Source organism: Anticarsia gemmatalis, chromosome Z (genome assembly GCF_050436995.1).
Source record: "Anticarsia gemmatalis isolate Benzon Research Colony breed Stoneville strain chromosome Z, ilAntGemm2 primary, whole genome shotgun sequence".
NCBI classification, from domain to species: Eukaryota; Metazoa; Arthropoda; class Insecta; order Lepidoptera; family Erebidae; genus Anticarsia; species Anticarsia gemmatalis.
In genome coordinates, this window is record NC_134776.1 from 15,589,257 (window position 1) to 15,695,784 (window position 106,528).

Genomic DNA, 106,528 nt, shown 5'->3' on the forward strand with positions numbered 1-106,528 from the left:
TAGGTAACAGCAGATTGGGGGGTTATTTTAGTGAGAGGGTAAGTGAAGTTGTATCGTTGATATTCGACGGAGCAAAAAAACAACTATTGCATTAAGCAATTTATTTATTGTTATGAATCTATATCAAAATATACACATAATCATTTATATACACAAGAATATTTACAGTTTCCATTTATATACACAAGATTATATAGGTACCTCATGCAGTTTAAACATATTCAAACTGCAATAGGTATAAGTAGAATCTAGGTACCTGTACCTATATTGCCCGTGTCAGCAGTATGTCCCTATTAACCGAGTTGAAAGCGTTTTTCAGGTCAACCTTAAGTATGACCTCTCCTTGACCGCAACCAAGGTATGAGGCTAGGGCATGCATGGCAGCCTCGCAGCCTCCTCTTGAGCCAAAACCAAGCTGAAGAGGCTGGAATTTTTCTGGTAATTGGCTATAAAACTAACAACAAATTTTGGCTGCCTCATGCCTGTATGTACCCTACAACAATAGGCCGAATACCATCGAAGAGCACACGGCTACGAAGACGTCCCTGACCGTGACCTCGGTATGTTCCCAGTCGGGATCGGGAGGATCTGGGAAAGAGAGGTCATCTGGGGCTGCAGGGTGCCACTACATCCGTACTCAAAAGGAACCTAGATGCACTCTTAACCTTTATCCCTCTCTCTTAACTAGGTTTCTACATGATGAAAGACCGAATTATTTGTAGTAATATTTTGCGTCAAAACTGTTTGCCGGCAATTTCCTTTAATTTTAGCTGTCAAACTATTAGGAGTAATTCGGTCTTTCATAACATGTAGAATCCTATAGGTACGAGGATCTGCTCCCAGACGATTAACGAGTTCTCTCGGACTACAAGGCCTATACAGCAAGCTAAACTTTAAGCCAAGTAGGCCTGGCACCCCGAGGAACTCGTTTAAGAACTGGCACCGAATGTTTGAATTTTGTAAGTTTCTGCCACAAGGGAATTTGAGTAAAGAGTCTATGTCGATAAGCGATTGAGGGCCTAAAAGTACATTTTGGTACTTGTGATCTTGCAAAATGCACTCTCCAACCCCTCTCACCTTTGAAAAACGGGCCTAGGAACAGTTGGGACAGCGCACTAGATCACTCTGCGACGGAATAGGTTGACCGGCAATTGTTTCCACATCACCACTTGGGTCGCACGTCCCTTGCATGGGCAAAAGTAAAGAAAACACTAGGAAATTCCACGTATGACTAACTGTACACAAAAAGTCACAAGAATGTCCAAAGTAGAAGCGTCGCACTAGGTTGTCAGGTGGGAATTCGTGGCGTCGCGGCGCTGGCTCTTTCCTAGGATGCCGATGGCAGCGACCGGTCATCAGGCTCACCCTGTCATTGACTCAGATATATATTCACTTTGTTGAGTTTCGTTATTTTCATCTTCTATGCAGCTGTAACAATAACATGATTGTAATGTTTCTGACTCTTCCATTTTCTACGAAAATGTATATTAATAGGTATGCACTTATTTCTAATTAGTGAATAGTTGTATTCTGTCAGTTGAGATGTTTTAAAGATTCAAATTACTTACATTTACAGTGCCTTGGCCGTAGACAGTACAAAAATTACAGTAAAACCAGAGTAAATTTTCTGTTTCTTTTTGTTCAGTTCTATGGCGATCCCGCTTATAAGCTGAATTCCGCCAATAATACAGTAGGTATTCATGAAAATAATGATTATTGAAAATAATGATTATTGAAAATAATATTTTTTACTTAGCATATTTTGAACTGCTAAGCAACCATGTTAAAACAAGTCCCCCATTTTTTTTATTTTAGAAATTCTGACAGAAGCACATTGATATTTAAGCCAGTATTCGAGTTAAGGTTTTATTGTTACCTATCATTCCTTTATGGTGTAGGTTTTGCACTGCCCAGATTTAGGTGAAGAAATGGATTTTTTTTAAGATAAATTGAAGAATTTCACGATGATGACATAAAATTACCTGAGACTGTAGGTAACTACCAACCAGGTAGGTACAGAAGCCAATAAATATAAGGCCACTTCTAGGGACCGAACCCGAGGTACCTTACGGCTCATATAAAAATGAATGAAATCCTGCAGCAAGAACAACGGCTGGTTTCATAGCTTGCGCACGCAATAACTTGATTACGCTTATGAATATCAGAAAACTTATCTGCTAGGTAAAGTGACAGCAAATGCATTAAAACAACTGTGAAAATTTTTGTCTGAAAGCTATTTAATACTTATGCTGAAGTCTAAACTGAGAAAAAGGGCCCAAGTCTTGCGTTACAGGGACTAACAGAAAGTATAAAAGTATTAAAGGTGCTTATTTGTAAAATGTAGTATATATCAAGAGTTCAATTTTTTTCTGTCAAAATAGGTATAATAAGGGTTTCATAAATAAAATAACGTTGTCGAAAATTATTATATTTATTATGAACGTTGTCTATTTCCGCTATTACTTTCAAGAGAGCTCACTGCTAGCTTAACGATAGTGTTACAAGTTCCAGGCATCTCTCACACCAGCGACCAACTAAACTGTTCTATGAACATGCATCAACTTCGTATCAAATAATATATTATATAATGACTTACTTAGATTTGGAGGCGGTAACCTTAAGTAATGACAATATAGTGTCCAACGAGAATGTTCCAGAAAAGATCTTTACATAATATGACATTTTTAAATTTATTTATCTTTCGTGTGCATCGTAACGGTTAGTCACTACAAGCAGTTGAATACGATCGATTTTTTTTTTCTAATATAAAATTTCTCAGTAATAAAGTTTGATTTACGACACGTTGAACACCATAAGTAATTAGCTCGAATCATCAAAAATCATGTGATATATTTACAGTTATAGAAACCACCGCTTATTTAAATACTGGAAATGTAAATATGACAAGATTAGCGCTGAAACGACGACGTAGTCGTGTTCAGTTTGTTTTCGTAGTAAAAATTGACATAGCGTATTACCGACCTTGTGAATACATTACAATATTGCTGTTTACTCACAGTAAAGCCAATATTACTAAATAAAACACGAACAAGATAAATGCACATACATCAACAATATTTCAAGAACCATCACATAGTTCTTTATTCAATCTCAATTTCTGGCATCACACTTAAAATTCCGATTCTATAAACAATTAAATCTTTTGCTAAGAATATGTTCACTCTTGAGATTGCAGCACCTCTAATGGTATATAATAAAATAATACAGGGTTCTCTCAGTACAAACCTGTCAATATCATTTTACTCTATCGTGTTCTCACCGAAAATACAAGTCCATAACACTAGAGCTAAGTATAGAACAATTATTAATAAAATTAAATAGCGAAAATAATACTTAAGACGCTGTATTAATAGAATAAATATCGAGATGTATAGTCCTGTTTACAATACACAGTAATAGGTACAATACTTCACCATTATTATTTAATTATACTAGTAGATACACATGCGAGTAAAATACGATCTTTGCTTCATTTAAAAATAAAAATTATAGTAACTTTTATTTACATCAAGACACGATATAATAGTAATGAGCTAAGTATGTAAGATAACAACGTAATTCGTGCAGGCACTATTCTCACTGAAGTTCTAATATGAAACATTATTGGAAGTGATACAACAACACACGCAGTTACTTGACTCGACATCAACAAACCACCACTATACTAAAACAATTCCTGCTCTCTTCTACTTACTTACTATATACATATATTTATCGTGTATTTATATTCATTTAATTAGCTTTAAAAAGTTTCAAATGATTTTATCTCAACTATTATAAAAGTTGATTAACATATTGCATCTATGCGAACATTTAGTGTGATATTATTTGCAGTGTATAACACGACCCTAAAACTACATTGTCTTTTTAAGAACGTATAAATTACGTATTTAAAACACGTGCTTGAGATTCAGTAATTTGAGAAAACAATACAAATATTCACTGTAATCAAATTTTACAATTTGGTGCTTGCAACCAGACGTACATTGTAACTGTTTATAGTCTACATTTTGATAATCGGATGAAAAGCCCACTGATTTAAAGCGACGGTTTACAAATACAACCAATGTGCAGCCACATAAAGCTTTAACTAGAACAGTCTAACTGTACTGATTGTCGAGTGATTAAAGCGGCATTGAATAATTAATATGAAGTATAATCTTGCGAGATTCGGTTGCAGAAGCAGCACAGAGCACATGCTCAGCTCTTCCTACACAAGGCTACGTAAATCTTCGATACTTACCCCCGGTTTCCGAGGTACATTTAGCGGTAGTTTATCTATTCAATAGCGTTTTTGCTATAAAAATGTCAGTTTGAATAGATAAACTAACGTTAAATGTGCCTCAGAAACCGAGCATTAATGACTTTAGTTAATTATGGCCATACATATCCAGTCACGGGCCGTGTGTTCGATCATCAATGTATTTGTATGGCGTTAGTCGCTTGAAGAAGGACTAAAATCGTTGGCTATCGGAGATTTCCGTAGCATTGCTTAGGAAAGACCCTAGTTCTTCTCTTGTTTTCTAAATATCTGATTGCGCATTACAGTTATTTTCTGACGGACATGTTCAGTGTCAAGATTGGATAATATAAGAATATTACCTAACACTAATCAATCGACAAAACTCATCAACTTCAATTTACCTATAACATTATATTTCTTGTTTTTGGTTACATTTTCTCTTTCACTTTACATTTATCTTTGACTATTCCATAATTTCAATAACCTAACTAGTCTCAAAGTATGACTTGATTAATTTCTCTCTCAATTAAGGTAACAAACATCTAGCGTGTCTCTATTGTATTGCAACAACAATAATGTTATAAATACACCCAGGTACCAATACATTAATATGTTAAATAATAACTTTGCTTTTGCGTTTACATTATAAGACTACATTACAAACATTAAAAAATGATGTTCACAAAATTCAGATCGAACAAAATTGCAGTTTTCGGAGCAAAAATATCTCAGTCTATAAAACATACAAAATAATTGGACGGACATCTAATTTGAGTAGTTCCAATAAAAAATAGAAACTATACAATATATAAAATACAAGAATATCTTGTGGAAGATTCTTTTCAATTATTAAGATCCGTCGTCACGAGTATTACATAATTAACGCTTTCTAATAGACAAATAATAAATAAATATGTGACTTATAATAACTTCAGCAGTAGAGAGTAGAAGTGGCGCGAAACGTTACTCTTTCAACCTGTGATCTTGTACAAATTATAAATAAAAACTAAAATATAACTTACACGAACGAATGCCGATCTTAAACTAAAATACCGAGCATTTACAAAATAATTACAGATTAAAAAAATATACAAATCATTGACTAATCAAACATGAAATCCTAAATTTTAAAATGGCACATTTTATTGAATGTTTATTGTGTTAACTGATCGGCCATAAAAAAAGGTGTTTAGTAAATATTATTTTAGTAGCATGAACTGTCAGACAATATGGATTTATCACAGTACCCAAGATGTTATCGAGGCTACATTCGGATGTAGTGTGTTAATACTTATTATAGAGAATTGATACAAGGACTTTAAGTGTACATAAGGCCTCAACACGAGGCAACTTGTGAGATTCAGAATGTATTGTGCCACTAAAACAACTAAATTCCACATACTCGTACTAACATTGCGTTCATGGAAAATCCTAAATATTATTATTGCGTAAGAAAAAATTTAAGAATAACATTAACTTCCAAAACCTATGGAATAAACGTGTATTATTTAAAAAATGTAATTCATGAAGCCGGCGCAAGTAACACTAACTAACATGTTAAATAAAATTAATGTTACAAGGTATAACTATTGGATATTATAAAAACATTGTCTCTATATGAAACAACTGATTATTACTATTTTACGGAAGTCATTGAAGATCAGCGCCAGCTTTGAGATGCATTTTTACAAATATTGCATCTAGCTAAACTAATATAGGTACAGATCTAAGCCAAATAATTATTATCTATAACTGTAAAGTGAATCGGTACAACAGCTTATAAACAACTGTTGCAAATCTGCCTGCTCTAGCGCGTACAACCGTACATTAACTCTATGTATATAGAACGAAACATGATAAGTTTACACAGAAATAGATACATTATACACCTTAACACTATTTTATTTATATCTAATATTCTCAAGTAACAATATAACTGACATTATTGCGTTTCTCACTGAAGGTAAGTATTTGAATGGAATCTAAAACTAGCAATTCTTAAAACTGTGTTTATACTTATTAAGGTTACGGGGTTTATAAAAGGAATTAATGTTTAAACAACGTTAGGTTCGCGAATAAATATTAAATACAAAATATTTACAAAATGATAAAAACTAAGTGTTGTGTTTGTTTGTTTTGGTGACTGCTGTACAGAGACTGATGTGATGATGTTTGTTCTACGTACATCTTCATCGTATAACCGTAGGTATTGTCTAATTGACATTCTAAAATACTGTAGGTGCAGTAAATCGGAAATATTCACAACTATGTTATCAATTTATCCATAAAGTCAAAATTATTATGATCAAATAGCTAACCCTACGATCATTACGAGTGTCTTAATATTGATTAGTAAGTTTTATTGTAAATATAAAATGTGGGGCACGACCGAGTTATTTTAAGCATACATCACCTCCTATTGCTTTATAATTTAAAGTGAAATATCAACTGGAATACAAAAAAAGGTTCCTTTTAAAAACCCGTCCGCGCTTGCAACAACAACTGTAACCAATAGCACTGACTCGTATAAACTTGCACATTAACCCTACACCACTTATATCGTTGTTTCACTAGCTTTTTAAACCAAGGTATACACTCACAAAAATACTCTAATCACCATCTAAATACATACAGCAATCTATTCAACTCCAAAAATACTTGTACATACTCATTATATGGCAGCTTTTATTACACAAATCATTTATAATCATCTTCACAACATGGATTCAGTAACATGGATATCATTATATAATTTACTTAATATCAAATTGCTTGTAAGTACATAAAGGCAGCTGAATGCATGGACACAAATTATGTATTAACATCAAAACTTGCTAGACGTTCTATCTAATGTATGTTCTATGTAACACAAAGTAAGCTTGACACGCAACACCTAATATATCTATTTTATTCAAAAAATAATCCTTGTATATCGACGAGGCGATTTATTGTGGAGTCCTATTATGTATTGTCATGGTTTATCGGGAGGAGGGCCGTACTACTACGGTATATTACTAATTACATTGTGGCCAGCTGTCTTATGTCCTCGAAGGCAATAAGCCTGAGATTCGTCAACACTAAATACAAAAATATCGTCTATCTATAAATCGTGCTATATTAATTGCAGAAAAACAATTTCTGTCATATATGTGTTGCAGGGAAAACAACATGTTCTGTCATTTGTGTGGGGCAGTCATTATCCTACTACCAGCACTGACGGCAAACGTTTTATAATAAGTATACACTGACAAACAGTACACACTTCATTATATCTATAACATTATATTAGGCGTCTCGAGAAGGGCAGCGCCACACTCAGAAGCACACGTGCGCTACGGTGGATTTGAAACCACCGAAGCTCACGAGTGCTCACATGAACTCTTACCCTTATCAGCTAAATTATGCAACACTCCATAAAAGTATGAGGTATGTCACTATTGCTTTTGATATTATATACTAATATTAATTGCGAGTTCCTATACATTACGTAAAGGTCAAAGTTCAAGGCATTTTGAGTCGATATAGAAATTGGTAAAATAGACATTATAGTAGGTACCTCTCTGTTATAGTATACCGATGGCAATCATTTGCTTTTACATTTTGCATGATGTTTCTTTAAATGACTAAACATATAATTATTACAACTTTCCTTTCAAATTCATTGCACGTTATTGCCGTTCATGTCTTTTACATTCGAAATAAAATACTACGTTTTGTACATAAAATTTGTGTCAACAACGGGAGGGTTACTTAACAACTAAAGAGTACAGTGTAAACTATAAAAGAGGATGACTGGCCGTTAATTGTGATAAACGAATATACAGAACTATTTAAGATCGTACATTTCCGGACGAGTATCGATGAAGCGTTGTGTTATGATCCTGCCGGAGTCGACGACGGGTGTCAGTAGTTCCTCGGATGGCACTTGAATGCGAATTCTGTTGTCTGAGGGGAGATTCGTGGATCCGTTGCTGGGGTAGAAGCCGAGAGAGACGGGTTTGTGATGGTCGTCGTTGTAACCTTTGTATTTGGAGGGGCTGATGGGGTGTAAGTGCGAGGGGCTGGCGGCGAGCGGGTTGTAAGTGACGTGTATGCGGACGACGTCGTCGGAGAGAGGCGACACGGAGGGTGGGTGCGGGGTGGCGCGGGGTGTCGAGTGCGTCGTCGACGGCGCCCGCTGTATACTCAACCCGCAGATCCCAGAACTGGAATTCAACACTATACATTTAACTACCATCTTAATTACAAAATTCAATTTATTGTAGGGGACAAATAGACATTTATTTTCATGTATCCACGCTAGATATTTGACATCTGCGGCCGACTATGCATAGTCCGATAAAAAGACAGTAACAACAATGTAATCAAACCCAAAAACCAAGTAAAACATCCCAAAACACAAAACGAGAAACAAAGATATAAAAAGTATCACATTGACATCCACATAATAAAACAACGATTTGCATAGCCTACATACGACATAGAAGTGACACAGAGGTAAGATAACGAACATTTTGAATGGTTTCATCGGTGCCGACAGCGGGGTGGTGAGATAACAGACCTTGGTACTAATACACGTATAAACGAGCGCGGACATATCTAGAAACGGATTTTAGGTTCGTGATGATTCATGGAGGCATCAAGTTCGGTCTATATTATAAACTTTAAAAGCCACGTACAGGGTTTTTTTTAAGTCAAATTTAATTGTTTCCACATCGACTATTGAAATGCATTTAAATGTCAACAATGTATTTAAACTACACAATTGAAATGACAGAGATGAATTAAAATAATCGATAAGAAAATTTGCAAATCTTTCTGAAACAGATCCCCAGATATTTGTTAACCACGCCTTACAAAACAACATGCGAAGTGTAACGTATAGTATAAACCGAACCTTATTCTCTAACAAGAAAAGCATACGTCTACAAAGAAAAAACTGGCTATTTAACAAAATAAGTCAATCAATTCGTCAATACGACTGTGATTGAACGTTCTAGCCTTATAAGAGTATATTCAGGGTAACTTTCCTTGTACTAGGTATATGCTTTAGGTACCTCGCGCACTATCCGGTTATAACCACTTGCCGCACTGAATTAGGGAGAAACTCGTCACATGTGCATTACCTACTGTGAAATCTAACATCACCACAGAAAATAATTTGTATTGGAATTTGTTAAATGCGCAAGGACCTTTTGAGCCATTACGCAATGTCGAGTCGACGGCAACTGAGAATTAGGTATTTTAATAGATATTTTGAGTCGCCTTGTCGACAGTGAGCAATAACTTTAAAACTGACGACTGACAATTTCATTTCAATGTAACATTACACATGATAGACCATTTACCATTATTGTAGGTTAAGGTATGTAGGTAGTAAGTCAACTGTTTAACCGACAATTCTATATTCACTGCAACTCGAATATAACGAGTATTATTTCAAATAGGTTAAACCCCATAGACTGAACGAACATGCCACTTTAGAAACAGTCGTTTCTAAATAAAATAGTCGGTGAGTCGTCAGCTTTAACACATGAAGGATGTGCAGCTACATCTACAAAACATCTCACCCATCTGACCCGGTAGCGTCGTCGCTGACGTTGCTGTGCGTGTCGAGCGAGTTGTCCGGCGCGTGCGAGCGCCCGCTCGAGAACACGCTGAGGTCGGCCGTACTCGTCACGCTCGTATCCGCCAGCGAGCGCCGTGACCCCAGTGCCGACACCGAGTCGTCGCACCGCATCCCCCCGGCCACGCCACTGTGCTCTAAACAAACACACAACACTCAGTCAAATTCCACAACAATAGAATTTGCAATTCTTAGTAATATTGACATTGCTTGCAATTTCTAATGTTACCAGCTAAAGTGCCTTTATCACAGCTAGCATTGAAGGGATAAGCGAACACAACATGCAAATAAATGTATTTTAATTCTTACCTTGCACTCCACGTCAACGTTAACACACAACGTCAAGCAAATGAATAAAATGTATTCAAACAAAACGCACATGCAATTCTTAATAATTATTTTTAAAACAAATCTCTGCTCGTAGCTTTATAAAAAATAATAGATCGTTTCTTATTTATTACTATATTAATACATATTTACATTGAACATGATAAGGTTGTATCAACGTTTGCACTTTTTTATTTTCAGTTGGTAGTTTGTATTTACAAGGTAGCTGGTAGGAGTGGATCGGTTATGTAGGACGAGGAGCGATCTCGGGATGGGAGCTTCGAGGTGTATGTCCATGGAAGCATGGGAGTTACGCAGTGGAACACCGCCATGACGATTTCCATCTGAAGTCAAAATATTTTACGGTGTAGCTGTCTATGTTATTTTACCATCTACTTAGCTGTATGAAAATCGTTACAAGACAATGTTGCCCTAGTCAATGCTCAATTAAAAAGGCACAGAAACAAATGCCTGGCGGGTTGGCTGGGATAATTAATGTAGAATTCTGCTTGTGTGTGTGTGTGTGTGAGTTGGTGTTTACTTGATTAGCTTCACAACATTATCCTTCATCAATTACATTTCGTACCACGTCCACACTTTTATATTAGCCAACAGATGAAATAATAACATTTTCAGTCAGTCAGCATCGTGTACAAAATAATTTGAATGTGTGAATAATTAAAATTATATTTTAAGTGTGACAACGGTGTCAAGTAGCAAAATTAGTTTTATTTAGTGTCGACTTATCTACTAACTGTAAAAATAACTGAACGAAATACTTGTGATAATTTAAAATACAACTAAAAGCGACACTGATAAGATATAATAATGTGTGCTGTGTCTACGTAATGCACAGTATGTGATGTCTAAAATACGACTAAAACGTACCATATATTATTGTTTTTGATATGTGTTTTGTATGTTTTATTTATTGGCGTTCCTCATACCACCACGGGCGGCAAAACTAAAAATAAAATAACACGGTTACGACTCTCCTGCCTTCATGTAAAATATTCCTCATCGATCATATTACGATAGAGGAATATCGATACTAAAATGATTAAATCCCTAAGAGTCAATTCGAGGAAAAGTGCAGCTGATAAAATTATGCCAACTTCACCACAGAGACTTTATTATTATGAGACGTCTCCGCGCTACACACCACATGAATGGTTAGTCAAAACACAGACGGTACAGATGAACCCATCAATGACATCGCAAATAACTAAAATACGGTAAATATTTCCAATCAATTTATTGATTAATTAAATGTTTGTTCCCATGGTTTTTAATTCAGGTCATAATAAGGAGGTTTGTTGATCTTAACTTATAACTAATGATAAATAAGTAACACTTACTAGTTGTACCCAAATAAATATGATTGAGAGATAACATCGGATGATAGGGGTGGGTTTATGTGAGAACTTAAACATAAAAACAACGTCATCGATGTCAGCTGTCGAGCAGAGATTCATTTGAAGCAGACATGTACAAATGAGGTAGAAGTAGATATCACGTTTAGGAACACAAATAACTTGCATTATGTGTGTGCGTTTTGGGCGAACACGTGCCCGACGTTTAGGTGCTATAGTAAAAATAAATGTTATCAGTTGTAAGTAGTATTAAAAAGAATATAGTTGGGACGTAGCGTTATCTTATGAGAAGTACCACAAACAATGCGGGAAGCCGGGGATCATCTTAAGGCCTGAGGAGTTAGAGACGAAGGCGAGACCACTCGTGTATTGCACAATGCACGCGTTTACCGACTCACTGTCGAAAGATTTAAAGCAGAGGCTCCTCAAATCTTAAGAAATGCCATGTTAAATGCATGTTGTTTGAATTGTGTTAATCATGACATAAACCCACCTCCATACCACCAATAAACATGCTAGTGCACAATTTTATTACATACTTAACTATGTCTAAGACAAAATATGACTAATGGCTAGAATACCATTACTTATGGTGGAACAGTAGTGAAATACAAAATAAAACTCGGCAAGCTACACAGTGTCACACATTATCCATTCTTAACACTCATTAAGGTACGGAAAGCATTCAGCTATAAAGCTATTTTGACGTGTGTGAATCATTACAATAAAACCTAAATATCATTTTCGAATCAAGCATTGCTAAACTAGCGACAAAATTAGCAAATACATTTCTACACAACAGTGGTATCTCAAATATACAAGTATTTTACAATACATAATAGTAATAATATCTTATATCTTGTTATATAAATAGCAACGAGTTTAATTCCAACTGTAAAAAAGGTGAGTAAAATAGCGTCGCTATCCTTAGTTCGTGTAATTAAAATTTACAGACGTGTCAGGAATTCAGAATTGTCACATCTGCACTTTCACTGAAGCTTAGTTCCTCTATCTTTAAGGATACACAAGGTTCTAAACGACAAGGCATTTCATTTAATTAAAAACCATTGCACGCACATTGAGTGCGCGGGCACGCTTTTATTCTCAGCTGTGGCGTTTAAAGGAAGATATTTGCCTTGTTGCGATTCGAACATATAGGGCTGTTCTTTTCTAGTGCACGCACTCGCTACGTACACTATACGTGTACGCATGCATAAACGTGGCGGCTTTTCACCTTAAATCTCTTCGAAAAAAGCAAGAGGTTTCCGACAAAATCCGTTAGTTACTTTTTATATAGTGTATCGAGGTAACTTAGGCTCAGTTAATTACGAAATCGTGTTAATAATTTTCTAACTTTAGAACTCTAAATATCTGTCTATCGTATAGAATAAAATGATAATAGATAGAACATAATATCTTTTGCTTTCTACATTCCTTTCATCAAGGGCCATGGATAAATCTAATTAGTGGATTATGTTCTCATGATAACAGTTATTCGTGACATTTGTTTTTAATAGATTAAAACAAACAACATCAGCATTCCTTACAAGATAAGAGAGTATTAGTATAGCTAATACCTTCGCCTAAATATATGAACACATTCGAGTTAACATGCTAAGATAAATAAAAGTATTTTTATGTAATACTAAAAATATACTTGGATTGCAAATGATCTAAATACATCGCCCCTTTGATACTTCCACTTGTATCCCACAAGGCAAAATATTTTCCAAATAAATTACGTTTTATCCATTGCCCTTACACTTCTTTCTTTCTAAAATATTTAAAACAAATAAAATATAACCTACGTAAATGCAAAAATTGTAAAATCGCCGCAAAATGTTCAACTTTTAAAATTAAAAATTGCAGATAAAATAAGATCATATCCGACGCAGAAATTGCGGTGTAATGTTGTTTAGAGTACTTGTGGTTAGTATAGTTAAAAAAAAAAAAAAACAAATAAATTATTTACAAAAAAAAAATGGTACACGATCAGAATATAATCTCGTTATAATACCATCGCGCATGTGAAAGGCAACATAATAATGTAAGTCGTCACACTATATGCTTTCATTCATAAAATATAATTAATAACAATAATATACCATGGACGTATGACCCTAAAGGGCACAATAATTATTTTGTACTTGTTAGGTGTAGACTACATCATGATTTACCGAAAAAATCTAAGAGTACGTCTCACCTAAAACTGTGTTAAATAGACTAACTTATGAAGCGTATCTCCGCGTATCTAAGATAGCATTCGGAGTCACTACTAAAGTAAGGCAGTGAAATGGCGCAGAGGATTATGATACGCTCTCGATACAAGTATGTGAACTGTAAAGTTTATTTTCTAGTGCACGACGTGATATCAAAATTGTGGGCGTCCGAGGCCCAGCTATTCATGCCGCCGCGAACTCAACGATTATACTCCTACTCAACATTTATTACTAAGTTCAGGCACACATACAATTTCGAGGAAGTCATGGACTCGACACGACTGTGCAAAATCAATCTGCGAACATGCATCTATTATAACAAACCATTGATAAAATATACCATGCGAATGTGATTTATGCGAGGTATAGACATGCCAAAATCACAGTAGAACGAACTTGCTATTGCTACGGGACCAATCAGTCCATCTCGACATTAATCTGAATGATATAAGCGAATGAAAAACGAACAAATCCATACATTCGAAATTGCTCAAACACGATAATGCAACACATGCCCACATTATAGTGACACACGCACTAATTAATATCCTCTGAACAAATTACATTTATAATGACAGATAACGAACTAGTTAAAATGTTGTTAATACGTAATACATGTGTCAATATAAGTGAGTCAGTTTTATAAATGCGTGAAGTGGTCGGAGCCTAGGCTCTCGTCGGAGGTGGTACGCGAAGTGGGTGGAGATGCTTCCAGATTACCTGACACTGTGTCACTCTGTGACACCCGAAGCTCCTGCAATTCCATTGCGGCCTTCTCGCGTCTGCAACAACGTCAACATGTCATTCACCATACAGTATAAACATGAACTTCAGTATAAAAATAAATAAAAACGTGTTAAATCAAAACTAACTTTAAGTGGTTGGCCGAGATTGAATTCTCACTGTCCCTCGTACCAGTTAAATCTGTATCATTGTAGGAGATGACTCGTTCCCTAACAACAAGTTGACCTTATTAATACTGGCATTATAATTAATTGTCTACTGTTAGTACATGAATATGCCAAAAACTATTCATGGTTATTAGTGTGCAGTTTACAAATTAATGCTAGATTATGGTCTTGTTTTATATTATTGACAAAATAGCAATTTAAGACACACATAACAAACACAAGTGCACAGAGTGCGCAAGTGTTCTTCAAGTATCCGTGCGCACTATGTGCATCAGATTTTCTAGCCATTTCATACGAGGATAGTTTAGTGATAACATGGCGTACAAATAACGGCACAAGCAGAGGTAGTTCTAAGATATGATTGAACATGTGAAGAATAAAATAAAAGTAAAACATCGACGCAATTGAAATCCGATGTTAGACATGTTTGGGTATAAAAGATGTTAAGTAAGGTTTATTCGGCGAAGTTCCCCGCGACGCTAGTAAGTTATCGCACGTACCGGACATTATAAACATGTGATTAAAATTATAATAGTTAAAATTTTAGATTGAAGACACTCACTATAGAATTAATTATTTTATGTTACAAGTCCAGCTTAATACGCTTTATTTATTTATTTTGAGTCTAGCAAAACAACGACAATGTTAACTAAAATCTTGAATAAATAATGCACTGATTCTCAGATAATTTACATACAAAACTTAAAATGAGCACTTTAAATTAGGAGAAAAAATAAGTTTTATTTGAAATTATTTATTTATGTATATTACATGTAAATAAAAGACTAGAAAGTAAAGATAAAGAGCTGGGTCAACATAAATAAATAAGTAATCATTTATGTAAATTATCATTAAATGTTTCAAAAGGTGCAATATTGGATTATTTTAAGAGACCAATGTCATACGTGAATACTATAATTAGACGAACATTAAACAAGCATTTTTAAAGCATACGCGCTATTTAAGTGTAGTGTAACTTACGTTTACAAGTGACTAGCAAACAAATATAGATCATCAAAATTCATTTTCGATATTCTACATATAATATTGCAGTTTAATGTAGTACAGTTATTGTACTGTATTTAAATAAACGCATGTTTTCAGGACGGATTAATTACCAAGGTAAAAGTATTAATGAGGAAATTTAACACAAATTAAAAGCTGTGTGCAACCATATTTGGTCCATTTTTATGCCATTAAATGGCTTATCAGCATTTAAATTTGAAAGTGGACCTCAATCAATCGCAATACGTTTTTGTAAAATTAATAATGTGCTATGTTCTTTACCTTAATATCACAGTTGCTCTCGCTTGCTTTTCAGTCTCTGAAAAATTTTCTGCACGCTGTCCTATTTTTTGTTTTTTGTCAGGCTCAACAAACACGCCTAGTTGTCGCTTTGGTAGTTCGATGGGCGGCGGTGGACCAGGATAGTCGAGCTTGGCCCGCTTTAACTCTTCCATGGATCTCTCCAAGTGGTAAATTACAATATCATCCTCAAACCCAAAGTCTTTGTGTAGCTTAACCTATAATCAAAATATACAATCAGTTTACTGTTTTAAAATTCCTCTGCACTCGACTTATAACAATGTCAACCAACCTGAATATAATTTACAATAAGATCCATATCATTCAACTTCATTATTGCCTTCTTGTGCAGCTTGAGTATTGTGTAAGCCATTGCTGTTACCACTCTTTCACCATCCAATAGATATATGTCCCAAACCCTCAAGCACAGGCTAAATGGCACTCTTTCCACAAAGCAAACAAAGAACCATTTGAGAGAATACAGAATAGCATCCAAGCCAAATTTGTCAAAGTGGTGTTTTAATTTGGGCATAAATTTTGTGAGTATTTTGTCATGGTGCTCAAGGAATCTTGTTAATTTTGGAAATCCTTCAATGTATAATCCATGCATGGCGTATTTCTTATCTGATAGAAGTACAGCTAGCGCCCAAAACGCGTCTTCTTCGTCCATGTACATGAGCAACACACCAGCCAGACCCGACATGCCCTGACAGTACCCAACTTCAGAGTTATACATGCTATAAGCACATAAAACATTAAACAGTGAACATTGCTTTTCAGAATATCTTTCTCTGTAGAATTGATGTTCACGAAATTGTCTATTCACATCTGAATCTATTTGTCTTACATCTGTGGACCACTGCTTAGCTAGTTTAAGCATTTCTTGAAACTTGCCAGGGTTGGCTGACTTCACTCTATTAACATCCATTAACTTGCACCATACTTTTATTCGAAGTGAATTTGGAATGCCTTTGTATATTCTCCTGTGGAGTTTCTCCTTGGTGGCTGATGTGTCCCAATTACCAAGCATCTTAACCCATTTCTTCTCCCTCTCCACTTCAATATTGACTTTTTGTGGACCTGTTTTCTGAGGCAGCCGTTCATCGTGAATGAACCCATATCTGGAAGGGTGGGGAACATTATATGTGAAATAAATTTGCAATAACACATTTCTTGAATTCAGATTGAGAAAAGGTACTTAAAAATATGGAAGGCACATAAAATTAAAAGAAATGTGTTTGTCTGGTTTTCTTCTGTTTATGAATGTGTAGTAAAGATTGATATTAATGTATATTTGAATGTTAACAACAAACATTTGCAAAGCAATATTCAGGAAAATATTAAAAATGAATCTAATACCACAAAATCGCACAGCTTTTTGCATGTGGCAAAATTGACAAAGTAAATAATCCTGACATATAAATATGCAGCAGTCAGACATATTTATGGAAGAAAAACTTTTTGTCTAACCTTTAAATAAGTTATCATACTTAGAAAACTTTTAAACTACAGTCTAATTTTTGTTGATTTGCTTCATAATCTAGCAACATATAACTAGAAACTCAGAAAGATACGCACAGCACTCTTATTTTTTAATATCCATAAACATTATCTTTATTATCCTGAACTATATAGGTAGTAAAGCTATTTAAATCATTGAGTATTAACTATTAATATCTGTTATGAACCTTGATATATACATGCCCTATAAAAGTCATTACCTTTAGACCTGAGAATAAACTAATGGTAATAATAACTCATGCTTATAAACTTATTGTCAATAAGGTATAAAAAAAATAGAGCTATTTCTATGTATTGATAAGTTTTTTTATCAAATTCCACCTGTTAAGCTAACCAGTACTTATTCAGCTGTAGTAAAACTGGCACCAAATGTATATTCTTGTATTCTCTTTTATAACAATACATTGATTGACTTAATTTGTATTTTACAGAAATAGGTTACAAGTATGGTCTGAAGCAAAGCTTGAGTACTAAAAGAAGAAGTAAATAGCAGCTAGAATATATTTAACACCTGTTTAACTAATCAAATTTGTCAATAGTAGTAGTAGACATACATAAACGTTTTACTATTTTACTAAGTGTGTAGGTAGAAATGTTTTAAGCCTTTCAATATAAAATACTAGATTGGATGAAGCTTCACATGAATGCAATAAACTTAAAGCTTCATGGTTGAAGTAAGATAATTCTAATTAGACTAAAAATTCATCAGTATCTAGATTTGCCATCACATCTTAGCTTTCAAAATGTTTTACAAGAAGAAAAAAAAGATTTTAATACTCATTTCATTATTGTGTCAAATGAATTATTTTTATTGTAGTACCAAACATTTGATACAGCTGGTGAGCTAAATATTATCATACAAACTTCCTATGAATAATACTAACCAATACCTACTGGGTTTAATCATGATAATGGACATTCAAACAATGTGATCTGTGTCCTTCTATTCATAACTATGTACTTTCCATATTTGTACCTATATAACTATTGAATTGACAGAAAACCAGACATGAGGTAAATTCATGCACATACATATGGCAATACATATACCTTTGAAAAATACATAAATTACATATAATTTTACATAAATAGCTTAGCAAGTCAATATGTAAGCAACACACATAACATTTAATTCGCAACTTAAAGTATACTGGACAAAGTACTAGATATATTGAAATAAACAAAAAATTAAATTGGGCAGTACAGAAATAACTAAAAATACAAGTAGGTATGTAAGCCACAAACAATAAAAACCTCATGTGCTAGGACTCATGGCATCATTGAATACAAATTAATATTGTTAAATCTTTGGACCCTATTTGTATTCAAGAGTAAATATAAAATATAATTCGCCAAATTTAATAAAATACGTACACGTAGTATTGAAATAGATACGTACCGATCAGTTTTGTGGTACTCCTCGAACTCTGGATCCTCCCAGGGGTCGATCTGACCGACGAGGTTCTCTCGCCCTCTCTCGTATCTCTGGAAGATACGCTCCCGCTCCTCGGAAGCCCGTGCCAATAGTGCCTCCTCATTCATAACACAGCCTGGTCATACCACATAACGAAAGACGACTATACGACCCACAATCTTTTCCGGACCACGACCTACAAAATACTGTATCCACTTTGCATTCGACTAACCCGTCAATGGTGTGGTTCATATAGCAATTATTATTGAAAACATCACGCCCTTTTCAATTGAAAATTCTTGGACGCTAGATGATTTGACGTGCTGTCATGTCATAATTACTACCAAAGACCTCGATAAATCGGCTGGAGTCGAACACACACACACGGTCCACGCGAATAAAATCGTTACACATTAATTGACGACGAAATAAAGGTAACGGGACATGTAAATAATTTAAGGCCTGTAAAATTCATCAGGTCATGTATTATTCAAATTATAGAAATACGCCCTCTTTTTCAATTAGAACAGGAAAATTACGAAACGAAACTGCTATCTGAGATTCTTGCTTGTGTAGTTGTTACTCCCAAACTTGTCCACATTTACAGATGCAAAAATTAAACGCACCCAATCACCTTATTCCACTCTCCAATTGTAATTTCATTTCAATTAAAAAAGGAAAATAGAAAGTTTTAATTGGTTACCAATTTTATTATTAATATAGTTTTACTAACATAATAGTTAAATAGAATTCAACAATTATCATGTAATAGATAAATATTTATTTCGACTAAGTATTGACCAACAAGATTGAATAAAATTTAAACTATGTTCTGGTCATTAACAATTTAATCAAATCAAATTGGACAAGAATTATTAAATTAATTAAATTTTATTAACAGCAGTGTAGTCTTTTTAGGCTTCTGAATAATTTTAGAGTGCCTAGCGCAAATAAGTAAGTGTAATTTTTCACACATCCCTTCAGTCACTTTCAATATTTACAAATTCGAGTGACGCATGCCGGTTTTCTATACGAAAGTTCAGTAGTTCACAATTTCGACTGTTAATTACTGATAAGTTATGTAAAGTTATATAATGATGACTTGCTATGTACCCAACTGATACGATAATTTTAAATTGATTACGTAAATTTAGACTGATAACAGAAGTTTTGAAACTTCGATTCAGTTCTGATCTGAAATACTTGTTGATAAGTTTATAACCTAAAGTTATTAAAATGTTTAAAGTAAGTAAAGTTTTATACTACCCTGCTACAACCTATTTTTATTGATGGGTATTTGTGTGCTATTAGCGAAATATAAATAAAATGCTGAATTTGATAAAATTAAATGTTGCTGTTTACTTTTAGGTTAGAGCGCAGATATAATACCAATGCATTTTTAAAGATATGGGATTAACCGCGAGTGACTAGTTCGGAATTCGCAGTCTACACGTTATTCGGCAGACTACTTATTGAAAAATAAACAAAAATATTAGGATATCCTTCTATTTTAATCACTTCTTTGCATTCTTGGTCAGCTGATAATAAAACAGACTAACTGCTATGTGGCACTACGAATGCCTGCTATTAAATAAAATCACGCGTTTCTGTTACACTAATTCCTTACTTAGCATAATTATCAGCTGAATGGAGGCATTTCTGTTTGCAGGGTCTAGTTGGATTGGTAACTGGGGGAGCATCAGGTCTTGGCCGTGCTACAGCCGAGCAGTTGCTGAAGCAAGGTGGCCGAGTGGTATTATGTGACCTCCCAACTAGCTCCGGGCAAGAGACTGCAAAACAGTTGAAAGAAGATGCTGCGTTTGTGCCAGTTGATGTAAGTAAATATTCTTCATTGAAACAATGAATGTCCTCATAGACTAGCGAATTCCTAAGAAGTGGTAACTGCCTTTTAAAGGATGCTGGCGATTCTGGTAGCACATCTAGAAATAAAATGATAGTGACCAAACAAAAAAGAAATCTACTACTAAAACGTAAAACAGGCAACCTCCAATACAGGGCAGCCCGGCAGTAGTCTATGAAACATGCGGGTCTTATGTCTTGACAATATTTAGCCATGGTGGTAATTTCAATGAAACCAGTTTTCTGGGCCTAGTAAGTGAAAACTCAGTGGGATGGGGGAATCAACAGTTATTAAAATAGGAGCCCTTGTAGAAGCAAGTGTGGAGTAAGATAATGGTCCTTAGCTTTAATGCTTGGCCAAGTATATATAATATATATAATTTATTGTGTTTATTAAATTACTTGTTAACAGTTATTTTTCATAGATTGGTAGTATTAGCAACTTTTAAACTACAAAGTATTCTGACAATACTTAACTGCACTAAATGGATCACCTTATGCTTGCACAGTCAGATCCAGCAAGCAAGTTAGATTATAAAATGGACTTTGATAAAATTTACACCTATACACTTTGCTGAGCATTACAAATAGCATCAATGACAATAACATTTGAGACTTAATGTTTGATACGTGAAAACAGCAGTAATGATCTTCTGATCTGGAAAATATAAGAACTGACTGTTTTGTTACCTGCAGCAATATCTATTCCTGCTGGATACAGATTTTCTTAATCACTTTATAACGCATTTCTCTGTCATTAATGTGGACGTGTTGATTCTCTACAGACCACAAAAGGCGAAAAAAAAACTACTTATCAAATTCAACAGCTCAAACTGCTCAAATTAAATGCGCTCTGTGTCCTTAAACAATGAATGATTTGCAGTCTTCTCTCCCAGACTTTGCAATTTAAGTTATGATATTTCCTTATTTCTTTTCAACTACAGGTATCTTCCGAAAAGGATGTTAAGAATGCCCTCCAAACCACCATAGACAAGTTTGGACGATTAGATGTGGTAGTGAACTGTGCTGGAGTTGCTACTGCATCTAGAGTCTACAACTTCAAAAAGGATCAGCCGTTTGACTTGAAAATGTTCCAAAAGACTATTGAGGTTTGTATACCGTTAATAATTTGTTTTTTTACGTTTTCACATTTTCATGAAAGCTTTATGCCTTCAGAGTAACTAGCTGTCAAACAACACTAGATCTTAGACTATTGAAACTTTAATTGTATTTATACAGGGTGTCCCAAAACTCAACGATAATCCGAGACAGGATGAAAGGCCAACTCATACCAGTTCTAGGAAAAATTTAAAAAAAATTCCATGTCACTTAGTTCAGCAATAATAGACACTTTTCGAAAAAGTTGAAATTCCACACCCTTGATCGCATTTTCAAGTCCTGTGATCACCAATGTCACAATTTCGCTGTGTTTTTTTGAATTTCGTGATCTTCATTAAATATGCTATTAATCGTCAAACAAATTAATGCACAAAACATTGTTAATTTCATAAAAAAAGTAAAGTTTTAGTGAGTCATGGTTCACAAAAATATCGTTAGTTGACTTTGACGCTTCATATCGAAAAAAAAATGTACTACACTACCCTTGGCAAGTTATTTCAAAAGTTGGCGCATTTAATCAAGATTTCAAAATAGTATAACACTTGCCACTTTTCTTGCCATTAAAAATGTTATTTTTATTTGAACGAAGAGTATCCTCGCAGATGGATCGGACGCAGTGGTACAACTTTATGGCCTCCTCGTTCCCCGATCTAAATCTAGTAGATATTTTTTACTGAGAATGCATAAAAGAAAAAGTCTATTCAAAACCAATACAAAATCTATCAGAACTTAGCCAGAAAATTGACACAGCGTCAGAGGAAGTAAATGCAAGGAATTTTGCTTGACTAGTGAAAATATCTTTTGTACGCCGTTGCAGCGCCTGTATTCGTGCCAGAGGAAAGCAATTATTTTTAGTAAAGAAGTAATTGAATCAGTCCATAACCAATACTTAATGTAATAAACATAATAGGTAATCATAATAAAAAAAAAAGAAATTAACGAACCATCGTCCTTATTTAATTATTCTCCTTAAACTAAAGTAATTCCGAATTGTTTTCCTCTGGCACGAATACAGGCTCTGCAACGCCTTACAAAAGACCTTTGCACCAGTCAAGCAAAATTCCTTGCATTTATTTCCTCTGACGCTGTGTCAATTTTCTGGCGAAGTTCTGATAGATTTTGTATTGATTTCGAATAGACTCTTCCTTTTATGCATTCCCAGTAAAAAAATATCTATTGGACTTAGATCGGCAGAACGAGGAGGCCATGAAATTGTACCACTGCATCCGATCCATTTGCGGGGATACTCTTCGTTCAAATAAAAATAACATTTTTAATGGCAAGAAAAGTAGCAAGTGTTGCACCATTTTGAAATCTTGATCAAATGCGCCAACTTTTGAAATAACTTGCTAAGGGTAGTGTAGTACATTTTTTTTCGATATGAAGCGTCAAAGTTTACTAACGATATTTTTGTGAACCATGTCTCACTAAAACTGTACTTTTTTTATGAAATTAACAATGTTTTGTGCATTAATTTGTTTTACGATTAATAGCATATTTAATGAAGATCACGAAATTCAAAAAAACACAGCGAAATTGTGACATTGGTGATCACAGGACTTGAAAATGCGATCAAGGGTGTGGAATTTCAACTTTTTTGAAAAGTGTCTATTATTGCTGAACTAAGTGACATGGAATTTTTTTTTTTCCTAGAACCGGTATGACTTGGCCTTTCATCCTGTCTCGAATTATCGTTGAGTTTTGGGACACCCTGTATACTTCCATTTTGACTGGATTCTTGATATGTAGTGTTCATAAACTGAAGGAACTATCGTATTTGCCTTTATAGATAATACCTATGATGTGACCTCTGAGACAAGTATAGATTTTCATAGTTATTTGGTTCTCATTCAATAGCACTTTCATATTATTCCCATCCCTTTCATAGATTTCCAATCAATGTAACATTTTTCTTGTTGTAGATAAACTTAATAGGAACATTCAACGTAATTCGCCTGGCTGCTGGTGTTATTGGCAAGAATGCTCCCGATGCAGACGGTCAGCGTGGAGTCATTATTAACACAGCTAGTGTTGCAGCTTTTGACGGACAGGTAATAATATACTTACATAAGCTATTTTATCACTTTCGCATAGGCAATGAGAGTATAGGAAAAACGGTAGGCCAATGATCATGACAATATCACAAATCTTAATTCAAGACCACATATACACTTGTTCAAGAATGTAGTAGGAAATGTTGTAGGCCGAAAGTTGTGAGAGAGAGCATTTTTACTAATACTGGTAGATGTTTGGTCTACTTAATGCCTTCTGATAAATAATATGCATAGTAAACAATGTAAATAACGAAGTTAATAGTTTAAGCCTGTGTAATGTACATATATTTTAACATTCCCTTAGTTGTTTCTCGCTCAAAAAGGTTTTCTGACACTTAAGAAACATAAAGAGGCTGAGGACAAAAAAGACATTTAATTTTGCGGCTCTAAATTGGGGAAAAAAGGTGTAGTTAAAAAGTGTGAATGATTAAATTATAATCTTTACGATGTTATCTGTGATTAGATAAAGTTTGTTGTTTTTAATGTAACATACAGTTAATACATTTATTATTTATTTATTTAAAGTTAATACATTTTCCCCATGAGTTTATGCGGGCTTAAAAGTGTTAGCTAGGCATTAGCATGGGTAATACATCGTTACAAGCTCCCTTACAAAGTTGAGAAGGAGGTACCATTTCTAATCAGTAAGGATGAAAATAAATGTGAAACAAATAATTATTATTCATAGACAGAAATTCAATCTTACAACTGAAATATAATTCTACCACAAGATACAACAGAAGAACTTATGAAATAAAGTAAAACTTCTGTCCTTGATCGGCAAACATCGTGGATTCACCTTAAAGCATGAGAGGAAGCTTGTAAACTTCCTTTTTATTTTCACCTTTTTTTTACATCAATCTAACTCTTATTCAAATATAATTTCAGATCGGTCAGGCTGCTTATTCTGCCTCAAAAGCCGGTGTAGTGGGTATGACTTTACCCATTGCAAGAGATCTGGCAAAGCAAGGCATCAGAGTCGTCACAATTGCTCCAGGTAAATATTGTTACTTACTTAAAATTTATTGCAGGTGAAGAAACGCTCTAACCGAATCGACAACAAAAGCGATATGATTTGGTAGATGATATTAGGAAATGCGTGTGAACGGAAATTGGCATAATAGTGTCTGGGAGTGTGGCATATAAATACACTGGGTAGAGGTCAGCAGTGGAAAAAATTGGGCTGAGCATGATGAAAATAATTTAGACTGTATAGTATTTTTATTAACTGTTTCATTTTTATTCCAAACTAACAGAGATCTTTAATATTTGTCGTTATATTAGCCTAAAAGAATAATAGTGATATTGTTACTGAGATTTTGTCAGACATTTTCTTACGTCTTTTTGAATACTTGATATGAAATTGTGAAAATCAAAACTATTTTTACCAATTCCCGGTAAACAGAGTTTCTAGAATGTAGGTTTGGCTAATGGTCTTACATAAATTTTGACTTTACAAACTGTTTGACATACTAACATAAAATCGAGCCTCTTTCCCATAGGGGTAGGCAGAGATCAAAGAACGAAACAACTTGTTGAATCTATTTGAACTTTCCCTTAATTGTATGTTATTACAATTCCAGGTTTATTCCGCACACCAATGATGTCCAAACTACCTGAACCGGCAATCAAGAGCCTCGAAGCGACCGTGCCGTTTCCCTCACGGCTAGGTCATCCCCACGAGTTCGCGCTGCTCGTTCAGTCCATCATACAGAACCCCATGCTCAACGGAGAGACGATCCGCCTCGACGCTTCACTGCGCATGCAACCTTAGGTATGACTTCATATTACGTTTCATTATCGACAAGTAATGCTATCCGATCAACTTCAGTGTATAAAGGGCGTAAGTGGTTTTGTAATAACTTTTATGGAATACTTTTTTCTTATGAGCAATTATTTGTGTTAAGAAAGGTGCTTGTTAGTATCATGTTAGTTTTTTTTGTGATTTTACATTATCTTTGGTTTTAAAAACTATTTGAAAGGAGTATATAGTGAGGTATGGTTTATAAATGCGGTGGATAGTAGAGTTTACTTGGACATTTTGAAATAGGCTGTATAATTTGTATATGTTGTAGAATAGTTGGCAGTAATTTTAGTACTTAGAACTGTATTTACTACTGTTATGTATATCCTATATTGAACAAAAATAAAATATTTTCATTTTAATATACATTTTATTTTAAATGTAAGTATTCCGATCCTGTTCCTATATATAAATAAATAAATATCGTGGGACAACTCACACACGGTCATTTGATTCCAAACTAAACAGAGCTTGTACTATGGTAACTAAATAACTGATAAACATACTTATATACTTCTAAATACATACTTATATAGATAAATTAACAACCAGGCTCAGAACATATTATACTCGTGCTCATCACACAAAGATATGTCCCGGGTGGGATTCGAACCCACCACAGGCGGCGCTACGGTTGTTGCGTTATTTATATTCGTTCTGTTCAAATACTGTGTTTGCTGCTCGATACAAATACTCTATTCCACATTACAAGCCGTTAGCCGTCGCTTGTTTGGTCACTTTGCGTTCACAACCGGCATTTATCAAACATGCCATTGACTACATGGACGAGAGCAGCGGCTTGTAAATTTGCAAATCGTTCTTTACAAAGAGGAAAGTAACTGCTATTGTTAGCAGGCAATGTAAAATAACTACTATTCCAGACGCTTGGTTAAGTCCAGCAGATGTCGTCCTGCTGCAGGGATGGTACCGAGAAAAGTGTTCAGGATATAATAACCCCGATGAGGAACACCCGGATGACTTGCCCGAATTCGTGTAGAAAGACTTGCATAGGTTGCTCCCAATCACGTTCGACGTAACCAGGCTACTTAAGAATATAACTACCCTAAAAGTGGGCCTGGCCGAGTTTCGTACTCTACAACTACTCGATTTATGCCTGGTTTCTGAGGTTGATTTAGCGGTAGTTTATCTATTCAATAGCGTTTTTTTTTTATATGAGTTGCAACGCTATTGAATAGATAAACTACCGCTAAACGTACCTCAGAAACCGGTGGTGAGGAGAGTATTTGCGTGTGAAGACCAACTATAATGTTGGGAGTCACGTCCCACCACAAACCTCAAGTTGTTTGTAGTACGGGTTCCAATATCAGCTGTAAACCTTTCTCAAAGTACAGTTTTTGCCGAAGTTTGTTGTGTATGGCCGTTTCCGTGGCGATATTAGTTAGTTAAACATGTGTTACGTGTACTTAGTGTGCAGCAATTAGAATATTAGTTTAGTTCAGTATTAGTTTATACAAAGTTCAATAATATTTATCTAGGTAGTGTTATAACATATATTTTATTTTTTTAGGGTAAGGTTCTATCTATGTCTCTAAGGATCTAGGGGCAGGCGTGCCTGAAATAAAGGATAAGTATAAAAAATTTAATATATATAATGTATTGTAATGTTTATGTATTAAGTAAGAAGGGTTTAGTAAAGTAGTAGTAATTCGTAGATGTATTAGTAAATATTGTATAAAACAGTTGACTGAAAATATTTTAATCATACGATTTAGAGCGTGGACCATTATTTACATTGTACTTACGGAAGTTACTTGTTTTATTTAAGTAGCTCTGTTTTAAATATTCGACAAAAACGTCATATAAAAGAGAAACTGGAAGAAATTAATGCCTAATGTGTCGATAGTAATTTTAACCGCTTAGGTGCAGCGCAGACTGTCGACTATCCGTGACGCACTTTTTAGTCTGTGAAAATAGAACCTATGCAATTATATGCAGTAATGCACACAACGCGCAAAAAGTCCGGCGCACATAAAATCGGTGTAATTCGTGCAGACCGCACCGCGCCGCGCCGCGCCGCTTCGCACAAAAAGTGTGTGAAAAAATTACATTTTAGTAGGCAATCTGCATTTGCTAGGGGTGGACGTAACGCATGCGATCATGGCGCCAGAGGTCGATGTAACGATATTAATTCAATAAAATAATACTTCGCGATCTCTGCACGATTTCCATAGCGTCTACGTCCCTACAGCTCTGCCGACAGAATGATCGAAGATGTGCGTCGTGTGCGTTGAAAGTTGAAATCCGTGAAAAATCCGCGACCGACTTTTTGCGAGCCATGCAGACTTTTTGAGCGCCGCAGACTCGATCGCACAAAAAGAGTGCCGTCTGCGCTTATAGGGCTAATCTAACTTAAGACAAAATGAGCGAAAAATAAATACAACTACCCTCCTTTGCGTCGCGTGGTCGCGTAAAACGTTGGTAAAAAGCCAACATCAATGGCGACTTATACCGGAATTTAATGAAGATGAGGGTAGAGGGTTCCGTACCCTATGGTTACTTTGACAATGTCTATACCTTCGTGCGTTAACTTGTTACTGTATAATAATGTCCTATTAGCTGATATTCTGCTACATTCTGGCTGATTCTGGTAGCCGGTTTCATTGCAACTAGTCAACAGTGCAGCATTTTGTTTCGTGTCGTCGTCTGTGCAGTCTTCATTGTCAACTTCCATACCCCGGGCAAATCATAAGATTAGCTTGACAGAAAAACTTATAATAACATTTTTGGTTCGATCCTGAACTCGACCCAGCGGTACTATAGAAACAGTCCCTTCTGATAATGGAGAATGTTAACAAATTTTGATTATTAGCACTCCATATTCTCGGTTAAAAATAAAAAATACTAGTGAAAGAATTACTTTGATACGTCAATTAGTTTCCGATTTATAAGTAAAACAAGTTGTAACCGCCGTTGACGGTTTGACGTCATTGTACATCACGCTAAGTCTGGCTCACACAGTCCTAAATAGTAATATTTACTATTATTACACTATAAATGTAACAAGCGGACGAAAACACAACAAAATACTGCATAAGCTAATACTTCTATGGCTGGAGACTTGATAATAAGCGGGACGCGGTCCGCACGGCGCGGTGTAATATGACGTCACGCTGTTAGCAGGACTCGATATTTTTCGAAACTTTGAATGCTTGTAAAATCAAAACTACTTGGTATTTTTGACTAAAACAAAAACTAGTTTGCATGTTCATGCACAGGCTTTACTGAGTCAAAATTTAAAGCGATTTGGCATACCTAGTAACATTCTCCATTATCTCGAGATATCTATTGCTACATTTATGTACGTCAGGCTGGCCCGGCCCCATGGAATTTAATAATGAGATTGTTATCAATCCAATGTACCCGGGTATACTAATATATGTAACACCTTCATTTTCAATGTAACTCTTTTTAAAAGAAATTACGTGCACTTCTTAGTGGCCGGGCCAGCCTGACGTTTTCAGCCCGGCCACCTTGTTTCCCACTAATCTACAAAAAATACTGGCAATATTGTGCTACAGATGAAATGTACCCTATAATTTATGCATATGTAACACAAAATCGAATCCTAAAATGCAATAGCATACGAAATATTAGCGGTTGCAGGTGGCCGGGCTGAAATTATTTCGTTAATATAAAACAGTAAAACTGCAACACCTACCAAAAACTAATACCAGTACATAATGAGATATAGAGATATAGAATACATGTAACGCTTTCATTTTAAATTATAATACATATTTAGAAAGAATAATATTGAAAAAATAAGAATAATAAATTAAAATTATGCTAATATAATTATTACAACAATTCTTAAATAAAGAGAGAACCATAGTTCTTTCAGTGGCAGCTAATGGAAATATAGCTATGTAGTATATATAATTTAACATAATATTAAAATCACAGCTAAAAATCACAATGTTAACTTGTATTTATTAAACGTATGCATACGTTTAATTATACAATTTTAATTGAAAGTTTTCAAAACTTTAAATTCAAAGTTGATGTAAAAATCATTATGAAAATCTGTGATTTTTTAGGTACCAAGGTATAATAAGTATTTAACCAAAAATTATCTTCTAATATTCTGAATGAATGAATGTTCGATGTTAAGGTAATATTGATATTACTATAATTTTTTGATAACTGTGTTATTATCAATGTGTAACCTTTTTTTACATTATTTATAATTAACAATTGTTATAGTACCTAATTAATATAAGTACAAATGTTGTCTAACTAATTTCAAAAATGATTATTAAAAAAATATGACAATTACCAATTTTGTTTCACTCAACAAACCAAATGTCCTGAAATTAGTTAATAAATGATAGTCACTCTTCGGCAAGTTTCTCAGATTTTGATAATCTAGTCAAACAGAAGGCTTAAAGGTATACGACTAAAACGAAACGAATGTAACTTTCATTTCATATCTGTATCAGGTTTTACTGTACAAATTGGCATAAGATTTTAGGGAATATTACCGCTTTTAGGTGGCCGGGCTGAAATATAATTTCAAGTGATTATTCTTTCTAAATATGTATTATAATTTAAAATGAAAGCGTTACATGTATTCTATATCTCTATATCTCATTATGTACTGGTATTAGTTTTTGGTAGGTGTTGCAGTTTTACTGTTTTATATTAACGAAATAATTTCAGCCCGGCCACCTGCAACCGCTAATATTTCGTATGCTATTGCATTTTAGGATTCGATTTTGTGTTACATATGCATAAATTATAGGGTACATTTCATCTGTAGCACAATATTGCCAGTATTTTTTGTAGATTAGTGGGAAACAAGGTGGCCGGGCTGAAAACGTCAGGCTGGCCCGGCCACTAAGAAGTGCACGTAATTTCTTTTAAAAAGAGTTACATTGAAAATGAAGCTGTTACATATATTAGTATACCCGGGTACATTGGATTGATAACAATCTCATTATTAAATTCCATGGGGCCGGGCCAGCCTGACGTACATCTACATTTGAGTCTGTATTGCAGACTTAAAGCTTACTTACCTCAGAAAGAAACATCTGCTGCGCGTCACTGTAGTGTTCAAAAACTTTTAGGTTTTTTTTTATGGTCCACCTTAGGATGAAAACATACCTGACATGACTCCTATTTTATACAATATCGGATTATTTTGTGTCCACAAGACGGATCTTCATGTTTCGGCTTGTTTCACCGCACCGTTTCATTTAATTTACCACTTATCCTACCAGTATCATCTATGCATTAACCTCTTGTGCTCTCATTAACGACTAAAGCTCTACAGTTACAGCATGGCTAGTCTGTACATGAGTGACCTCTAAACATACTTACGTGGGGTTGCTAAATAAATACCTTTCGGTAGCTTGAGCACTTTTGACGGAATATTAGCAAGTTATTTCATATAGTAGGATGGATATTTAATATGGGATAAGGGGTGTAATGAAATAAAATTAGATTTATTTAAACGAAAATATCATTTATTTCTACAATAACGGGCGGCGGCGCGAGCGCGCGCCCTGCCGCCTGCGCGTACGTGCGTCTCACAATATTTATTAATCACCATGAAAATAAATACATTGACGATGCTCGGGCGACATCTCACACCGCCTCACATATCATCTATGTTGCCATCTAAAAATAGATCATTGTGTTTTAAACTTAATGACACCTCTAAACAATATTGACAATAAAAATAAGTTTAAAGATTTAGCGACAACAATAACTATTATTTTATAATGTATAAAAGACGCAAATGTGAGGTAATGACACGGTACATATTATTATTATGTGGTTGTGGTAGCTAATGTCGGTTGCTCCACTCTAACTGAACAATATCAGTTGCGTTCGACGACGCGGCGACGACTCGGCCACGGCGCCACCACGACGCGGCCACGAGGCGGCGACGCAGTGGTGACGAGACGTCGCAGTGAACAACACTCGATCCGTAACAGATGTGTAATAATTAGAAGGTGCCGTGACAAGTTCACATTTTATAGTTATTATATCTATTATAATGCAAATATTATTTACTACCGATAAGTGATGTTAGCAGTGATGTGCTGTTTAAACGTCTCACGTTTAAAAAGGGCTAAGTTAAATAGCGAACACTCGTTCAGTTAAAATAGGAGCAGCCTCACAACAAGCCTACGTGGCTGAACATTGTTGGGTGTACTTATGTTATTACATAATAACATTAATAACTATGATATCGGCCGGGGGACCGAGATGCGAGGCTTGTGTTCCACCAGTGGCACGGCCGAGTAGTGCCGGGTACAGGGCTCCTTGTGCTATATGTATTCGAGCTGATCACTCATGAGCGTACATAAACCCCGCCTCCCGATTCACGACCTCACCACCATCTCAAACAGTAACACATAAATAGCCATAATATCTATGGTATCAGAAGATAAAAGATTTATTTAAATTTATAACAGCAAATGCGATATTGCATTGGTATTTGCCAGCCCCACGTTTTCAGATACAACAATAACCATTTAAGATGAATGAAAACTGTAAACCTCGCCCTATCTATATGTACAATTGATAAAATAGAACTAACACGGCGCGCGAAACAAAGTTAGGTGCAACAGAAATTATCACTTAGGTACTTAAGATATACAGCTAGTATGAACCCTTCAGGCTGAGGCCTGTCGATTCGCTCAAATTCACATCCTCACATAAACTTAACCACGAGAATACTATACACATACTAAAGTTAAACAACATCGACTGAGATTAATCCTAACTTATCGTTAATGAACAACAAAGTGGTAAACTTACAAATTGCAACGCTTTTGTCTACGCGCGTCACATAGCGTTACGTTTAGCAATATTTTGGAATGTGTGCGACGCGTACATACCTATCGGCAACCGATCACTTAACATAGTTATTATCGTCGAGCAAAGCATGAGATGATGAAAGTAATTCATGCAAGTGAAGCGAACATCGCCACCGGACTAGCCAGTGGGCCGCGACCGCGATATTGTATGCAAGACCGGGTACAGATACGTTACGCTGCGCGAGCGAATCTGAGCGAAATAACAGTGCCCGAATCGAGCCTAGCATCGCGCTCCCGTGTGCCCGCGCCCCTGGCCACGGCGCGCCGCGCGCGGGCCTCAGCCACGCGGAGGGCGCGCGCCACGGGAGGGCGGTGCGCGGCGCTGCGCAGTTGTATAACTATAGCTTAAATCTAATTGAACTCAAAATTTACATTTATATAGAACACTCATCGTGTATCTTAACATTAAAATACTTATCATATTAAATCATAAATATAGATATTACTTACATAACCGCTAAAATACAACTTTATGCTGTATGTTACAACCTAATCTTAGATGTAAATAGTAGGTTTAGATTTTAATAGAATAGATTTTATAAATTCAAATCATTAAATATTTAAACGAATCATGATCATTGATTTAATAAAAAATGTGAAAAAATGATGATAATAGATGTAATAGCAAATTAACCGACTAACGAATTAATAATTACGAACACTGGCACCTTAATATTGAACCGTTTATTGTCTAAGACCGTTATCGAGAAAAGTAAGCCTGTTTTTGATTCGTGCTAAAGCGTTGTACTTAAAATTTGGATCGGGTACATAGGGTTATAGGATCGACTCATCAAACCTACGCTGTTCTGTGCCGGGACACTGCGACAGCCTGCACCCTGTTCGATCACTTCATTAATGGCACATGACGATGTCACTTAGCGCTTTCTCGCCACTTCACTGAGGAAGACTACATGACTATACATTTGATAACTATACAGGTGTTAATGTTACATTTACCTTCATTATATATTACCATTACATAAAAATCTATATTATATCTTTCCAACAAATTAGCCTGTTATAGTTCGAAATATAAACAAGTGTCTGATTTCATATTTATAACGAATATAAATTTAACATAAATTATAAATATGAATACATAAAAATACATGTACATATTTCATAAAATGTACGCATGTAGTCGCTCTAGGTAATATTTTACGATTCCTTGAATTAGAAACATGAATGCAGCATGAATAATATATCTATCAAAATAATACTGTATATCTAAGCAAAAATATCCATGTGAGTGATTTAAAATATGAATATTTAAAATGGTAACATGTTTGGTAAAACAATGTTCATAAATCTAATCCGAGGAATCAATATTGAGGTATAAACGGCTTCCAAACTAGTGGTGCTAATGTTTTGTTACTTGTCTAACACGATATTATAAGAGTTCTTAGTTGATCGATTCACTCAATCGATTCTGTCGATAAACAAGGTCTATTTTAAAGCTGCACTGGACAAACGGGTGAATTGGTTTAAAATTGGTCACAATTTATCTCTGTGCCGCTAATATACGAGCAAAATATATGACCCACACCGTCTAATGTACTTAACTATGTCATACCATCACAGATCAGCTTTGCCTTCAATAAAGCGTCTAAACTCTGGAAGCTTCGACTCACTGCAATCCTCTCGGATTACATCGCGCTAGTTTAATGTGCGACGGAGAACTGTAGTGATACTACTGAAGATTACTTTGGATTAAGGACGACCATTTTAAGAACAATCACAGGAAACAGTACCCATAAAAGCATATAAAATTCAATATCATGTCGAGTTCCTTCAATGAAACTCGCACCTCAATCGTGCTTATTCCAAACAGTATCTTCACAAATCTAGCTTCCTCATATACCTACAATGTTAGTAAAATGTTACGCTTTAAATACATAATATATATATAACAAGACGTACACACGTGTGGAGTTTCTAAACTGATATACTGGTACTAACTATTTACAAAGAATTATGTGGTCATCGTTAAAAAAGTGTTTAATGAAAATGTAGTCAATACGGCAAATAACTTAAACGAGTGCCACAGTTGTAATAAAATGTTTAAAAAACTTTTAACAGTGATCAAAGAAAAACAAATATTATTTGTATATTTTAAAAATTGTACCACAACAATGTTTCAAGGAACTTTTTATTCAAATTGATTGTTTTTATTTATAGAACTGATATAACATTCATTATATTGTCAGAAATCTACGTTGGATCAACTAATTTGCCTACGGAACATTAATTCGTGTAATTTTGTAAAGCAATGTCATGATAATTATATTTAATTAGTGCATCTGTGTATCACTGGACGGTATTATAGATAATATACGGTGCCATCGTTTTGTACACATAAGAGCTTAGGTAAAAAACTAAGCCAAAATAATGGATAAAATGATCACTCATAATTTAATATCTACTCGTTGACGTAGCCCTACCTATACGTTCGCACTTGGTGCATTGACATTACGTTAAAAAAATTATCAATATAAACATTCACGTTTAACACAAACCACATCACAATTTGAATTACTTAAATCATTCGTTACAATACATACGGTAGCCGAGTGTATTTAGAATAGCGCCCACCGTATCGTTTAATCTACTCGCTGTACGGAGATGACACCTTGCCTACAACTACATACGTTCTCCATTATATTATTATTAAATCTGCCAAAATGTCAAAAGAAACTAACAACAAATGGGCCGTGTTTTACTACCAAATTGACACCATTATAAAAAAAAAACGTTTTCAAATTAAATTTGTAACGTCGTTATGCAAGTTTTTACAAACATGATAACATTTATATTCAATATTATGTATAATCACTTCCACTTTAAAAGTAGATCATTACACTTGTTTTACGTACGCTACTATATTATTTGTTAGAAAAATACGAAATCATGTACTTTCAGTTAACATATTATATATGTTAATAAAGAACAATATGTTTTATATAAAAATACATCGTCTCCCTCGGCCATCAGCCGGTAGACGCTAGTACCCATATATTTTAAAAATCTATGATTTTTAAGGCTTCTTGCACGTATGTTGAGAAATATTTTACATAATTACACAATTATAAGTAGAGTAAATCACTGTAAATGTGCTACTATGTTATTTACAAGGATTATATCTGATTTTGTACTGGTATGGCCAATAAAAACAATGTCTGATTAATTTACAACATTCAGATAAACATCTTAGGGAACAACTGTAAAATTTTAAACATGATTTAATTTGCGAATAATATTTTTACAATTTTATAATATACACATAGACAATTTATTTTAATTTCAAATATTAACATTTGATAAAATTTCTGCAATACTTCAATGAAGCCAATATGTATGAAGTTCGCGCCAACAGCAATACCTTCACACCCGTCAACTAACAATCACACACACACCGCGACAATCGAACAAGTAAGGAATTAACTCAAATGAATACCGGTGAAGATACCTAGTTCCACGAACAATCAAATGTAAAGTGCATCAAAGTCTTAAAAAGAAGATATTATATCGTAAATTTAATAAGTAACGTCAAATGAAAGAAAGGCGGGCATTCCCGTTGCGTAGCGCGACTCGAGCCCGACCACAACATATTGGATGTACGTATGGTACTGAATACAACTAACTATTATAATTATATTACACATAATGATCATTTTAACTAACATTAAAAACGGTTTTCATCAAATTTCTTCGTTTATAATCACAGACACTTTCCTAAAATATGTATTGTAATATTTCCCTTTACTTACGCACCGGAGTTAAAGAGAACCTAGTTATTTTATGTACTTACTCAATTTTGAAGTAACACGATATAGACTGCTAAATAAATTAACCATAGCTACACAAGACTGGTGTATAATATTTGTATATTATTTTACAGACAATAGGTAGATAAATATTTGTTTTATCTGTATCGGACTAGGCACGCGCGGCACCGCCGGCCGGCGCTCGGCGCAATAACTTAATAAATTTGATAATCACACACCAAGTTATAAACTAAAACTAACTAATAAGTAAAGTTTGTTGCATATTCTATTTGATGTGGTGTCGGGAGCGCTTGGCGCTTTTGTGGTCTGCTTCTCTTGACTGGGACTTCAAGATCTGAAAACAGAAACGATGCACATGTTTTACAATTCGAATGTGAACGGAATTATTCCCATATACCGACCCAAAACAACAACCGACCGAGTCGTGACATATACGCTCATGGAACAGTTAGTGTCGATGTAACGAAATATTCACGTGTACCACGTATACGTCACGTCTCGGTGCTCTCAATCAATTTGTAAAGCCTACTGCGATACAATTAACACCCACGGGTTAAACTATAATAAATTGTAACAGATAAAGTGCCAAAGCGAAATTAGTGTGAAAATAAGAAAAAAATGAAATAAATTGTCGCTTCTTTAACCAGGTGAATTATAAATTTTGATACCTCGTATTAGATCGGTTAATATTTTTGAAAGATGCGCGTGCGATTAATTCCGCTATTGATTGTTTCTCAACACTTGAGATTATGTTTTGTTTTGTTTGCAATATAAGTGTTTTTTATAAGTTATGGGGATACATCGTAATTTTGATTATTAAGTTTTTATTGCATATATTTTCTTTTACCCAAAACTATGTATACCGTTTATTCTCTCATAGTTCTTTTTGTTCTAAGGCATTCGTAACATTTTGTCCTTGTTTTTCTATACACATATTGCTTGTATTTATAATCTGCTATAAAATATTTTATTTAAAAAGATACTAAACGAACATAACGCCATTTCGGCATTTTTGCTAATAATCTTCTTTGAAGTCTAAAGTAGTGTGTAAAGATATATAGTAGAAAACGTATACAGAATATGGTTGGCCTTTTTAAAAAAAGACCTCTTAATCGCTCGCGCATTATACACAACATGTGTGATTTATGCCAATAGACGTTAAATGTCAAAACCGTGAAATCCATCCAATTGTTAATTCGCGAATTAAGGTTTGTCGATCGACGCGTATCGTCGTCATTTACCAATTAGGTGTTTACATTCGGGTAGTCGGTTAAAGTATCTGCAACCATATTTTTGCTAAGAACTAAATACTCTTGCAGTGAAAAGTGCCAAAATAATAAGAAATTTTCATTTAAAATGTGCATACAGGAAGTGCGAGGATGGTCTCTGAGTGTACGTTTATTACGTAAATGCTTACTCTATATTGGCGATTGTTGCTCAATCGCGTCGCTAGGCAGGAATCCGCACCTGATACACACAGAGTTATTTCTTATAGTATCGACACTACCAAGTTTATCATAACATGAAGCAGAAGCTGCCTAGCATCGAACGACTCCCTCAACTCCGACTAAGATTCCTTTTTACTTTTCTTTCTAGATTGAACGATAATTGTGTTTGTAAACATCATCCTAATTATGGTCTTTCATATTTGTTGGAGACCATCCTCTCTTTGTTATCACATTTTAACTATATCGTCGATTTATTCCTGCAGTCAGAGTTGATTATTAGGCAAGTTACAAATAATAACTCGTACATTTGTACCGGAGTAAGCAGTTTACGAAATATTAAAAACATGTTTTTCAATTCAGCTTTACATTTCCTCTTGCTGACTAAACGAAATTGATTTATTGAATTTGAAAGTGTACAATTTATCAATATTTCATGACGGTGTATATTAATTTGCGAAATCTGTAGATGCATTTAGTAACAATGCTTTATCAACAATTATTTGGCTGCTTATATTTCATTCATGAAACGCAATAGCTCATGTTACAAGAACTAATTTCCAATGCCTATTGATGTTTTGGCGCCTTCTTTGTAAATCATAACTCTAATAATAATGGTCGTTGTGTGTATCGTATTGTTCCGGTTAACTAGTTATTGAAACGATAGTAGTATTAATAAACAGTATAAGAATGCTTCATTATCCCCGTCTTTGGCCATAATACTGGGTGTGGACGTATTAATTCGAACGTCTAGATGAAGTAACAACTCGTTGATTCGATTTATATTATGACAGGCAGATACAGCTGTTATTCAATTTACTGAACTAATATTCTTATTACCATAAATGCTTTTGTATTGGTCACATCCATGATTCACAATAAGATATATAATTTGGTAGATTTATTCTTATTGACCTTATAACCCGCATTGATAGAATTCCAATTAGTGGTGAATCGTATTTCGAAATGTACTTCAGTGTATCCAAATTCACCACGTACATGTATGTTATTATTTATAGCCGACTAATTTAATAAAGTTACCAACTGACTTATTAAATTAGTGGTATTAGCCATTACACACATAGTGTATGGACGGATTTATCTACGTTACATGTCATATAATACGTTAGTAATGATACAACACATTTTTGTATATCCAGCCGAAATATTAATATATGTTTTCTACAGGGATATTAATATAATATCGATAAGTAAGCTCAAAACGGAAATAAGTGAGCGATACTTCGAAAAGAGGAGAGTAAAAAATACTTGAACTAAGATCATAATATCGCTGTATGTGCGTGTCATTTAAAATATTTCGGTAAATGTTATAACATAATATGGTTAATTCTATGATTTGAAGATATATGAATTCTAGGATCTTATTATACTTAGGTACTGTGATACTTTAGAAGCGAGGTGCAGTAGTGAAATATGGATAGCGTTACCAAATCACAAATGTTCGCTTTGGTAGTCCAAACATTTGTGACTCGGTAACTTATGTCACTGTGAAATATACTTATTCAGGTGATATAAATCACATAGATTTAGAATAATAAAATTTGAAATGATTGATAGTTTTGCAATGATATTATATCACCTGAGAGACTGGCACTGGTGAAACAGACTCAACCCACTAAATATTAGATGAAACGTATGGTACGAACGCTAGCATTGTTGGGACTGTTACCGGATAACTTATACTCAGTAATGTAGTCTCTTATACGCACTGTACATGATTGTATATTATTGTATATGTATACAGAGGCGGTACACGCTGTAGCTAATAATAATAAAGCATGATTTTGTAACAGATAAGTATTGAGGCCAGGCAAAGTCAATAAATTGCGGCCGGCCTCTGCGGATTTGGACCAATGACGTTTATTCGCGGAAATATACTTATATATTGACTATAGAAAACGTGTTTGACAATTTTGATAAACGATAAGGGGTCTCTACCGTCTGTTTTGAACTATGTATAATATTTACAACATTTTAAAGTAGTAATTCATACATAATATTCTGAAACAATGAATTGACAAAAAACTGTTCAGATCTGGATCTTTTTTTTATTGTTAGACGGGTCATGTACTTATATATTTAGAAAATAATAGAGATTGTTCTAAATTAGGTTTATCGAGACTACATTAGGAGCATAACTACGCAGTTTCCAACATTATTAGCAGAACCTAATATGAGCCAATATTATGATTGCATAAATAAATGATAAATAAATGTATAATAGTATCATTATGATATAGAATAACATACAATCGGTCTAGGGTCGACGTGTGCTCAGCATTCCGGTTAACCATTTCACCTCCGTTCGGCCTAGAATGAGATATATGCTGCATTTCTTATCTGCTGGCTTGCACAACTTATGTCCATAGTATTTTAACCCAAACGAGATATATTTTTGTTCAAAGGATATATAAATTTATATTGTACTTATAATGAAGGCCAAAACGAACACTAGGTTAGAAAATATATATAAAGGATGATATAATATATTTATATATTGAATCCTAACTCTGGAAATGAGATAAAGTTTACTCACTTGCGTTTTGCGTGTAGCATTTCCATGAGAAGGGTTTGTGTGGGTGCTTGTCCGGCGCAATGCCGCTGGTACAGATGCTCCTCTCCTCGTGCCGCTAGAGCGTGGATCTCGGGCACCACCATCACTAATTTTCCGAATTTGTCCTGAAATTGTTATATTTACAACGTCAATATATTGTCCATATATCAAAGCATAGAAGTATTAAAGGATATTTGTGAGTTTTGAAACAAATATGTGTCAAATACTATCCGACTGAAAGTTTCGAATAATTATTATTGCCTTTTTCAGTCAGATCCAAAATGTTTGTATCAAACTGTAGTCATAACAATAACTTTTAACATTCGTATTGTTCGAAACGGAAATGAATACACTAAAAGTAGTAATTTCCTGCATAAGGATTATACAAGCCATTTGTGTACAATTTAGTAAAACTAAATCAAGTTTAGGTTTTAAATAACATTGTTTACTAACCTGTATCGTAGGATAGCATGTGAGAGTATAGTCGAGCAGTGCAGCTTGAACTGTCTGGTATCCATCCCGTACGCACTTGACATTAACGATGCCTCTCACCTCTGAAATGGCAAGAAAAACCTTCAAATCAAAAAAACAACACGATTCTAATGATGAACATGGACAAAAGAAAGAGATGTTATGAATAAAATATACAACGTAAAAAACATTCGCACAGAGGTTAGCCTATCAGTAACTGGATAACAAAATAACAAAAATGTGGCGTGATTACAAAATCGAAAACTAATACTAACCAGGGTTAAGCAGAAGCAAAAATTTAACGCAAATGTAGTCCGGTACGTCGAACTTGAGCTCGGCGAGTTTGTTCTGGAGCTCGTTGAAGTGTTCAGCAAGAGATGGGACGCCGAGGAGGCCCAGGCAGAGAAGGTCGAACTTCTGGCCATTGTGCAGTGTGGTCTCGTCGGGCAGCCCGTTGTGCATCCTCTGGTGAAGGTGGTCGAGCACCAACATGTCCGACCATGAGTGCTGCAACAGCTTCATCTGATCGTCCACCTGCAACCAATCAAATCCGCATTGCAACACTTGCCGAGCACGAGTAATTAATTTATCGCAACAATTTGCGATGGAAACTTTAAGATTGAATTTACCGTCACTAACAACATGTTAATATAGAAGCAGTTCAAACAATAGTGTTACATCGTTCGCTGTTGCTGTGTTAGTCTATAATATAATTAAATAACTGCCTCTATATAACATCGAAAATGTTCACTTACTAGAACATCTAACTCTGTACGTAGACAGGAGTTAGATATATTAGTGACGGTTCAAAAATTGGGCCATAGAGGTATTACGATGTGTTGGTGATAAGTGTACGTGTGACGCAATTTTAAATTGACCGTGTTTTACTTTTATCCCGAAACACAAAAAGATGACGTCGAAATTATTTCTATTATCTATTCAGTCAGACTAGTATCTAAGAAATTCAAGTGTCGTGTGTAATGAAAACATTATCTGACAGTCGCAACCGACGACGTCGTTCTGTGACCTACATTTTATTGAGTTGCATTAGAAAACACGGGGCGGAGCTCGAGCGCGTTAAATTTGCCGTTTACGAAATGTTACAACTGAATTTTAGAGCTCGAAGGCATTGCCACACCGCATAGTGCTTGCTCAACACGATGGATCGAGACGATGAAATCCAACTATTTCCTACCAGCCATTCTTAAGTATCAGTAACGTTATATTTTATTACGCCCTAACGAAATATGTCACGAGTGCACCACTACAGATTCATTTGAAAATATACATAATGTACTTCAACTTTTATCGGGGTTGAAACATCCACCACTTTTTATCAATCAATTAATTATTGTAATATTTAATGAAAAGAAGAATTTTTCGTCCGTTGAAACAGCTTTTTCAAATAATTGAACCCTAGTAATACAACATAATGCGCCAACCAACATTCTCAGTCAAGTACGGCGGAATATAAAATACTCGTTCCTAATTTCATAGTTGTATGGCTCAGAATTGCTCGAAGTGAGTGTGAGTCATAGGCTGTTTTGGATCTAGAACAGTTAACACTCCCTTCGGGCGGCCATCTTGAACTGAGTTGTTGGTAATCGGTAGAGCGCGAAGTAGGTCAAAGTCGTCTTGAATTGCCACGAGCCCAAAACTTTATACATCAACGTCGGGAATCTTATGGGATCTATGAATTAATAGCAGCTCAATAATTATATAATGGTAATGAAACAGGTCTGAGCTGGTCGTTTGAATGGTGCCTAGGTACATTTGTTTTATTAAAATAAAACAGTAGTGGGTGCAGCACATGTAAGGATTCATTCCGACATGAACGTGACGTTCGAAACATGCGAGTGAGAGGATTGACTCACTGGTATCACACTGTATAAAGTGCTACATAGTTATTTCTCTTAATTAGATTATTTTATGGCACACGGAATCATTACTCAAACCTAATATCGAATATGTATTCTGTTAATTAGAGCGCAAACGGTATTTGAATGATTAGTCTTTCGAAACTAGAACTCCGTCAAACGTCTTTATCGTAGATCTAAATGATTGTTTATAAAAACTAAACCTAAATCATTAATTTGAGTGAAAGGTCAAACTGATACTATTTTTTTAATCAATCTGTTTGTAAATTTTATCTAAATATTTTTTATAAATTAGGTCACTTTAATCCTGACTGTAATTAAATATAAGGGTTGACATCACTACATCTTCACGCCTCATGATGTACGTGATGTATAGCAAACGTAATTGTGATTACAATTTAGTATTGCTCTACTATTGAAACAAAAATGAGCTAAGAAACTATTATATCAATCCACGTGTTCAATATCAGTATGAAAACACCGGCAAGTTCATCGCGCTGTTATGTGACTAATCGCAATTAGTATTACATAAGAGAAAGCGAAGAAAGGCCACAGAACTTGTTACGTCTCCGTTACCGGCGGTTACGCGCCGCGGTAAAAAGTGCTTTCTCGCGGCAACTCGGCCACGGGCAGTGTGTCAAGTGCGGCGGCGAAAGTGCAGCGTTGCCGCCCCGCGTGCCCGCACCGTTACATCACATCCGTCTGGGGAAAGTTTAGGTCATCAACTCCTCTCCGTCGCCTCGTACGCCTGCCCTTACTACTCAAATATCACGCTATTCCGTCTTATACGTGTACTCTACATGCTATGGAACACGAACAATAAATACTTGTGCCCACTTTATTTAGAACGACTTCAAAATTCTCTTATGTAACATATTAATTTGAAATAGGTTCTTTCGAATTTTTATTTCCGTAAACAGTGAAGCTATCTGCTGCGATATTCGTTTTCGTTCGTCATCGTCCTAATTCTGAGAGTGAGTCGTAAATATGTCGCGTCATTTTAGCATAAACAAAAATTGCTAGTTGTGAAGTGGAGGCTGTCTGTGGGAGTGAGACGAAGCGATGCGCACGGAGTGGCAACGTAGCTCGCCCACATGACTGACTGCGGCTCTTGCGTAAGCGTACGACGACCACGGTGCGGCCGCCGCCGCCGCTACCAGAGCCTTTGCTCCCTCCCGTCGATTGACTCCTGCTGATTGATTGAACTCTCGCCCGACAAGCTTAATAAACTGATGCACGATGCTCGCGATTCCTCATTCTTTTTTGTCTACCAGTATTGTTTAAAACTGTTGTATGATATGAACGTTTATCCATTAATAATGTGACCACAACACAAAAAGACGATATGTTTTTGGTATCAGCCGATGTTGTAAATAAGGATCCTAACATGTGAACTGTAGTTTAGTAAGTTGGTACGTATATGGATTAGAAGTGCGACAGCGGTGGCAGGCGGCACGCTTGTCGTGGGAACTTGACCCAGTTGGTGCGGCGCGGCGCGGCGCGGGCGGCGCGGCGTATCGATTGCGAGAGGCACCGCGTCGCCCGCTGCGTCACACGCGCCCCTTACTCACACAATCACATCGTAACTAGCCACTATCTGTTGGTACGCAAATTACTACAACTATTCGCATAGCGTATCAATAGTATTGAATAATAAATAAAGCATCAGCGCAATGCGTCATAATCGCCAGCATATTTGGTGTACACCAGGATAGGGTTCTGGGATTCGGGACAGGAGATTTCATACTTATCTGGAAATTCACCTTTAGATACTTAAAGAACACGGTGTTTCTCGCCCAATCCACTTGTGAGAATAAGTTTTGGTCCAGTACTTTGCACATTAATTCAAAGAGATCGACCTCACACTGATTGTAAGTTTGGCTCTGCAAGAGTCCAAAGAGCGAATTCTGCCACTCGCGGTCATCGATAGTTTGAACGAATTCGCGGATCATGGGCGAGACACGCAGGGTTTCGGTGCTGGTAGGCTCGGCTGTGCTGGATGGCGTGGCCGCGGCAGTGGCGGGCGCGTCGAATGCGAACGCATCCGGTGACGCGGAATGCGGCGAGTGCGCTTCCCATTTGTCATGTGCTGGTGGTGGCGGAGGCTGCGGTGGCTGCGGCTGCGCAGCTAGAAGGGCAGGCCCCGGCGAAGACTCCGGCGACGACGTCAGTGACGACACCTGCGGTATCTGTATCTCTTGCTTCACTGGAACGGCTGCGTAAGCAGAGCCGAATCCCAATACGAGCCCGCTGTCACCGAGAGAACCGCGCAATGTCTGCACTGCGATTTGCCGTTGTCGCATCATTTGCAACTTGCGGGCACGATCTCGTTTGTACATAGGGCCAAACTTGTTACGTCCTCCGCGCATGCGATCTGCTCGTACGGCTAAAACAAAAAAAAATGATTTAAATAACTGAATTATTTTATCCTTCTCTTACATCTGTTTATAATAACGACAAAGGTCAAATATGATTTAAAAGTAAAATAGGTAGAGTTGTTGGCCGTGTTTGCATGAACCTTGCATGAAAATATGGAAAACGCATAAATTTTAATTTTTCTTCACTGGTTTAAGTAACAGAAAGGAATTCGTATTAGATCTTAATGCAGCGTGGAATTAGTTAACTATTTTAGGTGTGTACTTGACTTAAGTAAGGGGAAGTCGAACCAATATTTACATTGATCTAAATAAAACATTATAAGGACCAGGATAACTACTGCACTAAATACTACGTTACAACTCGCAACTTCACACAAACCAGATCATTATAATAATGTAAAAAAGTTAGAGTATGCTTTTATTTATTTAGTTCGTTATCATCAAGTTATCAGTCGATAAAGAACACAACGTGTGAGTATTTGGGGTACGTTATACGTAGTTTGGTAAACTTCTGTAATTTATTGTTTGGCATTCAATAAATATTTAATAAGTTAGGCTTGAAATTTAGGACGGTGGCCTCATAACACACGCGGAGTCGACCGCTCTTTATGATTCTGGCTGAATTCCAAATTCCGAATGGCGCTCCTCGCGATACCACCAATTTATGTTTGTTCCGATTCTTTGTACACTAAATTGACTGACATCTTTGTAATCATTGTTATTGCAATATAGCACGATCAATGTTAATATGTATACTAAGTACACTTAATTCTGATTAAAAGTATAAATACACGCTTATGACAATAGCATTGATTTAACACTTCATATCAAATTGGGTCATCGCTCGTTTTGAGTGGCATTCCTTTTGATTATGTGAATAAGATAAGGCCAGTTAGTTTCGACTATTATCATGAAGGAAAGGTTGATAATAGTAGCAGTAAAAAATAAATACTTTTGTTATTAACTTCCATAACCAAAATAGTTAACGTGTACATTTAATTAAATTTGGATTTTTTTATTCTCAGAATTTATCCGTTTTGTAGTTGAATTATAATGATATGCCAGCTACTACAATAAGTTGCAAAATTATTAGACGTTAGGTAAACCGTTTATCGTTTGATTGCAACACCGATAAATGGTTTAGCTAACGTTTTTAATTCATTAAATTCTAGTCTATTACTTAGAAGTAGAATCACATTTGTGGTAAACTAGATCGTGTTTAAGTATTGGCCAAATAATGTTGAACCTGGAACGGAAAGGGGCTTTCTGCGTGCCGCCAGTCCGCCCAACTCACGAGTTAAAAATAACAACCAGTTTTTATTGTAGCCAACGCGCCTCAGAGCGATAAAGACGAAACTACAGGGCTCGGCAAAGGGTTCAAAAGAGACGGCGAGCGTAACAGATTTAAAGCATTACTGTGTGCAATTCCATCAGTTTCGTATTGCAGACTTGGTTGTTCTCGAGAGGATCGTTTATATACGGGCTTATAGAGTCAAACATAGGCCTGGGTGAACATGAAAATATTACTCATATGAATTGCAACATTAATCTTGACATATTATAGCAAAAGATTTGGTTTTAAATAAAATTGTTTAGTATTTTAATGTTTTTGGTCATCAATGTAAAAAATTCTATTAACCGTCGACATAAAATTGGAAGCTTCATCCGATTCCTTATTAGACATTTTTATAGAAAAGAGATTACCCTGTCAAATATTTCATTCGGTTTAAGTGTATAGCGTGCAATGCCTAGATTGGTTTGTTAATTGCAGCCAGTACCAAAAACTATCATTGCGTCGGCAGCATGAAGTGGAAACGATATGGTACAATGCTTTTATTCAGCAAATCAAGGGGTCCTAAGGAATCAGCCGCATTTATTTGGGTGACCTGAACTATATCAACGATCTGACTAAGCTTTGCATTCAACAGAAAATTCATGTAAGATGAATTCTCCAATTGGCTTGGACGTCAATATGACTATTTCTCATTAGTTGTTATTTCCGTAAACAAATGGCAAATTAAGCATTTTTACTACTCTGTTGCGTTTTTATTTCTGATTGCGTTCCTAAATTATGTATCATTAATTTAAATTTGGAGATTTGAATCATTTAGAGTAGACAATTACGGAGGTTATCGGGTTCAGAGGGTTGCACCTTGGCTTACTTATTCAAACAGGTATTTTCAATACGTATTACGAAATCGTTAGGTCGTACTACGCATTTACCTTCTACACATATTATTTCATATAGCGTGGCTAGTTCGTGAATCATTAGATTAACCGAAATACAGGATGAATCTTTATTACTATTTTCCTGTATCTTTTTGCTTAAGCAGTATAATCAGTTTGACTGTATGTCTGTATTGAAAAAAAGACTTCATTCAGAAAGTTAATTTCATGGCAAGTTATTTACGTCGACAAATATCATAAACGATATTATATTAGTGTGTTGAGGCAAATGAGCCGATCTATGCTTCTAATGTTAAAATATAATGAGTATATAACGTATAGCAGCCGATAATGCGGTAAACGAGGTCAGTTGTTTATTACACGACTAAACTAGATCAAGGTCAAGGTCATTTTTACAAATCAAAAACATACGTCGCGGTGACAAACAGCCGGTGTGCAGAAATAGACACATACGTTTGAGTTCACCTCGGATTCTGATGTTATTTGTAGCTCTGGCCCACTAGTGTACAGATGGGTCAAGGTTGACCTTGGTAAAGAGGTCACGGATATGCAACATGTATCCCGACACTCATCTCTAGCTATCGGACTTCTCCAGAATGGAAAGCAGACGCATGCTACCCCGGTCTAAAAAATCTATCTACCTGTCACAACTCGACCTTGGCATACGCGTCAGGGCCGTCAAATGAAGTAATCGTGTCAACGAGATAAAAAATAGTATGTACCGAAAGGACGGGAAGAGGTGGGGATCGCTCCTTGTACCGACGACTCGGTGAAACTTGGTCAAGGCTGGAACTGCCCCTCCTCTCCCCTCGTAAGCCCCCCCGGTCCGAGCGCCGACGGAGCTGGCCGACCGCATCCGAACGCCCGCACGCACTCGATCGCGCGCCCAGATAGCGGCAGCGGCGATCGTTACACAACCGAGATAAATCACCCGCGATGATCCGCTGAACTGTGTCAAGATCTCATCTATACATTGTAGGTTTAACCAAGAGTAGGAATCTTATTAGATTTTGGCGGCAGGTTTTACGAACAGATCATTTGATTCCACACAAAATCATGCCCAATGAGCCCTATGCCTTAATATTGTTACGATGATGCATCATGCCGAACGAAAGGCTTATTTTCTTTGCTATACACTCGAATACTCTTTATTACTAATATTTTAAAGTCTTGTGGCTAATTTTAACACCACAGAAGCGGTTTGAAGTGCATGCACCGAAATTCTTCCAAAATGGCGCCGGTGGTAGAATTGTCGTAATAATACGACAGGTAATGCCTAAAAAATAGAAAGGCCCGGTATACGAGGCCGCTCTGTCGAAACACTCGATTCGGGTCAAGGCAGCGCGCCGAAATAGTCGGCTGGCGCGCGCGTTTTTATTGTGATCTAACATCTGTCGCTGCCCGCGGCTGCTCGACCCTTGCGCGCCTTGCTTTCCACCACAACTAATGCATTCCTTACAACTTTTCTACATGTATGCTAATTTACTATTTTTGTTAAGTAATCCTCAGATATCGAGTATCATCATACTTAGGTGATACGAAATCGACAGTATTTGGCCTAGTTGAAGTCAACATTCCGCAACAAACTGTTATGATTTGATTTCTCGACATCTTGTAATCAAATTACGTTTAGTTATTGTTTTCTTGCAATAATAAATCGGCTTTCAATAAATGCAATTTTTTTAAATGTTGCAGAGTAAATTGGGCATATTGCGTTGTAGAATAAACAGTTCCGTCGTGTCTCACATTATTACATTAAACATTGTAAATATAGCGATGGGTTAATTACGTAAGGCAGTGTGTACACTGCAGGCAGCGGGCCGTGTAACAACCCATCATTATTCGTCGATCGCGGTCCCCGCCACCGCGGAGAAATACTACACACGGGAGCAATTTACCGGCCACATAATTGTACCACCGAATGTAAAATGATTTTTAATGACATTAACTTGTTTGATTAAACAACTATTAAATTGATCTATGGTTTCGGTGTTTTGTGAATCTTTGTTCCGCCTCTGAATTACATTAAGATTCAATATTAACGCCTACTGCAGAACCAGAACTACTTGGGATCCTTTTTTTTTGTTCGAAGCAAATACCGCTACTTATTATCCCATAAACATTATGAAATAATTCATAAATGGTTTATAACATAATATGTATCAATATCTTCTACTTCATGTGAAAGGATTGACGATGATTTTTGTTTTATTTATTTGATATTAACAAAAATGGTATGTATTGGACCTTATTCGGCAATAATAAGAATGCTCATGTATATCCACGGATAAGTAATGCGATACGTGTTCAGGTCACATTTGGGTAGCCCATTGCGACAGGTCGACCGAACGTCTTGTGAAACGGCGCTTGCGCAGCGTACCCCACCGACGACGGTCGATTGTGTCGAAACGCACGATACAGTCGCCGGCGCACGCCCGATTCACAACCCCCACTTGACTATAAACTACGAACTTGCATAAAATTAAGCTTTGGATTTATTATTGTTTATAGAGCCTGAAATTATTTATACTATCTTTTGAACGATAGACCTATGCCTAATGGTTTTTGTCAAATTCCATTCTTTCTGTTACTTTATTGTGAAGCAATACGTTGCGACTCGCGACTCTACCTAGTTTTATACCATGTTGTAGTTGCTTACGTAACCTACGGGTAATTTCGCGTAGATAGCGCTCAGTAATGAACCATTATTACCTATGTACGGCCGTATTACTAAAGGGGGCTCACATACATATAAGGATATTTTAAGATTATACATTCGAACTTTGTAAAGTCTGCTGTCTCTGGGTTCTCTCTTTTAGAATTGATTTGTCTTGTCGAATAGGTACATTAAACGCAGTTAAATGCCATTTTTTACATTTAGAATGAGCTATCCAATACTTTATTACATTTTACATATACAGTTCTAATGAGGCCACCTTTTAAGTCTTTCTCGAGTGTTACCACAAACAGATTTTTACAGAATAAACGACCAGTTTTTGAGTTCGTTTATATAAATTATTCAGTACAAAATTTGCGTCCATTGGAGCAGTAGTTTAGCGGTGGCATTGCACAAGGCTTGGTGCAGGTCGAGCAGGCGGTGCGAGGCTCTCGCAACCGCCATTATTCGGGTCAGCCAACTATTTGTGTGAATTGTGTCATCTGACATATTATACTTGCGATAAATGTCCCTTGTTTGCTTTTTGTAATCTTTATAAATTATGAAACCATTTACAAAATTAAAATCTCTTTTCCTACTTAATTGGTCCTCGTGTTATGACGTAGATCAACGTTGTATGTCGCCAAAATTAAATCCAAAGGTATTGCTGTTATATGCACATCCTGTGATGGTGAAATGAAATACTATGTGATTAAACAAATTATTTACTTATTGGAAGTTACAACTTCGGCCATTAGTGAATTTAGGATAAACTTGTTTTTCTAATAAGAATGCTGTTGTTTACTAAGAAAATGTTACATTTATAAGTTAAATTCCAGTCGATTTCATTATGAACCTAGGTGTATGATTATTTTTCTTGTCTACACTTAACTACTTCTTACTTCCATGAAACTTCACAGAATCATGGCTGGATTTCGTTTATTAAAATTTTAGACTAGTGGATGTTGCAAACATCACAGCATCTGGCGAAACGCGCAATGGCGAATGGCTCACGCACACAACGGTATGTTAACGTAGTATTACGCACAAACACAAGCAGCGCGCGCGCCGCATCGCGGCCCCGCTCGCAAGTAGGTCAGGGCGCTCTGCGGCCGCGCGCGTTTTAAATTTAGAACGATCCGCACTTCAAGCTCCGCCCCACGCGATCGCCTAACTACAAGTTAATGTATTACCTTTACATCCACTTGTAATGACACCCCGCTCCCGAATTAAGTCCTAATTATTGTATTTTTTTCAATTATTTCAAAATTTCACGTGTTTCATTTAACGACAATATGTAAATAGTTTAAAAGTTAATTATGAGAAATTAAGCAAGTAAGCTATAATTTTTTTTAACATTTCTTAAGAATATTAACAGAACTCTATAAAAACAGTTGTTAGATCTTTGTACTTCGCAAACAAATGATTTCGTTGACTCTATTCTCTTTTCTATAATATCTAAAATGATAGTCTTCCAATAGTCGATTACTTTTATCGACAGAAATTAACAAAATTAGTCCACGGCTTGATTCCTTCTTATACATTATTTTAAGTTATAAAGGTACTTCCTACAGAATATTAAATAAAGAAAATGTTCAATACACAATAAATTACAATACTATACTTTGCAAGGATCAATAAAGATCCGAGTTATTTATAATGATTATACAAAGTTATTGAAGATACAATAAACTATAGGAAAGCTTGTTTACTAGCGTCGACAACTAGCAACCTTCACCAACGTTGTTCTCTCCGTGTATCTCGAACACCCTGTATCGGCTCAGGGTCGACCTCTACGAGACAAAGTGGGTGAAGGTCACTGGGGGGATCGCCGCCGTACTCCTGCATTATATCCTAAATACTATTGAGTTTTGGTTGTGCTCAATACATGTACTATTTTTTTATGGCCAGTTGAAAGATGACAAATTATCCCAATCTTATAGAGTGTATCTTCCCCGTAAAAATAATGGAGAAAATATATGAAAAATATTATTTAAATAAAATAAATTACAATAAAACATGCGGATAGTTATAATGAAAGTATTCACTCACCTTCGAGTTTCATGCCAACGTCAAGGCATTTTTGGAAGCGGCAGAATGGGCAGCGTTTCCGTTGTGTTTTGTCTATGTGGCAGGCTCGCTCAGCAACACACGTGTAAACCTTCTTGTTCTGAACGGTCCTCTTGAAGAAACCTTTGCAAGATTCACAAGTTAGCAGTCCATAGTGGTAGCCGCTAACTTTGTCTCCACACACCGGGCAGAGTTCTTCGATTACATCCTTGGTATCGGTCTGGTCGCAAACGGTGCCGGCTGCTGGCAAATAGGCACCTGGTTCACCACCAGCGCCTGTAGGAAATAGATATGAAGCATCCAAGTTGGGGTATCCGAAAGACTGTTGGTCGGGAGGGCATTGGTACACGGCACCCTGTGGCACATACTGCTGCGAGGCATTCGAGGGTCCCCCGCCGGAGCCTGATCCTTCAGGACCCGGGCTCAGATCGAATGGGGACATAGTGAGGGACATGAGGCCTGTTTGCTGGTCCATCGTCATGCTCGGCCGCACAGTGCGGCTGTTTATTACAATCCCTACGGCGGTGTTCAACCGCAACAACGTTCACACAGTCACCGAGTTCACTAGCGGTCTGGCCGCAACACTAGCTGCCGCTCGCGGGCTGCACCTGTTCAAGCACTATAGTAGGAGGCACATAAATCCAACACATTTTGTTCTATACGAGTCGTGTAAGAATTTTACAGGCGTTGAGCGTCTGTGTCAGTCACCAACGTATGTAATACGACTGTTCGTACAAGTGTTGACGGCGCGTGGTATGTTACGATCGCGTCGAGTATCAAAGATAAGCGGGCGGCACGCGTGCCGCTCGGTAGACGTTCCGCGATCGACTGGCGGGCAGCCGGCCGGCGACAACGGCGCGCGTGCCGGCGCCTCCCGCATGCGCGCCCCGCCGCCACCCGCAAGCCCCCGCCCGCTCGCACAATGGAAAACGATTAGGAGCCCATGTAATAAGTGAAAGTGAGTCGGTGACCCACTTTCCCGCGATCCAGGTCTATGTTAGTGCGCGTTCGCGCGGTTGCGCCACCGAGCGGGCGGAGGACGGCGCGGGGGGCGGCCCACTGACCCAGTTGCGCGCAGTGCCGCAGCAGGGCAGGGTTGCCGCGAACATCGAGCTAATGTTTACGTTCGCACTGCATTCGATTACGAGTCGTGCTCGTTCTACCTATACGTAATGCAGAAACAAATGCAAACTTAACTCAACACAATTATATCCGAAAAACTAAGATCATTTATATATTTTTAACATCTGACGTTTATATGAAATTTTAGGACTTCTTGACAAATGCAGTAAAGTATGAAAGTCTACCATTTTGACAGTAACAACTACTACTCACTTACATATAATAAGGGAAATAGTTTGTTTGTTTATATATAGATTTTTTATATTTAATTTAAAAAAATATTTAGTTCAACCTAACAATATAACTAACCAAAATGTAGAATATGATAGTATTTTTTCCTCACCTGAAGAATAATGAATATCTACTAGGTACCAACCTACTACTATAAATTCGTGACGCACTTTTTCTATTATAATGACTATGACTCATTAAAAGCTTAAATTGCGACAATGACTACTTATGCTGGTTTTTACCCGCTTGAATAAATTGTAAACAACTTAGGAATCGAATTTCCGCAGAATTGGATAGCAAGAAAATATGAAAAAGGATCGGTAGATTTTTTTTTTAAATTTCCCCCTACTTATTTCTCTTCAACACATTGCCTGCTGGCCTAATAAACCTGATATTTTTTTGTAAAGATTTTCCGAAGAGTAATCATTTATGTGACTATTGTAATTTAAGGTTTCCTTAATACGAAACGAGCAATCAATTACATTTAACCGTCTTCATGTGATAATATAAGTTAGTTCAGCTATTCAGATTATTATTCTAAAATCCAAGTACATGTAGGTATATAAAGAGATATTAGCAATGATTTGTTAATTTTACTACTGAATAATCAGTTAAACTAAGTACCTTACTATCAAAAAATCTCTTGAACTTTGTTTTCCGCACGGTAATATCTGCTGTCGCTAATCAAAGTCTCGGATTCGATTTTGGCCGGGTAAAGTACTATTGGTGTTTCCATAGGTTATTGTCATGTGAGTTTTAGACTAAGATCTCTACATTATTTGAGACTAATATTGTCTAACATAACTTGTGCATTTTTTTAGTAGACGGCGAACTGGGTTCCTTAGAGATGCTATTCAAAATCAAGTTAATGTAATCAAGGTATTCTAAGGAGGCTAGGTTATTTGCACGGAAAACATGAAGTAGGTGAAAATAGGCAAAATCGAGCAAACGTGATGATACACCATCCACGAATTTTCCCATGATTATTAATATATCTGCACATACCCTGCCACCACATCTCAATCGCTATCTTAACATTTGTAATCGGCTCAGGATATACAAAATCAGATACAGCATATACGGAAATTGTAATCATTCGAAAAAGATAAAGTCACCTAAGTAAATGCTACCTACTTTCAGAGTAGGTATAGTTCTATTTAGTAATACATTTTCCTGAGAAAAACAACGTTCACACGTTAAATTTCCTAACTCGGTTGATTTTTACAACTTTTGAAGGAATTATATTTATTTTATTTGTTATTTGACAAAATTTTTAATGGTAGCATACTAAAATGTTCGGCAGTGTCACTTGTCTGGACTTTTAAAAATGACAAATTATTTTTGTCACCAAGTCAGTCGGTAGCACATTATGACGTCACGCCATCGGCATTATTAGTAAACATATACAATCATATTCATGATATGTGGCCATTATGTGAACATAATGAGTTAGCAATTGGGCATTCCAAATAACAAATATGTAGGTAATTTTTGAGGCATAACGAGAGCCATTCATTCAATATCCAAAGCGAAATAAAGATCTTGACCTGGATTTTGTTAAAATCAGTCAACAGGTCACGAACGAGTGACTGTCTGTGACAGCCTTGTATTCGCAATGTAATTTGATACGACGTGTTCTACAGCACTAAACACATCGCAAACGGACGAGGCTTGACTTCATGACAAACGCTGATGGGTAGCGACACTGCGCAAGTCCACACACCTACCAACTTTGGCCAACAACATAGCAACAAATTTCATATATCTAAATTACTGCTATATTCCTATCAACCAAATTTCAGCGGTACGTGTTTAGTTCAGAAATTCGTCAAATTTTTTTTGACTCAAATATAGGTCTTAAGACAGACAAATTAATCCTCAAACGATTCCAAAAAATCCTACAAACAATTTTGTCACTTCTACTTTACAAAACGGCATGAAACCACATATCGTGCATAATAAGCCGCAATGACTCAATAGTTTCGATTTCATAATCAAGACCTGAATACCGGATGAAAAAGCGACAGCAAGGTAGGTATACTCGAAGTATGTCGTTTTCGCTATCGTACAGACGGTACGGCCTCCGTCGAAAGCAAGAGTGGCCGCAGAGTCGCACGCGCAATGCTTTCTTTATGCGCGCAACTGACGTCACACTTTCTCCGGCCGGTGACGCATGTTGATGTAACGTATCGTAATAATGTGGTAACGAAGTTGTCGTGCTCGGTATTAGTGTGTCGTGCATTATGTATATTGATCTGTTTCGTGTCAATATTTATTTATGCGCTCCTTTTTTGTTCCTTAGGTCGGGAACAAGGAGAAAGTTAAATTATGTAACGACATGCGTGTGAATTGGTTTAGTCTTAGTTTTAGGTGACATGGGTAAAGGTTTTTAGAACTGTATAGTAATTAAAATACTTCATCAACCTGATAAGTATGAACAACTTTAAGCACGCTTAAAATGTTTTCGAGTTTAGGTAAACGATATCATACAACTGTTATTTAAGATCAACCTAATACAGCTTTCTACCTGGTAGCGAGCAACATAGCCGAATCGTAACACGTTTGAAAAATAGGTCAAAAAATAGGCCGTTCCTATTTTTACCTTGATTCGATTGGTTTTGGTGAGAGCAGACCTTAAAACTAAAAATACAATGTACCTTTAGACTGAACCACTAAATAACGGACTATAAGCTGTATATTTATTTCAGATTTTTGCACTCATCTTGGAGCCGAAAAGTGGTTGAACTGGTTGAAGTTATAATTAACAATAGAATCATACATAGTAGATTCGCTAATTTTGTTAAGACAAAAGAGACTACGCATGTTCTAGTGGAAAAGCCTTATCCTTTTTCAGTCGACGAAATTGAGCAGAAAAAATAGTAATTTTTATTGAACAGAGCTAGATTTGTGCTAAATTAACTGTTAATGCCGTTAGAAGCTCAGGAAATCTCTATTTCAATGAAAACATTGTAATCGGTACATAAACTATGTCATTGGATGGTTCAAATTCTCCCTTCACGTGCCATGAAAGCATAAAAAGCGGTTGAAAAAAGTACGGTATGCAATTATTCATAATATGTACACCTGACATGATGCTCCAAAGAATATTTAAATTGAATGTACAGCAACGACCTACCGAACTGTTTTACAATGTTTGTAAATATACATGACATACCTACATTATAATACTTTTGTTCGACACTTGCTAATGAACTGTGCTGCATTTGAAAACCGTTTAGTTTACCATAAAAGGATACGCTTCAGAAAATCCACTGAATGCTTATTATATGTAGGAGGTGGACCAATTTAAAACGGGCGATTTGGGGTGGTGTGGGTGTCGGGAGGGTGGATCGGGGAGATTCGTGTGTATGAAGGTAGAATTTTGGGTTTCGAAGCCAAGTGCATTAGGTCACTGGGTCAATAATAACTTTCGGTTAGTAGTTAGTTATTTCATATAATCAGATTTGGCCGAAAGTAGGTAAAATACCTTTGTGTAGGGGAGTTACGAAATGTGAGTACTAACTAGTAACTATTCATTCATAAGAATTTATAAACAAGTATTTGGATAGTATTGACCAAGTATTATAAATAGCACGTATTTTAATGTACTTAAAAAGATATTTATTTATTAAAACCATGTTGGAGGGCGGTAATGTTCTTCAAGCTATGTATGTACTTGTATATCTATTCCTTTGGCACGCTATATCGCCCGAACACGGTCTGACGGATTTTGACATGTTATGATATGAGGTGTCGTCAGATTGTCTCAAATGTAGAGATGAAATAGGTTATGTAGTTTAACATGAGCCGGTGTTTTACATAAATAAAAGAGGTCGATTATTTAATCGTTAATTTGTAACAATATGGGTTATCGAATGAAGTTAGTAAATAGACCGTTGCAAAAATATACATATTATAACACTTTCATGATATTAGTTTGATAACAATACTATAAAAAGTGAAACAAAACAAATTATTGTAAAACAAAAGACCACACTGATATAACTCCACAGTGTACAAAATTTTGTATGTGTGACATACTTGTTAATAGCAGAAATCCATACTAATATTATAAATGCGAAAGTAACTCTGTCTGTCTGTCTGTCTGTCTGTCTGTCTGTCTGTCTGTCTGTCTGTCTGTCTGTCTGTCTGCTACTCAATCACGTCTAAACTACTGAACCAATTTGCATGAAATTTGGTATGGAGATATTTTGATACCCGAGAAAGGACATAGGCTACTTTTTACCCCGGGAAAATGACGCATTTCCCGGGAAAATTCAGAAAATTCAACGAAGTCGCGAAAAATCAATAATATAATGACATTGAATTAACAAAATTCCGTTGCCATGGCAACTGTTTTAATGGCGGATATGCCTTAGCGCGACTTAGTTATACTAAGAGATATAAATAATTTTGAGAATATTTTTCGTGAAAAAAAAGCATATTTTATATCATCACGCTACGACTAATAGGAGCAGAGTAGGTAACAGTAAAAAGTGTTACAAAAACATGGAAAATTCTGACCCATTCTCTCTTATGCGACGCAAGCGAAGTTGCGCGGGTCAGCTAGTGTTTCATAACTGTATCTATTAGCTTGAAACACCTAAAAATTTCCATCTTATGTAAAATCAGGACTCTTTTTATTTTGCGCCACAGTACAACATAAAAGTCAATTGTAGGAAGGAAATTGAGGATTTTCAAAACAAAGATTTTCATCGATTTACCCCCGATCTCTGGGGAAATTTAACTGTAGTTTATCTATTCAATAGCGTTTCTTTTGTATGAGTTTTGAGACTATTGAATAGATAAACTACCGCTAAATGTACCTCAGAAACCGGGGGTTAGTCATTTCGTTAAAGCACAGTAAAAAAAGGATAATAGAATTAAACTAATCATATATTTATATTTACTTTGATGTAAATCTACGCCGCGCGGCGTTTCTAACAATCGATTCATTCACTGTATCAGTTCGCTAATCGGTACATAGGTATGATTTATTTCCTTTTCTTAAAAATACAAATAATACAACTGATACAATACTTTTCCATAGAAACGCAATTTACGTTAAAGTTACTTCCGCTTTGCTTTTAATATTAAGAAAGCAATAATTAATCGTGGAAAAATGTGCTTATTTTTTAAGTCGACTGAAAACGAGAAGTTAATACCTCTATAATAATTACAGTTCTGCTCATACGAATCTACTTTTTTATTGAGGAAAGTTATAGTTTTATTCAGCCGCGGGGATTTTTTTTATAATTGAATAAAAAAATACTGAACAAAAGATCTTTTCTAATCCGTAAGTGTCTCACTTTAGAGAACATGTATAAAAGCGAATTTAAAATCGGATCTAACAATTATGATTTCTCGGACTTTTATCTTACAACTAGCTGACCCGCGCAACTTCGCTTGCGTCACATCTATACTAATATAATAAAGCTGAAGAGTTTGTTTGTTTGTTTGATTGTTTGTTTGTTTGTTTGAACGCGCTAATCTCAGGAACTACTGGTCCGATTTGAAAAATTCTTTCAGTGTTAGATAGTCCATTTATCGAGGAAGGCTATAGGCTATATATCATCACGCTACGATCAAAAGGAGCAGAGCAGCAATAAAAAATGTTACAGAAACGGGGAAAATTTTGACCCATTCTCTTAGGTGACGCAAGCGAAGTTGCGCGGGTCAGCTAGTAAGATAGAATGGGTCAAAATTTTCCCCGTTTCTGTAACATTTTTTATTGCTGCTCTGCTCCTTTTGATCGTAGCGTGATGATATATAGCCTATAGCCTTCCTCGATAAATGGACTATCTAACACTGAAAGAATTTTTCAAATCGGACCAGTAGTTCCTGAGATTAGCGCGTTCAAACAAACAAACAAACAAACAAACAAACAAACTCTTCAGCTTTATAATATTAGTATAGATTATAATATTAGTATAGATTAATTATTATACCGAATTGTATTTGAAGTAACACCACAATAAGCCGCCTATCACATTTTAATACGTAGAAACTTATGTCCTAATTTACAACGCATAACACAAACAATGAAAATTGCCAAGTATATTGGAAGTAATTGATAATATAATTGAAAGTATTGCCAAGATTGACAAACTACTTGCACAAAACCACCGTAAAAGTACCTCATAGAAAGTCAAGTTACTACTTTTCGCTCTAACCCTACTAGACTTACACTTTAATCAAAATGTCTCGGGTCATTTTTTGTAAGTCGCGTAGACGATCCCGTGGGCTTATAGTCCAAAGTACGGTTAGACAACTAGCCGTTTATTTTTTAACATTTTTTTTTGGAGTAACACAACTTTGTTTTAGCCTTCGCCATAATGTTTTAAGAAACGAGTAGCTTGTGGGCGTGGTCAGTAAGAAACTTGGTTTATCATAACATCTGATATTTCACTGTTCTTTTTATTAAGCTCCTTTGCTCTGATACTTACGAAATACGATCAGAAAAATGGATTGTTGAAAAACTTTAGATTAAAATAGCTTTTAATTTAGGATGTCTACGCACATTTCAGTCTGTATTTCAGCGGAGATATATATATAACAATAATGTAATGTAACAATCTTTTCTGCTGAAATATGAGAATAATTACGTTGAGAAAAATAATCAAAATAATGTAATACTATCAGTTGTTCGTAGCATCCTAGAAATGGCTGATAGAGATTTAATTTCCAGTAGTAAAATGGTTTCTAATTAATTATAGTATTTTATAAAAGACTGCAGAGAGCCACTTATTATGTTATGAAAACCTAAAAATTCACCTTTTTCACAAAAAAGAATTTCACATCAATATTATTATTTCTTCCGAAAATGTGTATATCAGGAATATATTTTTGTTAAAACGAGCTTACGAAAAGTTACAGTAGACTAAAGCGAAGTTGTGCAACTTTGCAAAAATATAGTCGGCATGAAATGTCACTTCAAGACACTGCGCAAAAGACATCAACGCTTAATTACCATTATAATATGTTAGGACAAGTTACTAAGTGATTTATTAGCACTTAATTGAGTGATTCTTAGGCTTAAAGTCAACAGCATAAAAGTGTAAACGGAAACATTTAACTCAATTGCAAAAAACAAACTAAATGTATGGCGAAATTTCACAATCCTGCTAACTATGTAGAAGCTGACGCGAGTCCTGTTTGTGACGCATTTGATGGATTAAATGCATCGAATAGGATATTATGTATCTACGCACTAGTGATGTTACTAATATTTGCCATCGCAAATATCGCACTTATTTGTCTTTTGAAATTGTGAGTCATGAAACTGTGTATCGTATAATCTTTTGTAGAACAAAGAAAATTTAAAATAAAAATATTTTTTTAAGAATAAAGGTAAAGCCCAAGTACAAAATAATTTATTAAAGGCAAATACTGTGTCAACCTAATATCTCTTAAGGCAAAATTTTGTTGTACTTATAGAATGTTTTTTTCTGAAAAGTTATTTCGGCTTCTATAAAACTATTGTCAGTCTTTTCCGGCCATGTCATAAAAGATGATTATCTTAATTTCATTTCATTTGCTAAACATTCCTAAACAGTCAGCATAAGTGCATAGTATCAAATTTTAACATTGCAGTGTATAATGTAAAATTGAAGTCAAGAATTCACGTAGCAAGTTTTGATGTATCGATAAGTCATCAATAAGCAATACTGTTTGTCACCCGGCAACCATTTAGTATATAACGTGCTCCAGTATACAGAGTACTTGGAATAACAAATTAGGTTACCCAACCCAATAGTTGCAAAGAAACGGGCGACCTGATTCTGAGATGAGACGATTTCACTTCATTTCAGATACATTTCGCAATCATTTTACTTTTAGATAGACAAAACCGTTGAATGTTGATTGACAGAAATATATTTGTCGAGTTTAGCTATTTTGAATGTTGTTTACTAATAACGTGTTATCATGTGCATCATTTACCTACTACATTAGAATATCCGTAGGATTGATCTGGAACACACGCACTCGATTACTTTGTTACTTATGTGTGCAATCTTGCTTTGTGTAAGTGTCATACATAGGATAAATAGTTTCTTTGAGTTCATTGTTATAGAAAATATCTATTGTTCGATATTTTCTGTAAAACTAATTTTAACGTTGTTGGTAGTTTGTTTGTTGGTAGTAAATTGTTGATAGATTGGTGCTAAAAACAGTAACTGTTTCCCAAAAGTAACTATAAATAATGTCTACTTATACCTGAAAAATTAGGTGTGCCTAAAGTAACATTTGATAAAATAACACCGAATCCCTTACATAGCTCTTCAAAAATGTTCATAAATGTAAATTTACCGATGTTGTGTTACTAAACATTTCTTTTTGTAATCAATAATAATCTTGAGAACCTTCACATATAACATGTACGTAAGAATAGCAATCTGCCCTATCAACCAATTCCAATTTCCATTCCAGGGACATATAAAATTGCAGCCAAGTTAGCCTTAATATAGAAAACCAATCTTGAAGACATCTATTTCTGGTTGCGTCTTGAAATTACACTCGTAGTAGGGTAAGGTTAGTTATTAATGTCTATTCAGCTTTGCTTGTAGCGATATAACAACATCTAACGAAAGCAGTATTTGTATGCCGATGGGCGTAATGAAACTGCAAGCACCCAATAAATTAAACTGACATTGAAGCGGGTTACATATAGTTTTTATTAAGATTTAAATTAAACCAATTTAGCTTTAAGATTTAATATAGATTAACATGCATCTCAAACGGAAGACATATTTTTACCATGTATATTAAACATATTGGGCCCATTTTAATTTCTTCATTACTTCTCAACAATTTATCTTTATGGTTGTTAGTTGTAATTGGTTTTTCTTTATGTATAATAATACAAAGTAAGACTTTTACTACATAGCATGTCAACAGATAATAGAAATATGGGTTTGGTTTACTAAGTTCAGCATGACCTGATTAACGGCCGGCTCCAATATCATATCTACAGATATGGATTGGGATTGAACTGTTTGGTGACTTGGCAACATCTGGTGTTTCTATCTAGACTAGATAGATCGATAGCTATTCGAAGACATTGGAATATTTGGGTCATATGTAGAGTTGTAAGCGGAGGTTTATACACACTTTTTTGTCTACCTCAATATTTAAGCTTCACTCGAAATTTTCAACACCCTAAAATATGTCGATCTATAAAATAAAACGTAGATATACTAAGCTTCCTTGTCCTTTATTACTCTCACTGCAATTGAATAGAATATTTTGTTTAAGAAGCAAAAAAAACAAGTACCTAATTATTTAATGAGTTAGTCGGCAAGTTGAAAAGAAAACAAAAGATATACAGCAATTGTCTTGTATTGTACTTCGTATAACTGTTAGTGCGGATACAAATAAAGAAAGCAACAAACAATATATCCCTCATAAATTGTACTTTTAAGTAAAATAAAATTATTTTACAACACTATCTTCGAACTGTATAGATTTATTATTAGCCCTACCAGTTTATCTACAGGTACTCAAACAATCTACTGATAATTTCAAGTTATTCGGCAATCTAGCTTTTATTGCTAAAGAAAGGGCTATTTTTATTCATTGAAATATTTGAAGTACGTAGATTAGTTCGGGCCGCTAAGTGTTCCTGTCAAGTTATCCGTCTCTAATTTACAAGAAATTATGCACCCTGGACACACGCGACAAAGTTCGATTCAACCAGTTTCATAAAAAGTCAGGGGGCTTATATGAACCCTCGCATCTTGAGGTGGCCGTTGCCTAGAAGTATACGAACTGTCATTTCGGCAAATCAAAATAGAATAAAAATCTCGTCAAATTTTCCTAAAAATATTACTGATTTTCACTTTCCCATCGAGGAAATAGCGTGCGAATATTAATGATTTACGTTCAGGCTACTTTTATGCAATATTTGATAGATTTCTTAGATTATGTAGAGATAACTTTATTTGACTCACCCCTGGTTTCTGAGGTACATTAGCGGTACTTTGTCTATTCAATAAAGTTTAAACTCATGTGAAAAAAAAATGCTCTTGAGTAGATAAACTACCGCTAAATGTGCTCAAAAACCGGGGGTAAGTCTTTTTAGACGAGAGATAGGATTGACGAGAGGAGGAAAGACGTAAGATAGGATTTCAGGTAAGAGAACCTGACAGACGGACGTTATAGTTATTTCTCCATCATACTGTGCCTCCATACCTTATTGTTATATTTTGCTTCCACATTCAGTATTTCATGTACATAAATTTTATTGCAAAATATTATATATACACCATTAGATTGACTCTGTTACAGAATAAATTCATCTTACCAATTTTTACAAGGAAATGCTTTTGATGGGATTAATTTTGACATTAATTTAATTAGTAAAATTCTGTCTTGTAATGCTCTTACTTTAAATGAAAGTACCCAAAAATAACTCCGTTGAGCTTTTGTGTAGGTGCTTGTATTTTTGGCATTCAAAGGAATTTTCAATTTAATATGATTAAATATCGTCAAAATAGTATTAAAGAACGATGAAGATATCAGCTCTATGAGTCTAAATCGGTTTATACTAAAACAGTTTATATTCGTTGCGAAAGTTAATGTAATTCATGGTATTCTAAAGCATTTCCGTATAGTTCGTAAATAAACTGGGAAGTGTTTTTACCATATGTATATTTCCATATAAAACATACCTACACCGGGGGACATTGGCTAGATGAACTGTCGGCGTGGTCGAGTCGGAAGCCATGAAATATTATTACATTATTGGAAGCTACGATTACATTACAAGTGCTAACGCAATAACAAAATGTTATCGACCGAGTTATAAGTATACAAGGGTACATTGTCGCCGCATGTAATGTACTGACTCCATAAATTTATTCGTGCAGGACGGGTGCGAATATAGGCCAGTTTTTGCAAGGAATATTAGATGAGACCGTTAGATATGAATAGCCGGTAACGACATTTCGAACGGGATATCGACTTATGTGCGCAGTTTCTCTTACATCCATGCCTATTGACTTGCTAATTTGAAAATAAGACGCAAAAAGCCAACGTTTATTTTGACATTACAATTACAAATTCAATTGCTGAAATTATACTTTCTTATTCTAGGAATAGATTTTGCAACAACGTGTTTATCTGACACAAGGAAAGATTTAAATCTGTACCACTCTTTGTATACTTGGTGTTTTCTTTCTCTATAATGCTGCGATATTTTTTGCTACTACTTTATGATTTGTTTTTATTTCCAATGGCGCTACTTGTGAAATATTTTCATTGTGATTAGTTCATAATTTTCTCTGAAAGTACCTTAGCTACTTAGTTTGTGCGCTACCCACACAGGCGTCTGTCTAAGAGTCTGAAGAACCGCCTACATTTCACCCTGAGCGAAATAAGCTGAGTCTGCGTTTGACGGCAAAGCTTTATGAACGTTTAGACGCAAGTACATAGAGAGGAAACATTATATACTTATAATAAGTTAGTATTGGAAAATGACATTGAATTATGCAATGAAATATTAAATGCTGAAGGGGCTTTAGGCTTGCTTATTTATTGAGAGTCTGTTGTAACTTGACGGTATTTTCGAAAATAAAGCTTTTTTTACTCATCAATTTCATAAAATTTTAGTAATACTACAATATATTGTGCTTGATAAAATTATCCCATGATCTTTTCGTGCAGGAGAATGCAGGATTGGGCACATTGAGTATTATGAGACATTTTTAAGTTTTTTTGACGTAATAAGTGGTATGGTAGGGCTAGGGTCAAACTTTAACAAGTTACTGAGTTAATTTTTTTAGTGAAATAAATATGTACAGTCAGCACCAAAAGTCGATGAACAGAATCAACTTAACAAAACACCTGTTCACAATAAAATGCCATAAGTTATAGTCGCAACTAGGAAACAAAATAGCCTGTACACCAGAAATTTACAAAATTCGTTAAACACGAGTATTTCAAAAGTATCTGTACACTAGTATTCCTAAAGTTGCTGTACACCAACAATCCAAATGTCGCTGAACATCATTGTATCAAAAGTCACTAAGCAACAGTAAAGACAAAATTATTAGTATATTTTGAACATTGCCGTGTGTTAATCTACTTTTGTCGCTTATGTTGTTCAGCTACTTTTGGGACAGTGCTTGCTTAACCTTAATAATGTATGTTAACACGTTAGTATCTATTTCAATACTTATTCACAAAACAATTAGGTATATTTTATTGTCAGTAATCATATTAATCTATAATATGAAACATCAATCGATTCATGCTCCGTAATATGCACATTATACGGCATTATTGTGATATTAAAATTTATCGATTGATGTATCAATAATATAAATAAACAATTATGCACATACACAACGTTTCGTTTACTTCAGACTACGACAATTATACGCTAGACTAAAATTATTACAAGTCATATGAACAGAAATATTAATTAAATGTAAGGTATTCTTACGGTTCGCGCAAAGTAAATTACAAGTACCGTCACTATAATCGCTTCGTAGATCATTAGAGTTATGTTTATGTTATGTTTCATATTATAGATTAATATGATTACTGACAATAAAATATACCTAATTGTTTTGTGAATAAGTATTGAAATAGATACTAACGTGTTAACATACATTATTAAGGTTAAGCAAGCACTGTCCCAAAAGTAGCTGAACAACATAAGCGACAAAAGTAGATTAACACACGGCAATGTTCAAAATATACTAATAATTTTGTCTTTACTGTTGCTTAGTGACTTTTGATACAATGATGTTCAGCGACATTTGGATTGTTGGTGTACAGCAACTTTAGGAATACTAGTGTACAGATACTTTTGAAATACTCGTGTTTAACGAATTTTGTAAATTTCTGGTGTACAGGCTATTTTGTTTCCTAGTTGCGACTATAACTTATGGCATTTTATTGTGAACAGGTGTTTTGTTAAGTTGATTCTGTTCATCGACTTTTGGTGCTGACTGTACCTGTTTATATCTTCACTCATCCGGCTTCTTTGTATGGAACAAAAAAAACCTCTTTTGCACTCAATATAGATATCAAAGCGAGACAACAGTAGATTTTGTCATTAAAATAAAGAAAAGCAATTATTTATAATAAGTAAGTATGCGAATGTAAAAACTCGATACTGCAAAGGCTTGTGTTTCTGTATATTTTATTTTTAAATTTCCCTATGACAGCCGTATACTCACCAGACCTTAACTTTCATTCTTTCTCAGTTTCCAAGGTCTACAGGTACCTATTGCGGTTTATACACGGAACAATAATTATATCCCTCGACGTTTTTTATTCATTTAGCTTTTTCAATAAACCATACAACTTTACAATGTAAGAATTTTGTACCTAATGATTACCTAAACTGCATATGGAATATGGATATTTCGCCTTATACATAGTTATCACAAAGAAGTGCATTGGATAATCTTGCTTTAATTTCAACCTGTTGAATAAATAAATAACTAAAATCTTTGGGATCCTGCATTAATCGGGGTTTGAAAAATTCCATTTGTACCTTGTTGGGACGCATATTATAAGCACATCATTCGTTTAAAGATCAAGCCAGTTATGTTCTACGTCGTAAAAAAAGTATATCATATTGAAAATTACAAGCATTTTACAACTAGCCAGCGTTCGCAATTAGGTATAGGACCTAACTTGCACAGGTAGACGCCTACAATAACTGTATTTATACTAATTATTTATTTTATTGCTATACCGATTGATTTTTACAACATGGACAGCGGTAACAACCGTAGGTACACGTGTTCTACGTATATCAGAATAGATATCTTGATGAACGTTGTGATATGTATTTATACATCAAACCTTGGTTATAATGAACAGAATTTCAACCCCAGGGCTTATTTGAAGCATATTTTATTAGGTCACGTGGTCAGGTAATTAAATTCGGAGCCCAACTGGGGCATCAGCGAAACAGTCTCCGGTCCAGTTTCCGTCAGAATCGGGTTCTCCCTGAAACGTTTGTCCACCTACTTCAATTTTAATTTTTTATACTGATTTATTTTATATTCGTCAGTCGTTATGTAGAGGTAGATAACGAGGAAGGTGTTGGAGATTTGGAGATGAAATTAAGACATTGTGCCTAATTATGTTTTCTTCAGTAGTTACCGTCATAATACTGAAAAGTTTGTTATAAAGTATCTACTTCTTGATTACTATTTGAATATAACCAACTTCTGTTGTATTAGCACAAATCCACGGAAGTTGGGCATTCTTCTGCAATTCCATTCCATTTTTATATTCTATCTATTATTATTAGTATGGGAATTCAGATCAGACAAGTCTGATGTGAATCTGCAGTCTGTTTTCTTACTGAATCATTGCCAATTGTGTTCATTTACTGTCGTATTTCAGTGCAATTGAAGTTCTTTATACGGTTAGGCTTCATGAACGTCGTAATTAATTTGAATGGTAAGTATTGAATGCAGTACTTAAACACAATCACACAGGAGCATGTATTAGCATAAATCCATCAGAAGCGATACGCATAACTTGGCACAACATTAAGCATAATTAGGCGGTGACCCACATTTTTATCAAAGCTCGCGTCGTCGATACCCGGCGCGCGCGCTCCTCCGCACACACGCGCAAATTTCTCGTACATACAACGTACGCCCTCAACACACCTGCGACGTATCACTCGTATAACCGAGATAAACATTTATTTATATACATTGTTTGTAATCAAACTTTAAATACATAACACGCGATACTAGTATACCTACTAGGTACTTTTATTATGACGATAAAATCTAGATGCTAAAAAAATACAAATAATCCGACGCGACAAACACTCACGTGCAATTTTTATATAGGAATGTGAAAAAGTAGATTTATTAACAGGTGACTCTGTTTCTACTTTTTTGTGGACTCAGTTTTCTTTGTTTTTAGTGTATTCTAAAGAAGTGTTTTTTTCTTCTTTAATGAAATCACTTTTGTGGCGACAGTTCAAAGTTTACATAGTTAATGTTGTAATAGGCAAATGTCTTCAAAGTGACGAAACTGACAACTCAAAACATTATATTATGCTCTCTATAAATTCTTACAGCAGAATACTCATGTTGGTTCTTGTTGTTACTAAGTGTAGCGTTTTGTCACATTATTCGTGTTGTTTTTATAATCTAATTAAGAATATATAAGTACCTCTTTTGATACGGTACCTGCATATAATATGATTGTATGAAGAGTGAGAACGCTATTTCTCACATACATGTAAATAAGCGGAGCCTTGGCCTGGTTACCACGATTTTAGCGGTATTACAAAATAGTCAAGTGATGCGGCGCCCGCGCACACTGAGCGTGGAGTGGGGACTACGCACACAAACTAAACTCACACGCAAACATACTAAACGAGTGTGTTTCTCTTATACTCCAACGCAAACACCACCTTTTGAATTTATATGATCTTTTATACTTGGTACACATGTAGCTGTGTAATAATTTTCTAATTGCTTGTGGAGTAACTCGCACTTGATAAAGTTAAAATAAAGAACACGCGAAATTGATACAACCTTTAATTTGTTAATTTATTTGTTAGTTTTGTTGCAAATGTACAACACGAATTAGGCCTGCGTTATCTAAAATTTTAGGCTAATCATTCACACCAATCAAACACCTACGTGAGCTCCAATGTTTATTGTGTAGCCTTGCTTTCTACAATGCAATAGCAAATAAATTAAAAACATCGAAAAACGTATTTCAAAACCACTCAAACGCTTATTATTAAAGTAGCTGAAGGTTCTATAACTTCTATTTGTTGTAAACAACTATTAGAATTTTAAGGGTTTCTAAGAAACGTGAAATCATGAACCCGCTATAAACAAATATTAATAATAGATTTCAAGGTTTCACACGGTGTTTGCCCACTTCCCACGAGATTCTCCAGGTTTACCACCGACCGACTATTTATAAGAATTGTATAGGTTCAACCTCTGTTGGTTTAATCGATAGGTACATATTACAATTAATATAAAATGTGCAAGCAGACATACATACAAATGAACAGCACATGTGGAAGTGGCACAAGGCTGTCCGTAGAAACGGTTGCGCGGGTTGTAAGGAAACAACGGATACTGATCATTTGACTGAATGCACTCATTTTTATACATCATACATATAAAAAATGTATTTTATAGTTTCTATGCTATCCGCTATACTTTGATATAAAAATTAAAATAAAAATACTGCCACGTTCAAGACTGAAAAGGCATATCAAAGGTTACAGTGTTAACACCTTTAGCTTCACGCGAATACTTCTATCGATTTTAAGAAATCATGTCACTAGGTGAGCATGCAAACTACCTATCACAGCAGAGCTCTGATGTCATCATAGCTAAAATATAGGATAAACTACAAGTCTGAAGTCGCGACATTTACACAGTGAAAGTGTTATTCAAATATTTGGAAAAATATGTCTGGACCTCAATTTTATAAAATTAGGTAACCTCTTATGGAGTAAATGCTAATAGTAATGGTCTAAGGACTTTCAACTTTCAATATACAACATTTTACAAAATCTTAAATTTAATAATGGGATCCATTCTTCCTTAATGGCTCATTGTCAAAGCACATTATAACTTGGTAATAACACACTGATTATTATTAGTTAGCCTTACTTTTCATAGCAGTATGTGTAACATTACTGTAATATTAAAATTAAACGTATGTTTGGACGAGTTATGAGTTGTATGTTGCATTGCCTAACTCAGCAAGGTCACGTGGAGTGATTGGGCAAAGAACGTCTCAGAATAACGTTGATAATCTAACACAATGAATATTATATTTAATTGTAAGCTATAATATACCGTTTAATTTATTGTGCAATTTTTGTAATAAAATATTATTTTCTTAGTATGAAGGAGAGTACTCTCAAACATGTCTGTTTTCTTAAGAGTATGTACTTAAGTAAAGTATTTAAGTACAAGGTCTTTTAAATGTAGGTACTTATATTTTATGGATACTTATAAAACTATATAAGGTGCTTTTTATTGCGAGCAATTTCTAGTAAATAAAAGCTAACAAAGGATTAATAAATTACATAAAAAAATAAATATAAAAACTAGCAACAAAAGAAATGTCTTAAGAAATTGACGTAAATTAACTTGGTGGATTAAATAAAGAACCTTTTGTCACGGGTTTTAAATGAAGTTGAATAGGTCCTCAAGAATAATAAAAGTTAAAAAACGAGGTATGCCTTATTACATTTAATTTAAAAACATGTAATTAAACACTTATCTTATAGGAGTATTGATGTTAAAAGTTATTCTACAGTTGAATAAAGCAGACCGGACGTCTTTTATGGCAAGAAATGTAATCGTTTCAGATGTATCGCCGCGCTATGTCTCGTCCTCGTCATGCTGTGTGCCTCCCCCAATGATTGAAGGTCAGGCTACCTTATGTTCCTTATAATTTATAAATTTTCCTACTTTAATTGAAGTATATTTATGCTGTCTACTTTGTACTTTGTGGTACGTAATTAGGTAGCGTCATTGAGTCGGTAACCAGCCATCGAGGTAATGTTGCCGAGGGTCTCTTTTAAAAATGTGTGCTTGAATTATACGTCCAGGTACTTTTCAACGTAAGTGGCATTATAAAAGTGACACATGTCCACGCTAAACATCTTATGACCACTTTTCCATTTCGTGCTTTTACTGCTTCCTATCATAAAATATATTTTGTATTCGAGCTACCCTCGCAAAATAAGGCTGAATTTGTTGCCATATTTTATAAATAAAACGGAAAACGAATGACATGTTCCTTTTACTGTTTGCAAATAAACGACGCTAAACGCAGGTCTCGTAAAAGAAAAGTATGACAAGAAGACAAGAGGAAATAAATAAGTATGATTAACGAATAACGATTTAACAAATAGGCATATTTACAAAATCTATATCCCAATTGAATGCAGAAGATAATTTATTTTGTGTACCGAAAGTTTTCTAAAGTCTCCTTAGTACATGTGCTTTACGTATGTAATGACTAGGTTTCAAATCACATGAATAACAAAGGAATTTCTTCATAGTGTGGCGGGCGAGTGACGTCTCTACAGAATACATTCATTGGTACGCGTATTGCAACATGCGCGAGCGCCGTGTCCTACTTATCAAGATAAATTGAAATTCAATTTCGCCAAAGGGCAACTGTTGTGAACGCAGAGACTGAATAATAAACAATTTGAAGATTTCCACTAAGAAAGTTTTTGTGGTTTATAAATCACGTAAAAATTTTCCAGAATTTTCGCTGGTAAACGTCGGCTTTTGTGGTAATGGCTAGAATTTTTTTAGATACAAATATGTGTGTTACGCTTTTATATAGATAGATTGATGCAAAACGTTTGATATGGCTATGCAAAACATTTTATATGGGTCTCCGAAATGTGCACATATGGTTTAAGTAGTAAATTGAATGCCACCAAAAACATTCTGTATAAACCTCAAGTCTCGCAGCTCAGGCTTTCTGGCGTAAAAAGTTGTGAGATCTATATAATACCGAGTCGATTAATCTATTTCGTCTCTACTTAAAGGACCTTCTGTCTTAAGTTATTACATAAGTTATTATCATGCCAATATTCAAAATATTTAACGTTTAAAACAAATAGACCGACCTGGCCATCGCATGATTTGTATGTTACACTACACAGCACGACGAGTAGTTAATACTCCTGAAATTTTAATGGCGAATTTGTGTTTTTATGCGATGACCAAGTCGATCTATTTGTTTTAAACGTTAAATATTTTGAATATTGGCATGATAATAACTTATGTAATAACTTAAGACAGAAGGTCCTTTAAGTAGAGACGAAATAGATTAATCGACTTGGTATTATATAGATCTCACAACTTTTTACGCCAGAAAGCCTGAGCTGCGAGACTTGAGGTTTATACAGAATGTTTTTGGTGGCATCTCACTTCTTTTTGTAGAACGAACATAAGTCCAATTTGTATGGAAAGACGTTTTTTCTTACAATTCAACATATTTTCCTATGGGAATGTTGTTTAGTTTCATGGGCTAAACACCCTTACCCACCCTATATCCCCTCCCGTTATGCCTCATATAGTATGTACCTATCTACACCTATTATTTATTTATTATTTTCTACAGTAATAATGAAGTAATAATGATTCATTAACTGCAAATGTAACCTTGTAATCTTATACATTTATATGGGATTACAAAGTTATTGTTGCAGTTGGTGTATTTAGAAAACTGGACCGAAATTAGAAAATATTAAATTTTTCCCAAGATTAAGACACTAAACCCTATTTGTATTCTAAATTTTAAGCTTCTAAGTCTGCTAGAAGTACCTTAGACTTTTGATGATCGGTGAGTCAGTGAGTCAGTGAATCAGTGAGTGACAAAATTCAAAATTTTAACAAGTTGTCATTCTTAAACTACTGGATCAAATTGATTGAAATTTTAAATATACCGTGTTTATACAATGACTGATTAGTTGCTGAAAGTTCAGGCTTCTTGTTTTATCCACAACGACATTATAGGGGGGTCGAAAATAGCCCGAATTGCTTCGAGAAAAGATGGTACGGCCGTGCCGCTTTTTTTTTGCTCGACTTGCGGGGGCACTTCCGTGCCCCCAGATAAGAATCGCCTTTTGAAAACAAATATCATAATTTAGGTTACCTACGTGTAACTCAAACGTAGAACCAACACTCGCTAAAGATTACAAAAATGACGTATTACCGAAATCCTTTGTTGTTTGGATATTCTGGTTGCACATCGGAGTCAACTCTTGCACAATCCGCGTAACCTTCGAAATGGAAAAGAAACGCACGCACGGCCCACGTCGTTTGCCATATTAAAATGGATGGTTGAAATGTTAAACGTTTAAAAAAAACTGAGACTTTGTTAAAATATTTTTTTGAATTTTAAGAGTATATGAAAGAAGTAGACATATTTTTTTATAATCCTAGCAGAAATAAGAATAAAAATGGGAGATTAATATTTAATTAAACTTTCCAACACATTCTGAGGCCCGCTGTTATAGTTTGCGTTCAGTTAAGTAATGCTTTATGTGTCACTACTTTTTAAAAAGGATTTCATCAGCTAGATAACCACAGGTCGGTGATAATAACATTATTTGGGGTTAGTTTGGGGGGTTTACATAACTGTGTCTGTATGGGTAATACCTAATTGGAAAAATTATATATTATAGTCTTTGATTTTATACAATATATATTATTTTCTATCTTTCTGTGGGAATGGTTGTTATGTACTTGTTTTTATTAATATGCGGTGCCAAATGGACCAATCAGCTTGCCATTTTGTGCCGTCATACATCGTAACGACTTGTATGATATAAATACGAGTATTTGTGCGTACTTAGCGAATTTTATATGTTACATAAATATGTGTATGGTACAATTTTGTTTAGCTATCGTAATGTGAAAGTGAGTATGAAACCAGTTTGCTATAGCTAATTAGTATCAAGCCTATTGAAATAATTAATTTTAATTCACATCCATGTCCTTTAGACACCTATGAAATGATGTTAAACTACAATTACGCAAGGTATGTTATTTTGTAGAAAAAGCTATGTACATAAACTGTAAGTATAACAAATATATACTTAAAAGTGAAACAATTGTTCGCATATTTTCCAAGCCTATACAAAAACAACATATTGAAGAAGCAGTCAGAATCGATACAGCTCATTATTCTGCACTGCAGTCAATAAGTCTTATCATTTAAAATAAATTATGAGTATCGTCGACGGAAGCTATTCATGCGCTAGTTCCACGTCAAGTTTCCTTTGCAGCGATGCTAGGAATTTAATCAGTTATGTAATCGATATGCCAACATCATATTGTATTCAGCTGAACATTTCAGCTAAAACCGGGTCACACTAAAATTCGATAAAATTGTGAAAACTTTTTAGATTTCTTTTGCACTTGTGTCTTTCTGTACCTAAGTTTAAAATCTTATACAGAATTTCAACTTTGGTTTGTTTTGCGTGCTTATCCTGGATTTAATCTACCAGTGTGATAGAATTCATATCAATTAAAAATCTTGTCGGTACTTTCGTGTAAAAGAGTAACAAACATCTACACTTCCATTCTTTTATTTTTTGCATTATAAAATTAGTAGGATTAGTCAGTAGGTAGTTTCGTAGGTATCTTTTAGGTTATAATTAATTATCTATGTGTACATTGTTGTTAGCCTAAATACCTAAATTAGTGTACTTAGTGTAATTTGACACTGTTGTTTTATTTCAATTTATACGAACAATTTCTTTCAGTAAATATCAGTGTAGGTGATTTTCTTTTTGCTTGCGAAGGTGTTTTAGGGAGGAGAATTTATTAAAGGTATAAACTTTATTATTATCCATACTAATATTATAAATGCGAAAGTAACTCTGTCTGTCTGTTACTCAATCACGCCTAAACTACTGAACTAATTTGCATAAAATTTGGTATGGAAATATTTTGATTCCCGAGAAAGGACATAGGCTACTTTTTACCCCGGGAAAATGACGCATTCCTATGGGAAAATTCAGGTGGCGGACGAAGTCGTGGGTAAAAGCTAGTATCATATAACTCGAAAATCAAGAAATAATAGCGTTTGATATCACTCACTAAAGTCTCCATTGCCAATGTAGAATGGGAAATTTCTAACTTCTGCCCGCGATTTCGGCAACACGTAAAGATCAATAGCGCATGGCCCTTTGACATTTTGAACAAGCTTGCAAGCAAAAATATGAATCCCAAGTTGCAGATATTACCATCACTATTTACCTGGTCTATTTGAAAATAAATAAACTTCGTTTCCCCTTAGTTTTTGGAAAAATATTAGGTGAATTTTTTTTTTTAGTTTTCTTGAAGTAAGTTTTTCATTAACTATTCGTAAAAGTAAGTTATTTATATTAACTAGCATTATAAATTATTGTTTTTAAATAAATATACATATATAAAAAATTACGATGTCGTTTTCTTTAATAATGGTATCAATTAATTTCCCTCGAGAAGCGAACTCGTACTTGTGTTAGTCAGAACTGTCTGAAGTCAGAACCTGTATTTTATAAAATAATTGCTGCACGTAGCACCAAAAATGATCTCATTTTATCTTTCAATATTGTAAAGAAAAAAAACACAATAGCGAGAATAAGGATTTTTGAAGTATGGAAAAGGAAAAGCAAATGTACGTCCAAAGCAACTCACAACACTCTAAAAGTAAAAAATAAACGTTGTCATACACGTAGTACAGTCATCGTTTGCTAAAGAGCGCGGAGAGCCAAGACATACAAAAGTGCCCCGAATGTAATCGACAATATCAGTTGTGTTTTTTTAGGTTTATGAGTATGACACAATCGCTCGGCGTCACTTAACGATTACACTCTGTGTATGTATTCAAATTAGATTTTTTATTAACCGTAACCTATTTAGTTCTTAGCACCGCGACTGAGTCTGATTGTTAGCGCTCGAAACGTGGGAAGATAGCCAAAGCTGTAGCCACAAGAAGCAAAGTACCATTAACATAATGTGAGTATTTACTAACAGTAGATAACTATGTACAAGTCGATTGAGCTGTAGTAGGGAGACCGCATCCGCGTCCGCCTCGCTTTGTATTAATCATCACATCAGGATATGTTCTTGGTAAAGCCCCTATTATTATTAACTGACTATAGCTCTATTCCGTTTTATGTGTACAGTGTAGTTTAAATTCGTGAAATCCGTATAGAAAAGCGGAATTGAGACGTATTGTGATTGGATATTTTTTTGTTACTTCACCAAATATATTAACTCCATCATTCAAGCAACATGCCATTCAAAACAGGTAATGTTATTTAACATCAGAAGTGGAATAAGTCTTGTGGAATATATTCCTTCGAGACGAACACCACGTGTGTACATGTTACGCTAGCGTTATTGTTTTTTAAAAATCTGTGTTTAAATTTATTTATTTTCTATGCTTGAGAGATTTAGGTATCTTACACAAGCTAACCCTTATTTAGAATTTGTTGGTTTAAATAAAGTTAGCTGCAGTCTCTCAGGACCTTGGACAGCAGGAGAGGGGGGTCGGGGCGGGCGAGGGGACGGGGAGGAGGGGCATGGTCGCGGATGACGCGCGCCCTACTGGCACACTGACACACTTACCTAGTGACAGTGGTACTGCTTTTGGTCTGACGAGGTCGATGCGTCCTACCTACGTATAAGATTATGTGTGTATTGATAGACGTAGTTATAGTACGCGTACTACACATTCAAGCGTGTAAAAGGGCTGAAACTACTCGCTCACCCCACACCCTCATTTTACAACTACGCCGCCATTTTACGTTAACTAAATACAAACGTGTCTGCCAATTTACTGTTTTAAACGTAGATTACGTCATATACTGCAATACAAAGTGTGCAAAAATACGAGTTACTGTCGAAAAATATTGCAATGCGAACAATATAATGAAAGTATTTATTTAATTATATCAACATCTGAAAATATTTTTCAGGAAAATTCACATATTAATATTCAAAAAATGTAAATATCAGATTACAAAAATATGTACTTAGTACCAACTAATACTACTAACATGCAAATCGTGATCAAGATACGTACATACTGCGCACACCTAAGTACTCAATATCATTAAATTCTCTAAAATATGATGGCCTTGTAAAATTGCGTTTTTGTAAAAAACCTTGAGCATACAACTACATTCATATCTGTTTTTAAGCATTAATTCAATTCACTGACTAAAATAAATCTCAATTTCTATTAATTGACGAAACATTTCTGTGTCAAGGTTCCACGTATTGCACAGAGTTGAAAGGTAAAATCTACATAGTTAAGTATTTCAACCTTGCTGAATATGTATTTAGCAATTAATTTTAAATATATAAAAACAAGTGAAATACTGTTACAAGAAAGAAGTTTGCCGTGCATCTTCAGTTTGAATTTTTCATGGAATTTAAAGAACTTTACGTAAATTTTTCTTAGTTTAAGTTGACATAATTTTCTCGTTCAAAATCTAAAATTTCATAAATCCATTTTTTTTTCTGAAATCAGTTATAGGTTTGGTACAATCATAAATACGGGCGAAAGCAAAAAGAATCCTGTCTCTCCAAATATTTTATATGCAATTCTAGTACAATCGAACATCCAGCAATTTTTTAAAGTATTACCATAACTGAAACTTGAGTCTATATTTTAGTTTAATTTCGCTGATACATATAAGTTGCTAAAATAGTATAAAGTATCTGCATTAGTTTCGTTCAACTTTCTTGCTACAAGACGTATTGGATAAGCATGAGTGCGGCACAAAATAACCGCATTGTGTAGAGACTAGAGGGTAAATGTCGTAAAGGTGTATCTAAATCATTGATCCCATCCACTACTTGAAGAAAATCCATGTATTACTATGGTAAAATAAAGCGGGCTTATCACGTATCTCAGTTGACAACTAGTGAACGACAAATTGATGGTTACTATTCAGTACATTGCTGCGTTGACGTTTCGTGTTATAATCTACGGGACAAAACAATGTACACCATATAGTGGCTTTCAAATTGTTGTCAACTGAGATACGTGATGGCCCTCCAGATATTAAATATGTGGAAAAGACGTCACACGTTACATTTAGCTCTTGTTCTATAGCTTTCTTGCGTAATTCAATAATCTTATCATTTGGTTCTAAGACAATGACATCAATATTGACCGCGTTAATACACAATCAATCCATAATTTCTCAATTATTATTTATTCGGCGGCTGCCTAGTGCGTAGTAAATAGTTCCAACAACACATTATAAGTGATCCCATGAGTAAATCGACATTCCCGTTTAGCCTTGACATGAGATTGCGGAAAACTACAGAAAATAATGATCATTTTTGGGATTGTTTCATATTTTCGTTCACCGTGAGACTTCATGATTATCACGAGTTTTTGAGATAGTTTTATGCACACAGTAAACTATGCTTTTCCAATCTTACCATGTAGATACATGTGTCATAAAAAATCCCCATATTCCAAATAAAGGCACTTCAACGGCTAACTTAATTACATTTTTTTACAAGGCAAAGAAAGTAGCTTTCTTTAACCAACTAACACAAGAATCGAATTATAGAAATAACGAGCTATTCAACGAACTGCAACCTCCAGTTAAAAATTGATGTGCCCTAGATACCCCTAGGTTGCATGGGCTCCGATCATTTTTCGTTAAATAATTCCTTTGATCGGTTATGGCCTGAGCTGGCACAGTTATTGCTAATAGCCAGTTCAATGACGTATGATTAAAGCTTCACTTATGAGGACATCCAATGGCTTTAAATATAAATTAGAATCGATCTGTTTTTAAGTCTACTCAATGCCCTCGACACAATTTCTGCAATAGACTGTTAATGTTTTCCTTATAAGACGATTTTATATTCAGTGGTTAAGCTTGTTTTCTTTGAAAAAACTGGCGACATTATGGTTTCGCAACTATTGTCTGCAATGGACTGAATATGATATGGGCTATGTTAGCCACTGAATTGGGCGTATTTTAAGCAAATTTTGTGTACATACACTAGACACCTATTGTAGATTGTTAAATCAAATGCGGCCTAAAGGACCAAATAGCTAAAGGTGCATATCAAAAAAGAGATGATCGTTAGGTGTCATTTTATCTAGCAAGATAACAATGATGCACTTCCTCAGCGTTTGTGTACCGAGAGTACTGGGTCAAGGCCACTTTATACTGTTTTAAGAGAGTACCCGTGTAACAAAATAATTCAATAGTATCAATCGATCTTAACTATTTAATTTTGCTATTGTTTTAGTGTTGACCTTTTTATGTAAGGCTGAATTGTTTTTGTCATTGCAATTGTTAAGAAAAAACAGTCTGGCCTCGTCATTGTGGGTAACCGAGCCGGAAAATAGAGATGTTTAATTAGATATAATTGCTGGACTGTAATGGTCAGCCTATGCCTAATTAATTGAACGTTGTCATACTACTCCACTGCGTAATTGACGTGTACGTTTATATTAAGTCTGTGATTTCTTATTTAAGTAGAGTGTAAGTGAACATCCTGTTAAAAAAGTTGCTCAAGTAGCATTTATACGAGGAGTTCTGCGTCTGACTGCATTATTATGTGTCCTGTCGTTATTTAATCCATATCGTGATATTCACTGAGCGTGTAGAGTTGTGCACTAATGGCAGTTCTAAGTATGGTTCACTAGATATCTCAATGAGATCTTGATATAGAACACGATTAATACTTTACGTCTAGCCTTCGCCTTAGGATCATTAATAATGACATGTTTTGTCTCAAATATGAGTCAATAATTTTTCGTACCGGATTTTCGTTTCGGAATCTTTTTTAGCATCACATAATTTACACGAATAATCTTCTAAAAGTATTATTTAAACGCAGCCAATATGATTGATATAATGCTGTATTCCTGTGCAAAAGGAAGTAAATACAAACTTTTGAAGAGTTAGATACAAGTAGTTCTACCTTGCCTACACACATGACTAAGTTTTCACATTAAGAGAAACTAGGTTGTACACTAAACCACGGCTGTATTAGAGGTTATTTTATTATAACATCGGTATGAGCAGCGTCTGGGGTCGGCACGAATATAGGCCAAGTTTATACGAAAGTAGGTCAGGGGGATTTAAACAACTGGGAGTTAACGATCGTTCCTGTACGGATATTTCTGTAGCTGTGCGTTTCGAAATTCATTAATATCATATCATGTTTTAACACTTCGAAATCTATAAACAACGTGATTTAAAAAAAAAAACAATCTTCAAAATAATGTAAAAACAAACACTAAGGATTTATTGGAATCAATCTAAATAATAATATGATTTAGAGAAAAAACCTAATTAAAAAATATTTGTATTGGTACGCGCTTCCCTACATATTGCAGACTGTGACGCGGTCACTATTTTGGAGTACCAAGTGCATTTTATACATGTATATAGGAACGAGGTAAGTGGGTCATGATCAATCGAGAAGTAGGTCGGAGGGAATCGCATTCATGCCTCCCCTCCGCGGTACGCACGAGCTGTGGGGTGGGTAGAGCGACGCGAGCACAGCCCTGCCCTTGCTCTGTCATCTATTCCAGCCAAGGCGCTGTTTAAATAGAATGCCTAATTCTCATTGACTACGTTATTTCTGACAGACTACTGTGCATATCTGTTGCAAATATTTAGACATTAAAACTTGGCAAATATATTAAATACACACGTAAGTACATACACTCCTACCAAATCAGCATGCAATCAAAACTAGCAGGTCGGCACAATATAGTTTTTATATTACAAAACTGTTTATTGCAGAGTCATACGGATTAATACTTCCATGCGTAGCACATGAGACCGGATGTACACTCTATGAGTATATTCCGCTCAGTAAAAATACAAAACAGCTTCGGTATGCAAAATAAACGGATCAATAACATTTTAGTACCTCTATGTGAATAAATAAAAGATCATTTTCATATAATATAACAATATTGGCACGTTCACCATTCACTAATTGTATGTTCTGCTCACTTATCTATATAGCGATGACATAAAAAAATTGCGATAACGCCGAATTTTTGTGATGTTTGACGCCAAAATGTCTTCGTCGATAGCACAACAGTGCGTTATTATAAATTTAGAATGAGCATTAGTTATAGCGCGAGTATTAAACAAGATAAAATAAATTTTCACTTTTCAATGTAATGAAAATGCCAGATACGAGGTAATGGTGGTAATGGATGTTAATTCAGCACGTATAGTTAAAGCACGGTCACTATTATGCAGCCGAGTTACCCTTGACGTAACCGTGAATGCGTCGCATGCACTCGCACTGCATACGCATAATCGTGTTTCCATCACTTAATAGTACATTCATGTAGGTTGTTTATATAATTTAAACATCCATATATTGCCGCAAGTAGGTCAAGTTTATAAAAACCAGGACAGAGGATAACAGAAATGCAGTGGTCACTCGAATGTAGGTCACGCACCACTATATGTATACATACCTGCTGTCATGCTTCATGTTGATGTCATTTATATTACGTGCTCAGTTATTTTTAAGGTAAATATGTGGTATTAACTGACCTAATTTTATTGTTTAAAAACTTAACAACAATACGGAGTCATAAAGTAAAATTATTAATTAGACGACAGAGTGCTTCTGAGAACGCGACAGTTATTCATGGAATTATTGGATATTGAAATATGTGAGGCCATGCCAGCATTCACGCCTAAGTTATTTTAAGATGCTGCTTTATTTATCATGCGGATAGTAATAATATGAATTTAATTTCCATTTTCTGGCGTCTTTACGCTACCCACTTGCGGCACATTAAATGTTCTAAAAGTGCACACAGCAGAGTTCCGTTATTTCGCAAGTTAGTCTTAATATTCGTCATTCCGAAAAACCCTGATCTCTCTGCAGCTGAGTCAATTTATTGTTAGGCTGAGTAAGTTGATAGAAGCGTTCCAGATTATAACAAGGTAATAAATAGTAATTTAAGAATTATTTCGATGTCATATGGTAATTGAACTATTTTGAATTGATAACGTGTACAAAGCCAATTGTTGCAGGTTGTGCATGAAAAGTAAGTTCTTAATAAAATTAAAAACCTGTTTGCCCCTAGCGTTCATTCTCGGAAAAAGTTTTGTATTATATGTCTCTGAGGCCTCAAGTTAAGGTAAAACCACTCATAAAACTCTACGATGGGTGAATAGTAAAAATGTTTTTTAATTTGCCCTTAATTAAGATAATATAAAATAAAATATTTTAAAACATGCGTCATTAAACCCTCATAAATAACTGTCAAATTCTCTTAGAATTTTGATACAAACATCTCATAGCAATTAGTCGTAGAAAATAATTAGCTTTTGAATGTCTATTTATATTATTACTTAATAATCATTTTGTATAGAAAAAGTTCAAGAAATATAGTTAGCTGTCACCTAATGAAGTGTTGTAATTAGTTTATAGCAGGGCTCGCTGTTTGAGATTAATGGACTGGAATATCAAACTGGATGTTTGACTTATAATCTCGTGAAATCTCTTCTTTCAAATTTCCACATTTCAAACTCTTTTCGTGATCTTTGATCTTATTGATATAGATCTTCCCTTTATTCAAGATTTACAGATACATTTCAATACCACGCTACTGCTACTTACAATTGATCTCGTTACATAGAATGTGGCGCAACATAACACACAAAAATCGACCATCAAATAGCTTTTTGTTTTAGAAAACCAGTAACAGTATTAAATGTCAACTAGAATAAAGCATTACTTAACCGAGTTGTAATCATTATAAACTAGCAGCCGACATATTTGTAACATATATTGTGTACATGTAATGTGGTTAAAAAAGAGTGAAAGAGATAGAAACAAATGTTTTGAAAAGATTCGCCCAGTGGCTCGATCCGAACGAGCGAATAAGTAGGCGAAGGTCAGGCGCCATTGTAGTCGACGTGAATATGGTGACGCTACACCTTGAGACTGGAGATAAGCTGTAGTTGTTGCGTGAAGCTGCTAACTTGTGCGACTGTGCGTCCAACAATATTTACCTATGCACTTGTCATATAAATAATCAACTCGCGACGCACAAAAATGTTTCTCACACTCAAATTCTTTATTTGGAAGGAATGTTTACGTAATTGTAGAAACTAATACTGAAAAAGAAACAAATAACCTACTTTACGTGGAGGCATTCCACTGTTATTGCATTAACTACTTATTGATTTAAAATGTTTAGTGTTTCATAAGACATTGTTCTAGATTTTGTAATTAGCTTTTGGACTATTTGGTACCGAAATTTAGTCACTGAGCCTCTTAGTTACTTGAATAATACCTAGTAACTAATATATGCAGATATTTTGATGTCTATAGTGGGCTGGAGATCGATGGGAATTTATTGAAATGTATCGTTCCGTATTGATTTCTGAACAGTAATTTGCTTTAAAATTATACGTATTGTCGTGCAGGTTACTACAATAACACGGGGTGTCCTTATTTGTGTATGTGTATCTTTATTTGTCCCCCGACCACCTGCATTAGCCATGGTATCGCGCCCATGAAGGTGGTTTAATATTTCACGTAGCATTGCTCTACTTTCGTATTTCTTTAAAGTTTAATCTATCCAATATGGCTCAATCGATGCACCAGTTTGAAATTAAAAATCTCTAGATATAAAAAATAAAATGTATGGGGCAATAAACTCTACTAATTGAGTATTTTTAATAAACGGCACAAAAAATATGGATAAAATAGGTACGTTTTTCCTAAATACCCGAATAAGACGTCATTGTTTAGTGCATTAGTACTATAGACACATCTCTATCTGAAAGGAAGAAACAAATAGATCTCTTGTCTGGAGAGCAATGTGGAGGTCACACGACCATTGTTAAGAGCCAGCTCCTTTCAACTTTATATTAAATCAGAAAATATATTAGGATTAAACAAGTATCTATGATGAGGAATTTCTGTAGATGACTCAACAAAATTCCCAATTTTACGAAACTTCCACAAATTATGGGATGGCGCACACGTTAAATTCTTTGCTATAATAATATGTACCACGTTAGAATTCAGTAAAGACAGATAGATGTTCCATCTGGCTCGTTAACTAAATCTAATCGAGAAAAAGTATTAACTTCAAATAAAAAATCTATATCTCCAAAAGCAGAACGCGTTCATACTGCAGTAAATACTTCACTCGCTCGAATATAACTCGAGAAATATCAAGTTATTTAAAAGTATTTTGGGTACCTTGAATAGTAAGGCCACACAAGCAAACAAACAGTACGTATGCAATATACGTCTGATAGTCTGACCACACATTGCGTCTTGTACCACTTCACCGCCTACTTACGTTAAAGGTGTGAAAACTTCCAACAAATCCAATACAATTTCTTGTTTGTTTCAGAAAGTTCGAGAACGGTGTTAATATAGCCGGCAATGGACGGTAAACCGCGAGTCAGTTCGCATAGTAAATCATGACACTGACATCGTAGTTGTTCTCCTCGACCTAGTCTGCTGGTGAGCCATCTAAGGAGAGCTATCGAGAGCATGGCCACCGAGCTCTTAAGGGGGCATTATTGGCTGCCTTTTCGTTTTTAATTTTCATTCACCAAAACCTTTACCAAATAAGCTACCTATGAATCATGGTAATATTGTACTTTCAAAATGTATTGAAATTACATAACATCAAAACGGATTGATTTGAGCGTTTTACTGTAACTACGTGCGTTTCATGTTTTCAGTAGTCATGACTACGTGAATTTATGGAGAGATACATTTTATTTTTGCCTGAAATCATGGTAAGGTATCTTTTTATTCACATCTTTCCAAAATATTTATTTTCCAAAGTAATAGTTTAAAGATTAGAAGTTTTAAATAAGGTGGACATGGGCTGTCGGTGACTCTACATTTAAAGAAAACAACCGAATCAAAATGAAAGTTTTCTTTTTAGAATTTTACAACACTTTTAGCTCGTAAAAGTATAAATAAAAGCATTAACCGCTCTAGTATTTCCCTTTTAATTGTTTATGACATTACAATAAATCGTAATTATATCTATTAATAATTTTATTAGTTGCAATATTTTGCTGAGCCGATTGTAAATAGGTACCTCGTTAAGTGTACGGTGTGTCGATATAATAAGCTTGGTTTGGCTGATGTCATAGTGTTATATCTCTCAAACACTCTATGTTTATGCTGAGTAATGTCAAATTGAGTGCGGACTATAGATTTAACATGTATCTATATCAAACCATTTACCAACTTTAAATACAGTATCGAATTATGAGTAGACACATTAAGTGTATTGTTTCAAAACAAAAAGCTCATGTTTTAAGTGTTGGGGAAAATAGTTCAATGTTAGAATTTAAAGTACCTACCTTCATAAGATATTCTGATTCATTCTATGAAATGCATACAGGTAAACACAAAAAAATATTATATATTTTATCCTTTTAATTTAGGTGTATGGCAGTCTGTTTGTATGGTCAGTCCTCAAATCAAACGATACCTATTATAAATTCTCAAAGTGACATAATTTGCAGCTATAAAGGTGTATCTTTCCACAGTAGAGTCACGGAGAAGCGCTTGATTTAAAAATGAGTAACTGTCGGCGAGTAGAGATGATGTAAATATATAAATATTTTAAAAATACAAGTAATTCTTTAAATATTCGAAAACTACAAGTATCGTTGGTTGCGACACTGAATCGAATTAATTACCTCGCAACCGGGCGTAGTATTAAAAAACGGTTTGCGCAAGAGTCGATCCGCACCTTGACACAGATAGCGCTCAAACTGTCGTTTTGAATACACAAAAACCGGACGCTGCCTCCACTATGTTAAAGTTACTTGTGCACAACCATACTCGCACACTACGTTCACAGCAAACTTATAAAAATTATACATTAAAACCTTCTATAATAACTACTTACTACCGATTTAATTTAACACTAATCAATGTTACTCAAACTACAACCGAGATTGTAGTAACAAAAATTTCGTTTTCAGTCCTGACTGTAATAGTGAATGGTTGTTATACAACTTTCTGTACGTAAACTTCCACAACAGATGACAGCCCTACATACAAAACAAAAATGGCTAGAAATTCAAATTGAGGTTAAGACTTATGCTAAGTTATTGGCAAACCCGACGAGACAAAGAAGCTCACACAAAAAAGAATGTACAGAGATGGTACACGTGTAACGAGTTGCGTAAAAAGCACTCTGTTTAAACGTGCTTATCTCAGTATTGGCAGCCGCAGGAGTGGGCAGGAATCGGGGACGCATCACACATTTTAATAAGTTTAAAACTTCGAGTTTATTTTATAAATATACTAGCTTTTACCCGCGACTTCGTCCGCCACCTGAATTTTCCTATGGAAATGCGTTATTTACCCGGGGTAAAAAGTAGCCTATGTCCTTTCTCGGGTATCAAAATATCTCCATACCAAATTTCATGCAAAATGGTTCAGTAGTTTAGGCGTGATTGAGTTACAGACAGACGAAGTTACTTTCGCATTTATAATATTAGTATGGATTTAACCAGATTCTCAAAAAAATTGTGTCGTGGTAGTCGTCCAGCCTATCATGCTATATTTCATCAAAATCCGTCCAGCAAACCATTAAGTCATAAAAGTGTTATAGGCAGAGTTACTTTCGTTTTCAATAGTATGGAGGCATCGATTGCAATAATTAATGTTAATTAATCGGTATCTTGATTATGCAATCATCTTAACGATTTTATTAATTAATAGTAAGATAGAAGCCCTAATTGTGATACCATGATTAAAATAAAATACAATTAGACGTTCTGTCAAAATGCAATACACAATTAATGTCAAAATAAGTATTCAATATAACTATGTAGTACAGTGAGTTAAAAGAAATTAACTGAATATTTCTTAACTATAGTAAATTACATAATTCTACGATATTCATTGTGATACGTCAACAAAGTTAAATCTCTATTTCTACGTCACACTTAGCCAACAGCGAGTCATAAATCGCTTCACTTTAGAGAAAAAATCTAACATAATATACAAAGAGACATAACGAACTAAAGAGACTAGTTTCCCTAAACGCCAGCGACATAGTTTCTTTGAAAAGAACTCGTAAGTATATCGGTTACCTAATCAAACTCTTTTGTATTTGACGTCTACGCCTAGTCAAACGACATGACAGCCAGATATCTTGCAATGTGTGGGTGATATTAGATACATTTTCTATTTCCTAAACTCGATCATGGCCAAACTGGTTTCGGTACCTTTTTAGTGCAAAAATTGTTGGCTGATGATGCACAAATCACAAACGCGTTTTTAAGAATATAGAATACTTTTCCTTTTAAATGGTTACATATTATATCCCGTTAAATTATTGTCGAATCCACTAAGGTTTAATGAATAGAAATCTAAAGCAATTTTCAGTTTTTAACAAAAATACAGCGCGATAAAATCTTGTAACTTTCGTTTTCAAACGCGTAGTGTGTACCTAGCATTTGCGTAAACATTAGAAACTACGCGTATTCTAACTAGTTGTATTATTCTCTTCTCGTCTTTTATTTTTAGAAAATTCAAGTTCAGTCTTTGACAATTGAAACGCCAGCAAAATAAACAATCGAATGTGTGACGTAATGTTCAAGTTATTGGAGTCTATTACGAAAGCCGTGACGAGCACTTGGCCGAAATTATCTTTCACATGTCTCGCTATTGCCAAATAACATGCTCTTATAAAGATGTCGTTTTCTTTTAACTAATTGCCGTATACTGTTTTAATTGTTATTGATTAACTTTTAAAACATGTTGTGTTTTTTGTTAAAATTTAGTAGGGAATGTGCAAAAAACTTAAGTTATCACAAACTGTTTAGTATACTTTTATACTAGACACTATGTTTTTAGACGATTCGGGAAAAATATTTCTATAGCAAAAGTGTGATGGTAGTTTGTGTGGAGTCGACGTGAATAGTTTATATAATGTAGCAATACAGCCCTTAGGGAATTTTCCTATGAGACTACGCCAAACGCCGTCCGCCCATCCCTTCAAATTTCAACTAGTAAATTTTCCTTACTATGTAGCTTTCTTAAAGGTCAAAGTTAACCACTGAGTTGACCAATTTTGAACCTACCTTTAGTTAAAACCTTTACAGGCACAAAAAGAGTTAAAGAAATAGTTTGATAGACCGCGCTAATTTATCAGGAACTATTTACTGATCTGATAGAAAAAGCTCTAACACTAAATTGTCTCCGAATGCAAAGCAACTCATAAAGCGGTTAAAGCAATTTTATGTAATTACGTAATAAGAATATGTTATTTCTGATTTTAAACAAATTCTATCGACTAGAAGAAACTTCATGTAATTGGAGTTTAAACAAAAAAGTATTAGTAGATTAATGTCGCATAGAAATACTGTTCGTTAGCGTATAAATACTTAAGCAAGGCTACATAATGTACACACATAATCTAATCCAGAAGATGGAAGAAACACGTGGGTTGGTGCAATACAAGTGGATGACGGCTGCTTTACATAATGGAAAACACTCGGTGCCCCTTGAGAACATGCTGTCTTTACGTTCATTTATTTAATCACTTATGGCCGAAGTCTACGACCTGAGTACCTCACTAGTTACTCACATTAATAACCTAAGGTGTTGCTTCATTCGAATCAATGAATACCTATAAAATGCTACTATTATGAAACTTGAGAGAGGAGCCTCGTCACATTATTATTATGCGCCACCACACGTTCAAATCACATGAATGAAACATGCACTGCATATTGAACTTTCTTTAGCCGCATGACAGTAAGTACATGCTCAAATGTGATTAAGAAAACCAGACCGGAGTGTACACGAGTCTCTGATTACGAAATATCAAGGACATGGGCTCTCAATTACACAGGGAAGCCTTATGAATCGTTACGTGGGTAGGTGCCGTCTAGCCATACATCTATACACCACGCTTGTAAAACTTGTAATGAAACTATTCCATGTCCTAGTTGCCAAATGTAACTAATATTGTACACTATGTCTTCTTTGCTCAAAATCCTTAAACCTGAAAAAAGCGTTAGCTAGATGTGTAATGCAGGGTCGAGGTTAGCCTCTTATTTTAATCTAGAATACAACTCTGTATAAATATTAATGGGTTGCTGCATGCTGCTTTACATCTTAATATCTAACAAGGGGAGTATTTATATATTTGCCCATTAGAATTATGGAAAGCAAACAACACATGTATGTCTGAATATCAGACGTACATAATATGCATTTTACTGTCTCATTTTAAAGTTAGTATTTTTTGCATTCTTGTCTCGTTATATTATTATCTAAACTATCACAAGAAGATTCCAGAAACAAACTAGAAATTATGATACTGGTCCTGTTTCATTATTTTACTATTATCTTGGAAGTTTTTAGTCTGCAACCTAATGAAGATGTGTGTTAAAACTTCATATACGGCACAAACTTATAACGATCAAAGTCTCGAGCTAAGTTTATAATTACACGAAGGAAAATACTACGTTGTATGAACTACATGTTATAAAGGAACTTGGTAAATATTATTTTTCTAATAATAGTTAATGCCGACCTACTGCTAAGTGAAGGCCTTTACCATAACTTTCCACTCTGTTTGGACTCTAAAAATAACAAGATTTACATTTCGTATGGGCTTCTTTCAGAGTATCACTTCACAGTATTTTGAGTGATCATTCCAATTATATTGGAATAAAATATTTCTAATTTGCAATTTCGAGGCTTCCTTCTTAAAACCGCTTTGGGATTTTCAATCGTTGTTCAAATGGTATGAGTAAAACGGCATCGCCTTGTTACCACCCTTGGCAGTATTGATGTTCGCAATACAGTTAATAAGGTAAAAGTAGGTGTAGACTCAGCAGGTAACGAACCTTTTTCGAAATGCGTGACAGCAAAGGCAGACTTATTGAAAATTAATCTAATCGATCGACCCGAAGTGAAAGAGGTGGAACTTAAACGCAGCTTAAAAATAACGCTTAAATTTTAAAATTACAAAAACAATATATTTGGAAATACTTATTAAATTGCGTTTTAATGGTGTATTTTTGTCTACGAATTTTATTACTTCCATACGACGTGTGAATCGTGTTTAAAAAGCTTTATGAAAAATGATGTCGTACAAAAATAGTGTAGCGAGACTAGCCGATGTTTTCGTGTTAAATTGCAATGACAATAAAGAAACGTGGATCTGTGACACAGTTATAAAAATATATCCACCGATTTGGAAAACATCTAACTTATAAAAGGTCGACTACTGGTGGCTTTGCAGCTCAAATAATAAAACAAGCGACGTTCTACTTACTAAAAATAAAATCTCAGTAAAGTGTGGTACTATTAGGGGACAGGAATTCATAATTGGTAATAGTACCTTTGGACGTATTTTGCATAAACTACGTACGGAAATTAAAAAAAAAACAATATTGTACAGCAAATTCAAAACCGAAAAAGACAGTCACACTAATCCCTAGTCAAAATTAAAAAAGCTGAAACAATTTATGTGGTATCAGAGATTTATGCAGCTGATAACATTCAACATGGGGTAGGGTTTTAAATGTATGTAGGTCAAATTAGGTGTCTCTACTACGTCTTGCAGTTGACGGGTGAGGAATAAATTAATGATTACTTTCGGTCTTGATGGCGAAAAGAATGAGGTTACAAGTTATCTACAAGGTGGTATTTGTTTACTAGTCGTCTAGTTTCTTTGAGAATTTAGATAATAGTCGTGTTTACATATATTAATAGAACGGTTTGGCTCGAAACCAAAAATCGAATACTTTTTTTTACTCTTGTCTAAAATACTCAATGTACTATGATCGGTTCAAGATGTAGATGTGTTACTCATATCCTGTTTAAACAAACGCCAAGAATGTAAAAATCATAACAAACAATGTTACATTTAGTACTCCTTCCATGGAAGTAAACAGAATTATTAAGCTCTCTTGCTTGGTTAATTATTATTAATACGTCAATGACTGAACAATTGATGATCATAAAATGACATGAAAGTTTCACTGCATTGGAGCGTTGTGATATAACTCAGAATAGTACATATAGTAGTATTATGGTTCTAATAAAATCTTATATCATATGAAGTATTCTCATTAAATCCCATAAAATTGTTAAAATACGATTATCATAAAATCGGAATACTTAGTTGAAATATTTTTTTACATTGACTATTGATAAATATTTAATAAGTACAGCTGTGAGTATAATTAAATAAGCAAGCAAGCTGCAATTAGGCGTATTCATATAATTATGTACAGTACTTTGTAAACTTAAAATATAGTGTAGACACCCTAGCTACAGCTACACAGTAATTTGTTCACTCATCCATTTTCAATTGTTTCACGAATAAGTGTTACCAGTTTGATAAATAATCCACCTGCGAACATGTTGTTTCAAATAAATATATTTGAGACGTGTATATTAAGAAGCCTAGTACAATGTAATTGTATGCGCAGACTACAATCATTTATTGTCTGTGAGGTGTTTTGATAGCATATTTCGGGTAAATTAGGAATTTTCAACATGAAAAGTATGTCGCAGTTGTTGGCGCCAAGTGATGTATGCCAGGTCACGGGGGCTGGGCGTCATCTGAATTATTTTTACTGGCCCATCAGAATATAGCCCTCTCGCGAGCGTTTTTATTCAGTTAATTTTACGTACAATATAGGTCAATTCGCCATTCGATTATTTAGTCGTGAATTCCAAATTAACTCAACGCGCGACGTGAGTTATATAAAAAAATATTAATGGACGACCCAATTACACATCAGACATGCAGCAGTTTTATTTAAATTACTGTGTTATTTAATTAGTGGAATAAACTGTTTCTAAACACGATTAAATCTCTTTAAGTCTCACGTTTTGTTACACATACGATAAGCGTAGTTAAATTCAGTATGATTATGTATCTGTGTATTGCGTATATCGTTACGAGTGTGTGTGTGTGCGTTCGTTTACAGACTGGTAGATATACATTGTGGACGATACAAACGATTGGTACTCTGACGCGTAACTAGGTCACTAGGTCACAGACGAGGTCCACTGATAGTAGCTGCTGTTGTTTCCCAAACTACATCAACTCGCTGGAAACATGGAAAATAACAACTAACTGGACATCCTGTTGCTAACACTGAAAACCGCATTGGAAATTAATGGACCTATTAGTGGTTAGAGTGGACCCTCTATAATTCGTTTTCGTAGTTGCCTAAGTGCTTTCTTATTATATATTGTGGATGTATAATATAGTTGGAACTGTTTAATAATGCATATGGGTTTTTCGCATGGCCACGTGTAAACTCATGATTGATCTAGAATAAGCTAATTTATATTCAGTAGATGAAAAGAGGTAAATAAATAAATTAATAAAACAGTGGAGCGGTTGACTCGAGCACCGTGTGTACTGAAGTGTGCGTGCCGCAAGTTATTTGTTCTATTTTAATGTTAGTCGAACGCACCAACCTTGCTCCACATTCAAGATTACAATTAAATAAAAAAACAGCTAAGTGCGAGTCGCGGTTCTTTTGATAAAACAATTTAAAGACATGTAAGTAAATTGCAGGTGGGTGTAAAATCTTGTACGTTCACTTATTGAACTAAAGTATCAATATAATAGACTTAGAAGTTATTTTTCCCTGTGGTAACGGAAGCTGAAATTCTCTTGTTACAAATAAATGTAATAAGTAGGTGTAACAACTACCTACATAATTGTATTACCAAATCTTTGTTGCCAACTTCATAAAGAAATCTCGACTTTTTAACTCAATGAAGTTTCGAGATTCTTTTCTGGAAACCTTTAAATATCTTACTTCCCCTAAGGAAAAGCGGAACAGCATTTTTCGTTTTGCGTTGTTTATTTTTCATGTCTTAAAACGTGATTTGGGGTTTTCCTCTTCCTCGATAAACGGTGATGATAAATTTGGAAAAGGAAATCAGGTAGACATTTGATCTTTAACACAAACAAAGTTTTCACGAATAATATTAGTGTTAATCTTATCTACTGTTATTAACGACTTAATAAAACTAAAATACATTCATTATTGAAAACTATATTTATTACTGTATTCGAAATTAATAAACCCATTAAATAAAATATGAAACACTTAATTTTAGCCTAGACTAAAGTCTCCTGATTTCAAATCAAATAGTTTAAAGAATAGTGTTTGATTTTTCTAAATATAAATTACAACTGCGAATTCTTATATAGTAATAATGTTTATCAGAATCGGAGCAACTATTATTGTTATAAACGTTATTTTTTCAGCATTAGTTGGTTTCTAACCAGATAAGTTATTTAGGACAGGAAAAAAATATAATTATATAACCAGCGCTTAATAATAGATTTAACTAAATTAAATCATATCTATCATGTAAATATTGATACAAATATACCCAAATAATAGACCAAACTGTTATTGCTACTTTTTTTGTTTTGTTTTGTTTTAATTTTTAGACTAGGTACCGCTCGCGACTTTGCCTGCGTTGCATGTTTTCTTGGGACAAACAATATTCTATGTATTAATCCACATTAAAAAGTAACCGTGTCAATTTGATAACAATCCCTTTTGAATGGAAGAGTATCGAATATTCTTTCAAACTTTGTAATGGTAGCAGGATTCACGTAAAAACGTGAGAAGCGAACTCCTTAAAACGAACCTCAAATGTTGAAGGCGAAAAACACAAAGTCACGTGGTTCTTGCTAACACGAGGAGATTCAATGAACAACATTTAATTCATGAAATTCTACAAGGATACAAGTTTGAGAAACATTGTACTGCGGTTATAATTAGCACATTGAAGTTACTACTGAACTGATTTCTTTAATACTAGCTTCCACCCGCGGTTTCGTCCGCTTGGTAAGTTTATCGGGGCGAGTAGAAAATTTTCCCGGGGTAAAAAAATATGTTATGGGCTAATCTAGGTTATAATGCATCTATTTGCCAGATTTAAATAAAACATTTTCAGAAGTATTAGCTTGAAATACTGAACATACACGCCACGAATTTTCGTTTTTACGGTATAACAATTTCTAGCCGCGATTTCATCCATATGAGAAGGTTTCCCAGGTATAGTATACCATTAAAAAATCCAGGTTTTAAACTATCTTTGTACCAAATTTCGTCAAAATGCGATAAGTAGTTTTGGCATGATTGAGTAACAAACATACGTATGTATATCCATCGCTCGAATCGCATTTTTAACATAAGTAGGATAAATTGCTCTAGTACTTGATAGTACGTACTAGTTTCGTGGGACTGCTCTGAATTGACACTAGTATGATTGCATCGTGTGATGTAGGTAATGGTTGAATCATTCAATTAAACGGCGGCATTCAAGTGATTGACTAAAGGTCGCTATGCGCCGGAGACCCGCAGGGTTTCACCTGCACTCGTTTGTGTGCAACACTTATATTTTCTTCAGCCAAAATAACGAAGAAAAATGTAATTTGTTCTTTGTAGAGCTTTTTTATGTATTAACCTTTAACATTTTGTATTTAGGGAAAAGTACACATGGGTAGAAACACGCAAACCTTCGGACAATCTAATTAGAATATATTATCCCTATTACTTTGATATCAAATGGTATAATAATATATATAATAATTACGACGTTATTTATTTAACAAATGGTAACGCAATATTTTGGATAAAATACTGTTGATTTTTAGGAAATATGAGATCGTGACTGATTGATATTGCACCACATTGCATTTCTGACAAATCAAATATCTGAAACTGGCATTATTTTAAGATCATATATTCCTATAAATTCTGTAATTAGATATTATTAAGAACGTATAAACACATACTAATTCATTATAAATTTATTACAATACACCTATAACTTTCAGAGCGTACGTTTATTACGTTAAATGATGTATAATTAATTACCTATTCAAAATATCAAATGTCACCAGCTATGCCAAAATGATCAGCACCTAATTCTTCGATTATAAATTGATTACGTTAGGTATTTAGTGCACAGATGCGTTATAAGTGCTGATGCACTCAAGTATAACTAATCAACAACTTATATTATAAAATTTTCCATGCCTATCTCGGATAAATATCCGATGCATGAAATCCGATCAAAGCTGATCTGTGCACATCTCTACATATTTATGCAACCGAGCCCTTCTTTTTCCACATTATATATTATAAAATCATTTCATGAGTCGATTCCCTTATTAGCTATTGTTAGATACACACTATATACTACAGTCTACAACGGTAGAACTTAGTACCTAGTGTTGGTAGCGGCCATCACATGACAATCCTAATCGTAACACCGTTATTTAGATGTTACTGATTATACACGCACCTACGTACTTGTGACTAGGAAGATACCTGCCCATTACACGTGGAGCTAAAGACTTTGTCTATTTTTCTCATGTGTTTTCTGTATAAATTAGATGTAAAGTTCAGAGCTGAAATGTAAAGAATGGAATTTTATCCAAAAACCTTCTTAATCTTAGTAAAATTTAACACAATAGAGCCTTGTTTTATTTGGAATATCCGTTCCGTTACGCTATGAAAGAATATTAAGAAAAGAAGTCGTCATGTAAAGGAATAAAAATGCATCACTTGTGTTAGACTGTCCTGTCGTACACACTACCGGTACTACAACTACATCAAACGTCATCCTGCAATTTGTTTATGTATCTTTCTAAGTACAAAAACGTTCTGTTGAACGGCAAAACTATTATGTCGTTCAATCGGTATGTTCAAATAGAGGCGCGCGCGCAGTTTGCTTATGACAGGAGACATGATTCAAATCAGATGCGAGGTTTGAACGCGGCTCGATCGACACGTTCACACTATAGCCAACATTTGGGGCAAGTAGCACTCACGTATGCAATATATTTCGTCACTGATATATTCTTGAAATTAAATCCGACAGTTTTGTAACCTGATGGTTTTTTAACTATCACATGTGTAGAGCGAGAAAAAGTAAAATGGAGGCCGATATTTAACTTGATTTATATTAAATCATTAACGTTCGTTAAAATTAAATGTTAATTATTCTTGCTATTCCCTAGTGTACCTTGATTTATTAGTTGGCGATCGTAATTAAGAAATCATACGATTTAGGTTTATTACGAATTGTACAGTAAGTAATATTGAATTTGATTTGAGATGCAAAGGCAGCCCTCAATTGCTTTAGGGGACCCTGCACGCACGTGGCACTTCAACTCTAAATGTTCTAGGCGTTGATGCACTAGATATCTACCATTGAGAAGGCCATTATTCAAGGTATAAATAATCTTTTTTCAATGAGGGTCCAACAGGATGCGCCTAGATTACCGAGGTGACAACTGCTGTTATATTTAATCAAGCGATGTGCAATGATACAATAATATGCAATTCGTTTGACCTTTCGAGTTGATTCTATACTCAATTGGACTATGAAAATTGACTATATAGAAAACTATAACTAAGTCCGATATCTAAATTATTTTCTAGTATCTGAGAAACAGTCTCTGATAGAGCGTTTCCTTTTTTATATTAGTAATAAAATATTAATTATAAGCTGAAACGTACTAAATACTAATAATTCGTTTTTATAGTTTTCACCTTTGAAAGACGTACAGTTGGCTTTTATTCGTATAAATGGAACTCGTACCATAAAACGATGGTTGGACAAAATACTAAGCCTACGAAGTACTTTCATTAAAAAAGCGTAAACACTTTTTGACGTCATTCATTTTCGTTTCAGCACAAAAAAAAAGGTAGGTACTTTTGTAATGTTATGAAATGTAAACATTTCATTCATGACTTTTTAATTCAGCTTTGACTCGCATTACTTTGAGCACATGGTATAGAGAAAAATAAGCGTAATTTAATATGTTTTGCCTATAAGCAAATAACGTATTATGAAAATCTTAGTCATGAAAAAATGCAGTGTAGTTTAATAACCTCTTACACGGGTAGGGAACAAAGTACGACAGTAAATTTTGCTTAAATGTCCAGTGTTTTTTTTAATTACAAAAAGGGGTGCCTATGCAAAATGAGCGGATGTGCAAATGTCAATGACATTAAAAAGTAAACGCTTGTGCTTAATTGACAGTTATAGTTTTGAGTTGTATGGTTTCAGGTATACCTACACAAAACCTAGAGGAAATCGAGTGAATTGAAACTTCAACTAAAACTAGTATTTTAGAATATCTTGTAATGAAAATTGGTCGTAGTTACCCAAATAAGATTAAGTCCAATGTTGGGTCTTTACTTAATCACCATCTCTGGTACATAATTTAATATACTATGTTCTTTTAGGTAAATCCTTAGGTATTCAGACTGGAGACTTGTGCCAGTTCTACGTCAATCTCCAGGTTATTGCTTCATGAGAAACTTCACTATCTTACACCTATGTATCTTCATTGACCTATCTTGCCTTTAATTTATCTTCCAACCTACTAGCAGCAATCTTACAGCCATCTACCAACCATCACTACATTTTACCTACATCGATGGTATTTGAAATTCGCTACATTAAAGGACCTCTCAAACACTCTGCGATCCTCAGACCCTGGCCCTGTAGTGGGACAGTAATGGTATAAAAAAAAGAAAATCTCTCATATCTTGGTTTGTGCTTCAGTTTTTAAGCTTTCCGTAACTAAATTATTCAGATGATTGGTAAATTCCAACGCTCTTACTTTTCGCGGTAATCGTACCAAGGAAAAAACTTTTAAACGGCTATTTAAAACTAGAAAGTACTTCCAAGAAGACAATTATGAATGTAAACAAACATACGTGTCGTGTTATTCATTTGAGCTGTGGTCACCCGGTTGTGAATGCATCACCAGGGGCCGAAACAAGTTCCGAGGTCAAAAATACTGATTTTACTGACCAAAAATTCAAAAATACTGACCAAATACAGACCATTTCTAAACCGTTTTTCGGGTGAATGGTGTGAAATAAAAAAAATACAGTCGAATTGAGAAGTCAAAATCCTTTTTAGATGTCGGTTAAAAGCTTATTTTCGGTTATTGGTCTCCACCATCCCCATAGTCAAGCAGCACCGGCTTTATATTGGGTTAAAGCTAGATTTGATTGAGCTAAAAAGCTTTGTTAGTAAAGTTTTCAATCAGGTCTTAAAAATTTTCAATCAGGTCTTACGAATTTTCGGTCAGGTCTTACGAATTTTCAATCAGGTCTTACGAATTTTCGATCAGGTCTTACGAATTTTCAATCAGGTCTTACGAATTTTCGATCAGGTATTACGAATTTTCGATCAGGTATTACGAATTTTCAATCAGGTCTTACGAATTTTCGATCAGGTCTTACGAATTTTCAATCAGGTATTAAGAATTTTCGATCAGGTATTACGAATTTTCAATCAGGTCTTACGAATTTTCGATCAGGTATTACGAATTTTCGATCAGGTCTTACGAATTTTCAATCAGGTCTTACGAATTTTCGATCAGGTATTACGAATTTTCGATCAGGTATTACGAATTTTCAATCAGGTCTTACGAATTTTCGATCAGGTCTTACGAATTTTCAATCAGGTCTTAAGAATTTTCGATCAGAACACGTGTCCTGACGCGAGTTTAGAAGTTTTTACCAATTACAAAAAAGTGCGCAACGGCGCTGAAGAATTTTCACTCCAAAAATATTGATTTAAAAAAAAATAGTAAATTTTAATTTGCTATTCTATTGAAGTCATGTGATGCTTCAAAACATGTATATATTACGTAGATCATCCACAAAATATCGAGCATCCAAAGCAGCCCTCTGATATCATCACTATGCAAATCGAGCGTGTAAGATTGGCCAACAGCAGAGGAAAACAAAAAAAAAGTCGTTGAGTTTGGAAAAATACTGACTATACTGACCGATTTTCGAAAATACTGAGTTTTACTGACCAGGTCCAAAAATACTGACTTTTACTGACTTTACTGACCTGTTTCGGCCCCTGCATCACGTGTAGGCTCAGTTTTCAGCCGACTCTGTCATTTGTTCGGGTCAACAAACACTGGGTCGCTCTAGGCGTAATTTGTGCACGAGTTTGTCATTTCGGTGCCGAATGACAGCATAGAATATCCACTGTTTTTGGAAGTTACCTTCCATAATAGCTTCCAAATGATATAGTTCTTTGTTTTATTATTAAAATACTATAACATTACCCGAGAAAGTAACTAGACATTCTATATCATAATAGAATGTACAAACGCAGTGTTTTTATCTGTCTGGGAGCCTACAGTCTTTAAGGTGACTTTGAAACGAATGCGAGAAGACGTTACTGCCTCTTTGTATATGATGGTAATAGGAATCCTGCTGAGATAAGTTTTTACTGTAGACAGGCTCATATTTACCATAACTGCTTAGCTGTAGTGGATAGTGTATAGCCTTAATGAGAGGTGATTCATGTTAGAATAAAAATATTAGAAGCTATCCGGCGCTTTATTGAGGGCACGCAAAGTCCCCAACCCGCACTTGACCAGCGTTACGGACTCAAGGCCTAACCCCTCCCTCATTACGGGAGGAGACCGTCGCCCAGCAGTGGGACATTAATGGGTTAAATTTATTTTTTATCCTGCGCTACTATGTTAATATTTTTTCTAAAATCGTGCTATAAATGGATCTTTAGTGTCCTACGGCACTTATTGAGATATGTAGCTTCTAATAAGCACTGATACGTAAAAGGCTGCGTAAAAATAATCCCATAGATTGTTAGTAGAAATAATTAATATATTTTTCGGATTCTGCGAAACGATGGGACTTACAGATCGGTAGTCCTAATTAGTGGATGCATTCACGCGCGAAAAAGTGTCGGCGTATAGAGTAGGATGATGATAATAATATAGTGTATATGTGACTTAAATAACAATATAATGACATTTAATAAGGAGGGGGTGGGATTTGTCGGCCCGTGTTAGATAAAGTATATAAATTGGACTAATAATATTAATAAATACATCGCTAACGAAATGGTTTGAATTGAAATGATACATTTATTTTTTATTTTCAGAGCTTAGTTATTATGCCATAAATCTTACTTATTGGGCTAAAACCCTAAATTATTATGCACATGCTCATATTGGTATATTTCATTAAACCTAGAAACAAGCTTCATTCTACAGGCATTATTACATAGTACAAAACAAAGTCGCTTTCCGCTGTCTGTCCAAATGTAAGCTTAGATCTTAAAAACTACACAACGTATTTTGATGCGGTTTTTAAAATAAACGGAGCGATTCAAGAGTAAAGTACCTGAAAAAGTGTAAAGGTTTTTGTGAAATTACTTCTTAAACTGGACAATGCGGGGTAGACTAGTACCAACAAACATTTTATCATATAGGTGTTCCTTTGTTACCACACCCGGTAACAAAATGAGGACATTAGGTACTAGCCCTATTCTAAGGCTGTCAAGTAACTAATTTCTTCGGAAAATATGTATGATGTCATAGACCTATTTCAGAATAAGGCTTTCGTAATATAAGTAGTTTTTATATATGTATTGAGGGGCAAACATTAGAGCCTGTCACTATGTACTCATCCCTTCTGCTTTGTACATAGTGTAAATATGACTATTGTGTAATATATCCCTAATTTACTTGTTATTGGTTTCACAGTCTTAGTAGACACCTGTTTCTGAAACTGTCTATAATCATTTCAGATTGTCAGTTTTACATATTGACTAATTAAAGTTCCTAACTAAGTAAAAATTGTTTGTGAATTAAAAGTTGACGTGAATTGTTTAAGGCGTGTTTCTATACTCCTTATGTAAAAATAGGGATCGTTTTTCAAATGATATGTAAAAATAAGGATTGTTTTTCAAATGATATGTATAAATAATTGATTGCAGTTTTGTTGTATGGTTTAACATCCTGTGGAAATTTACCTCGGTATTTTCTTTTTTATCATTATGTATGGCCTTTGGTGAGCTTTAAGCAAGCCTTTCCAAGTTCCCCTATTAAGTGTTTTAGGTTTCATTGCATTGTGTTGTTGGACGTTACATTTCAGCTGTATATTAAGCATTCTACACGTTTCTTCGGGTGTAAAAGGTAAATATCTTACTTACTGATATAAGAGAGGAGGATTTCTCGATATTTTTACACGTCCATGACGCAATAATTAAGGTGGATTTGATTCCCACACGGAACGGATATTCGCGTGATCCACAAATAGCCATCCTGTCTCTGGCCATACTTCGTATCCGGCGTTATTTGTAAGGGCCCCCTTGACACGAGATAAATCCTCAGTGCGGGGGATGTCTATATGAAACAAAGTAGCAACAGCTTTAACCCTGTCAGGTTTTCAAGGGTAAAGTCTGCAATTTCTTCAGTGGAAATTACATCCCAGACTGTCCATGACCTCCGGCCGTAACTCACCCTCTCTAACCTTCATACATCCATCACTGCCATGCACCCGTCACTAAAAATAAACTGGCTCTATTGAAGTCGGGTCTAGTGCAAACGTTCATGAACAACTTTGGGCCGCCGCTGTTCGTGTCAGTTGGAGTCCATTGACTGGCTTACATTCCACACAGAGGTTTGAAGCTACTGTCTATATGACATTTGACGACTGATACGCATACAGCTAGCCTCAATATTGTTCTCAGATCTGTGCATTTTCAGAAAACTAATACAAAGACTGGTAGGATGTAGATAAGTCTTGCACTACGTTTGGATAGACGCATGGGAGTCACCCAGGAAGAAACGGTATATAGAAATTTGTGCATCTTTATTTACATGAAGCTGCAATCTTAAAAACGACATGGGTGAAAAAAATAGCGGTGAACTACGTATTATATTACCTATTGAATATTATATTTTGCGCAGACTAATGTTTTCACGAGTGGTTAAATAAAAGATAGGTATATAAACTAAAGTAACTATTTAATAGTTTAAGACTGCCTCTGTGGCGCAGTGGTTTAGATCGCCACGCCGATACCACTGCAACGGGAGGTCGTGGGTTCGATTCCCACACGGGACAATTATTTGTGCGATCCACAAATAATTGTTTCGGGTCTGGTTGTGCTTTGTGTCCGTTGTTTGTATGTTTGTAAAAGTCCCCGCGACACAAGAGCAATTCTTAGTGCGGGAGTTGTCTTTTTTAAAACAAACAAAAATAGTTAAACTCCGATTGGATCTACTGTGTAAGAGCGAAATAGCAATATTATAGATTGCTAGTTTCCTGTTCACATTATTAATTTAATTACTGAAATATAAAGCTGTGATAATACCTACAACTTGTGCAGTATAATACTTGCCTTTAGAATGGGTTCGGGACTAGCACAACCTCTTCTAGTGAATAGTGCGTGAAAGGGACTCCACGCTTATAAAAAAAAACACTCGGCTGCTCCTTAGAAACCAAAAAACACGACCCGTTGCCGTTCCGTAGCGATTTGACATTTTTTTAACATAACCATTTTTAAATTGGAACAATGACAAACGGAAATGATGAGTCTGGCTTCAAATCTTAATTTTTCTTTGTGATAAATAATAGATATCTTGAAAAGACCTTTATGAAGTAAATTCAGTTGCCGTATGCGTCAATATAGGTGTCCGTGCTGTGTAATTATACGGAAAAGTCGAATAACAAATGACCCACATATATAATAATAATATAACAGATAAGGCGTAAAACTAGATTTTATGTTATTCTGCACGTTTATATGGAAACCACTATGGGTCAATTTTCTAACAACAAGAAGTGGATTTATTTTTAATTAATCAATGTTTTGCTACTCAATCATCAATCATAATGTAGAGTCATGACAGATTTTGAATATAAGTAGGTTACATTTTATCGCAGCCGAAGCCGGAAGATAGTGTTATATTTATAAACTTTAGACAAAAATAATCTCGTGGGTTTTGCTGCATATACTGTAGCATATGGAGCAACAACATGTGTAATATTTTAAAGAAATGTAGAAACTAACATTGTTTTTATTTGATAAACAGTAACCAGTTGGTGTTATGCAACTAGTAGACTGCTGATAATACAAGATAATCTTCCGAAATTCTCTTGTCAGATTCCAAACAGAATTTCCCTCGTCCTAGTTCTATAAATACTCTGACCATTCGCAACAACACGTCATTATGACAGAGGCAATCTGTACAATATCAAAACGTATCTAAACGAAGTGGAATAGGTTGGCTGTGTGATTGTGCAGTTGGGTGTATCACGGCAAGACTGTTATTTCATATGGTGTAATAACCGGAGTTCCATGCTCGAGCTCCTCCAGCCCGCAGTGGAGCAAACGTGTCCTACTGACACCAAATGAAATCAAAATGCGTCGCCGCGCCATCCACTGAATACAAAACCACACGTCCATTTGACAGCATGATTATGTACATACACCGTGATGTGGTGGTTAATTATACAATCAAACTATTCTCGAAACATGTTCCGTGAGCCACTATTATTCAGTAAGTCTTAAAACACTATTTCACACAGCCAACTCTATCGCAGGATAGCGCGAAAAAACCAATGCGGCGTTGCCACACCGTGCAGCCGAGCGTACGAGCAGGTAGACTCCACAATGCATATACATAATGTAGGTATCTAATCTATGTGCGTATTATTATACAACACTTGTCTTCTCTGAATAGCTAATGATATTCATAATAATTATTTATCTCATAGACCTCATGTCCCCAATTAATCTTAGTAGACTCCAATATGAATTATACTCACACTGAAAACAACACTTGAATACAATCAGACGCATTTAAATTGTCAATTAAGTACTTATTATAAATTAATTATATTATGCAGTACACATTACCAAGTACTCGAAATTGAGAATTTAACCAACGTTCTAGAAGTAATGTTCAGTATGGTGACTGCGAGAGCACCGACAATATTTTATAAAACATTAATGAAATAGAGCATGGTACACTTACCGCTACTGGGATCCACATAGGCAATCTTTATGTCCATCTCAATACTCTGCGTCGGTTTAGGATCAGAGGAATTGATATCATAATCCACGGGGACTTCTGTGACGATCTCACTCTTCGCTTGGCTCGTGGAGGCGACTAGACTTTGCGCTACACTCATTTTTGGAGCGTCTTCGTGCATCATACACCAATTAATGAACGGGGCGACAGAATTATGTCGCCCACAGAACTTTTAGTATATCACCTATAACTTATAGGGATAAGGTTTACTTAAAAAATCACCCATAAAAAGCGATATTACGATTTAAAAACAAAATGTAGGTCTCTAGGCCACTTCACTTACACTTTGATATTCCGACCGACATAACTCAGGTTCAATGGAGCTACCGTACTCATGACTGACATTGAAATAAGTCGGTAAAGGGCAGTGGGAAATTAACCCAATTTGACCAAAGAAACTGTGTCATGACCTATTTTATGTAAAAATTAACAAAAATGCTGTTTATATTGTTTAAAAAAATAATTATATTTTATGAAGTGTTAATATATCCTAAATAGTGAAGAAAAACAATTGAAAGTACTTCTGTAAATATATTTCAGGTAGAGCAGGCTAACTTAAAAAAACATGCAAATGATGCAAAATGACTACGTTTGCTTATGAACATGCCGTGTTGTGTAATAAATGACCGTTTCTATTGCACAATCCTTTCACAAGGGCTCCGAATGTAGGTCAATCTTTATAAGCATGATTGCAATGTAAAACTTCATTTTTACGAATACCGTATTAAACTTCTATTATAAAATCAAATAAATATTTTTTTGATATTTCATTCATATTTTACTTAAAATCATTATTTATTTGTAAATAGAATTGAATATTTAATATAATATGGTATACTGTTTCCGGTGCTCAGTAACGCCATCTAGAATTATTTATACAGCTTTACCGGCTGTCAATTGTCCTGGAACTCTACAGATGTCACTAAAACTCGACATAAGATTATATTACCCATTTCGCCTAAATAGTTAATTATAAGTTAAGATAATAAGTACTGAAAAATTGTTTATTTCGTATAATATTTTAAGTATTTTACACTTATGACTCTATTTTGAAGCGCTTAATTCAATTATTTCACATTCAAATACTAGTATTACTATAACTCAACCTATCTATCACTAAATAATATTGATCTCTCGTCATAATAAAGCCATAGAAATAAAATAAAAAATAATTCTCAGCCATTATCAATAATATTAATAATGTATTACATTCGGTACGAAATAAGCTCGCGCCCAACAATCTTCTAACGCCAGTCCTCCTACTGCGTTATTTAAAGACTCGCAGCTCCATCTGTTAGCAAATAATGTAAAATGTCAATTTGAGGCAGGATAGCAGAAAGTTGTTTTACTACTAAAAAAAGACAAACGCAGGCCGCGCCGTCTGGAGCCATTTAAGCGTCAATTACTACATCAGGCTGAAGTGAATTCATTGTAAGTAGGTAGTATAGTGTAGCAACAATCACGGCGACACTTCAGACAGTCTCAAACCACGATCATTTCAGTCAATTGAATAAGTACGTGCAGTACTTCATTCGGCATTGGCAGTTTCATGGCCAGTGTTCATAATAATGAGCAACAATTTTCACGTTTGTTGTGCATGTTTTATACTTATTAAACTGTAAATACTGGAATCTTCCCCTACAATATAATTAACTGTCTAGACATGATCCTCATCCTACTAAGAAACTGCACTGAAAGTTATCTTGATAGCGTGTAGGATATTTTAATTTAGGAAAAGAGCGTAGTAGTTGAAAAATTTAAAACCTTTTATTAATATGTAAAATAAATACTAAGTTTCTTAACTCATATATTTTTAGAACCACCCTGTAAGTAAAGGGGTAGAACGGACGACTAAATACGCGAGTGGCCACTCGTGCCACAATTATAGAACAATATTATTTACCAAATCGTCAGTAGATACATTGTCAATACTTCTATAAGTTCCTTTGTTGAGTAAGTAGATACTTACCTACATACTTTGTTTCCACGTACACTGTACAGGGTCAGTTTACGTGGTTTTATTCGGTTACGTGCTAGATTTATCTAGTGAAGTGCAAACACGGAATGAATGATTCAATAAAAATGAATATTCATCTAAACGTTTGGACACGTTTTGTCGAATCTCTCAAAATCTTTAAAGAAAGCATTATCTTTAATTTTATGAAAGCTTTTATCCTGCTTTTTTCACTTTGAAGTGATCAAAAGCTGTAGGGTCTATACAATATATACTTACTAGCTGACTCGCACAGCTCCGCTCACGCTTTTCGTATTCACTCTAAATAAAACCTTTCCTGTGTTTTAAATAAAATAAATAAATATTTTTGGACAACTCACACACGGTCAACTGATTCCAAACTAAGCAGAGCTTGTACTATGGTAACCAGTTAACTGATAAACATACATAAATACATCTAAATACATACTTATATAGATAAATTAACATCCAGGCTCAGAACAAATACTCGTGCTCATCACACAAATATTTGTCCCGGGTGGGATTCGAACCCGCCACACGCGGCCCTACGGTTATTGTTATTTACGTTAATAAAATTTGATAAAAAAAATAAGTAGATTGGTTGAGCTGTCCTTTATTTTGAGCCTTAATTCTGACCGGAATATAGAGCCATACGTACCAGGAGATCATGACTACTTGGTGTTG

General features: G+C 35.0%; 3 protein-coding genes across 9 annotated transcripts; 1 reads left to right on the top strand and 2 right to left on the bottom strand.

Annotated features, from left to right (window-relative positions):
• Window positions 1-2,418: 2,418 nt before the first annotated feature.
• On the bottom strand, window positions 2,419-19,537 carry RN-tre (Related to the N terminus of tre oncogene). Of its 3 annotated transcripts, none has more exons than XM_076134434.1 (7): window positions 18,946-19,537; window positions 16,318-17,146; window positions 16,008-16,243; window positions 14,682-14,762; window positions 14,530-14,591; window positions 9,844-10,027; window positions 2,419-8,469 (listed from the first exon to the last, which is right to left on the bottom strand). In XM_076134434.1, the coding sequence occupies exons 1-7, from the start codon at window positions 19,086-19,088 to the stop codon at window positions 8,091-8,093; spliced, it is 1,914 nt and encodes a 637-aa protein (XP_075990549.1). In that variant the 5' UTR covers window positions 19,089-19,537; the 3' UTR covers window positions 2,419-8,090. The 3 variants fall into 3 exon arrangements, with proteins under 3 accessions (XP_075990549.1, XP_075990547.1, XP_075990550.1); XM_076134432.1 differs by having other exon boundaries at window positions 9,835-10,027; XM_076134435.1 differs by lacking the exon at window positions 14,682-14,762 and having other exon boundaries at window positions 9,835-10,027.
• A 415-nt stretch (window positions 19,538-19,952) lies between these two features.
• On the top strand, window positions 19,953-26,159 carry scu (hydroxysteroid 17-beta dehydrogenase 10). Its single transcript, XM_076135079.1, has 6 exons — window positions 19,953-20,205; window positions 20,630-20,794; window positions 21,765-21,929; window positions 23,862-23,990; window positions 24,882-24,990; window positions 25,577-26,159. Exons 1-6 carry the CDS (start codon window positions 20,197-20,199, stop codon window positions 25,765-25,767), a joined length of 768 nt encoding a protein of 255 aa, XP_075991194.1. The 5' UTR covers window positions 19,953-20,196; the 3' UTR covers window positions 25,768-26,159.
• A 5,102-nt stretch (window positions 26,160-31,261) lies between these two features.
• On the bottom strand, window positions 31,262-104,189 carry ftz-f1 (ftz transcription factor 1). Of its 5 annotated transcripts, XM_076135184.1 has the most exons (9): window positions 103,813-104,189; window positions 52,072-52,365; window positions 44,562-45,184; window positions 41,197-41,455; window positions 40,904-41,004; window positions 40,433-40,575; window positions 40,147-40,206; window positions 37,848-37,897; window positions 31,262-36,764 (listed from the first exon to the last, which is right to left on the bottom strand). In XM_076135184.1, exons 1-8 carry the CDS (start codon window positions 103,991-103,993, stop codon window positions 37,849-37,851), a joined length of 1,710 nt encoding a protein of 569 aa, XP_075991299.1. In that variant the 5' UTR covers window positions 103,994-104,189; the 3' UTR covers window positions 31,262-36,764; window position 37,848. The 5 variants fall into 5 exon arrangements, with proteins under 5 accessions (XP_075991299.1, XP_075991298.1, XP_075991301.1 ...); XM_076135183.1 differs by lacking the exon at window positions 103,813-104,189 and having other exon boundaries at window positions 52,072-52,942; XM_076135186.1 differs by lacking the exons at window positions 40,147-40,206; window positions 103,813-104,189 and having other exon boundaries at window positions 52,072-52,942.
• Window positions 104,190-106,528: the final 2,339 nt, after the last annotated feature.

Excerpts from the sequence above, each read along its gene's own strand:
- RN-tre (XM_076134432.1), bottom strand. The coding sequence starts at position 19,088 with ATGAATGAGGAGGCACTATTGGCACGGGCTTCCGAGGAGCGGGAGCGT. Across the intron at positions 17,147-18,945 it reads GAGTACCACAAAACTGATCG|ATATGGGTTCATTCACGATG; the intron begins GTACGTATCTAT and ends CCACCCTTCCAG. Across the intron at positions 14,592-14,681 it reads ATCTCGGCCAACCACTTAAA|ACGCGAGAAGGCCGCAATGG; the intron begins GTTAGTTTTGAT and ends ACGTTGTTGCAG.
- scu (XM_076135079.1), top strand. Across the intron at positions 21,930-23,861 it reads TGTTCCAAAAGACTATTGAG|ATAAACTTAATAGGAACATT; the intron begins GTTTGTATACCG and ends TTCTTGTTGTAG. Across the intron at positions 24,991-25,576 it reads AGTCGTCACAATTGCTCCAG|GTTTATTCCGCACACCAATG; the intron begins GTAAATATTGTT and ends TTACAATTCCAG.
- ftz-f1 (XM_076135183.1), bottom strand. The coding sequence starts at position 52,570 with ATGACGATGGACCAGCAAACAGGCCTCATGTCCCTCACTATGTCCCCA. Across the intron at positions 45,185-52,071 it reads CGTTGGCATGAAACTCGAAG|CCGTACGAGCAGATCGCATG; the intron begins GTGAGTGAATAC and ends TTTTTGTTTTAG. Across the intron at positions 37,898-40,146 it reads ACGTCGACCCTAGACCGATT|GTGCGGATTCCTGCCTAGCG; the intron begins GTATGTTATTCT and ends TGTGTGTATCAG.